We start from the raw sequence: 121,896 nt of genomic DNA on the forward strand, positions 1-121,896 counted from the left end.
CTTTCTTGCTTTGTGTGAACTTCAAATCGACCTTCAGTTTGTTTGGTGAAGAGGATGACATCACCTTGTCTTGACAAACCCCTATCAAACATTACTATCCACAAATAATATTTTCCCCCAATTGTTATGATTTGATCATGCTGTAGAGCTAAGGAATATATGATGTTATTAGCATTAATACTATTATTCATTTAACAGTTAAATCATTCATAGTATCTTTATTACCTATATTTTATATTGTATTTATTTTTATTTGCCAATTATTTTGCCGCTTTCCATGTTGTCTGTTGTCTGTAGCTTGTGAGGTGTGGAAACACTTTGTTGCTTTTATGAATTTTGTCTTGCTGCTTTTTGTTCTATGTTACTCTGTCTGTATGCTATGTCTTGCTTGTCCTATGTTGCTCTGCGTGTGCTCACTGTTCAATGATTGTCTATATTGTAATTGTTGCCCAGGGACTGCGGTTGAAAATTAGCCGGCTGGCTAAAACTGACACTTTTACTGAAACGTTAATTAATGTGCACTGTCCCTGTAAAAAATTAAATAAACTCAAATTCCATAAACTCAAGACTAATGACAAATCCATCCTTTCATTGGATTGGCTTGAGACATTACATTTGTAAAGACATTATGTAACATTACAAAATCAAATGTATATTTTAAGATGACAAAACAAGGAAGCAATTGTTTTGCGATGGTAGCCGTTTGGTTGATTTGAGTAATGTAAATCCACCATTTGCATTGCGACTACAGCACGTGAGCAGAGAGACAGAACGTGAGCAGAGAGACAGAACAGCTTAGGGACAGGTAGGCAGAGGGACAGAACAGCTTAGGGACAGGTGAGCAGAGGGACAGAACATCTTAGGGACAGTTAGGCAGAGGGACAGAACAGCTTAGGGACAGGTGTACAGAGGGACAGAACAGCTTAGGGACAGAACAGCTTAGGGACAGGTGAGCAGAGGGACAGAACAGCTTAGGGACAGGTGAGCAGAGGGACAGAATAGCTTAGGGACAGGTGAGCAGAGGGACAGAACAGCTTAGGGACAGGTGAGCAGAGGGACAGAACAGCTTAGGGACAGGTGAGCAGAGGGACAGAACAGCTTAGGGACAGGTGAGCAGAGGGACAGAACAGCTTAGGGACAGGTGAGCAGAGGGACAGAACAGCTTAGGGACAGGTGGCAGAGGGATAGAACAGCTTAGGGACAGGTGAGCAGAGGGACAGAACAGCTTAGGGACAGAACAGCTTAGGGACAGGTGAGCAGAGGGACAGAACAGCTTAGGGACAGGTGAGCAGAGGGATAGAACAGCTTAGGGACAGGTGAGCAGAGGGACAGAACAGCTTAGGGACAGGTGAGCAGAGGGACAGAACAGCTTAGGGACAGGTGAGCAGAGGGACAGAACAGCTTAGGGACAGGTGAGCAGAGGGACAGAACAGCTTAGGGACAGGTGAGCAGAGGGACAGAACAGCTTAGGGACAGGTGGCAGAGGGATAGAACAGCTTAGGGACAGGTGAGCAGAGGGACAGAACAGCTTAGAGACAGGTGAGCAGAGGGACAGAACAGCTGAGGGACAGGTGGCAGAGGGACAGAACAGCTTAGGGACAGGTGAGCAGAGGGACAGAACAGCTTAGGGACAGGTGAGCAGAGGGACAGAACAGCTTAGGGACAGGTGAGCAGAGGGACAGAACAGCTTAGGGACAGGTGAGCAGAGGGACAGAACAGCTTAGGGATAGGTGGGCAGAGGGACAGAACAGCTGAGGGACAGGTGGCAGAGGGACAGAACAGCTTAGGGACAGGTGAGCAGAGGGACAGAACAGCTTAGGGACAGGTGGGCAGAGGGACAGAACAGCTTAGGGACAGGTGAGCAGAGGGACAGAACAGCTTTGGGACAGGTGAGCAGAGGGACAGAACAGGTGAGCAGAGGGACAGAACAGCTTAGGGACAGGTGAGCAGAGGGACAGAACAGCTTTGGGACAGGTGAGCAGAGGGACAGAACAGGTGAGCAGAGGGACAGAACAGCTTCGGGACAGGTGAAGAGAGGGACAGAACAGCTTAGGGACAGGTGAGCCGAGCCAGGGGTGTTTTCAACACTAAACTCTCTTGTGTTTCACATCGAGATGCCTAGTAAAAACTGACATGACATGCATTAATGTAGGTCACACACACACATACGTGTGTTTATTTTCTTTATCGCACACACACACACATACACACACACACACACACACACACTGTATCTTGAAACCTCACTCAGCCCATCCTGTGCAGTGAATCCTGAAGATGACATCTTTTCAGGATGACGAAGGTTTCTGTCCACTGACCTGAATAATCTCCCCGGCAACACACTTCTGATCACATGACTCAATATTTACACAGGTAGATAATTATGGGCGTTACATTTATTATGACCATAGTCACACACACAGCTAGGTGCAATGACTCACCTGTTAGCACACACATACACAAAACTGTTGTCCTGACATGGCTTCCACATGATTTATGTGTGACACCCTGAAACTCATAACATGTGTGTGGCAAACTATTTTCTTTATCAGAAAACAAAATGGTGGAGCACAGAAGAGAGCGACGCCGTGCCATTTCCCTCAGGGCTGGACCTAGTGAGGTGGACAACGTCACCCTGTCTGATGTGAATCTCAGGTAGAGGCTACGTCACCCCTGTCCTGACCTCTTGATCAGTTTACACAGACGATATGAGATAAGAAATTGTTACATTTCACTCAAACTCTTGTCAAATCCAATTTTATTGGTCACATACACATTTAGCTGATGTTATCTCTTATGTCATATAGACATTCAAAGGAGGTATTCAAACCCTCGTTTCTTCCTCCATTGAAGTAGTCACTAATCTGACATTATGGGTGAAAGCAAAATGGTTGGAAGTGAACACTTTGTTGCTACCCAATCACTGATTACCTCAAGGAATAAGGAACGCATTTCTAATGTTTCGTGAACATCATTTCTGTGGTCCGTCCTTTAGGATCCATGCCAGGGCTGCCCGGGCTACAGGTCGTCAGCTGGCAGAGATGGGTGACAGACTGGACCGTGAATGGGCAGAGAGACACCCTAATCAGTGGCCTGTGCCACAAACTCTCCATGTGACAAGTCCTGCCCATGCCCTGACTAGAAGCATCTACAGGTGAGAGGGCTCAAAGACCAGGATGTATTGTGCCAAACAACTAGTAAATCAGTCTTTATTTTGCACATAAGAAATATTTAACACGCAATTAATGAAGATAATATGGTTAACAAAGATCTCATGTAACTCATTATCAGGGGGATACAAGGACAGCTTTGGGGAGTGAAGAGTTTGCCCGGCGTGGCCAAAGCCTGGTTGGCCTCCGCTGTCCACAGGCAGGCTACACAGAGAGCAGAGGCTTGGGTAGCCTGGGTAAGAGCCACTAGCACACTTCCTATACCTACAGTATATACTTTTCCTCATGTGCATTGGGGATAGGGGCTATGGGTAGATTTGGGATTGGGGATAAGTCTCTTACTACTACTCGTGTGTTGTTCCTTGCCCCTACACAGGTTTCCAGTATTGAACCTCCTAACTACCCTGGTTGGGCCAAAGCGACGCTTGCCACTGTGGCACTGGTAGCCACGGCAACCATTTGCACTGCATTGTGGAAGGAGTAGAAAGGCTAACCGTTGCACTGAGGGGGCCTTGAGCTGGACTTCTAGCTACAATGTTCTGTGTTGGACAATTTCCTAATTGAGTGAGATTTTTAAACAATTTTTACTATAGACTTTAATTTAAGAAAAAATAAATGCAGTGTGTGTTATTGATTGATTGTGCTGGATCACGGTTTTTATAGTCTTATCAACTTATGCATGTTTTAAAGACTGTTGCTGGTCTGCAGTATTTTCTATGATGATTGGGCCTGTTACTGGTTAGACATTTAATTGCCACAACTATCTTATCACACCATTAAATGGAAGCTGTAAAAATATTTTTTAATGACTTGAGGAAAAAATGAAACTTGAGAAAACCAAACTGACTTGACTCTCATAAATACCAGGTATTTATTTATTGGTGCAAGGTCACTTGAATGAGTTCATATGGACAAAGTCATTTCTGTCACATTGAAGGAAGTATACTGTAGGTAATGTATGTGTGTCTGTCTTTAGTACTGATTTACTCATTTTGGGTGTCATGACGTGGCCCTCTTCAGATATAGCAAGCACCAACTCTCTCTCACCACCTCTCTCTTCCCCCTACACCCAGACTCTGTAATCTCAGATCGTATATTCCTGGAGGAGACTCTCTCCCTCATGCAGTATAGAGAGAGAAAGGTTCACAGTAGAACTTCTTCTACCTCACAGAACTTGAGAACTAAACAATATCCATGTTTTGGAGAATGTGTAACTGGTCGGTGGAGAATCCAGCTATGACCGGTCCATTGTGTTAGTTTGTGATCTCATTGAGAGACAATACAGCCACATTACCATAACTCTGTTTATACAAGAGTATCCGTTATGATTTGCATCTAATTATTGTGTAAAGATGAAACTATGTGAAATTATGTCATGTGATTTTAAAATGTTTAATGAAAGAGAATCCAATTCCCTTTAAAGTTAAGTTATTGGCCCGCCCCATGAGCACAGACGCGAATCTTGCGTCATGGGACAGCCTTTTCTGCTGTTCAGAATAAAAAACCCACCTAGAGAAGCCCACTTCAGACCAAGCGTACCTCGATTACCTTAGAGGGCTACGGTTTGAGACGGACGATTCCAACAGAGATCATGACGACACATGACCGTAAATATATATATTGATTGCAATTAAGTGAGCGTTCGTGTGCAAAGGATTAGCATTTCAATTATAATTATCAACTGTGTAGGGTCTGTATTTCCCGGCCTTCTCAGCCACACCCACTTCCTCATTTGTCTACCAAGCAGTCATACCGGGTTAGCCCACTAGGGCACATCCCCTATCATTTCCTTATAACCGTATCTACTGTTTTATGCATTTCTGTGATTTAGTTCGTAAATAAATGATTAAGAAAATTGATGTATGGATGATTTATAGTAAAGGCTGGGTTTGTGCAGATAACCAACTATTTACGACGTTCGGAATGAGACTAACGTGAGGTAAAGAATGATTAATTAAAAAACGAATTGATCAGATATTAAAATATCTGAAAAGTTATTAGGAAAATTGTAACTTTAATCTGTAGATTTTCCTTGGTGCCCCGACTTCCTAATTAATTACATTTACATGATTAGTTTAATCACATAATAATTACAGAGAATTGATTTGATAAAATTAGTCTTCACTTTAATGATGCCAAAGACACGACATGGGTGATTGTCAATGGATGTATACTGTACAGTATGTAGACTGTACTGTATTGATACGAGTCTCTCCACAAATCCATGAGTCCGGTCTTACTCCTCAGACCATAATCCTCTCAGTCATCGTGGGTGGTGACGTCCACATGTGTGTAGCTCTTGTAGGCCTTCATGTTGCACTTCTGCAGCGTGGCCCCCAGCTGCTTCCCGGGGCCCACCTCGTAGGTGTGGGGGAAGCTCTGACCCTGGGTCCTCTCAAACACCTCGTGGAGGGTCTGCTCCCACTTCACTGGTGACACCAGCTGCTTGGCCAGCTGCCTGCGCACGTGGCCCTCATGCATGTAGCGCTTGGCGTCCACGTTGGAGTACACGTTGATCTCGGGCCGACGTACCTAAGTTGGGATGGGTAGAGAGACGGGTTTGGGTAAAGGATTTTTCCACTCCATTACATTTATTTTGGCATTTATGGAGGGAAACTGTAAATGTTTTTAAACAGACTTATACAATTGACAATCTGTCTGTGGCCCATGTTAGGAATCAAATCTTGTAAACTCCACCATACTTCAACCAACAACTGGAGATATTCTATACTTGACGTATGCTGTGTATTGTAACGTCCTGGCTGCACAGTACATTGACCAACTGGAAATTGAAAATATATTATTGACTGATTGATGAAGTTCCGTACCTCCACCTGTCTGAGGACATCTCTCAGGGGCTCGGTGGCAGACTCCATCAACGCCGTGTGGAAAGCCCCACTCACCGGGAGCGGCCGCGCACGCAGGAAGTGAAGTTTCCTCGAGTTCTGTTGTAGGAAGTCCAGTGCCTGAGGGAGGACAGGAGGAAGTGTCTGACTCATTCCCAATGTCAATTCCACCCCTAGCCCCTTCCCCTAACCCATTTAGGTATATCTGAGAAGTAGGCCTATTGCCTGCTTGACTCTGATCTCAAATACATGTGAGGTACGTAAATCCAGGATGTTGTGACCCAACTTCAAAAAATAATGACTCCCCATCCATCCACTACCTCTTTGTGGCCAGCGATGACTCTCCCGTCGGGGAAAAGGTAGTTGGCCACGCTGCAGACGGGCTCCTTGATGCCCAGGCTAAGGCAGTGCTCCCTGGCTTGCAAACAGGCATATTTGTACTTAGCCTGGGGCCGTCCCATTACCGACAGCATGCCACTAGGGATCAGCTCTGACGCGGTCTGCATGGCCTCTGCCCGCACCTTCACCGCATACAGGGCTGTAGGATGAAAGAGAATACTATGGAGACTTAGAATTGTTTACCGTCCGTTCATAATTAAGTATAGCACAGCATTGGATAGACTATTGAGGCTCACCTTCTGTGAAATCCATGGCACCAGAAAACACCAGGGCTGCAAACTCTCCCACACTAAATCCTGCAGCAGCCACACAATTCTCAATGGCCTTGAGATGGATGAGGTCGCATATGATGGATGACAAGATGTGCGATGAGTTTTGTTTGTGGAGAAATAAAATAATATCATTAGTATAAAACATCAGGGTGTCTTAGGCTGTATAGTTAAACATATTTAATGTATACTTTGCCATTAAGTGCACACTATTTAAATAAGATGCAACTCACACAGCATCGGCGCATAAGCGGCTACAGACATGGCAACTACTATGTGGCTTACCGCTGGGTTTTCGTGGTTCAGCCTCTCCACAGCTGCCAGTGATGTAACAAACACGGCGGGCTGACAGTGGACTGTCTTCATCAATTCCTCCTCTGGTCCATCTAGGCACATAGACAGCAAGTCGTAGCCCAGTATCTTCTGCGCGACGGCAAACATGTCCTTGACGTTTCTGTATTTCAGAAGCCCGCGACCCATACCCACGAACTGACTCCCCTGCCCGGGGAAGAGCAGCACAGAACTCTCGCTCGGTTTCCTTTTGGGTCTCCGTTGCTCTTCCTCCGTGGGCTCATTCTCAATGAGTTGGTCTTTGGTCTCGGGTGATGTTTGTGTCCCGTTCTGTGAGCCATGCTGATGGGGGTTGTTTGACACTTTCCTGCACAAGAAGGGAAATGACCTAAGCTCCGTTATTGAAGATGTCCTCATATTGAGGAGAGTAGCGCCTCTCATGTTGACTGATACACCTTTTCGCAGGACGACAACCTTAGTGTGCATAATATTGCCACATACAATCCCTAAATTTGGTGTCCACTGAAGCGGTTCGTAAGTTTTTATAAGTTTACGGTACTCATATTATACACCCCCTAAGACTATCAATCGACGCAGGGCGCAGCCATATTGTTTCGGAGAGAAAAGTCGCTTCCAAATGACGTAGAACGACGGTCAGTGTTTGGGCGCGTTGGAGATTCACAAGATATCACATAAATACATCACAACACGCCAAAAATACTCACATTGCTATTTCAATCTTTAGTTAGAAATATTGCACGTGATTGTTTGAATATTTTTTCATTGCTTGGTAGGCCTACTTCCCTACACAAACATGTTCAACTTCTGTTCAAGTTCAACTTCGAAAAAACATCAACCTCGATATACTGTATAATACTATGTGTGACATATGGACATTATTAAGACATGTATTTGGATATATTTATTTGAAATACTAGTACATATTACATATGCATTTGAAATATATGTCAATATATTAGGCATATGTGAGCCACAGATTTAAGACGTTACTTCAAATAGATTGCATTTCAAGAATAAAAGAGAACATATTTGCCTGTCCCGATTCTTCCTGACATGACACTTTTCCTTTCCTGACAAAAAAATGGCATACATGGGTTTGTTAGACTGCCTTGTATCAAATAGAGAAGAGAGCAATCACGTTGTTCACACACTACATACTAGTACGCACACTTCTTTTGTACAGAAATTCAAACCTGTCGTTTATTCTCTGTATTGTATCATTTACAATGACTGTTGTCCCCTAGCAAGATGGAAATATGAACAGTCAGTTGGTTAATGAGGTGTTTCTCAGTTCTTGAAGTAGTGTATAGGCTACTGGGTCCACCTGCCAAGAATCATAGTCCTCATCATGGGACATGTTCGTACAGAACGGAAGATTTTTTGTGAAGGAAGAAACAAACATTTGCATTCTTATTGCACAGGTAGTATCTCCTCGATCAAAGCACTTTCTAAAGGAAGACAAATTCCCTTAAATTTATTTTTTACAGATCCTACTCATCTCCTAGTCAGCACTACCATTGGTAAAGGTCAGGTTCCTCCCCGACTACATTCCAGATCTTCAAAGCCTGGATTGGTATTTAACACATCAGCTAAACACCTCAATTGATGTAGAAATCTGATGCCCGACTGCACAGTCGACAAAGTGGCACGCAACCATTGATTGATGCAATGCAACACCTGTACATCTAGTCGGGCAGGAACTCAGCCAGACTGTTGACATGTAAAACAACTGGGAATGTTCGACATTGCAGCCAACAGTGCAGACGACTGCCGAATGACTGATCTGCAAAGATCCTTGCGTCATAAATAAACTACAATATTATTTGTAGATCAGTCAGTCAGTCACAATTTACCCATGACACATCACGATCCCCCAGGCTCTGACAGGGTGAAAGCCTCCACCTGTTCCTGTAGTCCTTTCTCTTCTGTAGCCGATTGGCTCTCAAGTATTTGCTGAATTTCTTGATTGGCTCTTGGTTGGAGTTTAGCGATAAACTCACTGCTGGCTAACGCCCCCTCCTGTTTCGAGCAGGTGATTTTCACTGGCAACGATGATAACTTGTCTGTAGCAAAAGATATGGCATACCATATTTAGTATATTTTATTGACGGTCCATCAACTCTGATTTCTTATTGTAGTATTTTTTTGATTTATTACAACAGAGAGAGAGAGAGAGAGAGACATGGCAGAGCATTACCCCCAGGTGCGATGGGTTTCATTAGGCGGTTGAGCTGAACATTCCAGTGTCGGACATGGTTGCTGGCTTTACGAAGCTTCTCCTGAACTTCCTACAGACCCAGAGAGAAGGAAACAAGGACATGAGAACACAGTCAAAGCTGATGTCAGTTGCACTTTGTTTTACCATCTATCATTTACTAGCTGTTATTGACTTATAGGTGCCCTATGCAACAATTCCACCTGCAAATAATTATATAAAGCTTTTTCACTGTGGAAATTATGTCTGCCTAAAGTCCACAGGAGCAAGATTCCCACCTAAAAAGATCCTGAACAATAGCCTTATCCTGCTCTCCCCTCACCTCCTGCCACCTCTTCTCCTCTACCTCTCATCTCCTCTCCTCTCCCTCACCTCCAGGTGTTGGTGACTCCTCTCTCGGGTCTCTCGGAGGCTCTGGAGCTCCTGGGAGGCATAGTGGAGGGCAGAGGGGGCCGGCCGCTCTTCCTTCGCTCTGTTTGGGGCCTCCTCCCTGGGGCTGAAGTGGCGGGATGCCTCCTGCTGCTCCTGGAGGAGCAGACACTGCCTGCTCTTCTTCTCCTCTGCCTGCAGTACCCTGGGAAAGGAGAGGAAGGAGGACAACGGTAGAGAGACAGTAGAAAGGGAGACAAGGATAGATAGGAGAGGATGAGGGATATAAGGACACAGAAGACAATTCTACTACAATAGACAGGGACGTTTGGTGATCTGATCTGTGTCTTTAGTCTTGCAGCCATGTGTGTGTGTGTCCGTGTGTGTGTGTCTAAAATGGCGTGTGTGTGCCTGACTCTCTCCTCCATGTGGGCCTGTATCTCCGTGTTGAGATAAGTTTGTGTAGGCGTGTTACCCTTCTAGCTCCAGCCTGACTCTCTCCTCCTCCATGTGGGCCTGTATCTCTGTGTTGAGAGCAGCCTCCAGTTTCTGCTGGGTCAGCTCCAGCTCCTGGATCCTCTTCCTCTGCTGCTCGGCCTCCTTTTCCTTCTCTGCCATCTCAGCCTGCATGCTCTCCCGCAACTGGGGAACACACGCAGGCAGGCAATCAGGCACGTACGTATACATGTACACCGGCTGCATTCTCTCTCACACACTAATCATTTATCTGGGGAACCTACACAGGTGCACTAATTAACCTCATTCTTCAGTACATTATCTTACCTTCTCTGCCTCGTCTAGCTGTCTCTCCAACTCTCTCTGGACCTCCTTCTGTTGCTCCCTCTCTTTCTCCTCCTCCTCCCTGCGCCGTGCCTCCACCTCTCGCTGGTGCTGTGGGACAGAAATACATGTTAGGTACTGTATGCATTACCTCCGCTTTCCTATCTCTCCTCTTTAATGTCTCACTCTCTCTCCCTCCTGCTCACCTGAATAATACTCTCTATCGCCTGTCCTTGCCGTTCCTTTTCCTTCTCCAGGTCTTGAATGGTATGCTCTTCTGATTGGTTGCCGCGGCTGCTGCTGGCGCTCAGGCTGCGCTCCCGTTGACTCTGCTCACGCTGGACCTGCCTCTTCAGCTTTAGTTCCTGGTGGAGGGAGGACTTGCGCTCACCCTGGAGACGGACGGCAGTCTGCAAGGCTGGGGAGAGAGAGGACAGACACACACAGGAGAAATTTTAAAAAGTGATGTTCCTTCCCTAATGCTTTTCAACCGAGGGGTCTCCCAAATGTTTAAACCATTAGGTTAACAGGATATCCTCTAGGTCCGAGGACGACAATTAGGCTTGTGTCTCAGGCAGGGCGTTACACTTGTTCACATCCCCTCACCTTGGGTCCATTCCACCCTCTGTCTCTGGTCAGCAGCACTCATCTCATAGGTCTTGCTGGTGGTCTTCACACAAAAGAGACAACGCTTCCCATCCCTGTCTGGAATAGCCTAAGACAAAGAGAGGATATCTGGTGGTTGACTACCAGGGTGACATTGACTTATCAAGACCCCAAGTTCCGCTCAGCTAATCCCGACCATAAATGATCAGTATTTGCATCAGGCTCGCAATAGGTAACCCTCATTGACTCTTGTTGTAATCTAAATCCTAGTTCAAAATATAGGCCCGATGGTACATTTCTAGACAAGCTTGTATCTATACCAATTCAAGCTAACCCTATGGTATTTTCAAATCAGGGGTTACCAACTGAGCATATGTGCTGATATTAGAGTCTGATATGAAATCCTGCAGCTGTGGTGTTGGACTGATTCATGTAAATGCCAGAAGTTTGATCTTGAACTCTGACCTCTCAAACCAATGTGGACATTCTGGTAATATCTGAAACCGCAAAAATGGAAGAGGGAAAGAGTAAAGAACTTGGTCAGCCCTGCATTAAAGACCAAAAGTGGTTAAAGAAAATTATGATACATTTTTTAAAAGTATACCAGTTTCATTTAAGGACCCCAAAAAAAATTGACAGCTGTGCCATATACAGTGGGGCAAAAAAGTATTTAGTCAGCCACCAATTGTGCAAGTTCTCCCACTTGAAAAGATGAGAGAGGCCTGTAATTTTCATCATAGGTACACAAAATGAGAAATAAAATCCAGAAAATCACATTGTAGGATTTTTTAAATGAATTTATTAGCAAATTATGGTTTGGATCCTCTTAATTAATATAATAATTTTAGCAAAAAAATGTCTTTAATTTACAATCTGTAGAAACTATGAGAATAGAAAGGTTCAGAACTTTTGTGAAACATAGCACAGTTGACAAATATATGGCTAATAAAAATCAAAACTGGATGGTGTTCAGAGATAGATGGGAGGGGTTGAGGGACACTTGGCTAAATAAGACTGTGCCGGATACTGATGCATCTCTAGCTGGTTATAATGTTTTGAATCTGACAGAGGTGGAGATGTCGCCATATTTACAAAGGACAACTTAAAATGTTTCTGTATCTCGCACTACCGCTGTCCCTAAGCAATGTGAATGTCTAGTCCTACATGTGGCCCTTGGTGATAATGCCCAATTTATGCTAGTTAGAATTTATGGTCCTAATCAGAATAGAAAGAGGAGTGGGAGGCCCCGGTGCACAACTGAGCAAGGAGACAAGTACAGTAGTGTGTCTAGTTTGAAAAACAGATGCCTCACAAGTCTGCAACTGGCAGCTTCAATAAACGGTACCCGCAAAACACCAGTCTCAACGTCAACAGTGAAGAGGAGACTCCGGGATGCTGGCCTTGTAACCAACTTCAGTGCCTAGAACGCTGAACTACAGTCAGGTCAAGACCCTGGTAAGGATGACGAGCACACAGATGAGCATCCCAGAGACCGTTTCTGATAGTTTGTGCAGAAATTCTTCAGTTGTGCAATCTCACAGTTTCATCAAGTGTCTGGGTGGCTGGTCTCAGACGATCCCGCAGGTCAAGGTCCCCGGATGTGGAGGTCCTGGGCTGGCGTGGTTACATGTGGTCTGCGGTTGTGAGGCCGGTTGGACGTATTGCCAAATTCTCTAAAACGTTGGAGGCAGATTATGGTAGAGAAATAAACATTACATTATCTGGCAACAGCTCTAGTGGACATTCCTGCAGTCAGCATGCCAATTGCATGCTCCCTTAACTTGAGACATCTGTGGCATTGTGCGGTGTGACAAAACTGCACATTTTAGGAGGGGCCTTTTATTGTCCTCAGCACAAGGTACACCTGTGTAATAATCATACTGTTTAATCAGCTTCTTGATATGCCACACCGGTCAGGTGGATATTTTGTTCAGTATGGTATACCTTTTTTCAAGGATGAGCCATAACAAGAGAATCATCCAGCCCTTTGGGTATCTAACTACACCCCCATATGCCATGTCTTGAAATATGCAGACAGATTAACAGACATAGCGCTGTTTCAGCAGCTACACTTGTCTAGATGATGTGCTATATTGTTTACACCATAAGAATCATTGTGCTGCCTTTTTTATTGACCCGTCAAAAGTATTTGATACTGCTGACCATTTCTTACTTGTACAAAGGTTGTGTGAAATATGTTAGATCAGGCATCTTGCAGTTGGTTCAATAACCATCTAAATGGTGAGGACAACTTGTACTGATGTTATCAAATCTAGCTTCCTCAATATTATGAAAGGTTTGCCGCAGGGGTCGATTTTTGGCCCTGTTCTCTTCACTATTTCTATACATAATATTGGTCTATCTGTTAAAACCTGTAACATTCATCTCTATGCGGATGATAGTTATTTACTCCTGTTCCCCATCTTAACAGCAGGCCATTCATAACCGTCAGCATGGTTTTGACTCCATTCAAAAATTGCTTACTGATCTTAAACTAGTGCTAAATGCTAATAAAAAAAACGTGGTTATGTTGGTCTCCAAGTCTCGTAATATTAACTTTGAGGACCTACATATTTGCACATTGACTACAGGAAAAGGAGGACCGAGCACACCCCCATTCTCATCGACAGGGCTGTAGTGGAGCAGGTTGAGAGCTTCAAGTTCCTTGGTGTCCACATCAACAACAAACTAGAATGGTCCAAACACACCAAGACAGTCGTGAAGAGGGCACGACAAAGCCTATTCCCCATCAGGAAACTAAAAAGATTTGGCATGGGTCCTGAGATCCTCAAAAAGGTTCTATAGCTGCAACATCGAGATTGGTTGCATCACTGCCTGGTACGGTAATTGCTCGGCCTCTGACCGCAAGGCACTACAGAGGGTAGTGCGTACGACCCAGTACATCAATGGGGCTAAGCTGCCTGCCATCCAGGACATCTACACCAGGTGGTGTCAGTGGAAGGCCCTAAAAATTGTCAAAGACCCCAGCCACCCCAGTCATAGACTGTTCTCTCTATTACCACGTGGCAAGCGGTACCAGAGTGCCAAGTCTAGGACAAAAAGGCTTCAACAGTTTTTATCGAAGCCATAAGACTCCTGAATAGGTAATTGCATTGTGAGCCTCCCCCCAACCCGTTTTTACACTGCTGCTACTCTCTGTTTATCATATATGCAGTCACTTTAACCATAACTACATGTACATACTACCTCAAACTACCTCAAGCCTGACTAACCGGTGTCTGTATGTAGCCTGTCTTTTTACTGTTGTTTTATTTCTTTACATACCCATTGTTCACCTAATACCTTTTTTGCACTATTGGCTAGAGCCTGTAAGCAAGCATTTCACTGTAAGGTCTACACCTGTTGAATTCGGCGCACGTGACAAATAAACTTTGATTTGATTGAAGGGAGCCCAAATTGAACAAGACCTCCGTTATAAGTACGCTCTATGGATTGATAAGCGGTCTTTAAAAAAAAACACACATTGGCAAACTGACACGAAAGTTGAGAATTAAGATAGGATTGATTTTTATATAAAAGAAACCAGCCTCACTTTGGAAAGTAGAAGGAAGATTGTTCAAGCAACGCTTCTCCCAGTACCTGATTATGGTGACGTAATCTACATGCATGTGGCAGCCTCTGCTTTAAAAACTTTAGATTCAAACTAGCATTCAGCACTTCTTTTTATCACTGGGGACAATGTTCCGTACACATCACTGCAGTTTGTATAGATCTGTTGGCTGGGAGTCTCTAACTACCAGAAGGGTCCACCACTGGCTACTTTTTGTACATAAAGCGGTTCTTCAGAGACGCCCCCAACTACATCAGCTCACATATTAACTGAAGATCCTGCCATTTTCAGACCCGCTCTATGGACCGACTGCTTCTGGAGGTCCACCTCATGGAATGGCCTTCAGGTCACCTTGAAATTACACTCACTGCTCTCCACTGGACAGCTTAGATGGAGTTTAAGGGAGGTGATGTGAGAGTTGTGTTTGTTTTGATTAATCCGGTTTTATTTCTTGTATGTTAATGTTCACAGGGATTCCTTTCAAATTAGACCCTGGTCTCAATGGTGACCCACCCTGTAGAAATAAAAGTTTAATTAAAAAAAATACAAAACATGACCAGAAGTATGTGGACATCTGCTCGTCGAACATCTCATTCCAAAATCATGGGCATTAACATGGAGTTGGTCCCCCATTTGCTGCTATAACAGCCTCCACTCTTTTGGGAAGGCTTTCCACTAGATGTTGGAACATTGCTGCAGGGACTTGCTTCCATTCAGCCACAAGAGCATTTGTCAGGTGGGCACTGATGTTGGGCGATTAGGTCTGGCTCGGAGTCTGCATCCCAATTAATCAAAAAGGGGTTCGATGGGGTTGGAATCAGGGCTCTGTATAGGCCAGTTAAGTTCTTCCACATTGATTTTGACAAACCATTTCTGTATGGACCTGGCTTTGTGCACGGCGGCATTGTCATGCTGAAACATGAAAAGGGCCTTCCCCAAACTCTTGCCACAAATTTTGAAGCACGGAATCGTCTAGAATGTCATTGTATACTGTAGCGTTAAGATTTCCCTTCACTGGAACTAAAGGGCCTTGGCCAAACCGTGAAAAATAGCCCCAGACCATTATTCCTCATCCACCAAACTTTACAGTTGCCACTATGCATTTGGGTAGGTAGCGCTCTCCTAGCATCTGCCAAACCCATATGTCTGTCGGACTGCCAGATGGTGAAGTATAATTAATCACTCCAGAGAACACGTTTCCACTGCTCCATAGTCCAATTGCGGCGAGCTTTACACCACTCCAGCAGACGCTTGACATTGAGCATGGTGATCTTAGGCTTGTGTTTGGCTGCTCAGCCAAGGAAACCCATTTCATGAAGCTACCAGACAAACAGTTATTGTGCTGACGTTGCTTCCAGAGGCAGTTTAGAACTCGGTAGTGAGTGTTGCAACTGAGGACAGAGGATTTTTTGCAGCTGGCGGTCCCGTTCTGTGAACTTTTTCGAGCACTTCCGTAAGGCCATTCCACTGCCAATATGTTTGTCTATGGAAATTGCATGGCTGTGTGCTCGATTTACTTTTATGTCCACATACTTTTGTATATATAGTGTACTTCTCAGTTTCGAGTACACAGTAGCGATTCACTCAGCCATTAACAAACAAATTGAATTACCCTAGCCAATATTTTTTCTACCGGTTTTGTGGATTGAAAGATAAACCAGAATAACAAGATTACCTCCACAACACAATACTGGTCCAATGGAATCTCTCCCTTCTTGTCTTTCAGGTCCTCGCTGGCGTAGTAGGCCATGAAGGATGGCCTGAGTACAAACCAACGCTCCATCCAGTTCCTGCGCACATGTCCCTTTTTCCACATGTAACCCTGCGAGAGAGAGAGAGACAGACAGAGAGAGAGGGAGGGAGAGAGAGGGATCGATCATTGTCCCTGTAATGTGAATTTCATTCAGCGCAAACACATCTACACACACATAAAAACAGCCCACACACACAGCCCCACCAACTCACCCTCTTGAGGACGTTGTGGTACATCTCCAAGAAGACCTGGTCCAGAGCCAAACTGAAGGCACCCGCATTGCTGACCCTCAGCAGCCTCCCGGCACCCATGTGATCCAGGAACACCCACACCGACATGCCCTCCTCCTGGACAGAGCCATTTTGGGATAGCAGGTCCTCCAGGGGCTTGCCGTCCCACTCCTGATTCATCGCAGTGGAAATTTTCTTCATTAGGTACTCCACCTGCGTGTGTGTGCGTACAAGTCAGAAAATATCTTTATCCTTCTATGGGTGAATTTGCTGAGACCCATACTCAGAAAGTGATCTAGTAAAGGGATAATGCTGTGGTCAGCAAGTTGCAACACATCTTCATAAAGCCTGCAGATGTTATCAACAGGAAACCAAACCTCCCTCATATTGGTTTATTCTACTCTGACCTCCTGCTTAGGGGGAGGAGAACAGGAAGTAAGGACCTAGAGTAGAGATATTTTAGCAATGCACCAGAGGATGGTGCATCAGCCTCCACTGAGCAAGGGGCTAATCGATAAACATACCGTTTGTATACTGCAAGCGTCAAAGCACACAGTGTAGTCAAAATGACCACTGGACTGCATAACTATGACTATTCTCTTACTGTTTATATACAGTACTGTATGTGTGTCTATTAACCCTCTATTCTCCCTCCCTCTTCAGCTCTCCTCCTTTCTCCCTCTTTTTCAGATTAACTATTTCCTCCCTACCTGTACATCTCTTTTCTCTCTGAAAGATACTGTTTGGCTTTATATTTAAATGTGCCAATGGAGGTCAGTCTCTCCCTGCCCCCACCCCCCTCACCTCCTGTGGAATCATGATGAGTGGGTAGTGGTCCTCCGACAGCAGGTTGAAGAGACAGAAAAGTTTGAAGCAGTCTCTCAGGGAGCACAGCAGCCCCCCCTGGCCACTGGTAGGTCTGTAGTTTTTCTTCATGGTCATCATCCAGCACAGGTCGTCAAACGTCTCCTTGTCATATGCACCCTCTTTGACCTGGGTGCAGCACACCAGGGTTTAATTTGTTCATTAGTACTGGTAAAGAGTTTAAATGTTAAACGGATAGTTCACCCAAATTACATATTGGTTTCAATACCCTGTAAGCAGTCTATGGATAAGGTAAGACAGCAATGCATGCTTCGGTTTTGCTCACAGGTTAAGGAAACCAATATGTAATTTTGGGTGAACTAAGATCAAGATCAAGTGCAATTCATCTCCTGAATGGACTGGAATTCACTCATCTCAATGTGAAAATACTCAATTGAGTATGATGGGATGGTTACCTTGGCCAGTATGTATTTGTTGAGGTAGTTTACCTTGGCCAGTATGTATTTGTTGAGGTAGTTTACCTTGGCCAGTATGTATTTGTTGAGGTAGTTTACCTTGGCCAGTATGTATTTGTTGAGGTAGTTTACCTTGGCCAGTATGTATTTGTTGAGGTAGTTTACCTTGGCCAGTATGTATTTGTTGAGGTAGTTTACCTTGGCCAGTATGTATTTGTTGAGGTAGTTTACCTTGGCCAGTATGTATTTGTTGAGGTAGTTTACCTTGGCCAGTATGTATTTGTTGAGGTAGTTTACCTTGGCCAGTATGTATTTGTTGAGGTAGTTTACCTTGGCCAGTATGTATTTGTTGAGGTAGTTTACCTTGGCCAGTATGTATTTGTTGAGGTAGTTTACCTTGGCCAGTATGTATTTGTTGAGGTAGGGCATGTAGCCATGTTTTGACACCGGTCCATCGTCATCGTCTTGGAAGTGCTCCTCCAGTGCTACGGGGTCGTGAGGGATGTTCAACACCGTGTACAGGTTGTGGGAGAGAACCTGCGACATGCACGCGCACACACACACACAGAAATGAAGAAAATGCCTGTGTCAAAGGGAGATTCTCAATTGGTTCGCTCAACTCCTCTGTCCTCAGTTGTCCTCTCCTCTCCTCCTTTTGAAAAAGCGAGAACACTCCTCTGTTTTAAACTAATTGACACAACTAAGTGATCCTCGACCACTCTACAACTTAGTGGTTTCCGGGTCACCAAGGATAGAGGGCGGAGGATTTGAGGAGAGGATGGTCTTTTGGCCAACTGAGAATCTCCCAAAATGACCCTTTAAATGTATAATGTTCCTGTCAATATTACATCTGCGATTCCTATATTTGTATACACTATGTAAGTGGTTACTGAATGAGTTCACAACTTCTAATCATCTCAAATCATATGAAAAAACAAAGCGGTCAATAAGAAAAACCAAAACAAGCAGTGTAAACAACATTGCAGGCCTCTGACTGACTGACTGACTGACTGACTGACTGACTGACACACACACACACACACACACACACACACAGCCCCCTCGGTGTGAGCGTGTCTGAACACCTGCCTGCTATTTCCTGGGATTCTCACCAAAGAGAGAACACAACTTGTTTGAACTCGAAAGGCCAGAGACTGAGTGAAGGGGAAGATGACTGAACACACAGCACCGTCTGTTTCTGTTGTACAGTAAACTCTGATATGTTGTCATGTGTACAAGTTGACTGCAGTAAAGGGAGAGGGCAAGTCCTGGACTTTGAAAAGAGGGCATAGGTGACTATTGGCTGACTTTAATGCTCCCATTTCTGTGTGTAGGCTGCCGCTGTTGTGATTACTCACTGAAAGAGCGTTTCATGGATACACACTCATGAGGGTGTATCCATGTGTTAAAGTCACCAATGTATCCAAATTGTTGTGAGTGAGAATGTTTTCATCTGCATGTTTCTCATACTGAGCAGTATTCCTGCCTGATCCATGCAAATTATTATTTTTACTGGTGGACTGTTAACTTTATAAATAGTATACATCCCTAGATTCAAGCTGAATAATGTATTATAGGCTAATATAATAACTTGTAAGAGGCTAACAATGTACTTTTTAGGCTATCTTGATCAGATTTTCAAACCTCAAAATGTTTGTTTATAAGGTTATCTAAACAAACGTTTATGTGTATATTATTATGTGAACTGTAGGCTATGATTAACATGCTGGCGCCAGAGGCACAGAAGCAATTCAACACCCATTTCCTGATTATAAAGCTCAGCACTTGGAAATATTACACTTCAAATCTAACCTTCAGCTGGGACTTCGATACTTTGCCGCATTTCTCCATGTCCAGCGATGTGAACGCGTACCAGATGGACTTGAGCAGTTCGGATTGTAGTTCCATTGTGGAGACAGACATATTTGCGTCTACATTCCGAAGCGAGCGGAGTTGTGCACAGCACAGTGATATCAGTATTGAAAACTGAAGTGGAAGCACTTAACGAGAAGGCGAACAGGACACGTTAAGAAAAGGGGTGGAGAAGAGAGGAACAATTATGTAACCAAAGTAAAATACTACCTACCTTATAAACCTATAATTATGTTTTAGGTCACTCAAAGTTAAAACTTCGAAATACTTTGGAAAACTCTGGCATGCTTGTAAATTATCGACCTCTCTCTTTCAAGTGGGTGGAGGTAATTTAACCCCAGCTCTTGGTTGATGTCATTGATAAACAAACGCAATATGCGTCTTTTTCCCAACGCAGTTAAGACAAAACCACGCCCCGTTATTCAGAGAGGCGTTCTACTACGCTCCCACTGGCAAGCTAGTGTTGTTTGAAGTTATATTATCATCAGTAGTCTATTATCAGGTAAAATCATATGCTTACAATTCATCATTTCTCAAATATGTATTAGCTAATCATTTAGTCGAACAAGCCATGCTACAGCCATTGAAACTGTCTTTGAGCGTTAAGGGATGTTAAATGACTAGTTTGGTCCATCCCCCAAGTTATTATATTTTTCGATCTTGAAATACAAGGGTAAATCAGTGACTGAAATGTCGCGCTTTGTGATATTCACTTCCGGACTTCGACAGCGCTCAAGGCTTTGTAGAACACCTGTTATTCAGAATAACTGGGTGTGGTTTTGGCATAACTGCGTTGGGAAAAGGAAAGACGCAGTCGGCGTTATCACCCACCCGGCTTACATCCCCCAGCAGCCACTCTGGGTTTGAGTCACACTCTCACACGTCCACAAACTCACAAGTTGTTTCCTTAAAAGTAAGCGGGTGACTGTAGACCGGAAATTATGAGCGGGCCCGCTCTACCTTACACCTTGCCAGTCCAAATAATAAATATTGATAGTTAATTTGACCGCGACGCACGCGGACAGAAAGACGCATCGATCTCAGGTAAAGCATCCGCGCGAGCGAAAAGGCGCCCCGCTGTCTCAGTATGTGTAGACCATGTATCTGATGCTGTCTGGACCAAAAGAGAATGACATGTCATACTAATTATGTCCAGCCTTCGTCAGATACATGGGCTACACATAGAGGGGCACTGTTTCACTCACTCGAATGCTTTCTCCGCAAACATAGCAGAGAGGGCTCACTCTCGCCAAAATCTGTCCAGAGTAAGACAATGCGTTTTTATGGGCATAATATGCAGACATAAAATAATCGGCTGCCTTCCCCCCTTTGGGACAAAGACTACCATTGTTAGGGCGGAGACAGGAGCGTCTCGTCATTATATACAGATCTCTTGCGAAATGGAAAGGAAGATTAGCGGGTGCACAGTCACTGTTAGGATGCTGGATTCCCCTAAAGTAAATTGAGCTTCCGCCAAAATTCCTGTCTAAATAAAACAATTCGAAATATTTCACCAGGGAAGATGATGATCATTAGCTTCTTCTTTTTTTTCTTAAAAATAAAATAAAAATAGCTGTGGACAGGGGAGCAGCCAGAGGGGTGTCCGGGGTGACACTGGACACCCCTGACATCTGATTGCCCAACCCGGGCGTCACCCCAAAATTTCATTCGCTACTGGCAGTTTGATGCTGATTGACATCTCATTTCACTTCTTGTTGAAAGAAGCATTTATTTTGATGTTCAGCGGCTCCATGAGCTCTTTTCGTGATTGGCGAAAGCATCATATTTGAAGTAAATTTTAAGGTTTAGCATCGGGTTAAGGTTTCCTGAACAACTTTTACAAAAGTTGAGTCGCTGTGTAAATTAACATTAACATTAGACCTTTGGCTCCATTAACAGACAGTTAATCAGATAAGAGAGATCGGTTCCCAATTTAGCCTAACATTATGTTTACATCTGTGCTAGTAATTCACACATATACAGTGCAGTGTCGTAAATTACAGTATACGAATGTTTAGCTAATGTGGGATAACTAGTAGGCTACAGATGTCTGTGTTCAGCAAGTTAACATTCAGCAATTTCAAATCCACTAACTCAGTTAGATTTTCGTACTTGAACTCAAAACAAACAATTGTTATTATCAATCTGTTAACGTTACTCAAATAGGAGAGAAAGAAGTGGTCGGGACAGACCGTCTACTCTCCTTGACTTTGTTGTGTTTCTAGAACCTTGTAAAGAGGTCTTCCATGAGCTATTTCGACTTTGTAAGATTTCTGTTGTTACTCCAGTCAGCAGTGCTTCTTGCGAGAGAAGATTCTCAGCTTTAAAACGGATTAAAACCCACCTTAGGACAACAATGGTTGATGACAGGTTAAGTCACCTCGGAATTCTCTGTGTTGAGTCAAGGAGGGCACGCTCCCTCAACATGGATGAGTTTGCAGAATTATGCTGTTTTAAATCTACCTAGGATCATTTGGCATTTAAGTGGTCCCTCTGGTCATGATTAAAACCTGCACTGTGTACTAGCTAGTACACTGACATTCTAAAATGATCAATCCAAAGGGTATCACGTCACACAGATTTAATTTGGTCTTGATTAGGCCAATTCCAAAACTTTTCTTTGCTATTAGTTAACATAATATAAACTCAGCAACAAAAGAAACGCATAGAAATTGAATAATGTGTCCCTGAACGAAGGGGGGGGGGGTCAAAATCAAAAGTCACAGTCAGTATCTGGTGTGGCCACCAGCTGCATTAAGTACTGCAGTGCATCTCCTCCTCATGGACTGCACCAGATTGGCCAGTTCTTGCTGTGAGATGTTACCCCACTCTTCCTCCAAGGCACCTGCAAGTTCCCGAACATTTCTGGGGGAAATGGCCCTAGCCCTCACCCTCTGACCCAACAGGTCCCAGACGTGCTTGTTGGGATTGAGATCTGGGCTCTTTTCTGGCCATGGCAGAAAACTGACATTCCTGTCTTGCAGGAAATCACGCACAGAACAAGCAGTATGGCTGGTGGTATTGTCATGCTGGAGGGTCATGTCAGGATGAGCCTGCAGGAAGGGTACCACATGAGGGAGGAGGATATATTCCCTGTAACGCACAGCATTGAGATTGCCTGCAATGACAACAAGCTTAGTCCGAAGATGCTGTGACACACCGTCCCAGACCATGACGGGCCCTCCACCTCCAAATCGATCCCTCTCCAGAGTACAGGCCTCGGTGTAACGCTCATTCCTTTGACGATAAACGCGAATCTGACTCGTCAGTGAAGATAACTTTTTGCCAGTCCAGTTTGGTCCAGCGACGGTGGGTTTGTGCCCATATGCGACGTTGTTGCCGGTGATGTCTGGTGAGGACCTGCCTTACAATAGGCCTACAAGCCCTCAGTCCAGCTTCTCTCAGCCTATTGTGAACAGTCTGACCACTGTTGGAGGGATTGTGCGTTCCTGGTGTAACTTGGGCAGTTGTTGTTGCCATCCTATACCTGTCCTGCAGCTGTGATGTTCTGATGTACCGTTCCTGTGCAGGTGTTGTTACACGTGGTCTGCCACTGCGAGGACGATCAGCTGTCTGTCCTGTCTCCCTGTAGCGCTGTCTTAGGTGTCTCACAGTGCAGACATTGCAATTTATTGCCCTGGCCACATCTACAGTCCTCATGGCTCCTTGCAGCATGCCTAAGGCACGTTCACGCAGATGAGCAGGGACCCTGTGCATCTTCATTTTGGTGTTTTTCAGAGTCAGTAGAAAGGCCTCTATAGTGCCCTAAGTTTTCATAACTGTGATCTTAATTGCCTACTGTCATGTCTTTGGCTATGCCGGATTAAGTGATATGACATGCTATTCTATAAAATCTTTTCTCCGTAATTAATATTACCTGATTGAGCTAATCATGTAAATGTAATTAACTAGAGTCGGGGGACCACAAAATAATATTTCTAGAGCTGTTATCTTCCGAATAAACTCTTATTAAAGACCTAGTAATATTTTACATCAATAGCAGTCAATATTAATCGTCACCTTAATTCAGTCTCATCTGAAAGTTGTAAATTCTTGGTCATCTTCACGAACCCTGGCTAAAGTGTTGAGTCAGCAATACAAAATTGGGTTTAATTATTCATTTACTAAATACCTAACTAATGACACAGAATTACATATACACAGAATGAATTATACCTTGATTACAAATGATGTCATAAAGGAAAACGTCCCTTTAGGAAAGCGGGCGGAACAGATATGACAGCTGGTTACACAAAAGAAAAGGGGCTGGGTTTGAGTGAAAGAGAGGGAAGACTGAGGAACAAAAGGGAGAAGCTGTGCTATTGTAAATACAGTATTTTATGCATTCTAAATTACCTCCCATTTGGAAAAGGAAAATGCAATAAATATTTACTCTGAGGTGCGCTTCGGTAGGTTGGTGGTAGATGGAAGGCCGTGTTGCCAAACTGAGTCCTTTGTCCTTTGAAGAATGTCTCTGGTGGTCAATTGGATACGTTGTAGTAACGTCGTTGTGTGGTAGATAGAATACTCTGTCTGTTCTTTCCTAGCCCGCGTTTGCAGCTGCTGTTGCTAACTCAACGGCTAGGAGGTATCACTTCTGTAGTGAATAAGAGTTCAAAGTTCATACCATTCGCAACCAAAGCTCACGCTGAGATTGGCTTAGTTCTGTAGTTGACATGTTAGTCCTTTTAACGCAGAGGCTGCAGACCTCACGTACTTGGAACAGGAGGTTATATTTTCATCAAGGCTTTATATTGGAAGGGAGAGGAGGGCGTGTATGAAAAGTTTTATAACCCATGTCCCTTCACAGGGCCACTGATTGAGCAGAGCCCTAACCTTATGAAATCCCAAATCTCTCATTTGGAAGCTAAAATTACATATAATCTCTTCACCAATAATTTTATATTCAAACATTTAAATTGAACAAAAATTCCATGTGAATCCGATAACTACAATGTGCAGACTTTCCACTGTAGAGTTTATGTAATCTTATCATTGATGAGAATGTTTCAAATAACAACCGAACTGACATCATATTCATTAAGCACCACCGCATATGTTCAATTGGTCGGATTACCAGAATATAGTTAATTTCCCCCCCACCTCCTGATGTTCCCAGAACAGTGTTATCCACTGTGTAGTGATTCATTTAGTCTTTCCCGCTCCTTTATCAGTCCACACCCCCTTTTCTTTGTATACCAAGCAGTCATATCGGTTTAGCCCACTGTGGGATCTTCCCTATCATTGTTAGTAACCAATGTACTGTTTGTTTGTTATGCATTTCTGTGATTATTTAGTTAGTAAATAAATTATTAAGACAATTGGTGTATGGATGATTCATAGTTTAGGCTGGTTTGGTCAAATAACCAACAATTTACGACGTTTGGAAAGAATAATTCATTAATAGAAGACTAATTTAGTTATATTTGGAAAATTATAACTGTAATCTGAAGATTCTGTGATTCCCCAACTTCCTAGTTAATTACATTTACATGATTAGTTTAATCACGTAATAATAAGAATTGATTTGATAGAATAAGTATTCACATTTAATGATAGCCAGAGACCCGACACAAGTAGGTCTAGTACATGTACCGTTAATCCCGTGTCATTTACATTCATTTCTGTTAATGCATGTATTAACTAAAGTCATTTACCTTTCTCATTATGTTTGCAGTGTTGAGTTCACAACCTCCTACACTATTGAGAAACAAGTTTTGGTTAATTTCATACCAATTACAAGTTGTCAAATCTTTGTTAATTAATTGCCTTTTGTTTTGAGTGCTCCGTGAACAATGTCCTGATACAGTCGAGGGAGCGTGTGCCTGAGCACGCACAGAAGTCGACGTACCTGGCTGCTCCATGCAAAAGTAGGAAAGTGTCTATTTTGCAATGTCAGATTTCGTGATTGTTATAACTCACCACGTCCCCCACTAATAATCTGAGTTTCGCAGTCATTTTTTCTTGACCTCACACAGTAAGTCAACCAAGTCTGTTTCTTTAACATCCATTTCGAATGACAGTTCCTCAGTATTTGAAATAGCTTTCCAACACTCCCGGCCTCGATAATCACCTAGCCTCGGTGTGAAATATCATGATCTGATCATTCCATATATCCCGATAAAACGCTCTACAAAAACTGCTGTTCCGGCTGGAAAATTGTTCCACGAAAATGCCCATATAAAAAATGACCATAACTGGCATGCAGATCGGTAGAAATGGTAGGGTAAATTGTAGCTTCCCCAAACTTAAAACTAAAGAGCTGCCTATGGTCTTTACTATAACACCCATAACAAAATGATGTGTGTACACATAGGAGGAACCATGAAAAAAACGTGCCCGCTTATGGAAATCAACGGCCATTCAATTGATTTGTCTGTAGAGGAGTTTTTCCTCAATAGTCGGAAGACGTTTACGCCTATAAGGAATGTCTCTCCTTATCAACATTCCTTCATCTGACTGCAATGATTTCGAAAGAACTAAACAGGTGTAAGCAAACCCTGGACCCCGGTCATGGCTAGGAGGGATCCTGCTTTTGACAAATTAACGTCAGATTTACTTTTTATGCAGCAGTTTAGGTGAATTCACGTATTAAGTTAATAATGTTTCATGTAAAAAATATATATATATATTCACTAGGTGTATTCATTCAATTTGTCCAATAAAAAAATGCTTGTTTTCTTTTCTGTTGCAAAACGTTTTGATAAAGTGTGCACTAATGAATATGACCCAGGTGAAAGCAATGCTCGATGCCCACTAAGAATTAGCTTTCACCTGGTAACTACATTTTCCACTAGAGGGTGATATAAAGCTAATTGCCAAAATAAAGGAAACACCCAGATAAAGTGTTTTTAAGTAGGGCGTTGGGCCACCACATGCTGCCAGGACACCTTCAATGTGCCTTGGCCTAGATTCTACAAGTGTATGGAACTATTGGAAGAATGTGACACCATTCTTCTACGAGATATTCTATAATTTGGTGTTTTGTTGATGGTGGTGGAAAACACTGTTTCAGGTGGTGCTCCAGAATCTCCCATAAATGTTCAATTGGGTTGACATCTGGTAACTGACACACACTCACACACTCACAGAATTTTGGAACTGAGTTATATACAGTGCCTTTGGAAAGTATTCAGACCCCTTGAATTTTTCCACATTTTGTTATGTTACAGCCTTATTCTAACATCGATTAAGTAAATAAAAATTGTCAGCAATCTGCACTCAATACCCAATAATGACAAAGTGAAAACAGGTTTTTAGAAATGTTAGCAAATTTATTCAAATGTAAAAACAGAAATACCATATTTACATAAGTATTAAGACCCTTTGCTATGAGACTCAAAATTGAGTTAAGGTGCATCCTGTTTCCATTGATCATCCTTGAGATGTTTCTACAACTTGATTGGAGTCCACCTGTGGTAAATTAAATTAATTGGACAAGACTTGGAAAGGCACACACCTGACTATATAAGGTCCTGAACCCAGCAAATCTGAGCAATCGGGGGAGAAGGGCCTTGGTCAGGGAGGTGACCAAGAACCCGATGGTCACTCTGACAGAGCTCTAGAGTTCCTCTGTGGAGATGGGAGAACCTTCCAGAAGGGCAACCATCTCTGAAGCACTCCACTAATCAGGCCTTTATGGTCGAGTGCCCAGACGAATGCCACTCCTCAGTAAAAGGCACATGACAGCCTACTTGGAGTTTGCCAAAAGGCACTTAAAGACTCTCAGACCATGAAAACAAGATTCTGTGTTCTGATGAAATCAAGATTCAACTCTTTGGCCTGAATGCGAAGTGTCATGTCTGGAGGAAACCTGGCACTATCCCTACAGTGGTGGCAGCATCATGCTGTGGTGTTTTTCAGAGGCAGGGACTGGAAGACCAGTCAATTGAGGCAAATATGAATGGAGCAAAGTACAGAGATCCTTGATGAAAAAATTCTCCAGAGTGCTCAGTATCTCAGACTGGGGCGAAGGTTCACCTTCCAACAGGACAACGACCCTAAGCACACAGCCAAGACAATGCAAGAGTGGCTTTGGGACAAGTCTTTGAATGTTCTTGAGTGAGCCAGCCAGAGCCTGGACTTGAACCCCCAGAGCTCCCCATCCAACCTGACAGAGCTTGAGAGGATCTGCAGAGAAGAATGGGAGAAATTCCCCAAATACAGGTGTGCCAAGCTTATAGCGTCATATCCAAGAAGACTCAAGGCTGTAATTGCTGCCAAAGGTGCTTCAACAAAGTACTGAGTAAAGGGTCTGAATACTTATGGAAATGTGATATCGAAATTTTTATTTTTAATAAATTATCAAAAAATTATAAACCTGTTTTAGCATATTTCTAACTAAATATGGAAAAAGTCAAAGGGTCTGAATACTTTCCAAAGGCTCTGCATAGTATAAAGAGGTATAGAGTACAAAGGCAAGAGTAAAAGTATGCCAGCCTTACTGGTGAACTCCCGCTAGTGCAATCCTCCTCTAGTTACTGTCTTAAAGATCAACTAAACACTCAACCTCCATGGACGTACTGCGCCAGTCGGTGCCGACGGGGAATAATACACTTATACACACACATCTTTGTCAATGTGTGATGTGCATATCTCAATATGTTCATTAATAATTCAACTGCATTCTTTGTCCATCTTCCTATAAGTGGGTGTAAAAACAAACAAGGATGTGGTCGAGCAACATATCTAAGTATGGGCTTTGCGGGTGGTGGGTGTGTTTTGTGCTGATCAGCAGCATATAAGAAAGGGACGATTGAGCACTAATAAACACACCCTCTCACTGTAGACAGCCACCTGTTCATACCTGTCTGCCTCTATAGGGGGGCCAAATGGAGCGTTGGAGGTTGAGCTTACAGGGTAAGTGTGGTATTATATATTTTAAATACTCTTATTGTTTTAGACTGGACTTTAGAATGCAGCTTGAATTATTTTGCCATTTTATATTAATTTAGTAATGTACTGTATATGCATATTTGTAAATACACTTCATGGAATGCACCTTGAAATGTTGTTTCATTGTTAATGTTTTTTGGCTGATTTTCAAGGGGAAGTTCAGGATTTTATATATACTACAAAGTAGTCTATGGGCCAAGAGAAACTATAATCCTTTGTTCGGTACAAGTAGCCAACTTTAGCCACCGCTAGCTAAAAATCAGTGGGAGTGATAGGGATAAAAGTGCAATAAAAAAAATGTAATTGACAAATTAACTGAAATAAACTCATTATTTGGTTCAAGTTTACTTGGAGTGATTTAGCCATGTAGCCCTTTCCTGAAGTCAATGACCAAAAGCACCCTCTTTGGCCTCATGGGTGGAATGTTATTAATATTTTTCATAATTTTATAAAGATTATTTCAAAATACCCAACGAAAAACTGGTGTTTCTAACAGTTTTGCTATATTTCAGTCTTCTGTGATGTATATGAAGTGTAATATTGAGATGCAAACTCAAAATTGAATACATTTCACCTCTATATCTGACATGGTACAGGTGTCTCCTTTTTAAGCCCATAACCATGTGTGAGGTGTATACTATTGTTTCAAAGTAAATTTGTTAGACTACCAATAATCACTTTTTGTGACCCTGATTTAGCCCACTGCAGTAAAAGGTTAAAAGAAATGAATCCGGTTTCTCCTTTCACTACCATTGATTGTTAGCTAGCGATAGCTAAAGTTAGCAAAAGTTTGTATAGCCTATTTTTGTTTTGAGTTGAGTTACTTCCATTACAGATAAACCATGAAACTCCATTGTTGGTTTGTGAAAAAAATAAGGTGCATTGACACATGTTTGCTTATTCAACCATCTAACAAGAAGCTTGTAATGCAGCTATGGTGCAGCTATGCAAATCCCGATTTTTGCATTTAATGTCATCAATAGGACAAGATAACCAAATTGAGCTTTAATAGTTGTGTTATCTTTCCCTGTGAGTTACATTTACTGCACTTTCCAATGTGTTATAAGGAAATGAATGTCCAGTTATAAGCTGTACAGTTACATATGCCATGCCTGTTTTATAGTTTATCTGTCTTTATGACCTAGGAAATATGGAGTTATATCAGAATGTTTAGCAATTCACATGACTGACTCATTGTTTCTACCAAATTCCCCTGGTTTCTTGTTCATGATGCTAAACGGACTTGGCCTACTTCCTCACTCACAGCCAGCATGTTTCAGTTCATGCTGTTCACTACTCTTCTGCTGGGTAAGTTAAGTCTAAGAATCTTGCTGCATCGCAGGAAATACAGAGATTCACTGAAAACCCGCACTAACACACGGTTATATTAACAGTATTGCACTTTTCATGTAGCTTACTTTTGGCCAGCTAAAAGCATATAACCACCATTCAAGCAACATTATGGGACTAAATGTTCAAATCCTGTTGCTGCAGGATTATCTTTGCTGTGACAATATGGGTGAAATTAAGTTCCTTCATCTGTATAGTGATTTGTGAATGTTTGGTGGTCTTATGGTTTGAATTGCTCTGTGGATGCTCTTCCCACAGATTTATCCGCAGTGTCCAACACAGCTGTTCTAGTACGGGATGGATCCTCTGTGACTCTGCTCTGCAAAAACTCTAGCATGAGTAATGCTTGCTGGAGCAGAACATGTAATGGGTTTTGGTGCGTTGAACCAATAGTGGAGGTATCCGGACCTGACATTTTTGGCCCGACACACCCCGACAAATACAGCCTCAGAGGAGACCTGAGCATTGGAGAGCTAGACCTCACCCTTTCAAATGTGAAGCCAGCAGACGATGGGACATACTGCTGCATGACCAGTGCATCACCAAACTCAATGACCTACCATCTGAAAATAGTTAATGGCAAGTGGTTTTAAGTCAATGTCCTTAAATCCTGGCCCAGGGAAAGTACTCCCTTTCTAAGTATGTGTTTGCCTTTATTGTTGCTTGTGTCACTGATCGTTGTAACAAACAGTATATTTACTATCAACTCACTGTGATACTAGACTTTTGTCCAACAGCAGCAAATGTCAGATTTTGGAATGTCGAATCATCACTAGAATTGACTTGCCTGGTCAAAATAATGACAATAGCTCATCACAATAATGACTTCAATGAAGCAATAACACAGATTTGGTTAAGTTTAGGCAAGGACACAACTTGGTCAGTGTCGGGGCTATTGTTAATTAAGGGAGAAGTTACACGACCATTAGACCTGATCACGTGCTAACACCTGCTCAGCAGCCCTCTGGTGGACGAACTGTCATACTGCCTCCCGACGTATAACCACCTTGGTCAGACGTCCAATAGCGCAGTCTGAGGCATGCGATCTGGCTGACTTGCCTGAACTGTTTTATTTTGTCTTTTTCACACAGGTTGTGTGAGGGAGCTCCTGAAATATGTTTTTTTCATTTATAATGACATTAAGCACTTTGCAAGCCCAAATGCAAACCAATGTCAACAGAACTGCACCCAACTTGATGCCTGTCAGTATTTCACATATATTCACAGGTAGACATGTTCAATTGAAATATACAACATTCCAATGGTACAGCTGTTAGTGTAGTTTTTATAACGGTTACTGGTACCCACAGATATCCTATCAAATTACAATATATTTACAAATGTATTGTTTTATACAATATTTTACCATATTTGATCTGTTTCTATAGTTAAAGCTTTTCTTTACCAATATGGATGATTCTGTTATAATCTCATTGTGCATTCTAATAATTCTGTATGTCATTTTATGCTGCTACCAGTAACACTGATCATAGTAGTTCGTAAACATTGAAAAGGAATCTCCAGCTGCACATAGCTTCAGAACCTCTACAGCGAATTTACCACGTGACTGAGTTAGCAATTACACAGACTTTCATATGCAACAGATATCAACATAATCAAAAGATAATGTCTAACTAAATGTTGATCTTCTCACAACAGTCGACAGGAGTGCTATCTGAAGGGCTCAGCTGGTGGCAGGGCAATGAATGTGATACACTTAGAAGACAGAGTTTCAGGCTACACCCTTAAAGACTGCAAGGAAAAAGGTAAGCACCTCCACCCGTTTTTATCTGAAGATCGTTATAAAGACACATTCCGCAGCTTTTCCTTCTCTTTTGGACCACTATCATGGGTACTATTCACTAGAATCAGAAAAGGAAGCAAACGGGCCAAACCAGAGCTGTCTGAATTTGTCCAATACGCTATGCAAGTGATGCATTGTTTCTGAGGAAGTAGCCTTGTCGTTCAGGGCCATTCACCAACACAAATATAATAATATATACAGTACCCCTCAAACATTTGGACACACCTACTCATTCAGGGGGTTTTCTTTATTTGCACTATTTTCTACATTGTATAATAATAGTGAAGACATTGTCACGAACCGGCTCAAAGCCCGTAACAAAAGGGAGACAACGTGGAGATAAGGAGTAACAAAATATATATTTATTAACTAAAGCAACTAAGGAAAATATACAATGGTGTGTGTAATCAGTAATCAGTAGTGTAAGTGAGTGTTTTGCATGCATGAATGTGATAATGCAGGGTGTTGAAAGATGTTGTCACAAACAACCCAAAAACCACCAAGAAACACAACAAAATCCATAAAGGTGTCTGCATGGAGAGAGTCTCCTCCATGAATGGGGAAGTGGTGTATTTATCCTGGGAGATACCGGGCCCAGGTGTTTCCCATGTAGCTGACGACCCTCCCAACTCCGCCCACCAGCATCCTAATAAGGAAATAACAGAGAGAGAATACGGCAGACAGAGTGGGAGGGTCGTCACAACATGAAAACTATAAAATAACACATATGGACTCATGTAGTAACCAAAAAAGTGTTTGGTTAAACAAATCTAAATATATTTTATATGTTAGATTCTTCAAAGTAGCCACCCTTTGCCTTGATGACAGCTTTGCACAATCTTGGCATTCTCTCAACTAGCTTGACCTGGAATGGTTTTCAAACAGTCTTGAAGGAGTTCCCACATAGGCTGAGCACATGTTGGCTGCTTTTCCTTCACTCTGCAGTCCAACTAATCCAAAACCATCTCAATTGAGTTGAGGTCGGGTGATTGTGGAGGCCAGGTCATCTGATGCATCACTCTCCTTCTTGGTCAAATAACCCTTACACAGCCTGGAGGTGTGTTGGGTCATTGTCCTGTTGAAAAACAAATCGTTGTCCCACTAAGTGCAAACCAGATGGGATGGCGTATTGCTGCGTAATGCTGTTATAGCCATGCTGGTTAAATGTGCATTGAATTCTAAATAAATCACAGACAGTGTCACCAGTAAAGCACCCTCACACCTTCACACCACCTCCTCCATGCTTCACGTTGGGAACCACACATGCAGAGATCATCCGTTCACCTATTCTGCGTCTCACAAAGATATGGCGGTTGGAACCAAAAACCTCACATTTGGACTCATCAGACCAAAGGACAGATTTCTACCAGTCTTGTATTTCTTGGCCCAAGCAAGTCTCTTCTTCTTACTGGTGTCCTTTACAAGTGGTTTCTTTGCAGCAATTCAACCATGAAGGCCTGATTCACGCAGTCTCCTCTGAACAGTTGATGCTGAAATGTGTCTGTTGCTTGAACTCTGTGAAGCATTTATTTGGGCTGAAATCTGAGGTGCAGTTATTCTAATGAATGTATCCTCTGCAACAGAGGTAACTCTTGATCTTCCTTTCCTGTGGCGGTCCTCATGAGAGCCAGTTTCATCATAGCACTTGATGTTTTTTTAAACATTTGATTTGATTTAAACTTTATTTAACTAGGCAAGTCAGTTAAGAACAAATTCTTATTTACAATGACGGCCTACAAGAAGGCAAAAGGCCTCCTGCGGGGACGGGGGCTGGGATTAAAAATATATATTTAAAAAATATATAAATATAGGACAAAACACACATCACAACCAGAGAGACAACACTACATAAATAGAGACCTAAGACAACAACATAGCAAAGCAGCAACACATGCAACACAGCATGGTAGCAACACAACATGGTAGCAGCACAAAACATGGTACAAACATTATTGGGCACAGACAACAGCACAAACGGCAAGAAGATAGAGACAACTTTTGCGACTGCACTTGAAGAAACTTTAAAAGTTCTTGACATTTTCCGGATTAACTGATCTTCATGTCTTAAAGTAATGATGGGCTGTCGTTTCTCTTTGCTTGTTTGAGCTGTTCTTGCCATAAAATGGACTTGGTCTTTTACCAAATAGGGCTATCTTCTGGAAGGGCTACCAAATAGGGCTATCTTCTGGCTCAAACGCATTAAGAAGGTTAAGATATTCCACAAATGTACTTTTAATAAGGCACACCTGTTAATTAGAATGCATTCCAGGTGACTACCTCATGAAACTAGTTGAGAGAATGCCAAGCGTGTGCAAATCTGTCATCAAGGCAAAGGATGGCTACTTTGAAGAATCTCAAATATAAAATATATTTTGATTTGTTTAACACTTTTGTGGTTATTACATGATTCCATATGTGTTATTTCATAGTTTTGATGTCTTCAGTATAATTCTACAATTTAAAAAAATATAAAGAAATGAGTAGGCGTGTCCAACCTTTTGACTGGTACGTATATATCTTAAATTACTGCATTTTTACAAATGTTATGATATAATCGGCAATCCCATTGAAAAGATTAGGGGACATGATACGAAATGAGAGGCAGTTAAAGAGGCAGTTAAGAGGCAGTTACTTTCAAAGGTTATAAGAAACGTTTGTTTTCGTTTTCTGTTGCAAAACCTTTTGCAAAACCTTTTGCAACAGATGATGAATAAGAGCCTGATGAGTGCACTAATGTGCACTAATGAATAAGTGCACTAATGAATAAGAGCCTGATGTCAAGATGTTTCTCTTCACAGGAAAGAAAAGTGTAAGCATGGTGAAGATGTTTCTGAAAGTACCTCCAGGAGTTGACCTTAATGACCCTCTGGTGAAAGAGCAAATTCTCACAAAGGTGGGAGGAGAGGTTTCCGGGAGTAACTTTGGATCTTTGCTATAGATTTGCTATGTCTCTTTTACAGCGTTGTACTGTAGCCTAATCAATGAAGTGAAAGAATACTTCTCAGACATGTGACAACACTTATACAAATGAGTAAATGGCCATCAGATCATTTCCTGTGGATCACATCTTTATACAGCATTTGTCATCCATGTTGTTTTTAGATACAGGCAGAGATCGCCCAGACAGATGGAGGTGCATCTGTGCGATGGAAGGAGCAGTCGGATGGAAAAGTCTTCCAGAAGAAAGAGAAAGAGGAGAGAAAGAAAGAACGTAAGTCAAAAGACACAAGACATGACCACTTGAATGTTCCAAGTCTGTTAGTCCATTTGGTTGTTATTCTGGGTTAATACCTCAATATAATGCATCATAATAAAAATAGCAATACATGTTACAATACCTCTTTGTGTGTGTGTGTGTGCATAATTATCTCTTCAGGACAGTGTGTAAAGAAGTCACAGGAATGCTGAGTGAGACTCCTACAGGGGACAAAGTGGACTTCATTTATTTGAAAGAGAAATTAAATTGTTGACGAAGACTTTCTTCTAATTGCTCTGCTTAATCTGAAATGTCACGTCATGTTCAAAGAGTTGTAGTCGGCACAACAGGGTATGTTGATTTGTTAATCATAATCTGTTCATCAAAGTTGAAGTCTTCATTCTTTTCATGCTTTATTTAACCATGATCAGTCACATTGAGATCTCTTTTTCAAGTGAGCCCCGGGATTAATGTAGCAATGTGTAACAAAGCTAAATATCCCGATTCAATCAAAGCTACAAACCAGGCTTCTAGGGTAGGAGAACAACAACCTATTTATTCTATGATGAGAAACAATGATTGATTTAATATGCAATAAGTACAACTTTTTATTTCACTATAAACACAGAGCTTTGAATGTGTGAATTCAAGTATGTTTACAGGGCAAAACAAGGGTGTCTGAACTTTATTGAGTATGGGCTAAGTGTGTGCTAAACAAATGTTCTAAAGATAATTCTATTTGAAAACGCATACAATATCAACATTCCAGACTAAGTTATGTCAAACTATTTAAACTGTTCACATTAGATATGCATAAATGTCGCAGTGCAACAAATAAAACTTCCACATGGTATTTTCTCTTCACCGAAAACATGGTGACTCTGACCATGTTGACCTTATAGACCATAACTGGTCAAGTGTTTTTATTTTAGTAAGTTAAAGATAAGTTTCAGTATAGTTTTGTTTGTCAAACCTTGCCTTGTTAATTGTTTTATTTCAGTTTACGAAATAGTTTTTTCATTATTCATTTTCGTGTTAGTTTGCTGTAATAATCTTCTTCCACACAGCTTTGATCATCATGCGGCTCGCTCGGGCCGAGTATGTGGCAGGTCCTTTCCAGGTCTCCCAGTGGAGGCCCAGCCGATGTGTTCGCCGGCGGGGTGCCAGTCTCCGTTCAGGCTGGCAGAGCCACAGCGACTGTACCACCACCCTCCTCCTCCCTCCGAGAAGCTGCACGTGTTCTCGGCGATGTCTCCAAAGATGCAGGGCGAGCAGCCGTCGTTGTCCTTGTCGGTTGTGCTGAAGCCAAAGCCATTCTGGTCAATGCCGGCGTATTTCCCACGGATGGCATCACCTACGGAGAGACAGGGAGGCAGGAAGAGAGAGTACTTCAGTTCTACTTCACTCTTGATTATATTGACTTCCAAAGGATACACCATTTATAAATATCAACCCAGAATACATATCATATGACATATGTGATGTGTAATGGTCCCATTGCTGCCACCAAATGTGAAATAACTATAACACTGAAGTAAATAATATGACCCCTGCCACCTTGTGCTGTTGAAATTCACCGTTACCTGCGTTGCCCCTGTAGGCTCCAACGTTCAGCTTTCTCCGTGCCCAGAAGGAAGTCACTGTACTCAGCGAAGGCAGTGCCCCCTTCAAAGTCCCACAGATCAACCCGCATGGTCGATCTCAGCCCCCAACCCGCCTTGGTTATTGCAAACACCTTACTCAGACCCAGCCAGTGGTCCTCTAGGAAACAACAGCAAAGAGAAGTGAATTGATAAGTGAAAAATGTACTTAACATAAATCCACTGCAGCATGCGGAACCCTCTATGATAGGTTGACTTAGAAGTAAACACGAGCATTATAAACAAATGCATTTCAGTGTTTTCAATATCAGTTGCTGGTGGAATGTGAGGTGCTCAGAGGGACCATTCCTTACTCTGTAGATTTCCAAAGCCTTATTCGTACTTGGCCCACTTCCTGTTGAAAAGAGCCTCTGAAAGACTGTCCAGCCTCCGTCCGCAAGCATTTCACAAAACACCTGTACACAATATCAATGTACTTTTAAATCAACAATGTTTTTGACAAGTTGTTTTGTTGTGAACAAAACGGTCCAAGAATGGAACCCTGTGGAACTCCATTAACTCGTGCAAGCCTGGCAACACCTTCAACATTCTATAGCTAAGCTTTACCCCCCCTTTGTGGTTGTGTAACCAAATGACAATAGTAGATATTAGTGATGCACCAATATGATATTTTTGGCTGATACCGATATTTTCCTTGCCAAAAGAAATGATACCGATAACCAATATTAAACATTTTAGCGGCCTTTTAAGCATTCCAGTACAGTTAAATAGTTAACACACACACACACATGGATGCAGCGGTCTAAGGCACTGCATCTCAGTGCAAGAGGCATCACTACAGTCATTGGTTCGAATCCAGGCTGTATCACATCCGGACGTGATTGGTAGACCCATATGGCAGCGCACAATTGGCCCAGCATCGTACGGATTTGGCCGGAGTAGGCCGTCATTGTAAATAAAAATTGGTTCCTAACTGACTTGCCAAGTTAAATAAAGGTTACACACACACAGACACACACACACCACACTGACCAAAAAGTGATTTTGTTGGCATTAACGTATGTCCCCATTACCAGTAAAACATAATCAAACCTATTTTTCTTACTTCCTTGCTGTGCTCTTTCATGGTTAATATGTTCAGTTGTTTCATTCTCAACCAGGATTTCATCATACTTGTCAAGCAGTGAAGTTTCAGCTCTGTCTGTCCATGGCCTCTCTTCCTCGGTGCGCACTGTCATTGTGTCCGTTTCCGTCTTGTCCTGTTGTGTATATAACATTTCACATAAACCCTGTTTCTGGTCTGGATTGAAGTAGCGGTCCTTGTACCTAGCATTGAGCATGGTGGTGACACAGTAAAGAGGCTCAGAGAGAATGCCACCAAATCGCTTGTTCACAGCCTTGAGTACTTTTGTAAGTTTTAACCCCACGGTCTGTGTCGGCAGTTTAGTTGAGCAGGCGTTTCAATACAGAGGGTATCACGTCTGCTGCAGACGCAGTTGATTAGCTTATTTATCGAGTCAGTTGTTCGAATGGCGCTAGGAGTGTGTTCATGTTTCAAACATGTTCTCAAATGCCATTGAAATGGCAGCAGCGGTATGAGAACCAACACATTCTTGAGCATGCAATACGGTTTTCCTCAGTACGAAATCCTCATCGACCCACTGTGCTGTCAGACTCAGAATGCTCATGGGGCTGACATGGCTGGTCCAAATGTCAGTTGTGACGCCCGTAGCAAGTAGCTCACAGATGCACATTTCAACAAAATTGTGTAACTCCGGTAGGGCAACATCTGAAAAATAGTGTGTACCGGGGCTCGACCAGTCGTTGAAAGCCAACATCATCCACGACAGAGGACGGTTGATTGTCAAGGGCAATGAAACCATTATCTTAGCGAGTTGTCTCGCTGAAATGTTCTTACTCTTTCAAATGACTGCTCGACTTGAACTTGTTTAGTTAGAAGAGTGTGCTTAGTATTTTCCTGCTTTTGTTCTGTGTAGCGCTGTATTTCCGCGGCGTCATTACGTCATCTACCTACATTATATAGGTATGCACGTCATCTACCTACATTATATAGGTATGCACGTCATCTACCTACATTATATAGGTATGCACGTCATTTACCTACGTTATATAGGTATGCACGTCATCTACCTACATTATATAGGTATGCACGTCATCTACCTACATTATATAGGTATGCACGTCATCTACCTACATTATATAGGTATGCACGTCATCTACCTACATTATATAGGTATGCACGTCATCTACCTACATTATATAGGTTTGCACGTCATCTACCTACGTTATATAGGTATGCACGTCATCTACCTACATTATATAGGTATGCACGTCATCTACCTACATTATATAGGTATGCACGTCATCTACCTACATTATATAGGTATGCACGTCATCTACCTACGTTATATAGGTATGCACGTCATCTACCTACATTATATAGGTATGCACGTCATTTACCTACATTATATAGGTATGCACGTCATCTACCTACATTATATAGGTATGCACGTCATCTACCTACATTATATAGGTATGCACGTCATCTACCTACATTATATAGGTATGCACGTCATCTACCTACATTATATAGGTATGCACGTCATCTACCTACATTATATAGGTATGCACGTCAGCTTTGACATCGGTTTTGCACGTCAGCGTTAAACAAGACATTGGGCCGATGCCGATGTTGCCATTTTTAGCTAATATCGTCCGATTCCGATATGCTCACCGATATATTGTGCATCCCTAGTAGAAAAAGTACCTGGCCTAAATATTTAGATCTTTCCATACCTTAAAGGGGGATGTGACTCCTGCAGGCTGAATGACATACACTCCATTGGTGTTTTGATCTGTGTGCAATCTGTCCCTGAAGCAAGCAAACACACATGCACATACACAATAACATATTGAAAAAGACAGGGGTCAGGTTAAGAATGGTTGTCTCTTGTGTTTTTCATGTAAGTAAAACAAATGTGTTACATTTACCTTGAACAACTAAAGATTTTTTCTGGCACTGTACAAACCAGCAGATAAGTAATGGTTACTCCCAGGTTTAAAGGAAATAACATGTTTCTCTGTTTATCAGTGTTGACTGATTTACCTGTGTCTGGTCAGTGAGGCAGATGAGACAGATCACTAGTCCACAAAAAAATGATCCGTTTCCACATTTTGTCAAATTTTCTGAGAGAGAGACAGAGAGAGAGAGAGGGGAGAGTGATGAGAGGGGGGGGAGTGACGAGAGGGACAGAGAGACAGAGAGAGAGTGGGGAGAGTGATGAGAGGGGGGGGAGTGACGAGAGGGACAGAGAGACAGAGAGAGAGTGGGGAGAGTGATGAGAGGGGGGGGGGGTGTGACGAGAGGGTCAGAGAGACAGAGAGAGAGTGGGGAGAGTGATGAGAGGGGGGGAGTGACGAGAGGGACAGAGAGACAGAGAGAGAGTGGGGAGAGTGATGAGAGGGGGGGAGTGACGAGAGGGACAGAGAGACAGAGAGAGAGTGGGGAGAGTGATGAGAGGGGGGGAGTGACGAGAGGGACAGAGAGACAGAGAGAGAGTGGGGAGAGTGATGAGAGGGGGGGGGAGTGACGAGAGAGACAGAGAGAGAGTGGGGAGAGTGATGAGAGGGGGGGGAGTGACGAGAGGGACAGAGAGACAGAGAGAGAGTGGGGAGAGTGATGAGAGGGGGGGGGGAGTGACGAGAGGGACAGAGAGACAGAGAGAGAGTGGGGAGAGTGATGAGAGGGGGGGGGAGTGACGAGAGGGACAGAGAGACAGAGAGAGAGTGGGGAGAGTGATGAGAGGGGGGGGGGGAGTGACGAGAGGGACAGAGAGACAGAGAGAGAGTGGGGAGAGTGATGAGGGGGGGGGGGAGTGACGAGAGGGACAGAGAGACAGAGAGAGAGTGGGGAGAGTGATGAGAGGGGGGGGAGTGACGAGAGGGACAGAGAGACAGAGAGAGAGTGGGGAGAGTGATGAGAGGGGGGGGAGTGACGAGAGGGACAGAGAGACAGAGAGAGAGTGGGGAGAGTGATGAGAGGGGGGGGAGTGACGAGAGGGACAGAGAGACAGAGAGTGATGAGAGGGACAGAGAGACAGAGAGAGAGTGGGGAGAGTGATGAGAGGGGGGGAGTGACGAGAGGGACAGAGAGACAGAGAGAGAGTGGGGAGAGTGATGAGAGGGGGGGGAGTGACGAGAGGGACAGAGAGACAGAGAGAGAGAGAGGAAGCGATGAGAATGTCATTTTATTTTCTGCTTTTTCCTTTTAATGGATATCATTGACATCACACTCATTTTTTTTATTGTAATCCCACCAAAATTATCATCTTTTTGAAATGGCTAAAAAGACAGACATTAATATCAAACTTCTTAGCAAACTAGTGTCAAATATCACAACATTATCACAGAGAACCTGAAATGTCACCCTTTCCACTCTACTCACAACATAGTGGTCACCATACATGTACCCTTGAAATTCAGTTTGACCCAATTAGGCAGAAATTAAACAGTTAAATACTAGTTAGACATTTCACACAGGATACATATTATGCAATTATTATAATCACAAATTAGAAATATGCCTGCATGTGACTAATAAATGTAGATGAACCTACCTTCTCCTGTATTTATTTAGGTTGAGGGTTTGGAGCCGTAGGTTATTCCCCATTTCGTCCCTGTCCCACCCCTGTGGATCCCCTGGAAAGATCCTTGTGAATGTATTTCTTTACCGCAACCATTTGTCACGGTCAGAATACATGACAATAAAAGTAATTAGTAACATAATCCATTGGATTACGCAAAATGAGTAACGTACTTTTGGTCATCTGATTACTTTTGGACACTCCTCAGTTTATGCTGTAGACCAATCAGTTCCCTCTAACACTGCTCTGTGGATGCTCTTCCCTCAGATTTATCCTCAGTGTCTGACACCGATGTTCTAGAATGGGATGGCTCCTCTGTGACTGCTCTGCAAAAACTTTGACATGAGTAATGCTTGCTGGAGCAGAAATATGTAATTGGTTGCGATGCATTGAACCCATAGTGGAGGTATCAGGACCCCAAAAAATGTTTTGTCTTGACACACCCTGCCAAACACAGCCTCAGAGGTGACCAGATGGGTAACCCTACGAAGCAGGTTTGAGGTGTTAGCGAGGTAACTCTGCAACTCTGAAAAACTGGTCTTACAAAAGTGGCTCACCTTTTAGCCAGGTCAATTTCTATTGCAACAAATCCTTCAGAACTAGCCTGCTCTGGGGCAGGCTAACTCACGACTAACTCAATAAATAAATATGTATTTATGTTTTGCATTATAACTAAGGTGTTTGGGGCAGTTTTTCTCAAGCAAAAAATTGTGCAATGTGTTGTCTTATGGAAACAGAGTCGTAGATGCTGGGCAGTTCTGTCTCACTGTCTATGCTATTGAGTAGAAAGCAATCACCACAACTGTTCACCCCATGTTAGTGGGCAAATGGACATTTTTAAATTGGAACCCAACGTTAATTTTCCTGTTATGACGCACTGATGTTTCAAACTCCGACTTGACCAAAATTAGAAGTCAATTTTGACACTAGAATAACTGTTTCTGACTCATATTGATGCCACATAGGCCGCTTTTAAAGGGATTTGTGTATTTTTAAAGGGAGTCACTCTTTAAGGTTAGAGCTATGTTTAAGGGAGAAGTTACGACAGTTAGACCTGATCAGGTGAATCTGTGCATGCGTTTAGCCAGCTAACGTCGCCATGATATCGCCTTCATGTGTAATCAGGGATTTATATTCGCTGTGAAGGTAACAGCTGCTTATGCTTTACTTCAGTATCCTTTCCCATGCTGTTTTGAATGGGCTTCAAGATGATATCATCTAATTCATTAAAAACGCTGTCATTTAAAAGATATTGTAGTGAACAGCAGGGCAGGGATGTGAACAGGGATTGACACTAAGGGTTGCCCTATTGTCTGTGGGAAGTGTACTGAGCAGTCGTACTAGTTGAGCCTACTCTGAGGTTGCCCCATTGGGCAGGTGATGTCTTTTTTTAAATAACCAAACTGCAAATAATTCCAGCCTAAAACTGATCTTTCTCGTTCCTCCCCATTTTTTAGTCGAGCAAGTTAAACCTGTTCTGCAATTTTTTTTTACTGACAACTAAAATAGAAAGAATTCCACAACTGATCTTTCTGGTTCATCCTCTATGTGTAGGTGAAAGACTTGCAGTACTGTATATAACATTTCTGCATGTAAATAGCTCATTTATATTTTCGGTCAAGTGATCATAATCTTTGGGCAACCAAAAAAGATTCCTGACTTGTCTTTCAAACCTTCACATAAATCCCTGCAAACACCTTACGCATCACGCCAACAGGGTTAACTCACATGGTGGGAATTGTAACGTGGCTCATATAGTGAGGATTGCTACAATATACACTGATTATCAAAACATTAGGAACACATGCTTTTTCCTTGACATAGACCAACCACGTGAATTCAGTTGAAAGGTATGATGCCTGATTGATGTCACCGACTAAATCAACTTCAATCAGTGTAGATGAAGGGGAGGAGACAGGTTAAATCATGATTTTTAAACCTGGAGACATGGAATGTGTATGTGTGCCATTCAGAGGGTGAATGTCCAAGACAAAATATTTAAGGGCCTTTGAACGTGGTATGGTAGTACGTGTGAGGCGCATCGGTTTCAGTGTGTCAGGATCTGCAACACTGCTGGGTTTTTCACACTCAACAGTTTCCCGTGTGTATCAACAATGGTCCACCACCCAAAGGACATCCAGCCAACTTGACACAACTGTGAGAAGCATTGGAGTCAACATGGGCCAGAATCCCTGTGGAACGCTTTCGACACTTTGTAGGGTCCATGCCCGGACGAATGGAGGCATGTTCTGAGGGCAAAAGGGGGTGCAACTCAATATTAGGAAGGTGTTCTCAATATTTTGTACACTCAGTGTATATATATGTTTTTTTAAATCACTTTGGCACATTTATCAAATGTAAGTGGTATATTTATGTAACAGTATAACTTTAACCCGTCCCCTCGCCCATACCCGGGTGCGAACCAGGGACTCTCTGCACACATAAACAACAGTCACCCACGAAGCATCGTTACCCATCGCTCCACAAAAGCCGCGGCCCTTGCAGAGCAAGGGGAACTACTACTTCAAGGTCTCAGAGCAAGTGACGTCACCTATTGAAACGCTATTTACCGCGCACCGCTAACTAAGCTAGCCGTTTCACATCCGTTACATTTACAAGACCCGAATTTCACTTTTAATGCCCCGTGTTTTATGTTCAGAATCTTTGAGCACTATTTGTTGTTGAACACTTCCACCAGAGTCATTAATGCAAAATAAAATTGTGAAATACCATAGTTTAGTCACAAGCTGCAGAACTCCTTATTGTTCCTAGAATTTCTAAGCAAACAGCTGGAGTCAGGGCTTTCTCCAAGAGCTCCTTTTATGGAATGGTCTGCCAATCTATGTGAGAGATGCAGACTCTGTCTCAAACTTTAAGGCTTTACTGAAGACTTAAAGGTCACTGAAGACTTACTGAATACTCATCTCTTCAGTAAGTCCTATTATTGAGCATAGTCTGGCCGAGAGGTGCAAAGGTGAATGTCAATAAGGCACTGGAGTGATGAACCACCCTCGCTGTCTCTGCCTGGCTGGTTCCCCACTCTCCACTGGGATTCTCTGCCTCTGATCCTGTTACGGGGGATAATTCACTGGCTCCTCTGCTCATATGGTGGGGAAGATATTTTGTGAGCTATACCTGGCCATGTCTCAGGGTAGTAAGTTAGAGGTCTGTTGATATCCCTTGTTGGGTCGGTGCTCTCGGTAAATGGGTGGGATTATATCCTGCCTAACTGGCCCTGTCCAGGGGTAACATTGTCTCACCCTGTCTCAGTCTCCAGTATCTATGCTACCCTATGTGGCGGTGGGCTCGGGTCAGTCTGTCCTATCTGCTGTACTGTGTGATCTTAGGCATACTCCCTCTAAGTCTCCTCTCTCTCTCTCTTTGTGTCCCCCCTCCCCCATCCTGGAGAACCTGAGCCCCAGGACCATGCCTCAGGACTACCTCGCCTGATGACTCCTGTCTGTCCCTGTCCCCAGTCCTCCTAGTAGTGCTGCCAATCTAGTTCTAGTGTTTCTACCTGCGGCTATGGAACCCCGACCTGTTTTACCAGAGGTGTTACCTTGTCCCGGACCTGCTGTTTCAACCCTATCTCTCACTCTCTCTCTTGGACCTGCTGTTTGGACCTCTGAATGCTTGTCTATAAAAAGCCAACTGCGTCGTGCCTAAGAACAGCCCTTAGCTGTGGAATATTGACCATCATGAACTGGGTGGTTCAAGCCCTGAATTCTGATTGGCTGACAGCCGTGGTAAATCAAATCAAATCAAATTTATTTATATAGCCCTTCGTACATCAGCTGATATCTCAAAGTGCTGTACAGAAACCCAGCCTAAAACCCCAAACAGCAAGCAATGCAGGTGTGGCTAGGAAAAACTCCCTAGAAAGGCCAATACCTAGGAAGAAACCTAGAGAGGAACCAGGCTATGTGGGGTGGCCAGTCCTCTTCTGGCTGTGCCGGGTAGAGATTATAACAGAACATGGCCAAGATGTTCAAATGTTCATAAATGACCAGCATGGTCGAATAATAATAAGGCAGAACAGTTGAAACTGGAGCAGCAGCACAGTCAGGTGGAAGTTGAAACTGGAGCAGCAGCATGGCCAGGTGGACTGGGGACAGCAAGGAGTCATCATGTCAGGTAGTCCTGGGGCATGGTCCTAGGGCTCAGGTCAGTTGAAACTGGAACAGCAGCATGGCCAGGTGGACTGGGGACAGCAAGGAGTCATCATGTCAGGTAGTCCTGGGGCATGGTCCTAGGGCTCAGGTCCTCCGAGAGAGAGAAAGAAAGAGAGAAGGAGAGAATTAGAGAACGCACACTTAGATTCACACAGGACACCGAATAGGACAGGAGAAGTACTCCAGATATAACAAACTGACCCCAGCCCCCCGACACATAAACTACTGCAGCATAAATACTGGAGGCTGAGACAGGAGGGGTCAGGAGACACTGTGGCCCCATCCGAGGACACCCCCGGACAGGGCCAAACAGGAAGGATATAACCCCACCCACTTTGCCAAAGCACAGCCCCCACACCACTAGAGGGATATCTTCAACCACCAACTTACCATCCTGAGACAAGGCTGAGTATAGCCCACAAAGATCTCCGCCACGGCACAACCCAAGGGGGGGGGGGGGCGCCAACCCAGACAGGATGACCACAACAGTGAATCAACCCACTCAGGTGACGCACCCCCTCCAGGGACGGCATGAGAGAGCCCCAGCAAGCCAGTGACTCAGCCCCTGTAATAGGGTTAGAGGCAGAGAATCCCAGTGGAAAGAGGGGAACCGGCCAGGCAGAGACAGCAAGGGCGGTTCGTTGCTCCAGAGCCTTTCCGTTCACCTTCCCACTCCTGGGCCAGACTACACTCAATCATATGACCCACTGAAGAGATGAGTCTTCAGTAAAGACTTAAAGGTTGAGACCGAGTTTGCGTCTCTGACATGGGTAGGCAGACCGTTCCATAAAAATAGAGCTCTATAGGAGAAAGCCCTGCCTCCAGCTGTTTGCTTAGAAATTCTAGGGACAATTAGGAGGCCTGCGTCTTGTGACCGTAGCGTACGTGTAGGTATGTACGGCAGGACCAAATCAGAGAGATAGGTAGGAGCAAGCCCATGTAATGCTTTGTAGGTTAGCAGTAAAACCTTGAAATCAGCCCTTGCTTTGACAGGAAGCCAGTGTAGAGAGGCTAGCACTGGAGTAATATGATCAAATTTTTTGGTTCTAGTCAGGATTCTAGCAGCCGTATTTAGCACTAACTGAAGTTTATTTAGTGCTTTATCCGGGTAGCCGGAAAATAGAGCATTGCAGTAGTCTAACCTAGAAGTGACAAAAGCATGGATTAATTTTTCTGCATCATTTTTGGACAGAAAGTTTCTGATTTTTGCAATGTTACGTAGATGGAAAAAAGCTGTCCTCGAAATGGTCTTGATATGTTCTACAAAAGAGAGATCAGGGTCCAGAGTAACGCCGAGGTCCTTCACAGTTTTATTTGAGACGACTGTACAACCATTAAGATTAATTGTCAGATTCAACAGAAGATCTCTTTGTTTCTTGGGACCTAGAACAAGCATCTCTGTTTTGTCCGAGTTTAATAGTAGAAAGTTTGCAGCCATCCACTTCCTTATGTCTGAAACACATGCTTCTAGCGAGGGGGCAATTTTGGGGCTTCACCATGTTTCATTGAAATGTACAGCTGTTTGTCATCCGCATAGCAGTGAAAGTTTACATTATGTTTTCGAATAACATCCCCAAGAGGTAAAATATATAGTGAAAACAATAGTGGTCCTAAAACGGAACCTTGAGGAACACCGAAATTTACAGTTGATTTGTCAGAGGACAAACCATTCACAGAGACAAACTGATATCTTTCCGACAGATAAGATCTAAACCAGGCCAGAACATGTCCGTGTAGACCAATTTGGGTTTCCAATCTCTCCAAAAGAATGTGGTGATCGATGGTATCAAAAGCAGCACTAAGGTCTAGGAGCACGAGGACAGATGCAGAGCCTCGGTCCGATGCCATTAAAATGTCATTTACCACCTTCACAAGTGCCGTCTCAGTGCTATGATGGGGTCTAAAACCAGACTGAAGCATTTCGTATACATTGTTTGTCTTCAGGAAGGCAGTGAGTTGCTGCGCAACAGCCTTCTCTAAAATTTTTGAGAGGAATGGAAGATTCGATATAGGCCGATAGTTTTTTATATTTTCTGGGTCAAGGTTTGGCTTTTTCAAGAGAGGCTTTATTACTGCCACTTTTAGTGAGTTTGGTACACATCCAGTGGATAGAGAGCCGTTTATTATGTTCAACATAGGAGGGCCAAGCACAGGAAGCAGCTCTTTCAGTAGTTTAGTTGGAATAGGGTCCAGTATGCAGCTTGAAGGTTTAGAGGCCATGATTATTTTCATCATTGTGTCAAGAGATATAGTACTAAAACACTTGAGCGTCTCTCTTGATCCTAGGTCCTGGCAGAGTTGTGCAGACTCAGGACAACTGAGGTTTGAAGGAATACGCAGGTTTAAAGAGGAGTCCGTAATTTGCTTTCTAATAATCATAATCTTTTCCTCAAAGAAGTTCATGAATTTATCACTGCTAAAGTGAAAGTCATCCTCTCTTGGGGAATGCTGCTTTTTAGTTAGCTTTGCGACAGTATTAAAAAGGAATTTCGGATTGTTCTTATTTTCCTCAATTAAGTTAGAAAAATAGGATGATCGAGCAGCAGTAAGGGCTCTACGGTACTGCACGGTACCGTCCTTCCAAGCTAGTCGGAAGACTTCCAGTTTGGTGTGGCGCCATTTCCGTTCCAATTTTCTGGAAGCTTGCTTCAGAGCTTGGGTATTTTCTGTGTACCAGGGAGCTAGTTTCTTATGAGACATTTTTTTAGTTTTTAGGGGTGCAACTGCATCTAGGGTATTGCGCAAGGTTAGATTGAGATCCTCAGTTAGGTGGTTAACTGATTTTTGTCCTCTGGCGTCCTTGGGTAGGCAGAGGGAGTCTGGAAGGGCATCAAGGAATCTTTGTGTTGTCTGTGAATTTATAGCACGACTTTTGATGTTCCTTGGTTGGGATCTAAGCAGATTATTTGTTGCAATTGCAAACGTAATAAAATGGTGGTCCGATAGTCCAGGATTATGAGGAAAAACATTAAGATCCACCACATTTATTCCATGGGACAAAACTAGGTCCAGCGTATGACTGTGACAGTGAGTGGGTCCAGAGACATGTTGGACAAAACCCACTGAGTCGATGATGGCTCCGAAAGCCTTTTGGAGTGGGTCTGTGGACTTTTCCATGTGAATATTAAAGTCACCAAAGATTAGAATATTATCTGCTATGACTACAAGGTCCGATAGGAATTCAGGGAACTCAGTGAGAAACGCTGTATATGGCCCAGGAGGCCTGTAAACAGTAGCTATAAAAAGTGATTGAGTAGGCTGCATAGATTTCATGACTAGAAGCTCAAAAGACGAAAATGTCTTTTTTTTTTTGTAAATTGCAATTTGCTATCGTAAATGTTAGCAACACCTCCGCCTTTGCGGGATGCACGGGGGATATGGTCACTAGTGTAGCCAGGAGGTGAGGCCTCATTTAAAACAGTAAATTCATCAGGCTTAAGCCATGTTTCAGTCAGGCCAATCACATCAAGATTATGATCAGTGATTAGTTCATTGACTATAATTGCCTTTGAAGTAAGGGATCTAACATTAAGTAGCCCTATTTTGAGATGTGAGGTATCATGATCTCTTTCAGTAATGACAGGAATGGAGGTGGTCTTTATCCTAGTGAGATTGCTAAGGCGAACACCGCCATGTTTAGTTTTGCCCAACCTAGGTCGAGGCACAGACACGGTCTCAATGGTGATAGCTGAGCTGACTACACTGACTGTGCTAATGGCAGACTCCACTATGCTGGCAGGCTGGCTAACAGCCTGCTGCCTGGCCTGCACCCTATTTCATTGTGGAGCTAGAGGAGTTAGAGCCCTGTCTATGTTGGTAGATAAGATGAGAGCACCCCTCCAGCTAGGATGGAGTCCGTCACTCCTCAGCAGGTCAGGCTTGGTCCTGTTTGTGGGTGAGTCCCAGAAAGAGGGCCAATTATCTACAAATTCTAACTTTTGGGAGGGGCAGAAAACAGTTTTCAACCAGCGATTGAGTTGTGAGACTCATCACTCCCCCTAACTGGGAGGGGGCCAGAGACAATTACTCGATGCCGACACATCTTTCTAGCTGATATGCACGCAGAAGCTATGTTGCGCTTAGTGATTTCTGACTGTTTCATCCTAACATCGTTGGTGCCGACGTGGATAACAATATCTCTATACTCTCTACACTCGCCAGTTTTAGCTTTAGCCAGCACCATCTTCAGATTAGCCTTAACGTCGGTAGCCCTGCCCCCGGGTAAACAGTGTATGATCGCTGGATGATTCGCTTTAAGTCTAATACTGCGGGTAATGGAGTCGCCAATGACTAGAGTTTTCAATTTGTCAGAGCTAATGGTGGGAAGCTTCGGCGTCTCAGACCCCGTAACGGGAGGAGTAGAGACCAGAGAAGAATCGGCCTCTGACTCCGACCCGCTGCTTAATGGGGAAAAAAGGTTGAAAGTGTCTGTCGGCTGAATGAGCGACACCGGTTGAGCGTTCCTACAGCATTTCCTTCCAGAAACCGTGAGAAAGTTGTCCGGCTGCGGGGACTGTGCCAGGGGATTTACACTACTATCTGTACTTACTGGTGCCACAGACGCTGTTTCATCCTTTCCTACACTGAAATTACCCTTGCCTAACGATTGCGTCTGAAGCTGGGCTTGCAGCACAGCTATCCTCGCCGTAAGGCGAGTACAGCGGCTGCAATTAGAAGGCATCATGTTAATGTTACTACTTCGGCTGTTGGAGGTCCTGACGAATCGTGTCCCGATAAAGCGTCCGGAGTGAAAAAGTTGAGGAAAAAATAAATAAATATATGAACGGTAATTAAAAAGTGAAAACCGTAAAGTTGTCAGGTAGCAAAACAGGTTAGCAACAAAACGCACAGCAACTCGAAAACAAGCCTGCAAGTTGTGACCGGAAAAATACCTATGTGAGAATGATCGTATACCAATCAGATCGTATACCAAGTGTATGACAAAACATTTATTTTTACAGCTATAATTACGTTAGTAACCATTTTTTAATAGCAATAAGGGACCTCGGGGGTTTGTGGTATATGGCCAATATACTACGGCTAGGGGCTTTATCCAGGCACTTCGCCTTGCGTTGTGCCTAAGAACAGCCCTTAGCTGTGGTATATTGGCCATATACCACAAACCCCCGATGTGCCTTATTGCTATTAAAAACTAGTTACCAATGTAATTAGACCGGGCCTTATTGCTTAATTATACCAAACCGCCTCGGACTGTCACGTCTACGCCTGCTCCTGCCCTCTGGTGGGCAACATTGCCGGAATACTAACCACAGGTCCTGGGAATCATCATTACGCACACCTGGCACTCATCATTATGATTCACACCTGGACCTCATTATAGGTCCCTTCCCTTTGTTCATTCCTCAAGTTAGTATTATTCCTGTTTTCATGCATCTTGCCGCTGTTACACTGTCTTGTTTCATGTTTGTTGTTTATTCAGTGTTTTACCTGTACCTCGACTCACAGCGTCATCATTACAGAATACCAACTCAAACCATGGAAGCAGCAGGAAATTCAAATCTCTCTGACAGTCAATGAACAGGGCTCTCTTTTACATCAACACCATGACCAGCTGGCATAACTGGGATCGGCTATGGAGGAGGTTCTTCAGTGTGCAACATTTCAAACACACCCAGGAGGCGTTAGCTTCATCCAGCGGAGGATACTCTACAACCAGTCGACCCAGTGAGCCAGTACATCAGCCCATTCATCAACCCGCTCAAGTCAGCGATCCCTCCCGGATAAATATAATGGTACACCATCCAAATGCCGTGGCTTCCTACTTCAGTGCTCCCTCTACTTTTTGCATCAGAGGGGAGCATGTGAAATGAGCTGGCACTTCGCACGCTATTTAGAAGAGGTTTGTGTGAAGAGGTCCAGACGGAACTGGCCTGTCGAGACGACAATCTCACCTTGGACTCACTCATTGCGATGGCCATCCGTCTGGTTAACCTACTTCAGGCACGACTGCCCTCTCATCATTTATCTCCCTCCCTCAATGAATACTCGGGATCAGAGCCAGAACCCATGTAGGAAGGGTTCACTCGTCTCCCCGCTGAGGAGTGCCACAGACAGATACAGCTGGGGCGCTGTCTGTACTGTGGACAAGGAGGGCATGAGCTCCAGAGTTGTCCGTCATATCCAAATTCAGGATCCACAAGAACAGAGGGATGGTCACGTGAGACTCCAGCACCTAGGGCAGGAGTGAATATTCCATCTTCATCAGGCCCTTTTTGGTGTCCATCACACTAGCTGACTGTCCCTCATGTACTGTGTCAACAGCGTTAGTGGATTCCGGTGCCACTGGGAACTTTATTGACCAGACCCTTGCCTCCTCTCTTAACATAGGGTGCAGGCCAGGCCAGGCAGCAGGCTGTTAGCCAGCCTGCCAGCATAGCGGAGTCTGCCACTAGCATAGTCAGTGTAGTCAGCTCAGCTATCACCATTGAGACCGTGTCTGTGCCTCGACCTGGGTTGGGCAAAACTAAACATGGCGGTGTTCGCCTTAGCAATCTCACTAGGTTAAAGACCACCTCCATTCCTGTCAGTATTGAAAGAGATCATGATACCTCACATCTCAAAATAGGGCTACTTAATGTTAGATCCCTTACTTCAAAGGCAATTATAGTCAATGAACTAATCACTGATCATAATCTTGATGTGATTGAGTGTAGTCTGGCCCAGGAGTGGGAAGGTGAACGGAAAGGCTCTGGAGAAACGAACCGCCCTTGCTGTCTCTGCCTGGCCGGTTCCCCTCTTTCCACTGGGATTCTCTGCCTCTAGCCCTATTACAGGGGCTGAGTCACTGGCTTACTGGGGCCCTCTCATGCCGTCCCTGGAAGGGGTGCGTCACCTGAGTGGGTTGATTCACTGATGTGGTCATCCTGTCTGGGTTGGCGCCCCCCCTTGGGTTGTGCCATGGCGGAGATCTTTGTGGGCTATACTCGGCCCTGTCTCAGGATGGTAAGTTGGTGGTTGAAGATATCCCTCTAGTGGTGTGGGGGCTGTGCTTTGGCAAAGTGGGTGGGGTTATATCCTTCCTGTTTGGCCCTGTCCGGGGGTGTCCTCGGATGGGGCCACAGTGTCTCCTGACCCCTCCTGTCTCAGCCTCCAGTATTTATGCTGCAGTAGTTTATGTGTCAGGGGGCTAGGGTCAGTTTGTTATATCTGGAGTACTTCTCCTGTCCTATTCGGTGTCCTATGTGAATCTAAGTGTGCGTTCTCTAATTCTCTCCTTCTCTCTCGGAGGAGGACCTGAGCCCTAGGACCATGCCCCAGGATTACCTGACATGATGACTCCTTGCTGTCCCCAGTCCACCTGGCCATGCTGCTGCTCCAGTTTCAACTGTTCTGCCTGCTTATTATTCGAACATGCTGATAATTTATGAACATTTGAACATCTTCGCCATGTTCTGTTTTAATCTCCACCCGGCACAGCCAGAAGAGGACTGGCCACCCCACATATGCTCTCTCTAATTCTCTCTTTTTTTCTCTCTCTCTCGGAGGACCTGAGCCCTAGAACCATGCCCCAGGACTACCTGACATGATGACTCCTTGCTGTCCCCAGTCCATCTGACCGTGCTGCTGCTCCAGTTTCAACTGTTCTGCCTTATTATTATACGACCATGCTGGTCATTTATGAACATTTGAACATCTTGGCCATGTTCTGTTATAATCTCCACCCGGCACAGCCAGAAGAGGACTGGCCACCCCACATAGCCTGGTTCCTCTCTAGGTTTCTTCCTAGGTTTTGGCCTTTCTAGGGAGTTTTTCCTAGCCACCGTGCTTCTACACCTGCATTGCTTGCTGTTTGGGGTTTTAGGCTGGGTTTCTGTACAGCACTTTGAGATATCAGCTGATGTACGAAGGGCTATATAAATACATTTGATTTGATTTGATTTAACATCAACTCATACCCGCTCTCCTCTCCTTTCCCGATTCAAGTCCTGGATAGTCGGCCTCTTGGGTCCAGAACCGTCACCCACATCACTCAACCACTCACCCTCACCATTTAGTCCGTGTAGTCCACTCATCAGGAAAACATCCCCCTTCATCACCAGTGCACCAGTTCACAAGATAATTCTCGGTCTCCCTTGGCTTCAACACCATAACCCTATCATTTCATGGTCGAGGATGAGAATCAGACTGGGCTCTTTTCTTCACCTTGTTCGACTTCATGCTGACCTATCGCCCAGGTTCCAAGAACATCAAGGCCGATGCCCTGTCCTGTATCTACCATTCGGGAGAGGGTCCTGTCCAGAGTGCACCTATAATCGCATCCTCCCAAGTTGTAGGTCCAGTGGCCTAGGATGCAGAGAGGGAGCCCACAGCCCTGAACTGTCCTCCTGAGCTCATCTACGTTCCCACAGGGATAAGGGATTGGCTGCTGACCTAGGAATACACAGCTGTCGTTGCTGGACATCCAGGTATTTCTCACACTATCCACTCCATCGCTGAGAACTAACTTATGTCAACTCCTGTTCCATATGTGCCCAAACCAAGTCCCCCCGGAATGTACCAGCAGGGAAGCTCCTCCCGCTTCCCGTGCCTCAGCGACCCTTGTCTCATCTATTCATTGACTTTGTAACCAATCTCCCCTCTGACGGTTTCCGCACCATTCTGGTGGTAGTGGATAGACTTTCTAAGTCATGTCGTTTAATCCCTCTTCCTGGTCTCCCCACTGCTCTCCAGGTCGCAGAGGCACTCTTCCGGCATTATGGCTTTCCGGAGGACATCGTCTCCGACCGTGGTCCCCAATACACATCACGAGTATGGAGGGCCTTAGCCTCACTTCCCGGGTACCGGTCTCAGTCCAACGGGCAGGTGGAGAGGATGAACCAGGAGCTGGGGAGGTTTTTGAGGAGTCACTGTCAAGACCGGCAGGGTGAGTGGGCACGATTTCTTCCATGGGCAGAGTTTGCCCAGAGCTCGCTGCATCACTCCTCCACTGGGTTGACCCCCCCCTTCCAGTGTGTTCTAGGTTTTCTGCCAGCCCTAGCCTCGTGGACCCCTGGCCAGACCAAAGCTCCTGCAGTTGATGAGTGGTTCCGGCACGCAGAAGTGTGGAGAGACACTCACGTGAGACTCCAGCGCGCCTTCCATCGTCAAAAAGAACAGGCAGACTGCCACCGCAGTGAGACCCCTGGGGATCGCATCTGGTTCTCTACCAGGAACCCCCCACTCCACCTGCCCTAGAAGGAATAGCCCGACAAAACGGCCTCAGTTTAAGGTTCTCCGGAGGGTCAACGAGGTGACATAGGTTACAATTGCCCCGTCACTACCGTATCAAACCCTCGTTTCATGTCTCCCTTCTCAGGCCGGTGGTTCCTGGTCCCCTAGCTGATGCTGCCCCCCCCCCCCTCCCGGACATCGAGGGCAGTCAGATCTCTGCTGGGCTCCAGTATGTGGTGGACTGGGAGGGGTATGGCCCTAAGGAGCGGTGTTGGGTTCCGGTGGAGGACATTCTGGATCCCAACATCATCTGTGATTTCCACCTTCGCCACCCATGTTTTATTAAACGTTTCACCTGCACCTGCTTCTCGACTCACAGCATCATCCTTACACAGACCTTAGTGCCTAAAATATATACAAATTCATTGTTTGATACAATATTTTACCATATTTGATTAGTTTCTTAAGCATGTTGCAAGGATCCCATTGTCTATTCTAGGGATTCTATATGTTATTTCTTTAGGTACATTTGAATCTTCTCACAAAGTCAGCAGGAGTGCTATCTAAAGGGCTCAACTAATGGCGGGGCAGAAAATTTGTTAAAGTTTCAGAGCAAGTTCTGGCCCAGGTGAGAGGAGAGTTTTCAGGAGTGTCCCAATCCTCAAAAATAGGTGTACTGTCATCGTTTCCTTTCCTTCATGAGGGTACAGTTGAGTCGGAAGTTTACATACGCCTTAGCCAACTATATTTAAACTGTTTTTCACAATTCCTGACATTTAATCCCAGTAAAAATTCCCTGTCTTAGGTCAGTTAGGATCACCACTTTATTTTAAGAATGTGAAATGTCAGAATAATAGTAGAATGATTTGTTTTAGCTTGTATTTCTTTCATTACATTCCCAGTGGGTCAGAAGTTTGCATGCACTCAATTAGTATTTGGTAGCATTGCCTTGAAATTGTTTTGTGAAGTGCACCAGTCCCTCCTGCAGCAAAGCACCCCCACAACATGATGCTATCACCCCCGTGCTTCACGGTTGGGATGGCGTTCTTCGGCTTGCAAGCCTCCCCCTTTTTCCTCCAAACATGACAATGGTCATTATGGCCAAACAGTTCTATTTTTGTTTCATCAGACCAGAGGACATTTCTCCAAAAAGTATGATGTCTTTGTCCCCATGTGCAGTTGCAAAACGTAGTCTGGCTTTTTTATGGTGGTTTTGGAGCAGTGGCTTCTTCCTTGCTGAGCAGCTTTTCAGGTTCTGTCGATTATAGGACTCATTTTACTGTGGCAATAGATACTTTTGTATCGGTTTCCTCCAGCATCTTCACAAGGTCCTTTGCTGTTGTTCTGGGATTGATTTGCACTTTTCGCACCAAAGTACGTTCATCTCTAGGGGACAGAAGGCGTCTCCTTCTTGAGCGGTATGACGGCTTCATGGTCCCATGGTGTTTATACTTGCTTACTACTAGTGTTTGTACAGATGAACGTGGTACCTTCAGGCGTTTTGGAAATTGCTCCCAAGGATGAACCAGACTTGTGGATCTCTACAATTGTTTTGAGGTCTTGGCTGACATCCCATGATGTCAAGCAAAGAGGCACTGCGTTTGAAGGTAGGCCTTGAGATACATCCACAGGTACACCTCCAATTGACTCAAATGATGTCAATTAGCCTACCGGAAGCTTCTAAATCCATGACAAAATTTTCTGGAATTTTCCAAGCTGTTTAAAGGCACAGTCAACTTAATGTATGTAAACTTCTGACCCATGGGAATTGTGATTAAGTGAAGTAATCTGTAGTCTGTAAACAATTGTTGGAAAAATTACTTGTCATGCACGAAGTAGATGTCCTAGCCAACTTGCCAAAATTATAGTTTGTTAACAAGACATTTGTGGAGTGGTTGAAAAACTAGTTTTAATGACTCAAACATAAGTGTATGTAAACTTCCAACTTCAACTGTTCATGGAAGGTAACATTAGTCTGATGGCAACATATCCAGCCATTTTACCTTTAGTAGCAATAGTGATGTAACAGAGGTTAAAAAGGAGGATCTTCACAACCATAAGGAACAGCTAATGCAGACATTAAAGACACAAATCAACCTTATAAAGCCATAATTAAAATCCAATACCTGTGTAATCAGCAGGAATGTTAGTTTCAGGGAGTAATTTTGGATCTTTGCTATAGATTTGCTATGGCTCTTTTACAGCGTTGTACTGTAGCCTAATCAATGAAGTGAAATAATACCTCTCAGACATGTGACAACACTTATACAAATGAGTAAATGGCCATCAGATAATTTCCTGTGGATCACATCTTTATACAGCATTTGTCATCCATGTTGTTTTTAGATACAGGCAGAGATCACCAAGAGAGGAGGTGCATCTGTGCGATGGAAGGAGCAGCCGGATGGCAAAGTCTTCCAGAAGAGAGAGAAAGAGGAGAGAAAGAAGGTAAGTCAAAAGAGGCAAGACGTGACCACTTGAGAATATTCAAAGTCTGTCAGTCCATTTAGTCCTCATTCTGGGTTATCCTGGGTTAATACCTCAATATAATACGTCCATATATATATATAGTATGTGTGGCACAGGAGGCTGCTGAGGGGAGAACAGCTCATAATAATGGCTAGAACACAGCAAGTTGAGTGGCTCAATTGGTAGAGCGTTGGTGCTTTCAACGCCAGGGTTGTGGGTTCGATTCCCACGGGGAACCAGTAAGGAGAAGTAGTAAGTAAGAACATGTATGCAGTCACTTAACTTTTTTGCTTTCTGGGGAGGTTCCCATTGCTTGGAAGGCAGCCAGGGTTTGTCCTGAGATCAAGCCGATCCTAACTGTTCTAGGCTTATTTCTATTTTTCCCTGTTAATCAAAAGTGTTGGAAAAACTTGTTAATAATCAACTGACTGGCTCTCTTGATGTCTATAGTATTCTCTCTGGTATGCAATCTGGTTTCCCGCTCAGGTTATGGATGTGTCACTGCAACCTTAAAGGTCCTCAATGATGTCACCATAAAAAAAATGTAGCAATGTTTAACAAAGTTAAAGGTCCATCTTAAAGGTCCATCATCAATCAAAGCTAGAAACCAGGTTTCTAGGGTAGGAGAACAACAAACCTATTTACTGTATGATGAGAAAACATGAATGATTTAATATGCAATTAGTACAACTTCTATTTCTCTATAAACACAGAGCTTTGAATGTGTGAATACAAGCCAAATGAATGGCCTCTGAACACTATTGAATATGTTTGTGCTAAACAAATGTTCAAAAATGTATTTTATTTAAAAATGCATGCAATATCAACATTCTACAATATGAATTGTCAAACTGTGATGAAACTTCAGAAGTTAAATGTAGAATTGTTGCAGTGTAACAAATAACTTAAAGGTATTTTCTCTTCACTGAAAACATAACTCATTGTAGACTTTAGAGGGTAAAAGAAGTGTAAAAAATGTATATTTTCTATTTCTGTCACTTACATGTTGGCTCTGAATTATGCACCATGATATAATACAACAAAGCAAATGGGATAAACAAATAGTGTGTTGATTGCACAACAGATCCAAATAAACAGACCATTCAAGCTAAGCAATATGACACGATATGCAGGCATCACTCCATGGAACACATAGCTGTGTGTGTTCCAGTTATTTCAATGGTTTCCTCTACTCATGCCCACTAATGTGGCTCAGACCGGTGGTCATAAAGCAAAGGAGACATAGGCCTAGGAAACCATTTCAGATGTATTGAGACGTGGCCTCACACAGACTTGATCATCATGCGGCTCGCTTGGGCCGAGTATGGAGCAGGTCCTTTCCAGGTCGCCCAGTGGAGGCCGGAGGCCCAGCCGATGTGTTCGCCGGCGGGGTGCCAGTCTCCGTTCAGGCTGGCAGAGCCACAGCGACTGTACCACCACCCTCCTCCTCCCTCCGAGAAGCTGCACGTGTTCTCGGCGATGTCTCCAAAGATGCAGGGTGAGCAGCCGTCATTGTCCTTGTCGGTTGTGCTGAAGCCAAAGCCGTTCTGGTCAATGCCGGCGTATTTCCCACGGATGGCATCACCTATAGAGAGACAGGGAGGGAGGAAGAGAGAATACTGCAGTTCTACTTCACTCTTGATTATACTGACTTCCAAAGGATACACCATTTATAAATATCAACCCAGAATACATATCATATGACATATATGTGATGTGTAATGGTCCCATGCTGCCACCAAATGTGAAATAACTATAACACTGAAGTAAAAAATATGACCACCGTTACCTGCATTGCCCCTGTAGGCTCCAACGTTCAGCTTATAGGCCTCCTTCTCCGTGCCCAGACGGAAGTCCCTGTACTCAGCGAAGGCAGTGCCCCCTTCAAAGTCCCACAGGTCGACCCGCATGGTCGAGCTCCGCTCCCTGCCCTTTGTTAGAGCAAACACCTTACTCAGACCCAGCCAGTGGTCCTCTAGGAAACAACAGGGTAGAGAACTGAATTCAGAAGAGAAAAACGGACAGTATAGGGAAACCTCTATAAGTTGCCTTAGAGGTAAACATTATTATAGACAAAAATTAATTTAAATTTGGCCAGCATTGGCTCAGCAAAGTACACAGTTTACAGTATTAGTTGCTGGTGAAATGTGAGGTGCTCAGAGGGACCCTTCATTACTCCGTAGATGCCCAAAGCCTTGTTTGTACACTGCCCACTTCCTGTTGAAAAGAACCTCTGCCCCGGTGCGCCTTTGAAAGACTGTCCAGCCTCCGTCTGCCAGCATCTCACAATACACCTGTATACAACATCAATGTACTTTTGAATCAGTAAATAGTTTTTTTGTGAACAAAAACTGTCCAAGAATGGAACTCTGTAGAACTTCAGTAACTCTGGCAAGCCTGGCGACACCAACATTCCATAGCTAAGCTTTACTGCCCCTGTGTGGCTGTGTAACCAAATGACAACAGTAGATCTAGTACCTGGCATAAATATTAAGATGTTTCCATACCTTAAAGGGGGATCTGACTCCCGCAGGCTGAATGACATACACTCCACTGGTGGCTCGAGGGGAGAGAGTTTTGATCTGTGTGCAATCTGTCCCTGAAACAAGCAAACACACATGTACATACAGTACATGAACTCTTGTCTTTCCAATGTAAGTGATTTAAAAAAAGAGGGATACTTACCTTGAACAACTAAAGTTGTTTTCTGGCCCTGTACAAAACCAGCAGATAAGTAATGGTTACTCCCAGGTTTAAAGGAATAACATGTTTCTCTGTTTATCAGTGCTGACTGACTGTATATTTACCTGAGTCTGGTCAGTGAGGCTGATGAGACAGACAACCAGTCCACAAAAAAATATCCTATTCCACATTTTGTCAAATCTTCTGAGAGACAGAGGGAGAGATGAAAATGTCATTTTAGTTACTTTTTCTTCTGCTGTTTCCTTATTATCCCTGTTTGACCCAACATTGTAAAAATGCAATGTTTCCTAAATTGCGTCCTTTACAGGTCCTAAACAGAAAAGTAATGTCAAACATCGATAATATCCTTAGACCCAGATCTATCTCTTAGTAGTATTCGGTGTGTATTAGTATGATTATTGTGCCATCAGTAACCTGTCCACATCTGAAACCACACTGGTCCCCTACACAAGCTCACATTTGTTGTAGGCCATTCTTGCAAGTAAATTACTTTTTCTGTCTCCTCTAAAATGTAGTGATTATATAGAAATCCAAAAACTGAGAAACAGACATTCTGAGCCAGAGCTACTGTACTTTTGTTACAAAACTCAAACATTCGGAGAGAACTTGAAACATCACCATACCCACTCCATTAATAACAAAACAGTAAACACCATACATGCATGTACCCAAATAAGGGAAAAATTATAGATGATTTTTTGTTATGCTGCCGTCATTAGACATTTCACACAGGATAAATATTATAATCGCAAATTTGAAATTGCCATCGGGTGATTCACATATGTAGAGAGAACCTACCTCCGCCCGTGTATTCCTTTATGGTGTATTGTCTACGACCAGTCAGTTTAGAGAGGATTTTTTATTTATAAGCCTATTTATTGACTCAAGCACCGCCTACTGTACACACTCCGACTCCACGTTTCCAGTTTAGTGTTGTCAGATGCCTCTAAGTATCACAGACAGGGCTCACAGACAGGGAGTTTTCACTTAGGGACCAATGGAAGGATCTAAAATGTGCAAACTCCTCCCAACCGGGGCACCGGGCCATGCAAAATAAACTTGCCCATAGTGTTGTTGCGGAAAACCACTCCCCCACACCGTGCTTGTGCTAATGTTATTGTGGGCGATCCCTGTTACTCAGAGCCCTCACTCCAAAGCAAACACTCTTGACATTCCAATACTGGACTTTACAGGAAATTACGAACAGCCAGGAATACACACAGCACAGTCCAATGAACAAGAAATCAAAATAAAAGTATGGACACTCTTGTTACCAACTCCATATGTGTTTATCTCTCAAATGCCTTTAGATATATCCTATTCAAAAACAATTGCAGTGTTTCAAAAGGAATTGTTTCCTAACTACTAGCGCCACCCTCTGGTCCAGGTAAGAGCAACCATTGAATAGGAGAACTACAGGATTAAAATGAATAAAACCAGGAAACACCTGTAGTACTCTACTTGATTTATGTAACAAGGCTATGGCCTTAGCTCTAGGTTCACTCTACCACAGTACATGTGTTAGACTGTCTCTTGAGGGTTGGTTGTAGCAATCAGGACAGTCAAATCAAGCACTCTTATGATAACACTAAGTGAGGATAATAAAATGTGGCACATTGGCTGTGTACTGAGTACTGTTCTGTATGTACTATCAATATGAAACAAATGTACAGCAATATCTACATTCTGAAAAGACGTGAAAAATCTCATCGCAATCAAATCCAGAAGAATTTAAAGATACAGCTGGATATAAAGTAGTGATAGGTTTATTAATGTTTGCTGTTTTGACAGAGTAACATGGTACAGCAAGTTATCAATAAGCAATTCCAAACCTGCTGTACATAAAACTTTGCACACATATTTTTTAAATGCACATCGAAGTTCAGAACAAACTCCTTTTAAAGCATTTTTTCCCCACTTTCAACACATCACATAATAGACATGAACATAACATTGTGTGAAACCTTGCCTCTTGTATTAAGATGTATTATTAAGATATACATTTTATTTATGGATTCAAGATATTGTGTGTAGATGGTCTTCATCTTAGAACAGTGGTTAAAAACTATTTGTGGGTGTTAGTAAGATGATCAATGATTATGTTTCTGAATGTATGAGTATTTTATTATATCTCTTCAATCATGCATACACTACATGCTGTGTGTGAAATCATCTAAATACATGCAAAACTCAAGTGTGTGTGTGTGTGTGCATAGACACACAGCCAGGGTGCTCCTGGTCTCTCCAACACAGACAGGTCACTGACTGATTACCTGAGTCTTCATTCACCATCAGTTTATTCTACTGATTGACATCCAGGAGCACTCTGAACTACCTCCCTTGACATTAACCCAACTGACTCAGAACAAAGAGCAGGGTTCTATCTTTGAAAAGCAGAATGGACCTAGAACAGTGCCCTGAGGAACACCATCTACATCTTTCTCCACTGTCAGTTGAGTTTTGGGGTCAGGGAGGCACTATGACGATCAGGTGACACAGATCTCTCGTGCCCACACAGGAGGCTTGCTGTCATATGGGACACAATTTTGGTTTCCATCTGTCCTCCCCTCGTCCTTCCTTCCCTCTTTGTCTTTCTCCATCCCTTTCTGGTACCTCTCTCCAAATGTTTTAGGCCCACCAGGTAGTTCTGACTCAGGATAGGCACAGTAGGGGTTCTCTAGAACTTTTAGAACTCTGCGGACCTGACAGATTGAACAAGAGTTGATTTAACATAATGAGCAATGATATACAGGGTTGGGTACTAATGGATTACATGTAACAGGGATGACGTAATTAGACCACAAAAATGAAGTAACTAATCAACCCAGATTACATTTAAAAAATAATAATAATCGGATTACAGTTAGTCTTAACAGCTGATTACATTTTGGATTACTTCAACTAATATGAAGATGTGACCTGCATGTGTTTGACTCAAGCACACTGAAGTAGCAGGTTTTTACATTTTAAGCAGACGCTCTTATCCAGAGTGATTTACAGGAGCATAATAGGGTGAAGTGTCTTGCTCAAGGGCACATCAGATTTTTCACCCAGTTGGCTTGTGGATTATAACCAGCGACCTTTCGATTACTAGCACAACATTCTTAACTGCTAGGCTACCTGCCATTAAACAACCCGGAAGTCACCTTTCAGTGGGAATGGAAGCTTTTCCTAGCCGTTTTAATATATTTTAAATCTCAAACGGCCAAGTTCTCTCCTTTTTTTAAACTAAAATCATCAGACCCCCACTTACTGAAAACTGAATCATCCAAAATTTCATCAGGATCTCTGGGTCAAAAGGATTTTTTTGGTTAGTCAACATAGCTCCATTCTGTTCATTTCCCAAGTACTGGAATGACACATGACAAATCAGCTGCTTACTCAGCTAAACTTCTAGTTTCAGTAGAAATGAGTACACTAAAATCAACCACATTCAAAGTATTTGCACAATTGATCATCCAACTCATGAAATAATCTGATTACTCCTGGATCTGTTACATCTGTCTATTGACGTCTTTATCATAGTAGACTGTTATGGGTCAGACATTTATAGCTGGGTCAGACATTCAGATGAACATTTCCTCTTTTACTGGCCATGATCTGCTTGGTGGCTGGGTGGAGTAGGCCCATTGCACAACCAAAGAATGAGTGTTTCCTTGGAACCTGACAGTGCAGCTGACCTGTTAGCAGTGATGCCATTTCATCAAGAAGAGGCATAAGGCAGCTGAGCCAGCACTTGCCTAAAGATATCTGCAGCATAAACTGACGAGGCAGATGCTGGCTAACCAAAGAATATTTTCCAAAAGTAATCAGATTATTTTCATCCATATTGGGTGACCGTTTAGAATTTACAGCACTTTTTGTACATAGTCCATTTTTGGGGGCCAAAAGTATTGGAACAAATTCACTTAAATGTGTAGTATAAGTTTAGTATTTGGTCCCATATTCCTAGCAAGGAATATTCCTAGCAATGTCACTGTCCCAATACTTTTGGAGCTCACTGTATACTGTAATATAACAACAAACAGAAAGTGCAACAACAACAATATTCACAATGTGTAGATAGCTGCAGTGTATTTAGTAGATGCAACATGTCAGTTCTATACCTCTGAGAAGTCTCCATTTTCAGCAGCCTGTATTGCATTCTGGGCAATGTAGTTGCGGAGCACCACGCGTGGGTTGGTGCTGTCCATCACACGGATCCTCTCTTCCTCTATGGTACACACCTCCCTCGCTCCATCACACTCCTTCACCAACCGCTTCCTGGGTCATCATACACACACAATCATAAACCATGATTACAACGTGAAACAGAGGAAGTTGGTGAGGGGAGGACAACTCATAATAATTAATAGAATGGGAGCGAATGGAATGGTATAAAACACATAGAAACCAGGTGTTTGATGGGTTTGAGACCATTCCATTTATGCTGTTCCAGCCATTACTATGAGCCTGTCCTCCCAATTTAAAGTGCCACCAGCCACCACTGGCGTCAAACAATACCAAGAAAGTATGGATCAATTCATATATGCTTTGCTATGCAGGAAGCATGCTATTTCTTTCATCAATAACCAAGTAAGTGGTTTTGATTGTGTAGGATCCTCGATCTGGCATCTCCTAACTAACCAACCTGTACTGACTGATCCAGCGTAGCCAATCCTCTCTCTGCTTTGCCCTCAGCTCGTCCTGATTGGTGCTCAGCAGCTCCTTCAGTCTGCCCATCTTCTCCAGCTGATGGGCCACCTCTGGTCGGTCTGCCACCAGGCCAAACATGGCTGGGTTGGTCTGGGCCATAGAGAGGACCATAGCCAGCTCACTGTGTGCATAGGGAGTCAAGAGAGGTAAACACTGAGACTAAGAGGCTAGATTGAAAACAGCTAGGAGAATGGGCAACATAGTGCTAGTTAGCTAATTACTTGGTGATAACTATATGAATACATACACTGAGGTGCTATATCTGACATACTTACATTAGCATGTTTAGCTAATATTGCTAGCTACTTACTTACTTAACCACAGATAATAAAAATGTATAGCAACATTAAACAAGTCATTCTGCACTAAAACAGCTTTAACTTACAGATTGTCCTTGTATGATTTTTCTCCAAATCGCTGATTGCACATCAAGGGAACACAACAAAGGATGATATTAGGAACCACAACATCTTGCAAACATGTGATTAGGAACATTTCTGAGAACATTTGTTAGGTTAACCTACTGTATAGCCCAGTCATTTGGGGTTTGTGTGTGAATGAAAATGAGGGGATCACAGTGGATTGGTTGGTGGCAGAATTGTTGAGGTCAATTCCTTCCAAGTTAACCTCAATGCATGTTGTAGAGCATTACATGTATACATCTTGCAAATCCAATCCTGTGAACTGTGAATTAAAACAGAGTTTCTGATCACTAAAGATCATATTTAGGTTTCATGTGATGGAGGACTAGCCTCCAGGTGGGCCACACCACTGTACCCCCCCTCACCGGGGCTCCATGGTGGGCTTGTTGGCCACCTTAAGCTCCTCCAGGGAGACACACTGCTCCAAGAGGAGGTCCACCACCGGGCCCCCTGTGGCCCCCTTCCCCTCCCCCACCACAGGGCAGGACACGCCACTCAGCAAGCGGAAGGTGTTGGTGAAGTCTGCTCCTGTGAGAGTGAAAGAGAGAGGGGGGACTTTAAATGTTTGGTTGCTGGTTCAAATAACTTGTTGTGCAGAGTTAGTCCTCTCTGTTTCATACAGGTACATTATGCCTGTTTTCTGCAGTTTGTCCCATCCCTCTCCCCATACCTGTGTTGTGCATGAGCTGCAGCAGCTCAGAGACAAGCTCCTGGTCCTCTGGTTCCTTCCGCCTCAGTAGGCCCAGCTTCCTCCTCATGTTGGCCAGGTAGAGGGTCTCATAGAGGGGCATGAACTCATCAAGGATGGCCCCTGCCTGGGATGCATGGAGCTCAGAGCCCAGGGCCTCAGCCAGACGAGCCAGGTTCCAACGGCACACGGACGGCTGGGCTTGGTATGAGTAGCGCCCCCTCCGGTCCGAGGCATTGCACACAAACTCTGGGTCGAATCTGGAAGATGGGAAGAGATATGGAGTGTTTACAAATAAGCCCTTATGATTAATCGATTATGCACCGTATATAACTGCACAAATTGCATTTTGTTAGCAAAAATATATAACAAATTTTAACTCTGTTCTTTCTACCTAATAATACTGTATATTCAGATTTCCTATAAGTTATTTTGTGAGTTATGTACAGCAAGTGTGATACAAGTATCCATTTCCTGAATTAATATGTTTTGATGTCAATAGGATCTTGAAGTTCCTGTTGAAAGGGGAAGTGAGGCAGATGTACCTGTCTATGAAGCCAAAGGGGCCGTAATCCACAGTAAGTCCCAATATGCTCATGTTGTCTGTGTTGAGGACACCATGACAGAAGCCAACACATTGCCACTGGGCCACCAGACGAGCCGTCCGCACTGTCACCTGGGAACACAAGGGGGCGCCACAGAGCAGTTCTACAAATTAATGTAATTTTGTCAGTGTGTACTTAAGGTGAAATGTATTCAACCTGTATAGTTTAATTTTAGAATATTAGCAATGTCCATCTGGTACCGTTGTTCATATTGATAATAAGTAACAATCTCATATTTATCATAAGAGTAGAAATACAAAGGGTAGTACAGTTGTCGTATAGTGCTACAGGCACTTCACGTTGAAACTGAAGTTTCAGTGTAGGCTATACCTCTTTGAAAAATGCTGTGTTCCTCTCTTTGCGGTTGCCGTGGCATCGTTGGATGTCAGGGTAAAAGGTGTCGATGACGTAGTCCACTAGCTGAGCCCGAATATCGTGGCGCCCTGGACTGGGACCCTGTCGGCCTGAAAACTCATCCCGAGACTGAAAGATCTCAAAGGACCCGAACCTGCACAAGCAAGTCAGCATTCAGTACCAAAAGCAGAGTTCATGGCTAGTCAGCTAGTCAGTCAGCTAGTCAGTCAGTCAGCTAGTCAGCCAGCCAGCTAGTCAGCCAGCCAGCTGGTCACCTACATCCCGATGCTGTTAAATGAATGATTTTCCTTGTTTTCTTTCACCTATGACCCTGGTACCCCACATACAGTAAGAAAGCTATCACAGTAATATAATATGGCCAAATCATCATATTCAATGGATTACTCTCTCTACCACTGAGAACTTGACAAGGGAGAGAAATATTGTATAAATCCATCCATTCACCTTCCTACTGTGGTCATCTTGAAGGAAAGGAGACAAGGAATGGAGGCCATTTATACATATATTGTAAGTGAGAGGAAGAGGAGAACCACCAATAACCGTTCACCTGATGAAGGAGGGGGCGATGCGCAGGACCACTGAACACCTCTCCGGGCGGCGCCGGCCATTGTTGAGGGGGTCTCTGTTGACATAGAGGTCCGATGTAACCAGAGACGCGGCACGGGTGGTGGGGATGCCCAGAGCGGCCATGGCCTCGCTGCACAGGAACTCCCGGATGCTGGAACGAAGGACCTTCCGTCCGTCTGACTCTCTGGTGGGAAGAGAGAAGAGAAGAGGAGAGAGGAGGAGAGAAGAGGAGAGGAGTACAACCATTACATGGATTAGGAATAATAATAAGGATACGATTATAAAATGGTCCTCTTGCCAGGTAATAGTACTACCAACTGTACTGACCAACTTTTGTTTTAAATTAGTTATTTTTACAGTTTAGTGAGGCCTATTTTTACAGAGTAGTTCAGCCTACATGTAACGATGTAAAGGAATTGTGATTCTACGCGACTACATGTACATGTACATGATAGCTGTGAAACGAAGGTCAAGTGTGACCAAAAGGTGTGTTGGTCCCAGAATCAATTATGAGTGATAGCTATCTGAAATTCACAAGAGTTTTATTCTTTGAGCACAAGTTTTGTGTGCATTCAAATTGGTACAAATCAAATAGAAGTAGACCTACTCAAGCAGTAGTACCAATCACTAGGTGGGCCTGACACAATTCAGATGCCTGTGCATTGTTTAGCAATGCAGAAGGTGTTGAAGAAGTTGATCTCTTAAGCAGCTCTGTAGCTGTTGTGTAATTGTATCACATGGCTCTAATCTAGACATGGAAGACTTGGCTGGGATGCCAGATCCATTGAGTCAGCAAATGCCTATTGTGTGCCTGTGCATGGACGAACATTCTGGAACATACCCCTACATTCCAAAGGGCGTGTTTACAGACTTCCAAAAGTATGTCCTAGTTAGCCTACTGCTAAATACGAGCATATATGTACACAGGTCTAGTGAATTACTAACAAAGAGTGCAAAGGGAAGAGTACATACAACGAACATTAACCTAAAATTAAGCATAGAGCCTAGGCTGTAAATCATACTACTGTTAAAGTTTGTGAAGTAGGCCTATCGTAGGCTAATTGTCAGTTGTGATAGGTTTATACAAAAACGCGGACCTTCTTTGAAAACCTATTAGGCCTAGGCAGCTAGACTATTCAAAACGTAGGTCAAAAATAAAAGCTGTTACCTGGAGTAAGGTGTGACACCTGCACCCTTCACCTGTATTTCCCATCGCCCACATGGGTTGTCACGCTGCATGGAACCGAGTTGGTCCGCAGGTGCTTCCACCTCGCCAAGGTAACACACCGCCCCATCACCCAGCTGTCCAGCAAATAGTCCAAACTGATGACCGCAGTAACAATGCGCAGCCGGCTCCGAGCCCGGTAAAACTTTAGAACCGCTCAAATATTCTGGACCAAGCAAGTCGTGAAATATTTCCTTATCATCTAGCCCAAGCAGAGCGAGTGCTGGTCCGGATACTGCCACGAAAGTGGGGTTGACAAGAGGTTGTGGCTGGACGCGGGAGAAGCATGCTCCGCTCACCGTTCGTGACCCTGGTTCTTCGGAGGAGTCAAGTGGAAGTTTTTTCAGCGCGACATTGTTGAAAGGTAGACGCTCGAGAGATGAGGATGTAGAGCCCTCCGAGTCCATGCCGACAGTGACCACTATAGTGGTCAACAGAGGTCGAGTCGGCCAGTTAGTCGTGCCCCGCACAAAACAAGTGCTCTATAATCCACTCACAGATTTAGCCTATGGCAACTCTCACACTGACTGGATCATGGTGCAAAACAGTAGAGTTTATTAGTGCACTATTCAAAACCAGCCTACATAGAAAGTCATTAAAGTTTCAATTTTACTCACTTGAATGTTGTCATTATGGTCATGTGACATCCCTCTAGTCTATTTTGCCTTGGTTGAACCAGATTGGGAATGTTAATTGCCCGATGGAGTGGGCTACAATGCTCAGAGAAAGTATTATTTTACAGTGGGCTTTCAAAGTGTGTGTGTAAGTAAGGTTTGCCTTCCTATATGTGTGTGTGTGTGTGTGTGTGTGTGTGTGTGTGTGTGTGTGTGTGTGGTTAATTGCCAATAAAATAGACCAGGGCACATTATTGCTTCCTTGTGCAGGAGATCTTATCACCCCTGTCTTGGTTTGAAATGAGATGTCATACAGGTACCCATAATTCAACACTGTGACTGTGTCTGGCCAGAGAGGCCCAGGCAGAATCGACCATTCCCGATGCAGAAGATTTAATACTTGGGTTCAGTTCCAGTGCTGGTCCTGGTCATAAAATAAACCCAGCTAGCATCCAAGGCTTTTAAAATGCAGATGGAAGCGCTGTGCCTGCCAATCTGAGAAACTGGTGATACATTTGGCAGTTTATATCTTAAAAGAGGAAGCACTGGGGAAGGACTCCCTGGATTCGTTTTTGGGCAAAATAGTGGAATATGAGAGACTAGTCAAGGACCATATCACCTCCACCCTACCTGACACCCTAGACCCATTCCAATTTGCTTACCGCCCCAATAGGTTCACAGACGACGCAACCACACTGCCCTAACCCATCTGGACAAGAGGAATACCTATGTGAGAATGCTGTTCATCGACGACAGCTCAGCATTTAACACCATAGTACCTTCCAAACTCATCAAGCTCGAGACCCTGGGTCTCGACCCCGCCCTGTGCAACTGGGTACTGGACTTCCTGATGGGCCGCCCCCAGGTGGTGAGGGTAGGTAATAGAGGTCGACCGATTAGGATTTTTCGACGCCGATACCGATTTATTGGAGGACCAAAAAAGCCGATACCGATTAATCAGCCAATTTTTAAAATTTTATTTTATTTTATTTGTAATAATGACAATTACAACAATACTGAATGAACACTTATTTTAACTTAATATAATACATCAATAAAAATCCATTTAGCCTCAAATAAATAATGAAACATGTTCAATTTGGTTCAAATAATGCAAAAACAAAGTGTTGGAGAAGTAAAAGTGCAATATGTGCCATGTAAAAAAGCTAACGTTTGAGTTCCTTGCTCAGAACAAGAGAACATATGAAAGCTGGTGGTTTCTTTTAACATGAGACTTCAATATTCCAAGGTAAGAGGTTTTAGGTTGTAGTTAATATAGTATTTATAGGACTATTTCCCTCTATACCATTTGTATTTCATATACCTTTGACTATTGGATGTTCTAATAGGCACTTTAGTATTGCCAGTGTAACAGTATAGCTTCCGTCCCTCTCCTCGCCCCTACCTGGGCTCGAAACCAGGAACACATCGACAACAGCCACATTCGAAGCAGCGTTACCCATCGCTCCACAAAAGCCGCGGCCCTAGCAGAGCAGTGGGAATAACTACTCCAAGTCTCAGAGCGAGTGATGTTTAAAATGCTATTAGCGCGCACCCCGCTAACTAGCTCGCCATTTCACATCGGTTAAACCAGCCATTAGGCTGATAGGCTTGAAGTCATAAACAGAGCTGTGCTTGCAAAGAGCTGCTGGCAAAAGTGCTGTTTGAATTAATGCTTACAAGCCTGCTGCTGCCTACCATCGCTCAGTCAGACTGCTCTATCAAATATCAAATCATAGACTTAATTATAACATAATAACACACAGAAATACAAGCCTTTGGTCATTAATATAGTCGAATCCGGAAACTATAATTTCGAAAACAAAACATTTATTATTTCAGTGAAATACGGAACCGTTCGGTATTTTATCTAACAGGTGGCATCTTAAGTCTAAATATTCTTGTTACATTGTACAACCTTCAATGTTATGTCATAATTACGTAAAATTCTGGCAAATTAGTTCGCAATGAGCCAGGCTGCCCAAACTGTTGCATATACCCTGACTGCGTGCAATGAACGCAAGAGAAGTGACACAATTTCACCTGGTTAATATTGCTTGCTAACCTGGATTTCTTTAAATATGCAGGTTTAAAAATATATACTTCTGTGTATTGATTTTAAGAAAGGCATTGGTGTTTATGGTTAGGTACAGTCGTGCAACGATTGTGCTTTTTTCGCAAATGCGCTTTTGTTAAATCATCCCCCAGCGTTGCATCGATTATATGCAACACAGGACACGCTAGATAAACTAGTCATATCATCAACCATGTGTAGTTAACTAGTGATTATGATTGATTAATAGTTTTTTATAAGATAAGTTTAATGCTAGCTAGCAACTTACCTTGGCTTCTACTGCATTCACGTAACAGGCAGGCTCCTCGTGGAGTGCAATGAGAGGCAGGTGGTTAGAGCGTTGGACTAGTTAACCGTAAGGTTGCGAGATTGAATCCCAGAGCTGACAAGGTAAAAATCTGTCGTTCTGACCTTGAACAAGGCAGTTAACCCACAGTTCCTAGGCCGTCATTGAAAGTAAGACTTGCCTAGTTAAATAAAGGTGTAAAAAAAAAAAAAGGGCAAAATCGGCATCCAAAAATACCGATTTCCGATTGTTATATCTTGTAATCGGCCCTAATTAATCGGCCATTCCGATTAATCGGTCGACCTCTAGTAGGTAACAACATCTCCACCCCGCTGATCCTCAACACTGGGACCCCACAAGGGTGCGTTCTGAGCCCTCTCCTGTACTCCCTGTTCACCCACGACTGCGTGGCCATGCATGCCTCCAACTCAATCATTAAGTTTGCAGACGACACTACAGTGTTAGGCTTGATTACCAACAACGACAAGACGGCCTACAGGAAGGAAGTGAGGGCCCTCTGATTGTGGTGTCAGGAAAATAACCTCACACCCAATGTCAACAAAACAAAGGAGATGATCGTGGACTTCAGGAAACCGCAGAGTGAGTACCCCCCCTATCCACATTGACAGGACAGTAGTGGAGAAGGTAGTAAGTTTTAAGTTCCTCTGCGTACACATCACGGACAAACTGAATTGGTCCACCCACAGAGACAGTGTGGTGAAGGCGCAGCAGCGCCTCTTCAATCTCAGGAGGCTGAAGAAATTCGGCTTGTCACCAAAAGCACTCACAAACTTTTACAGATGCACAATCGAGAGCATCCTGTCGGGCTGTATCACTACCTAGTACGGCAACTGCTCCGCCCACAACCGTCAGGCTCTCCAGAGGGTAGTGAGGTCTGCACAACACATCGCCGGGGACAAACTACCTGCCCTCCAGGACACCTACACCATCCGATGTCACAGGAAGGCCATAAAGATCATCAAGGACAACAACCACCCGAGCCACTGCCTGTTCACCCCGCTATCATCCAGAAGGCGAGGTTAGTACAGGTGTACCAAAGCAGGGACCGAGAGACTGAAAAACAGCTTCTATCTCAAGCCCATCAGACTGTTAAACATCCACCACTAACATTGAGTGGCTGCTGCCAACATACTGACTCATCTCCAGCCACTTTAATAATGGAAAAATGTATGTAAAAAATGTATCACTAGTCACTTTAAACAATGCCACTTAATATAATGTTTACATACCCTACATTACTCATCTCATATGTATATACTGTACTCGATACCACCTACTGCATCTTGCCTATGTCGTTCTGTACCATCACTCATTCATATATCTTTATGTACATATTATTCATCCCATTACACTTATGTGTGTAAGGTAGTTGTTGTGAAATTGTTAGGTTAGATTACTCGTTGGTTATTACTGCATTGTCGGAACTAGAAGCACAAGCATTTCGCCACACTCACATTAACATCTGCTAACCATGTGTATGTGACAAATAACATTTGATTTGATTTTGACTATGGAATTTTAATCATAAAGGCTTCGTTGGAAATGTTTTACAGTATAGGCATTTGAGACAATTGGCCACTATCATGCATATTCCCATAGCTTAAATGTATACAACGGTAAGTCATATATATATATACCGTCACAAAATACATAAAGGTTATACACTACAGATGGTTTATAAAGAGTTGCAGAAACATCAACACACACTATTGTTTTCAAAGATTCCCTCAGAAGATAGTTTTGTCTTTGGAGTGTAGTTCATTACGGTAAGGAACTCACCCTCGTCCTTTCCTTTGAGTATTTTTGTGAAATGTACTTTCCAGTGAATATATTTTTATATACACAAGTTGTGTTTATCAGATTATAGCCACGTCAACATGAGTAGTACAGGGGTGTCAGGTGTTTGTGCCTCGCATGTCAAGGACAACCAACAGACTGAAGTACACCCATTCTCTGTCACAAGGTATGACACAAGTCTTTTGTTCATCAGTCACGAGGTAATGTCTGTGTGTCAGGTTCACCGTCACTGATAAGCATTAGAATAGATGTTACACATAAACTGGGTGGTTTGAGCCTTGAATGCTGATTGGCTGACACGGGTGTCATAAAACATGTATTTTTACTGCTCTAATTACATTGGTAACCAGTTTGTAATAGCAATAAGGCACCTCGGGGGTTTGTGGTATATGGCCAATAATACACGGCTACGGTCTGTGTCCAGGTACTCCGCGTAGCGTCATGCATAAGAACAGCCCGTTGCCGTGGTATATTGTCCATATACCACACCCCCTCGACCTTACTGCTTAATTATAATACGTGGAACACAACACACACACACACAACACAATTACAAGAGGAAGAGAACCAAATGCACAGTGAGTATTGGAGTGTAGAGGATAAATGGTTATCGTGAGATCACATTAGTGAATGTATTGATCCATTGGGCTGTACACAAGACATAAATTAGGAGGCGGGTGTTGAAACAGCCTATAATGGGAATAGATGTCTATTAAAAATGATTAGGGGAACAAGACATTTTGAAGACAGTTCCCCTGCCTACACAATCCCTATTTAATTCCTGGCTATATAGTTACTTTTTGTATGATAGACTTCCATAGGTCTGAGTTACTTGACCATGAAGTGATCCTTACGTTGATTTATTTCAATGCCATTGATTATAATTATCAATCATATTCAATATAAAATCAATGTCAATTGCCACTCTTATTACAGTTTGATGAACAACAATGCACCTTGTAAGGAATTGCGATAGTTGTACAAAAGGAATGACCGAGGTAATGATGATTTTTTTTCAGGCTGTCCAGTACTGCTTCATGCTTATGTGACAGCCCAACCAATGCACTATATCCGTGTCATGCCAATGCTTTGGGACCATTACAGAATTGGTGTGTAGTTGAATTGGTGTATGCGCTAAATATAACAAAGTATTATTGTCACAGGAACTTGCAAACCGAGATCAGAAAAGGATGATACATTCCCATCAAAATACACCAAATGGCGGTATAGACATGTATCTGGTCTTTTCAAAAGCTTAACCTGACTTTATCATCACAAAATGAACATGTATCACAAAATATAACTGCACAAACACTTAAAAAAGCAATACAAATGTATACATGGAGACCTAGGGTGTGTCTAGTCTAGACCTAGGGTGTGTCTAGTCTAGACCTAGGGTGTGTCTAGTCTAGACCTAGTGTGTGTCTGCTGTAGCATTTTGGACATTAGACATATTCCATAATGGTCAACTGACTGTCAAATATTGATATACAAGACAAATATCACAAAATGAAAAATGGTATAGTCAATACACTCTTAGAAAAAAAGGTGCTAGAACCTAAAAGGTTTCTTTGTCTGTCCCCATAGGAGAACACCTAGAAGAACCCGTTCTGGTTCCATGTAGAACCCTGTTCCACAGAGGGTTCTACATTGAACCCACAAGGGTTCTATCTGGAACCAAAAAGGATTTTCCTATGGGGACACCCGAAGAACCCTTTTGGAACCCTTTTTTCTAAGAGTGTATGGTCTGATCACAACAATCATACTGTTCAAATATAACAGTAAATATTACATTCCTCTGTGCCGGATTATTTACAACTAAATGAGTTATTATGACTGCCAAAATAGCACATAATAAAATAACACTTTGTTTCACTGCAAATCTTGTTAAACAGTCATTTCACACATGTATATGTACAGTGATCACATTTGTACATGAACAGCAGGCAGTATATTTACAGTCAGTCAATGGTCGGTCTTATACAGTAAATACCTCAGGATTGTTGGTCGGAGAAAGAGATGGTGAGTTGATATGAAAAGGAGCAGGTATGTCACAGCCTACCTCGTTCTTGGATTAAAGTAGTGACAGAGTAAAAATAAATGTCCTCCATTTTCCTCTTCTACACAAAATCCCAAATGTGAAGTTTGAGGCCTTGTACAGGCCAAATGGTATAACTCTGCGATTGGTTGATCCCTAGTCAAGGTCCAGTATTGCCCACTCTCTTTATTAGTGTGCGACTGGTCGGTGTAGTCTTGGTTGCAGGCGATTAGCTAGTAGACAGGCCAGGGCGATGCCACCTATCTGGATGAAGGCTAGCCCCAGCACGGTAGCAGCAATGTGGAAGACGTTATCATTGACGAAACTGAACACCTTCCGGAAACATCCGTGGGGATGGATCCCAGCAGCCGCCACCCCTTCACTGCCCACGGCTGGCAAGGGTCGGTTTCTGCAGCCCATGCGTTGCATACAGCAGCTGTCGGGTAGCGACACAGAGGAGCCGTTGCCCATGGGCGAGAAGGCTGCGTCCTGATTGGCCCAGTCGGAGGTCAGCCAATCACGCCAGCCCTCGGCCCCACAGCACTCTAGTGCCCTCTGCAGGCTATCCAGAGCGTTGGAGCGGCCCTCATCTTCGCCATAGCCCGCCACTGCCTGCTGCAGTCCGCTACGGAACCCTCCGGCGATGTCCTCGCGGTAAAACAGGCCCGAGAGGCCGGCGGCTAGCCCTGCCATCAGTGCCGCCAACTGGATGAAGCCGTATGCCCGCAGCACGAAGGGTAGGTTGGCGGCCACTCCCAGACAGCCCAGGAAGCCCCAGGCTGTGATGGTGGCCCCTGTGGCCAGAAGGATGAGCGGGGCATTGGGGTAGCGATTGGCCGACAGCAGCATGTAGTCGGCCAGTGATACCTGGGCCCACACGCCCAGGGTGAAGATGGCCAGACCGGCCGCCCAGAAGAGGCAGCTGAAGGCCAGCAGGGCCAGGCGCAGCAGGGGCATGACGCCCACTGGCCGGCAGCAGGGCAGGGGTCCACCCATGTGAGGAGCAGGGGGCGCCATGGAGGCCTCGGAGCACAGGGACAATGAGAGGCGCTGTTGCTGCAGCTGTTCCTGGTGCTCCTGGTGTTGCTGCTCCTGGAAGGGCGAGAGCATGTACCCGGGGAGTGCCGAGTGCCGCCGAAGCCCAGTAGAAGGGTTGAGGAGGCTCAGCCCTCTGGGAGAGGAGAGCCTCTGCGCCGCTAGCTGCTCACGTTCCCAGTTCACCGCTCGCCTGGGGCTCAGCCGAGCGGGCAAGGAGTCGTAGGGCAGTGCACAGCTCATGATGCCGGTTCAGGCTTTATCTACGTCCCTTTCTTGCTCACTCTCTCTTTCTCTCTCTTTTTCTTTCTCTCCTCCCGTTCTCCCTTGTTTCTCCCTATGAGGCAACCCCTCCCCCGGTTCTTTACGACTGGCTGTTAACCCACCTTCCCCACACACCCCCCTCCGTAGCCCCACTTCACAGTAAATCTCGTTGACGGAGGCGACGTGTCGTGGTGTTATCTGCATCCGCAGCCCCCCTCTTTCTGTCTCATTTATCTGTTTATTTCGGGCATTGCTTCCACCTGCGTGGTCACCAGAGTTCCATGTCACTATGGTGAGTGCCGCATCCTCTCGCTCTATGGTCAGGGGCAGAGGTGTTTATGATGGCTTGGACTCAGAAACCACCCAGGCACCCCCTCTCTCGGTGTGGAGGAGTCACTTATCAGGATTTTAGTACCCACTCTGGTCGATTTGTAGCATCAACAAGCCGGAAAGAAAGTCCCCTATTCTGGTATGTTCTGTATTTTGCGAATATCATCCCAATAAGGACACATGCACTCACATGTATTATAATCTGCTGAGATAAGGCAAGTGGTCGACAAGCATTTTATGAACCAATATCAGTCCAGGACCTGTATGCACTACTGTACTTTATGGCACTTGGAATGGGATTGGATGGCAGTATAAACTAATGCAACAGGAAATGTACTAGATGTGTGTTCTGAATCTGATAAACTGTATTAGATAACGAAACACATCTGGTTACACATCCTTACATAGGCTATATAATTGTTTTGTTGACTATCAATCCCATAATATCCTGCAAAGTCCATGCAAATAGAGGTCCCGTGTGGCTCAGTTGGTAGAGAATGGTGCTTGCAACACCAGGGTTGTGTGTTTTGAATCCAAGTATAAAAAATGTAAAAAGTTGAAGATGTGTGCTCTGGATAAGAGTGTCTGCTAAATGACTCAAATGTAAAAATGTTCCAGCAGAAATTCAGCAACGAATGATATGGCGTCGAAGGAGATGCATGTCTCCTAGCCTTCCCATAGACATTAGTGATCATTACCAAAGTTAGCTTTTGAATGTAAATTGAGCCAATTGGTGTAATTCTTCCCAAAAAACTTGTCATGCAGTGGAGGCTGCTTAAGGGAGGACGGCTCATAATAATGGCTGGAACGGTATCATGTTTTTGATACCATTCCATTAACTCCATTTCAGCTATCCGTTATGAGCCGTTCTCCCCTCAGCAGCCTCCACTGTCATTATGAGACCAAAATAAACTTGACAACGTATTTGGTTAGCTAGCATGCTATAGCTTCAGTTAGTTTGTCATACTAGCTTCTATTTTTGGTAACATCTGAGTAATTTACAAAGAGATTACAACAACAGTCCTTTTTGGATCCCCTCTACCCTTGCAATACTCTTCAGACATTTTGTGAACAATGTTTTATTTGGATTTAGACCGGAGTTGATTTTAATAGTCAATGGGAAACCAAACACAGCTAAAGAGGATTTAGACCGGAGTTGATTTTAATAGTCAATGGGAAACCAAACACAGCTAAAGAGGATTTAGACCGGAGTTGATTTTAATAGTCAATGGGAAACCAAACACAGCTAAAGAGGATTTAGACCGGAGTTGATTTTAATAGTCAATGGGAAACCAAACACAGCTAAAGAGGATTTAGACCGGAGTTGATTTTAATAGTCAATGGGAAACCAAACACAGCTAAAGAGGATTTAGACCGGAGTTGATTTTAATAGTCAATGGGAAACCAAACACAGCTAAAGAGGATTTAGACCGGAGTTGATTTTAATAGTCAATGGGAAACCAAACACAGCTAAAGAGGATTTAGACCGGAGTTGATTTTAATAGTCAATGGGAAACCAAACACAGCTAAAGAGTTTGTTGGGGGTAATGGGCTTATTGGCCTGACCGCCATTAACAACATGGAACCATTAACCAAGGTGAAGGTCCCCACAACTATATCATGGTATGTCCTCCATCTTGAGCTTCCTGGACACATTCATATACTTTCCCCTCTGATAGTTTTCTGCAAATGGCACTGACACCAAAGTTTTATACACATTTTCCAGAAATAGCATTGGTTTACTGTGTTTAGTCGTGGAAGAGGTGAAACAGGCTACGGTATCTGCACCAAATAGATTCTGAATGCTGAATATAGTCTCCCAATTCATGGACCGACGATATCTCCTTCTCTCAGGTGCTGTTAAATGGTAACCCGTTGTCCCCGGACTGGACTGAGTGCATCCCTCTCAAACATTGGTCATTCCCATCCTCCATCTGTGACACACACATACACACACCAATCAGGGTTCATTAAAGCCCCTTCCGCTAATTAAACACATTTGCGCAATGAAGGCGTCGTTTGAAAAGGACAACCATCCATCAGGGGGCAGGGGAGAGGGGCATACCTTGGAGGGCCATTTAACTAGTGTGTTCCACCAGTGAGGTGGGGGCGAGGAAGGCTCTGTGCAAACCAAGCCTGGAATATTGTCCATATGTGTGGTAACATCGATGCCATCAGATTCCTCCTATTCCATCGTCTTGACACCTCACACCATTGTGCCAGTTAGTGTTTCTCACGTTTAACTTGTGTCTGAATAGACACCCCAGGCTTATGATAAATATGGTTGAAAAAAGGGCCAAAAAAATAGGACAAAGGCCACAGAAAACCACAGTAGAGGGCAGCATTTGCAAAGGAATCAAAATTCTAGCAGAAGTATTCACCTCTTGTTAACCTAGGGAAAAGAGTTTAGATGATAAAGTTTGATTCCTGGCTATTTTTAGCAGTGCTGAGTATCATTTCTATAATAGTCACCACAATGTGACTGAAATTGGTTGACGATTTAATCATCCATTCATTCCATTGAGTCATCTCCACCCCTTCTCTCCACATCTGGCCCAGTCCAGGGTATTTCAGGCAGTGAAACTGTTCAACTGCTAGACTGGTAATTGTGAGAGTAAAACTGAGATTTACATAGACATGGCTGGGTGGTTCTGCTTGTCCCAGAATAGAGCAGCACTGTCACCAGATGTTCACTCTGTCCTCAGGGGTTTGCTAAGTACGGGTGTGATCACATTGGTGAGTGTCCAAGATATTGAGGAAATGTTCAATAGCATTCTTAATTTGAGCCAATTTGCTACAGCAGGAAAATAATCCAACAGTAACAGGAAATGTGAATTATAATGTGGATTATAATTCATGTACATTTTTGTTGGTAGTGATGTGTTTATCATCAGGGAAAATCCAGTCTGAAATTTCAAGGTGGAAATTACAAACTTCAGAAGCCATGTTAAACCTCAAATACACTAAATGTTTTACATTTCCTGCATTGCAGGACAGTTCTACTGCAATAGGGTGATCAAATTAAGGTCCTACATTTGTAGATTACAGCCTTTATAAACCAAGAAAGATGAATCAGGAGTACCATCTACTACATGTGGCTAGACCTCTCCTGTTAATCTGTTAACATTGTACTATCTAAACCTCTCCTGTTAATCTGTTAACATTGTAGTATGTAGACCTCTCCTGTTAATCTGTTAACATTGTATTATCTAGACCTCTCCTGTTAATCTGTTAACATTGTAGTATCTAGACCTCTCCTGTTAATCTGTTAACATTGTAGTATGTAGACCTCTCCTGTTAATCTGTTAACATTGTAGTATGTAGACCTCTCCTGTTAATCTGTTAACATTGTAGTATCTAGACCTCTCCTGTTAATCTGTTAACATTGTATTATCTAGACCTCTCCTGTTAATCTGTTAACATTGTAGTATCTAGACCTCTCCTGTTAACCTGTTAACATTGTAGTATCTAGACCTCTCCTGTTAATCTGTTAACATTGTATTATCTAGACCTCTCCTGTTAATCTGTTAACATTGTATTATCTAGACCTCTCCTGTTAATCTGTTAACATTGTAGTATCTAGACCTCTCCTGTTAATCTGTTAACATTGTAGTATCTAGACCTCTCCTGTTAATCTGTTAACATTGTAGTATCTAGACCTCTCCTGTTAATCTGTTAACATTGTAGTATCTAGACCTCTCCTGTTAATCTGTTAACATTGTAGTATCTAGACCTCTCCTGTTAATCTGTTAATATTGTAGTATCTAGACCTCTCCTGTTAATCTGTTAAAATTGTAGTATCTAGACCTCTCCTGTTAATCTGTTAACATTGTAGTATCTAGACCTCTCCTGTTAATCTGTTAACATGGTAGTATCTAGACCTCTCCTGTTAATCTGTTAACATTGTAGTATCTAGACCTCTTCTGTTAAATGTGCAACAAGGGGAAAAAGACCTCTGGACCATCTTTACTCCGCATACAGAGACGCATGCAAAACCCTCCCTCGCCCTCCATTTGGCAAATCTGACCATAATTATATCCTCCTGATTCCTGCTTACAAACTAAAATTAAAGCAGGAAGCATCAGTGACTTGATCAATAAAAAAGTGGTCAGATGAAGCAGATTCTAAACAACATGTCGGTTTGCTGGGACAGACTGGTATATGTTCAGGGAATCCTCCGATGGCATTGAGGAGTACACCACATCAGTCATTGGCTTCATCAATAAGTGCATTTATGACGTCGTCCCCACAGTGACCGTACGTACATACGCCTACCAGAAGCCATGGATTGCAGGCAGCACCCGCACTGAGCTAAAGGCTAGAGCTTCCGCTTTCAAGGAGCAGGACTCTAACCCGGAATCTTATAAGAAATCCTGCTATCCCATCCGACAAACCATCAAACAGGCAAATCGTCAATACAGGACTAAGATCGAATTGTACTACTCTGGCTCTGACGCTAGACGGATGTGGCAGGACTTACAAACCATTACAGACTACAAACGGAAGCACAGCCGAGAGCTGCACAGTGACACGAGCCTACCAGATGAGCTAAATAACTTCTATGCTCGCTTCGAGGCAAATAACATTGAAACATGCATGAGAGCACCAACTGTCATGGAAGGCTGTGTGATCATGCTCTCTGCAGCCGATGTGAGTAAGACCTTTAAACAGGTCAACATTTTTAAGGCCGCAGGGCCAGACGGATTACCAGGACGTGTACTGCGAGCATGCGCTGACCAACTGGCAAGTCTCTTCACTGACACTTTCAACCTCTCCCTGTCTGAGTCTGTAATACCAACATGTTTCAAGCAGACCACCATAGTGCCTGTGCCCAAGAACACTAAGGTAACCTGCCTACCAACCCGTAGCACTCACGTCTGTAGCCATGAAGTGCTTTGAAAGGCTGGTCATGGCTCACATCTACAACATCATCCCAGCAACCCTAAACCCACTCCAATTTGCATACCGCCCCAACAGATCTACAGATGATACAATCGCTATTGCTCTCCACACTGCCCTTTCCCACCTGGACAAAAGGAACACCTATGTGAGAATTCTATTCATTGACTACAGCTCAGCTTTCAACACCATAGTGCCCTCAAAGCTCATCAATAAGCTAAGGACCATGGGACTAAACAGCACCCTAGTCATAGACTGTTCTCCCTGCTACAGCATGGCAAGCAGTACCGGAGCGCCAAGTCTAGGTCCAAGAGGCTTCTTAACAGCTTCTACCCCCAAGCCATAAGACTCCTGAACATCTAGTCAAATGGCTACCCAGACAATTTGCATTCCCCCCCTCTCCCCCTCTTCACACCACCGCTACTCTGTTGTCATCTATGCATAGTCACTTTAATAACTCTACCTACATGGACATACTACCTCAACGAACCGGTGCCACCGCACATTGACTCTGTATCGGTTCCCCCAAGGTTCCCCCAATAGTCTCTCTATTGTTATTTTATTGCTGCTCTTTAATTACTTGTTACTTTTATCTCTTATTCTCATACGTATTATTTAAAGCTGTATTGTTGGTTAGGGCTCTCGTAAGTAAGCATTTCTCTGTAAGGTCTACATCTGTTGTATTCGGCGCATGTGACTAGTAACATTTGATTTGATTTGCTGGTTGAAGATGATGTGGTTTCAAGTGAGAACATAAATAACTAAGCAATGACATTTAGGTCTGATATTTTTCAAGGAAACTGTGAATCAGGCTTTATTAATGTATGTCTATACCATTCAACAACATTTAAGACTGCAGTCTAATTATTAAAAGAGACAGAAATATGTGTTCCAAAGGGAAATCTTTATTTTCATCTATTCATCAAAGCATCAAAGCAAACATTCCTACAGTATCTAATAGTAACAAAACAGAACTCATCAAATCTAACACCGATTCAATCTCAGTCTACAGAGAGGACTGACACATGAACTCAAGCAAAGCCCCCTGTTAGTCTACATGTCAGTGATCAATAAGACAGAGAACATCTGATCTCAGAACAGAGTCAAAGCAGAGGAACCAGCAGCCTCTCTCCACAGGGTTGTGTCACTGAGGGGTTCTACCCAGAACAGTCAGCCCTCCTCAAGGTCTTGGTGACTGGATTCTGGGAATTCTGCTGGGCTTCACAGGTCACCTCTCCTGCCTTGGTCCACTCGTGGCCAGTGAGAGTCAGGGTGCTGCTCCAGCTGTACAGGCCATCCTTCTCCAGGACCCTAGAACTGGCCTCCTGCTTCTGGCTGGTCCCGTCCACTTTCCATCTTATGGTCCAGTCTGAGGGGAAGCCCTTGTTGGCCAGACACGTCAGTGTGGCTGTTGTTGTACTGGACAGCTCCTCACTAGAGGGGGGCAGGACGGTGAGGGTGGGGGCACTGTTACCTGGAACAAACAGAATACATCAACTAAGTAATTACAACAAGTACAGCAACACTAAGAGATTATCTCCATTAAGGTCCACAACCAAATAAAGTGAATTGGAAATGCCCTCTAAATATGAATGTAGAAGTTGGATTATTTAAAAGATGTGGAGAAAACACTAAAGTAATAGGATACAAAGCAGATTTATGAACCAAACAAGTCTAAAGTGGTTAAATAACTAGAGTTACTAGTCATATGGTGTCAGTTATACATGTTATACAGATATGGTTTAGGAATGGATCTGATCAGAACAACCTACTCATATTCTTTGTCTTTGTCTTCACACTAACAGTGAAGTCTACCATGAATACAATGCAACAATGATGAATACTATATAGAATACTATTCGTTTTTATACCACAATTAGGTGTAATATTATGCAATTTTACAAATCAGACATTCAAATAAACCTACAGTTTATCATTTTGAGTCAATAAATATTTATTTGAAAGAAGGATCATTCAAAATCTACATTTAACCAAAAATATTTGAGTTAAAGATAATAAAAATATAAGTAAAGAATCGCACACAAACAGTAAAACACAATGCAACAACTATATTCCATATTATTAAATAGTTGTCATACTAGAACTCTCCTCTGCAATCCATCAAACCACACATTTAACTAAACACCTACATTTGAACATGTTAATTAAATAACATTTAATTTCAATGAAGGCTTAGTCAAAAGTAATAAAAAATACATATATTTTTTAGGAAGGAAAATATGAAAAATCGCAATATTTTCATATAGACAAAGTTTCACAAAGGAAAATACACCCCAAAAAGAATCAGAAAGAAATATCAAAGAGCGTGTTACTTACTTCCAACATCTAGTCTTGTGCCGCTACCAAAAGTGCACCACAGTGATACAATCCCTAGTACTGCTGGTACAAAAACCTCCTGCATGTTTGGCTCTCTTCATTTCTTTAGACTGTGGTTCAAATAATTAACTCTACTATAGTATGAATACATTTCAGAAATGAATTATTCTACTCAATGAGAAATAAAGTGTTTTTCATGTTGATTTCCTTAACATGGACCAAACCTGACTTTTTCTTGTACATCTCCTACTACTGTAGGTGCAGCATGTTTATTCGTACAACTAATCTAAAATGTAGGCTAATCACTTCATAGTTTAAAGGCAGGTTAGATTTGATTAGATGTAATAAGATTCATATTCAAATCATCTAAAAAAGTTAATTTGAAAATTCCTCCATATCAAGGCAAAATGTATAGATATATTGAAACACAACATCAAAAGGTGAATAAATAGTTAATTTTGTTCTTTACTTACTTCCAACATCAAGTCTGGTGCCGCTACCAAAAGTCCACCACAGTGATATAATCACTATTACTGCTGGTACAAAAACCTCTCTGTGTTGTGATGCTGCAGCTGTTACAGTGAAGATCACTCATACAGAATCATAATCAACACTAATACACTTTAACATCTTCCAGGTAGAACAAACACTTCATATTAGCTGTTTCTAGATTATACAAATATGAATTGTATCTTAAATCCAGATATGAGTCATTTTTCCTTCCTCTGTGTATCAGGTGTTCTTCTAGTCTGGAGGTACAGTCCAGCATCAGATCAGTGTTGCTGGTATTCCTCCATATTGTCCATATGAAAGACAACAGCAGCAGCAGTAGTGATAGTGATCCATGTTGTATATTCCTTTATTAAACATGTTGATCTCAGATTTAACAGTGGTGGTAAAGTCACAGAGGACAGACAACACTACCAGAGGAATCCTACCAGCTTTAGTTTAGAGAAGTGTTCACTAACTGATTAGAGGAACTTACATGAGAGACCGAGCATGAGTGAACAGACAGTTCATTATATCTGATCATCATCAGAATAATAATATAATGGTGGTGTGACATAAAAGTTACCATACATTAGTTATCAGATAAAACAGTTGCTGTTTGATGTTATTAAAGGGTAGACATGTAGTTAGCGGTTAGAGTGTTGGGCCAGTAACTGAAAGGTCACTAGTTCAAATATCTGCGTCGACAAGGTGAAAAATATGCTGATGTGACCTTGAGCAAGGCACTTAACCCTAATTGCTCCAGGGCAACGACCCTGCCCTTGACCCCACTCTCCGAGGTTGTCTCAGGGGGAGTTGGGATATGCAAAAAAAAAAAATCTAATTCACACTTGGGCATAAAACTGTGTGAAATAAGACAAATTTAATTACCCACCTAATTATTATAAAATAAATCTCAAAATGTATTCTCATGGGAACCTACTTGAAACCTGAAATAGATTTGAAACATGAATTTGCATAATTAATTTGCTCCACTGCTCTAAGAGCATTTATATCCCTGTGAGTTTAACACTTCATGACTGAGAGCTGTTCTTCATGACAACAGAACCCACAACAACCATGACTTTTATCACCATCTTCATCTGGACACTTGTCTTCTACATACAAGGTTACAATTTTCAGAATGTATTGTTGAAAATGAATTAAATCTATAGTGTTTACGTGTACAGTATATCAATGTTAATATTTCTATTCAGAACTATTCATTACTATAAATGTTTTACAATATTTTTCAGAATCCAGAGGACAGTACATTGTGACACAGACTCCGGGAGTGAAAGCTGTTGTCCCAGAACAGACAGTCTCTCTGAACTGTAAAACCAGCAGTAATGTTTACAACAATAACTTCCTAGCCTGGTACCAACAGAAACCTGGAGGAGCTCCTAAACTCCTTATTTACTATGCTACAACACTTCAGTCTGGGACTCCATCTAGATTCAGTGGCAGTGGATCTGGGAGTGACTTCACTCTGACCATCAGCGAAGTCAAGGTTGAAGATGCAGGAGATTACTACTGTCAGAGTTACCACAGTGGTAATGTGTTCACACAGTGATACAGAGCCGTACAAAAACCTCCCTCAGTCAGACTGTACAGTGACTGTACTGATACAGCTGGGACCTACTGCAGGTGCTGAGGGGAGGAGATGATCCAGTACAATGACACGTGACATGTGTAGTAGAGCTGAACAACAATAGAGTCAAACTAGAGCTATGTCTAGAAGACCTTACATCATAATTGATCACTAAATTCTTCTCCTGAACATTAACTACATGTTGACTCTGTTGAGTAACTCAAGGAAAACCATCAACCAATCTGAATATCGATGATGTACAATAATCCAAACCCCTGAAGTTGAACTGTGTTTTGAATAGCTAGAATTTAATCAACATGATTCAAAGACATACAATATAGCCCTAAACATTACCCATACATCCTCCCTCACACCACTGTGGTAGTTCCAGAGAGCAGCAGGTGAAGCAGGAGACTGGAGATGTCAGAGCTCTGGAGATCTCCCTTTTAGATCTGAGTCAGTCAGCAGCATCACAGTCCACACACAGACTGCAGTGACTGAGCCTGACCACTGGAGGGAGGCAGAAAGCAGCTACTATCTGGTCAAATGACACATTAATAACAATATGCTCCATTTGTAGATAGTCTATAATCAATATATCAGTCCTTATTCAGCACTTATATCAGAGACCATGTCGGTCATTACATAGCTACCAGGTTTCTACATCATATCAGTTTGACTGTCCAGGAAGACTATTTACATATTTAATTGTTTTATTTAACCTTTATTTAACTAGGCAAGTCAGTTATTAAGAACAAATTCTGATTTACAATGATTGTATACCCCAGCAAATACGCTGACGACTCTGGGTCAATTGTGAGCCCCCATATATAGGACACTTTGCATTAGCAGCACATGCTGCAGTGCTCTGGGAGTGTTTATAGCCTTGTGAGTTTAACACTTCATGACTGAGAGCTGTCCTTCAGGACAACAGAACCTACAACAACCATGACTTTTATCACAGTCTTCATATGTATATTTTCCCTGTGTCTCCAAGGTAATATATTTGAGAGAAAATGACGCAAACCATTGAAATATTAGGCTATATAACCTTATTACAGTTTAAGATAATAATCTATATGGACAAATTAATGAACAATTTAATGCTAATTCGACATGCCATCTCAAATCAAATCAAATGTATTTATATAGCCCTTCGTACATCAGCTGATATCTCAAAGTGCTGTACAGAAACCCAGCCTAAAACCCCAAACAGCAAGCAATGCAGGTGTAGAAGCACGGTGGCTAGGAAAAACTCCCTAGAAAGGCCAAAACCTAGGAAGAAACCTAGAGAGGAACCAGGCTATATGGGGTGGCCAGTCCTCTTCTGGCTGTGCTGAGTGGAGATTATAACAGAACATGGCCAAGATGTTCAAATGTACATAAATGACCAGCATGGTCCAATAATAATAAGGCAGAACAGTTGAAACTGGAGCAGCAGCACGGCCAGGTGGACTGGGGACAGCAAGGAGTCATCATGTCAGGTAGTCCTGAGGCATGGTCCTAGGGCTCAGGTCCTCCGAGAGAGAGAAAGAAAGAGAGAAAGAGAGAATTAGAGAGAGCACACTTAAATTCACACAGGACACCGAATAGGACAGGAGAAGTACTCCAGATATAACAAACTGACCCTAGCCCCCGACACATAAACTACTACAGCATAAATACTGGAGGCTGAGACAGGAGGGGTCAGGAGACACTGTGGCCCCATCCGAGGACACCCCCGGACAGGGCCAAACAGGAAGGATATAACCCCACACAATTTGCCAAAGCACAGCCCACACACTACTAGAGGGATATCTTCAACCACCAACTTACCATCCTGAGACAAGGCTGAGTATATCCCACAAAGATCTCCGCCACGGTACAACCCAAGGGGGGGGGGGGGGGCAACCCAGACAGGATGATCACATCAGTGACTCAACCCACTCAGGTAACACACCCCTCCCAGGGACGGTATGAGAGAGCCCCAGTAAGCCAGTGACTCAGCCCCTGTAATAGGGTTAGAGGCAGAGAATCCCAGTGGAAAGAGGGGAACCGGCCAGGCAGAGACAGTAAGGGCGGTTCGTTGCTCCAGAGCCTTTCCGTTCACCTTCCCACTCCTGGGCCAGACTACACTCAATCATATGACCCACTGAAGAGATGAGTCTTCAGTAAAGACTTAAAGGTTGAGACCGAGTTTGCGTCTCTGACATGGGTAGGCAGACCGTTCCATAAAAATGGAGCTCTATAGGAGAAAGCCCTGCCTCCAGCTGTTTGCTTAGAAATTCTAGGGGCAATTAGGTATGTACGGCAGGACCAAATCAGAGAGATAGGTAGGAGCAAGCCCATGTAATGCTTTGTAGGTTAGCAGTAAAACCTTGAAATCAGCCCTTGCTTTGACAGGAAGCCAGTGTAACCACATTTTTTGGTTCTAGTCAGGATTCTAGCAGCCGTATTTAGCACTAACTGAAGTTTATTTAGTGCTTTATCCGGGTAGCCGGAAAGTAGAGCATTGCAGTAGTCTAACCTAGAAGTGACAAAAGCATGGATTAATTTTTCTGCATAATTTTTGGACAGAAAGTTTCTGATATTTGCAATGTTACGTAAATGGAAAAAGGCTGTCCTTGAAATGGTCTTGATATTTTTTCAAAAGAGAGATCAGGGTCCGGAGTAACGCAGAGGTCCTTCACAGTTTTATTTGAGACGACTGTACAACCATTAAGATTAATTGTCAGATTCAACAGAAGATCTCTTTGTTTCTTGGGACCTAGAACAAGCATCTCTGTTTTGTCCGAGTTTAAAAGTAGAAAGTTTGCAGCCATCCACTTCCTTATGTCTGAAACACATGCTTCTAGCGAGGGCAATTTTGGGGCTTCACCATGTTTCATTGAAATGTACAGCTGTGTGTCATCCGCATAGCAGTGAAAGTTAACATTATGTTTTCGAATGACATCCCCAAGAGGTAAAATATATAGTGAAAACAATAGTGGTCCTAAAACGGAACCTTGAGGAACACCGAAATTTGACAACCCATTCACAGAGACAAACTGATATCTTTCCGACAGATAAGATCTAAACCAGGCCAGAACTTGTCCGTGTAGACCAATTTGGGTTTCCAATCTCTCCAAAAGAATGTGGTGATCGATGGTATCAAAAGCAGCACTAAGGTCTAGGAGCACGAGGACAGATGCAGAGCCTCGGTCTGATGCCATTAAAAGGTCATTTACCACCTTCACAAGTGCAGTCTCAGTGATATGATGGGGTCTAAAACCAGACTGAAGCATTTCGTATACATTGTTTGTCTTCAGGAAGGCAGTGAGTTGCTGCGCAACAGCCTTTTCTAAAATTTTTGAGAGGAATGGAAGATTCGAGATAGGCCGATAGTTTTTTATATTTTCTGGGTCAAGGTTTGGCTTTTTCAAGAGAGGCTTTATTACTGCCACTTTTAGTGAGTTTGGTACACATCCGGTGGATAGAGAGCCGTTTATTATGTTCAACATAGGAGGGCCAAGCACAGGAAGCAGCTCTTTCAGTAGTTTAGTTGGAATAGGGTCCAGTATGCAGCTTGAAGGTTTAGAGGCCATGATTATTTTCATCATTGTGTCAAGAGATATAGTACTAAAACACTTGAACGTCTCTCTTGATCCTAGGTCCTGGCAGAGTTGTGCAGACTCAGGACAACTGAGCTTTGAAGGAATACGCAGATTTAAAGAGGAGTCCGTAATTTGCTTTCTAATAATCATGATCTTTTCCTCAAAGAAGTTCATGAATTTATCACTGCTAAAGTGAAAGCCATCCTCTCTTGGGCAATGCTGCTTTTTAGTTAGCTTTGCGACAGTATCAAAAAGGAATTTCGGATTGTTCTTATTTTCCTCAATTAAGTTAGAAAAATAGGATGATCGAGCAGCAGTAAGGGCTCTTCGGTACTGCACGGTAATGTCTTTCCAAGCTAGTCGGAAGACTTCCAGTTTGGTGTGGCTCCATTTCCGTTCCAATTTTCTGGAAGCTTGCTTCCGAGCTCGGGTATTTTCTGTGTACCAGGGAGCTAGTTTCTTATGAGAAATGTTTTTAGTTTTTAGGGGTGCAACTGCATCTAGGGTATTGCGCAAGGTTAAATTGAGTTCCTCAGTTAGGTGGTTAACTGATTTTTGTCCTCTGGCGTCCTTGGGTAGACAGAGGGAATCTGGAAGGACATCAAGGAATCTTTGTGTTGTCTGTGAATTTATAGCACGACTTTTGATGTTCCTTGGTTGGGGTCTGAGCAGATTATTTGTTGCAATTGCAAACGTAATAAAATGGTGGTCCGATAGTCCAGGATTATGAGGAAAAACATTAAGATCCACAACATTTATTCCATGGGACAAAACTAGGTCCAGAGTATGACTGTGACAGTGAGTGGGTCCAGAGACATGTTGGACAAAACCCACTGAGTCGATGATGGCTCCGAAAGCCTTTTGGAGTTGGTCTGTGGACTTTTCCATGTGAATATTAAAGTCACCAAAGATTAGAATATTGTCTGCTATGACTACAATGTCCGATAGGAATTCAGGGAACTCCATGAGGAACGCTGTATATGGCCCAGGAGGCCTGTAAACAGTAGCTATAAAAAGTGATTGAGTAGGCTGCATAGATTTCATGACTAGAAGCTCAAATTTAAATTTGCTATCGTAAATGTTAGCAACACCTCCGCCTTTGCGGGATGCACGGGGGATATGGTCACTAGTGTAGCCAGGAGGTGAGGCCTCATTTAACACAGTAAATTCATCAGGCTTAATCCATGTTTCAGTCAGGCCAATCACATCAAGATTATGATCAGTGATTAGTTCATTGACTATAATTGCCTTTGAAGTAAGGGATCTAACATTAAGTAGCCCTATTTTGAGATGTGAGGTATCATGATCTTTTTCAATAATGACAGGAATGGAGGAGGTCCTAGTGAGATTGCTAAGGCGAATACTGCCATGTTTAGTTTTGCCCAACCTAGGTCGAGGCACAGACACGGTCTCAATGGTGATAGCTGAGCTGACTCCACTATGCTGGCAGGCTGGCTAACAGCCTGCTGCCTGTCCTGCACCCTATTTCATTGTGGAGCTAGAGGAGTTAGAGCCCTGTCTATGTTGGTAGATAAGATGAGAGCACCCCTCCAGCTAGGATGGAGTCCGTCACTCCTCAGCAGGTCAGGCTTGGTCCTGTTTGTGGATGAGTCCCAGAAAGAGGGCCAATTATCTACAAATTCTATCTTTTGGGAGGGGCAGAAAACAGTTTTCAACCAGCGATTGAGTTGTGAGACTGCTGTAGAGCTCATCACTCCCCCTAACTGGGAGGGGGCCAGAGACAATTACTCGATGCCAACACATCTTTCTAGGTGATTTACACGCAGAAGCTATGTTGCGCTTGGTGATCTCTGACTGTTTCATCCTAACATCGTTGGTGCCGACGTGGATAACAATATCTCTATACTCTCTACACTCGCCAGTTTTAGCTTTAGCCAGCGGTAATTAAAAAGTAAAAACCGTAAAGTTTTCAGGTAGCAAAATAGGTTGGCAACAAAACGCACAGCAAGTTGTGACCTGGCCTCTGGACTCTGTATCTCAATGCTAGAGGCGTCACTACAGATGCTGGTTTGATCCCGGGCTGAATCACAAACGGCGGCGATCGGGAGTCCCATAGGGCGGCGCACATTTGGCCCAGCGTCATACGGGGTAGGCCGTCATGGTAAAAAATGATTTGTTCTTAACTGACTTGCCTACGTAGTAAATTTAAAAAATAAATATTTATACGTTTTTAAATTAAATGAGTCAGAAGCATTTAAGTCTTTGAATGCCAAGTTAACAAACAGATCACTGACCATTTCGAATCCCACCGTACCTTCTCCTCTGTGCAATCCGATTTCCGATTTGGTCACAGGTGCACCTCAGCAGGTGCACCGCCATCGATAAAAGACAGTACTGTTCAGCCGTCTTCATTGACCTGGCCAAGGCTTTCGACTCTGTCAATTACCGTATTCTTATCGGCAGACTCAACAGCCTTGGTTTCTCAAAAGACTGTCTCTCCTGGTTCACCAACTACTTCTCAGATAGAGTTTGTTCAGGGTGTCAAATCGGAGGGCCTGTTGTCCGGACCTCTGGCAGTCTCTATGGGGGTAGCACAGGGTTCAATTCCCGTTCCGACTCTTTTCTCTGTATATATCAATGATGTCGCTCTTGCTGCGGGTGATTCCTTGATCCACCTCTACGCAGACGACACCATTCTGTATACATCTGGCCCTTATTTGGACACTGTGTGAACAAACCTCCAAACAAGCTTCAATGCCATACCACACTCCTTCCGTGGACTCCAACTGCTCTTAAACGCTAGTAAAACTAAATGCATGCTCTGCCCGCACCCGCCCGCACCCGCCCGCCTGACTAGCATCAGAACTCTGGACGGTTCTGACTTAGAATATGTGGACAACTACAAATACCTACAACTACAAATACAATCTCTGGATTGCAAACTCTCCTTCCAGACTCATATTAAACCAAAATAAATCCAAAATTAAATCCAGAATCGGCTTCCTATTTCGCAACAAAGCCTCCTTCACTCACTGATAAGGGAATTTATATGTTAAAGTAATGACTAAAGAATTCCACCCTGAAACGTATAAGACTATATTCCAATAATACATGTGTGGGACAAGATACTACCCATCCCGCATGCGGGAGCGTAATCATAGCCTCAAAGCAATTAGCATAATGCAGCGGACATAAATCTTCCTAGAAAATGTTCCTATTCATGAAAATCACAAATGAAATATATTGAGACACAGCTTAGCCTTTTTCACACTGTCATCTCAGATTTTCTAAATATGCTTTACAGCCAACGCTAGACAAGCATTTGTGTAAGTTTATCATGGCATAATGCTATGCTAGGCTCTGCTACCAGCAGGCAACATTTTCACAAAAATAAGAAAAGCAATCCAATTAAATCATTTTCCTTTTGAAGAACTTCGGATGTTTTCACTCAGGAGACTCCCAGTTAGATAGCAAATTATCCTTTTTTCCAAAAATATTATTTTTGTAGACGAAATAGCTCTGTTTGTTCTTCATGTTTGGCTGAGAATATGGACCGGAAAATGCAGTCACTACAACGCCAAACTTTTTTCCAAATTAGCTCCATAATATCGACAGAAACATGGAAAACATTGTTTAGAATCAATCCTCGAGGTGTTTTTCACATATCTATTCGATAAAATATCCACCGGGACAATTGGTTTCTCATAAGAAGCGATTGGAAAAATGGCTACTTGTGTACTTTACGCAAGATTTTCTGCGGGAGCCATCATGTGACCACTTGCTCAATGTGGTCCCTTACGGCTATTCTTCAACATAAATGCGTAAAAAGACGTCACAATGCTGTAGACACTTTGGGGAATACGTAGAAAGCGTAAGCTCATTCGTAGCCCATTCACAGCCATATAAGGAGTCATTGGCATGCAGGGCTTTCAGAAAATAGGGCACTTCCTGGTTGAATTTTTATATGAGTTTCACCTGTAACATCAGTTCTGTTGCACTCACAGACAACATCTTTGCAGTTTTGGAAACGTCAGAGTGTTTTCTATCCAAAGCTGTCAATTATATGCATAGTCGAGCATCTTGTCGTGACAAAATATCCTGTTTAAAACGGGAACGTTTTTTATCCAAAACTGAAAATACTGCCCCCTAGTTATAAAAGGTTAAGAGGGAGAAATATGTGGAGAAAACAGAGACTACACATGATGATACCTCTGAAAAACCTGACAACAGGAGGGTCCTTTTAAGGCCTCTTTAATCTATGGTGGAGAGGAGAGAACGGCGAGAAACTGCCAAGGCTGGTAGAAAAGTGTTGTGTGTGTGTGTGTGTGTGCGTGCGTGCGTGCGTGCGTGCGTAGAGGGTGTCATAAAGACTGTTCAAATTTTGATTGACTTGAGATCTCTCCTGAATAAACTACAACGAACCTTTTGCAGAATCTGAGTCTTTGCCTAATTCTTATTAACCCTACCTTTACAACCTAGGGGGAATTGGTCAAAGCTATAGTGATTGTTATCATCATTGTGATTGAAAATTCTCGTGACACTCACGCTGCCAAACATACCCTCATAAAACTGACTATCCTACCGATCCTCGTCTTCAGCAATGTCATTTACAAAATAGCCTCCAACACTCTACACAGCAAACTGGATGCAGTCTATTACAGTGCCATCCGTTTTGTCACCAAAGCCCCATACACTTACCCACCATTGCGACCTGTACGCTCTCATTGGTTGGCCCTCGCGCTATACTCGTCACCAAACCCACTGGCTACAGGTTATCTACAAGTCTTTGCTAGGTAAAGCCCCACCTTATCTCAGCTCACTGGTCACCATAGCAGCACCCACTCGTAGCAAGCGCTCCAGCAGGTATATCTCACTGGTCACCCCCAAAGCCAATTCCTCCTTTGGTCGTCTTTCCTTCCAGTTCTCTGCTGCCAATGACTGGAACGAACTGCAAAAATCTCTGAAGCTGGAGACTCATATCTCCCTCACTAGCTTTAAGCACCAGCTGTCAGAGCAGCTCACAGATCACTGCACCTGTACATAGCCCATCTATAAAGAGCTTTTCTATCTACCCACCTCATCCCCATACAATATTTATTTATTTATCTTGGTCCTTTGCACCCCAGTATCTCTACTTGCACATTCATCTTCTGCACATCTACCATTCCAGTGTTTTAATTGCTATATTGTAATTACTTCACCACCATGGCCTATTTATTGCCTTAACTCCCTTATCTTACTTCATTTGCACTCACTGTATATAGACTTTTTGTTTTCTTTTGTTCTACTGTATTATTGACTATGTTTTGTTTATTCCATGTGTAACTCTGTGTTGTTGTATGTGTCTAATTGCTATCCTTTATCTTGGCCAGGTCGCAGTTGAAAATGAGAACATGTTCTCAGCTAGCCTACCTGGTTAAATAAAGGTGAAAAAAAATAAAAATAAACATACCCCTACCAGAAGCCATGGATTACAGGCAGCATCTGCACTGAGCTAAAGGCTTTCAAGGAGCAGGACTCTAACCCGGAAGCTTAAAAAAAATCCCACTATGCCATCCGACAAACCATCAAACAGGCAAAGCGTCAATACAGGACTAAGATCGAATCGTACTTCACTGGCTCTGACGCTAGTCAGATGTGGCAGGACTTGCAAAACCATTACAGACTACAAACGGAAGCACAGCCGAGAGCTGCACAGTGACACGAGCCTACCAGATGGATTACCAGACGGATTACCAGGACGTGTACTGCGAGCATGCGCTGACCAACTGGCAAGTCTCTTCACTGACACTTTCAGCCTCTCCCTGTCTGAGTCTGTAATACCAACATGTTTCAAGCAGACCACCATAGTGCCTGTGCCCAAGAACACTAAGGTAACCTGCCTACCAACCCGTAGCACTCACGTCTGTAGCCATGAAGTGCTTTGAAAGACTGGTCATGGCTCACATCTACACCATCATCCCAGCAACCCTAGACCCACTCCAATTTGCATACCGCCCCAACAGATCCACAGATGATACAATCGCTATTGCTCTCCACACTGCCCTTTCCCACCTGGACAAAAGGAACACTTATGTGAGAATTCTATTCATTGACTACAGCTCAGCTTTCAACACCATAGTGCCCTCAAAGCTCATCAATAAGCTTAGGACCATGGGACTAAACAGCACCCTAGTCATAGACTGTTCTCCCTGCTACAGCATGGCAAGCAGTACCGGAGCGCCAAGTCTAGGTCCAAGAGGCTTCTTAACAGCTTCTACCCCCAAGCCATAAGACTCCTGAACATCTAGTCAAATGGCTACCCAGACAATTTGCATTTCCCCCCCTCTCCACCTCTTCATACCACCGCTACTCTGTTGTCATCTATGCATAGTCACTTTACTAACTCTACCTACATGTACATACTATCACAACGAACCGGTGCCACCGCACATTGACTCTATATCGGTTCCCCCAAAGTTCCCCCAATAGTCTCTCTAATGTTATTTTATTGCTGCTCTTTAATTACTTGTTACTTTTATCTCTTATTCTCATACGTATTATTTAAAGCTGTATTGTTGGTTAGGGCTCTCGTAAGTAAGCATTTCTCTGTAAGGTCTACATCTGTTGTATTCGGCGCATGTGACTAGTAACATTTGATTTGATTTGCTGGTTGAAGATGATGTGGTTTCAAGTGAGAACATAAATAACTAAGCAATGACATTTAGGTCTGATATTTTTCAAAGAAACTGTGAATCAGGCTTGATTAATGTATGTCTATACCATTCAACAACATTTAAGACTACAGTCTAATTATTAAAAGAGACAGAAATATGTGTTCCAAAGGGAAATCTTTATTTTCATCTATTCATCAAAGCATCAAAGCAAACATTCCTACAGTATCTAATAGTAACAAAACAGAACTCATCAAATCTAACACCGATTCAATCTCAGTCTACAGAGAGGATTGACACATGAACTCAAGCAAAGCCCCCTGTTAGTCTACATGTCAGTGATCAATAAGACAGAGAACATCTGATCTCAGAACAGAGTCAAAGCAGAGGGACCAGCAGCCTGACTCCACAGAGGTGTGTGACTAGGGGCTCCTACCCAGAACAGTCAGCCCTCCTCAAGGTCTTGGTGACTGGAGTCTGGGAATTCTGCTGGGCTTCACAGGTTACCCCTCCTGCCTTGTTCCACTCCTGGCCAGTGAGAGTCAGGGTGCTGCTCCAGTTGTACTGGCCATCCTTCTCCAGGACCCTAGAACTGGCCTCCTGCTTCTGGCTGGTCCCGTCCACTTTCCATCTTATGGTCCAGTCTGAGGGGAAGCCCTTGTTGGCCAGACACGTCAGTGTGGCTGTTGTTGTACTGGACAGCTCCTCACTAGAGGGGGGCAGGACGGTGAGGGTGGGGGCACTGTTACCTGGAACAAACAGAACACATCAACTAAGTAATTACAACAAGTACAGCAACACTAAGAGATTATCTCCATTAAGGTCCACAACCAAATAAAGTGAATTGGAAATGCCCTCTAAATATGAATGTAGAAGTTGGATTATTTAAAAGATGTGGAGAAAACACTAAAGTAATAGGATACAAAGCAGATTAATGAACCAAACAAGTATAAAGTGGTTAAATAACGAGAGTTACTAGTCATATGGTGTCAGTTATACATGTTATACAGATACTGTTTAGGAATGGATCTGATCAGAACAACCTACTCATATTCTTTGTCTTTGTCTTCACACTAACAGTGAAGTCTACCATGAATACAATGCAACAATGATGAATACTATATAGAATACTATTCGTTTTTATACCACAATTAGGTGTAATATTATGCAATTTTACAAATCAGACATTCAAATAAACCTTTATCATTTTGAGTCAATAAATATTTATTTGAAAGAAGGATCATTCAAAATCTACATTTAACCAAAAATATTTGAGTTAAAGATAATAAAATATAAGTAAAGAATCGCACACAAACAGTAAAACACAATGCAACAACTATATTCCATATTATTAAATAGTTATCATACTGGAACTCTCCTCTGCAATCCATCAAACCACACATTTAACTAAACACCTACATTTGAACATGTTAATTAAATAACATTTCATTTCAATGAAGGCTTAGTCAAAAGTAATAAAAAATACATATATTTTTTAGGAAGGAAAATATGAAAAATCGCAATATTTTCATATAGACAAAGTTTCACAAAGGAAAATACACCCCAAAAAGAATCAGAAAGAAATATCAAAGAGCGTGTTACTTACTTCCAACATCTAGTCTTGTGCCGCTACCAAAAGTGCACCACAGTGATACAATCCCTAGTACTGCTGGTACAAAAACCTCCTGCATGTTTGGCTCTCTTCATTTCTTTAGACTGTGGTTCAAATAATTTACTCTACTATAGTATGAATACATTTCAGAAATGAATTATTCTACTCAATGAGAAATAAAGTGTTTTTCATGTTGATTTCCTTAACATGGACCAAACCTGACTTTTTCTTGTACATCTCCTACTACTGTAGGTGCAGCATGTTTATTCATACAACTAATCTAAAATGTAGGCGAATCACTTTCATAGTTTAAAAGCAGGTTAGATTTGATTAGATGTAATAAGATTCATATTCAAATTGGCCATAGTATGTGTAGGCCTTGTGTATTTTGTTTAAATCATCTAAAAAAGTTCAGTTGAAAATTCCTCCATATCAAGGCAAAATGTATCGATATATTGAAACACAACATCAAAAGGTGAATAAATAGTTAATTTTGTTCTTTACTTACTTCCAACATCAAGTCTGGTGCCGCTACCAAAAGTCCACCACAGTGATACAATTACTATTACTGCTGGTACAAAAACCTCTCTGTGTTGTGATGCTGCAGCTGTTACAGTGAAGATCACTCATACAGAATCATAATCAACACTAATACACTTTAACATCTTCCAGGTAGAACAAACACTTCATATTAGCTGTTTCTAGATTATACAAATATGAATTGTATCTTAAATCCAGATAGTAGTATTTTTCCATCCTCTGTGTATCAGGTTCTCCTAGTCTGGAGGTACAGTCCAGCATCAGATCAGTGTTGCTAGTATTCCTCCATATTGTCCATATGAAAGACAACAGCAGCAGCAGTAGTGATAGTGATCCATGTTGTATATTCCTTTATTAAACATGTTGATCTCAGATTTAACAGTGGAGGTAAAGTCACAGAGGACAGACAACACTACCAGAGGAATCCTAGCTTTAGTTTTCACACATCTGCCAATCAATGGTGGCAAGGGGTATTGACTCTGACCAATCAGAAGCTTGTTGAGGCGTGAGGTCAGCATATAAACACCCAGACTTGAGGGTTGATGTGAGGAGAGAATTAACAGCGATGGCAAAGACTTGGATGCTACATTTTCGATTGACAGTGCATATATTTGAAACATCTGTAGGAGCTCAGCCATCCACAGACACACGTGCAACTGACTAGGAACACTTTCACACTGAAACGTTTTACATGACTTCACAATCACAACAATTAAGAACTACTTCACACTGGGAAGATCTTTACATTACATCCTGTTGCTAAGAGCAAAGCAAGAAACAGATCATGACCCAAGTTGAGTGACACAGAGCACCTGCTCCCTCTAATCAGAAGAAACACAAACATCACAAGTCCACTACAGGTTACCTTCACTGATTCAACTGCACCCAACTCCTTTCTGACCCAACCTGAAACCACAAATGGATCTGCCAAAAGGCAAGGGATTCCTATTGGTCCAGATTCTTCTTTATCATGTCTGACAACATTCTTCCTCAACAAACATCTTCCCACATCTTCTCCTTCTTCCTCGCTGTCCACAATCACATCTATCTGTTCACCAAGCTCCTGCCTCTCCATCAGCTACATTGCTTGCAGAGCACTGATGGTGTTTCTCCAAAACCCAACTTCTGTTCCTGACCTCTCCATGCTTCCTTCACCTTCCCACAACCTCCATTCATTGGAGAGATCTGTGTGAGCAGCAGCATTTTAAAGGTTGAGGCTGATTTTTCAGCCAATCAGGGTCTTAAGTGGTTAACAAGCCTCAGCTCGGCTCAATTAAAGGCCTGGGAACGTGCTGAAAGGATCTAGCCAGGTGTGGCAGGAGAGGCGTTTTGCCTTGACATAACCACAGGACGTTTTAGGGGGTCATAATAATGTTAGATAATCTCAAAAAATATTGTTGAATCTTTGCTTGAAATTCAATACCTGACTGAGGGACTTCAGGGAGGAAGACACAACAGATATGCCTCCATGTAATTCATGATAGATAATACTGTATGTCTGTTTGAGCCCAGCAGCATGTTTCATTCACAGATCCAGCATCATTTCTCAATCACAGATGTAACAGCCAGTAACCTGCTCATTAAAATAGTTAATATAATGCTAGATGATCACATCACATGTTTGGTTGTGAGGTTCATATGGGGATTTGATTTAGGGGGCTGATGCTGATGTAACACCACCTTCTTTTTATTTACGTCTCTACATCTTGTTTTGCATATTGGACTGGTATTGTGGGTATTTCAGAACTTCAAATAACTTTTGAAGGTGCACTACATTGATGATGATGATGATGATGATGGTGATGATGGGGAACATGTGATTAGAATGATGCTTTCTAAACATATTCAAAGTTGACTTCACTAACCAGTGTTCCATGTCACATTCTCTCTTGTATGACAGAACCTCAGGTTGTTATTATGGGTCATAATCATGTTATATGATTTCAGTAAATATAGTTCAATATTAACTTGAAATGCACTACCCAATACAGGGGCCTAACAGAGACTGGGATACTTATTCTGAAATTATGTGAGACATTATTACTTCACATAGATGGAGTCTATTCAATTTATTGTTTGAAATGTTAATAAAAGGTTTGTTAGCCACAGCAAAAGGGAAGACATATTTATGTAGTCTGGACCTATGGGTGTTGTCAGTTCAGGAATGATTTAACATGAAGGTGGATGTTGACATTATAGTCAGCATCACTGATATATTTATCTCAGTGTAATTTAGTTCAGTCAGTGTTCCATGTCACTGTCTCTTCCTCCTCAGCACCTGCAGTCACACTCAACTAGTGCAGTTACTGTGAGATCTGAGAGAGGTTTTTGTACGGCTCTATATCACTGTGTGAACACCCAGACACTGTTGGAGTAGTGTGCACTCTGACAGTAGTAATCTCCTGCATCTTCAGCCTGGACTCCACTGATGGTCAGAGTGAAGTCACTCCCAGATCCACTGCCACTGAATCTAGATGGAGTCCCAGACTGAAGTGTTGTAGCATAGTAAATAAGGAGTTTAGGAACTCCTCCAGGTTTCTGTTGGTACCAGGCTAGGTAGTTATTAGAATACACATTACTGCTGGTTTTACAGTTCAGAGAGACTGTCTGTCCTGGGACAACAGCTTTCACTACCGGAGTCTGTGTCACAACGTACTGTCCTCTGGATTCTGAAAAATAAAAAATAAACATTTATATAAATGAAATATTACATATTGTAATGAATAGTTCTGAATAGAAATATTAACATTGATATACTCTACATGTATACACTATAGATTAAATTAATCTCAAACAATGAATTCTGAAAACTGTTACCTTGAAAGCAGAAAGCAAGTGTCCAGATGAAGATGGTGATAAAAGTCATGGTTGTTGTGGGTTCTGTTGTCATGAAGAACAGCTCTCAGTCATGAAGTGTTCAACTCACAGGGATATAAATGCTCTTAGAGCAGTGGAGCAGATGCATTATGCAAATTAATGTTTCAAATCTTTATCAGTTTCCAAGTAGTATCCAGTTATTGGAGTATTTTATCCTTCATGTCACAGCTTTTCTAACATCAAACAGCAACTGTTTACTCAGATAACTAATGTATGGTAACTTTTATGTCACACCACCATTATATTATTATTCTGATGATGATCAGATATAGTCAAATGTTATTGGTGACATACACATGGTTAGCAGATGTTAATGTGAGTGTAGCGAAATGCTTGTGCTTCTAGTTCCGACAGTGCAGTAATATGGGGCGGCAGGGTAGCCTAGTGGTTAGAGCGTTGGACTAGTAACCGGAAGGTTGCGAGTTCAAACCCCCGAGCTGTCGTTCTGCCCCTGAACAGGCAGTTAACCCACTGTTCCCAGGCCGTCATTGAATATAAGAATGTGTTCTTAACTGACTTGCCTGGTTAAATCAAGGTAAAATTAAATTTAAAAAATTAAAATATCTAACAATATCACAACAACTACCTTAAACACACACAAATGTAAAGGGATGAAGAAGAATATGCACATATAAATATATGGATGAGCAATGGCCGTGCGGTGCAGGCAAGATACATGTTCCCAGGCCTGACACCACACTCCGAGGCCCCTCACTTCCTCCCTGTAGGCTGTCTCGTCGTTGTTGGTAATCAAGCCTACCACTGTAGTGTCGTCTCCAAACTTGATGATTGAGTTGCAGGTGTACATGGCCAAGCAGTCATGGGTGAACAGGGAGTACAGAAGAGGGCTGAGAACACACCCCTGTGGGGCCCCAGTGTTGAGGATCAGCGGAGTGGAGATATTGTTTCCTACCTTCACCACCTCGTGGGCGGCCCGTCAGAAAGTCCAGGACCCAGTTGCACAGGGTGGGGTCGAGACCCAGGCTCTCAAGCTTAATGATGAGTTTGGAGGGTACTATGGTGTTGAATGCTGAGCTGTGGTCAATGAACAGCATTCTTACATAGGTATTTCTCTTGTCCTGATGGTGTGATGGCATCGTCTGTGGACCTATTGGGGTGGTAGGCAAATTGGAGTGGGTCTAGGGTGTCAGGTAGGGTGGAGGTGATATGATCCTTGACTAGTCTCTCAAAGCTCTATATGATGTCAGAAGTGAGTGCTATGGGGTGATAGTCATTTAGTTCAGTTACCTTAGCTTTCTTAGAAACAGGAATAATGGTGGCCATCTTCAAGCATGTGGGGACAACAGACTGGGATAGGGATTGATTGAATATGTCTGTAAACACACTAGACAGTTGGTCTGCGCATGCTCTGAGGACGCACCTAGGGATGCAGTCTGGGCCGTCAGCTTTGCGAGGGTTAACACGTGTAAATGTTTTACTCACATTGGCTACAGAGAAGGAGAGCCCACAGGTTTTGGTAGCGGGACGTGTCAGTTGCACTGTATTGTCCTCAAAGCGAGCAAAGAGATTGTTTAATTTGTCTGGGAGCAAGGTGTCGATGTTCGCAACAGGGTTTTCTTTTTGTAATCTGTGATTGTGATTGTCTGTAGACCCTGCAACATCAGATATAATGAACTGTCTGTTCACTCATGCTTGGTCTCTCATGTAAGTTCCTCTAATCAGTTAGTGAACACTTCTCTAAACTAAAGCTAGGATTGTCGAGGTCAGGGGACACAGGTCACATAAAGAGATGCGCATGCAATTATTGTATTGAACATTTTCACGCTGGGAGAGATTTTACATCATGATGTACAATCAGAAAACAATCAGAACGGTTGGACTCTTTCACCCTGGGAAGATTTTTACATGACACAGGGCACCATTGAAAGGGGTGAATTCTGGGCTAGTGATAAGTGTGGAGGTGGAGCAATTGAAGTTTAAATACCTGGTGTTTGTGATGCCTGCCGTTTGGTGGGACGTTGATCCGGTGGGGGGAGTGGTGAAAGAGGAGTCATTGTCAGTCCTTTTGAGTTTTGAGTCTATATTAGTTATCCTGTTAGAGCTTTTGTGCAGAATCCACTGTACTGTTTCAGGTGCAACGTTCATGGTCATGTTGCAGCAGTGTGTAGGAGGGAGATTCCAAGATGTATGCAGGAGGGCATGGGACAGAGGATTGTGTAGTTTTGCTGGATAAAGTTGTGTCAACAGTAGGGGTGCTGATGTTGTTGGAGATCGTAAGTGTCAGTTGCGAGAGAGGCAAGTTGACGTGACCAGAGTCAGAGTAGTGCAGAGGGTGTCGTATGTTGAGGCAATGAAGGAAGTGGAAGAGGATAGGTGAAGGGTGAGGGATCCCAGTGAGTAGTAGATTTGTGCCAGCACAGGGGGGATAGGGCAGCGAGTGAGTTATGCTTCAGTAAGGTTGTCTTAGCGTTCATAGCATTCGTTATCAACTGTACCATAGAAATGGAACGTACATTTTTAGAAAATAGCTGTTGTGGTGGCAGCTGCAGAGAAGTATTTGGGTATATGAGATTTCACCTAAGAAGAGTTGCAGGGTGTGTTGAGTGGTGGTGTCCCGTCCTCCCAGGTCGTTGGCATGGTGCAGGAGTAGAGGTCAAAGTAGTGGAAATGGGGTAGTGGGTTTTAATGGGTAGGTGGTAGCTGAAGAGAAGTACCTGGAGTATGAGGTTTTACACTAGAACAGTTAATGGGGTGATTTTTATTTGTATGAAATAGTGGTATGTAGGGTTAGTTGATGGGGCAAGTTTGTCCTTTTAGGAACAGGAATAATAAAGATAATTTCATGTAGATTATGTAGGCCGTGACTGGCCTTACAATTTAGTACAGTAGGGGCGGTGTATACACCTTTAAATTAGATGTGATCCTCCAACCCAATCCCAAAGAAGAAGAGCTCTTCAACTACAGTTTCCCTGTTTGCATAGAGAGGACACTTTGCATAGACAGCACATGCTTCAGTGCTCTGAGAGTGTTTATAGCCCTGTGAGTTTAACACTTCATGACTGAGAGCTGTCCTTCAGGACAACAGAACCTACAACAACCATGACTTTTATCACCATCTTCATCTGGACACTTGTTTTCTGCTTTCAAGGTTACAGTTAATATTTATATTCAGAACTATTCATTATTATACGTAATATTTAATTCATATAAATGTTTTTACTATATTTTTCAGAATCCATGGACAGTATGTTGTGACACAGACTCCGGCAGTGAAAGCTGTTGTCCCAGAACAGACAGTCTCTCTGAACTGTAAAACCAGCAGTAATGTTTACAACAATAACTATCTAGCCTGGTACCAACATAAACCTGGAGGAGCTCCTAAACTCCTTATTTACTATGCTACAACACTTCAGTCTGGGACTCCATCTAGATTCAGTGGCAGTGGATGAGGGGAAGACAGTGACATGGAACACTGATCAGTAGAGGAGGTCAACTTTGAGTATGTTTACAAAGCATCATTCAGATCACAATTTCCCCATCAACCTCATCACACTTGTGAATGTTTATTGTCATGGTCGTGAAGTTCACTTATAAAAGTTATATGAAGTTTTAAAACACACATTACCTGTTCATAATCAGAGTCAGATCCACAGATGTCAAAAAATGAACAATGGTGATGTTACATCAGCATCAGCCAAAAATCGAATCCCCATATGACCCTCACAACCAAACATGTGATGTGATCATCGAGTAATATATGAACTATCTTGATGAGCAGGTCTGTTACATCTGTGAATGAGACAGGATGCTGGGCTCAAACATGAAACAGGTTTGAATAATATACATTTGATCTGTCATAATATCTGTAACTGTAACTAACCTGAATCCACCATAGAGGTTAAAACCAGTCACTCATATCTGTCCCAGTCTAACTACTAGACTGGTAGCTGTGGGAGTGAAACTGAGATTTACATGGGCTGGGTGGTTCTGCTTGTCCCAGAATAGAGCAGCACTGTTACCAGATGTTCACACTGTCCCCAGAGGGTTGGAGATAGAGAAGACTATGACTATCGTGAAGCTGTGATACTGGTTATATCATGTGGATCTTGTAAAACAAATGTAGCTTAATGTAGGGTGATCACATTGTTTAGAGTCCAAGATATTGATCAAATGTTCAATGACATTAGTTTACCGTCTTTATGAGTCTATAAATCAAGCAGGTAAAAAACAGTCCAAGAAAAATGAATAAGGAGTACCATCTACTGCGTGTGTCTAGACCTCTCATGTTAATCTGTTAACATTGTAGTATCTAGACCTCTCCTGTTAATCTGTTAACATTGTAGTATCTAGACCTCTCCTGTTAATCTGTTAACATTGTAGTATCTAGACCTCTCCTGTTAATCTGTTAACATTGTAGTATCAAGACATCTCCTGTTAATCTGTTAACATTGTAGTATCTAGACCTCTCCTGTTAATCTGTTAACATTGTAGTATCTAGACCTCTCCTGTTAATCTGTTAACATTGTGGTATCTAGACATCTCCTGTTAATCTGTTAACATTGTAGTATCTAGACCTCTCCTGTTAACCTGTTAACATTGTAGTATCAAGACCTCTCCTGTTAATATGGTAGTATCTAGACCTCTCCTGAATTTTCAGAATGTATTGTTGAAAATGAATTAAATCTATAGTGTTTACGTGTACAGTATATCAATGTTAATATTTCTATTCAGAACTATTCATTACTATAAATGTTTTACAATATTTTTCAGAATCCAGAGGACAGTACATTGTGACACAGACTCCGGGAGTGAAAGCTGTTGTCCCAGAACAGACAGTCTCTCTGAACTGTAAAACCAGCAGTAATGTTTACAACAATGACTTTTTAGCCTGGTACCAACAGAAACCTGGAGGAGCTCCTCAACTCCTTATTTACCGTGCTACAACACTTCAGTCTGGGACTCCATCTAGATTCAGTGGCAGTGGATGAGGGGAAGACAGTGACATGGAACACTGATCAGTAGAGGAGGTCAACTTTGAGTATGTTTACAAAGCATCATTCAGATCACAATTTCCCCATCAACCTCATCACACTTGTGAATGTTTATTGTCATGGTCGTGAAGTTCACTTATAAAAGTTATATGAAGTTTTAAAACACACATTACCTGTTCATAATCAGAGTCAGATCCACAGATGTCAAAAAATGAACAATGGTGATGTTACATCAGCATCAGCCCCATAAATCGAATCCCCATATGACCCTCACAACCAAACATGTGATGTGATCATCGAGTAATATATGAACTATCTTGATGAGCAGGTCTGTTACATCTGTGAATGAGACAGGATGCTGGGCTCAAACATGAAACAGGTTTGAATAATATACATTTGATCTGTCATAATATCTGTAACTGTAACTAACCTGAATCCACCATAGAGGTTAAAACCAGTCACTCATATCTGTCCCAGTCTAACTACTAGACTGGTAGCTGTGGGAGTGAAACTGAGATTTACATGGGCTGGGTGGTTCTGCTTGTCCCAGAATAGAGCAGCACTGTTACCAGATGTTCACACTGTCCCCAGAGGGTTGGAGATAGAGAAGACTATGACTATTGTGAAGCTGTGATACTGGTTATATCATGTGGATCTTGTAAAACAAATGTAGCTTAATGTAGGGTGATCACATTGTTTAGAGTCCAAGATATTGATCAAATGTTCAATGACATTAGTTTACCGTCTTTATGAGTCTATAAATCAAGCAGGTAAAAAACAGTCCAAGAAAAATGAATAAGGAGTACCATCTACTGCGTGTGTCTAGACCTCTCATGTTAATCTGTTAACATTGTAGTATCTAGACCTCTCCTGTTAACCTGTTAACATTGTAGTATCTAGACCTCTCCTGTTAATCTGTTAACATTGTAGTATCAAGACCCCTCCTGTTAATCTGTTAACATTGTAGTATCTAGACATCTCCTGTTAATCTGTTAACATTGTAGTATCTAGACCTCTCCTGTTAATCTGTTAACATTGTAGTATCTAGACCTCTCCTGTTAATCTGTTAACATTGTAGTATCTAGACCTCTCCTGTTAATCTGTTAACATTGTAGTATCTAGACCTCTCCTGTTAATCTGTTAACATTGTAGTATCTAGACCTCTCCTGTTAATCTGTTAACATTGTAGTATCTAGACCTCTCCTGTTAAATGTGCAAAAAAGACCTCTGGACCATCTTTACTCCGCATACAGAGACGCATGCAAAACCCTCCCTCGCCCTCCATTTGGCAAATCTGACCATAATTATATCCTCCTGATTCCTGCTTACAAACTAAAATTAAAGCAGGAAGCACCAGTGACTTGATCAATAAAAAAGTGGTCAGATGAAGCAGATTCTAAACAACATGTCGGTTTGCTGGGACAGACTGGTATATGTTCCGGGATTCCTCCGATGGCATTGAGGAGTACACCACATCAGTCATTGGCTTCATCAATAAGTGCATTTATGACGTCCCCACAGTGACCGTATGTACATACCCCAACCAGAAGCCATGGATTGCAGGCAGCACCCGCACTGAGCTAATGGCTAGAGCTTCCGCTTTCAAGGAGCAGGACTCTAACCCGGAATCTTATAAGAAATCCTGCTATCCCATCCGACAAACCATCAAACAGGCAAAGCGTCAATACAGGACTAAGATCGAATTGTACTACTCTGGCTCTGACGCTAGACGGATGTGGCAGGACTTGCAAACCATTACAGACTACAAACGGAAGCACAGCCGAGAGCTGCACAGTGACACGAGCCTACCAGATGAGCTAAATAACTTCTATGATCGCTTCGAGGCAAATAACATTGAAACATGCATGAGAGCACCAACTGTCATGGAAGGCTGTGTGATCATGCTCTTTGCAGCCGATGTGAGTAAGACCTTTAAACAGGTCAACATTTTTAAGGCCGCAGGGCCAGACGGATTACCAGGACGTGTACTGCGAGCATGCGCTGACCAACTGGCAAGTCTCTTCACTGACACTTTCAACCTCTCTGTTACGGTTTTCTTCGGGTGAAAGAGAGTCGGGCCAAAATGCAGCATGGTTAATAATATACATCTTTAATAAAGATGAACACAAACAATACAAAACAACAAACGGAACGTGAAAACCTATACAGCCTATCTGGTGAATACAAAACACTGAGACAGGAACAATCACCCACGAAACACTCAAAGAATATGGCTGCCTAAATATGGTTCCCAATCAGAGACAACGAGAATCACCTGCTTCTGATTGAGAACCGCCTCAGGCAACCATAGACTTTGCTAGAACACCCCACTAAGCCACAATCCCAAAACCTACGAAAAACCCCCATACATAAACACAACACAAAATAAAACCCATGTCACACCCTGGCCTGACCAAATAAATATAGAAAACACAAAATACTAAGACCAGGGCGTGACACTCTCCCTGTCTGAGTCTGTAATACCAACATGTTTCAAGCAGACCATCATAGTGACTGTGCCCAAGAACACTAAGGTAACCTGCCTAAATGACTACCAACTCGCAGCACTCACGTCTGTAGCCATGAATTGCTTTGAAAGGCTGGTCACGGCTCACATCTACACCATCATCCCAGCAACCCTAGACCCACTTCAATTTGCATACTGTCCCAACAGATGATGCAATCTCTATTGCACTCCACACTGCCCTTTCCCACCTGGACAAAAGGAACACTTATGTGAGAATGCTATTCATTGACTACAGCTCATCTTTCAACACCATAGTGCCCTCAAAGCTCATCAATAAGCTAAGGACCATGGGAATAAACACGTCCCTTTGCAACTGGATCCTAGACAACCTGACGGGCTGCCCCCAGGTGGTAAGGGTAGGTAACAACACATCTGCAACACTGATTCTCAACACGGGGACCCCTCAGGGGTGCGTGCTCAGTCACCTCCTCTACTCCCTGTTCACCCATGACTGCATGTCCAAGCATGACGCCAACACCATAAATTAAGTTTGCCGACAACACAACATTGGTAGGCCTGATCACCGACAATGACGAGACAGCCAATAGGCAGAAGGTCTGTATCGGTTCCCCCCTGTATATAGTCTAACTATTGTTATTTTACTGCTGCTCTTTAATTACTTGTTACTTTTATCCATACTTTTAAAGCTGTGTTGTTGGTTAGGGCTCTCGTAAGTAAGCATTTCTCTGTAAGGTCTGTTGTATTCGGGCGCAATGTGACTAGTAACATTTGATTTGATTTGCTGGTTGAAGATGATGTGGTTTCAAGTGAGAACATAAATAACTAAGCAATGACATTCAGGCCTGATATTTTTCAAAGAAACTGTGAATCAGGCTTTATTAATGTATGTCTATACCATTCAACAACATTTAAGACTACAGTCTAACTATTAAAAGAGACAGAAATATGTGTTCCAAAGGGAAATCTTTATTTTCATCTATTCATCAAAGCATCAAAGCAAACATTCCTACAGTATCTAATAGTAACAAAACAGAACTCATCAAATCTAACACCGATTCAATCTCAGTCTACAGAGAGGACTGACACATGAACTCAAGCAAAGCCCCCTGTTAGTCTACATGTCAGTGATCAATAAGACAGAGAACATCTGATCTCAGAACAGAGTCAAAGCAGAGGGACCAGCAGCCTCTCTCCACAAGGGTGTGTGACTGACGGGTCCTACCCAGAACAGTCAGCCTTCCTCAAGGTCTTGGTGACTGGAGTCTGGGATTTCTGCTGGGCTTCACAGGTCACCTCTCCTGCCTTGGTCCACTCCTGGGCAGTGAGAGTCAGGGTGCTGCTCCAGCTGTATAGACCGTTCTTCTCCAGTACCCCGGGACTGGTCTTCTGGTTCTTGCTGGCCCCATCCACTTTCCAGCTCAAGGTCCAGTCTGAGGGGAAGCCCTTGTTGGCCAGACACATCAGTGTGGCTGTTGTTGTACTGGACAGCTCCTCACTAGAGGGGGGTAGGACGGTCAGGGTGGGGGCACTGTTACCTGGAACAAACAGAACACATCAACTAAGTAACTACATCAAGTACAGCTATAGTAAGAGATTATCTTCAGCAAAGTACACATCAAAATATAGTGAATTGGAAATGCCCTCTAAATATAAATGTAAAAGTTATATTGTTTAAAAGATGTGGAGAAAAACCTAAGGTAATATGATACAAAGCAGATTTATGAACCAAACAAGTATAAAGTGGTTAAATAACTAGAGTTACTAGTCATATGGTGTCAATTATACATGTTATACAGATATTGTTTAGGAATGGATCTGATCAGAACAGCCGACTCATATTCATAGTATTTACATCACATATCAAACATGTTGGATTATGAAGTCAGTTACAACCATAACTGAGATCCTTTGTCTTCACACTAACAGTGAAGTCTACCATGAACACAATGCAACAATGATGAATACTATATACAATACTACAGTGCCTTGCGAAAGTATTCGGCCCCCTTGAACTTTGCGACCTTTTGCCACATTTCAGGCCTCAAACATAAAGATATAAAACTGTATTTTTTTGTGAAGAATCAACAACAAGTGGGACACAATCATGAAGTGGAACGACATTTATTGGATATTTCAAACTTTTTTAACAAATCAAAAATGGAAAAATTGGGCGTGCAAAATTATTCAGCCCCTTTACTTTCAGTGCAGCAAACTCTCTCCAGAAGTTCAGTGAGGATCTCTGAATGATCCAATGTTGACCTAAATGACTAATGATGATAAATACAATCCACCTGTGTGTAATCAAGTCTCCGTATAAATGCACCTGCACTGTGATAGTCTCAGAGGTCCGTTAAAAGCGCAGAGAGCATCATGAAGAACAAGGAACACACCAGGCAGGTCCGAGATACTGTTGTGAAGAAGTTTAATGTCGGATTTGGATACAAAAAGATTTCCCAAGCTTTAAACATCCCAAGGAGCACTGTGCAAGCGATAATATTGAAATGGAAGAAGTATCAGACCACTGCAAATCTACCAAGACCTGGCCATCCCTCTAAACCTTCAGCTCATACAAGGAGAAGACTGATCAGAGATGCAGCCAAGAGGCCCATGATCACTCTGGATGAACTGCAGAGATCTACAGCTGAGGTGGGAGACTCTGTCCATAGGACAACAATCAGTCGTATATTGCACAAATCTGGCCTTTATGGAAGAGTGGCAAGAAGAAAGCCATTTCTTAAAGATATCCATGAAAAGTGTTGTTTAAAGTTTGCCACAAGCCACCTGGGAGACACACCAAACATGTGGAAGAAGGTGCTCTGGTCAGATGAAACCAAAATGGAACTTTTTGGCAACAATGCAAAACGTTATGTTTGGCGTAAAAGCAACACAGCTATCACCCTGAACACACCATCCCCACTGTCAAACATGGTGGTGGCAGCATCATGGTTTGGGCCTGCTTTTCTTCAGCAGGGACAGGGAAGATGGTTAAAATTGATGGGAAGATGGATGGAGCCAAATCCAGGACCATTCTGGAAGAAAACCTGATGGAGTCTGCAAAAGACCTGAGACTGGGATGGAGATTTGTCTTCCAACAAGACAATGATCCAAAACATAAAGCAAAATCTACAATGGAATGGTTCAAAAATAAACATATCCAGGTGTTAGAATGGCCAAGTCAAAGTCCAGACCTGAATCCAATCGAGAATCTGTGGAAAGAACTGAAAACTGCTGTTCACAAATGCTCTCCATCCAACCTCACTGAGCTCGAGCTGTTTTGCAAGGAGGAATGGGAAAAAATGTCAGTCTCTCGATGTGCAAAACTGATAGAGACATACCCCAAGCGACTTACAGCTGTAATCGCAGCAAAAGGTGGATGCTACAAAGTATTAAGGGAGTTTTTCCTAGCCACCGTGCTTCTACACCTGCATTGCTTGCTGTTTGGGGTTTTAGGCTGGGTTTCTGTACAGCACTTTGAGATATCAGCTGATGTACGAAGGGCTATATAAATAAATTTGATTTGATTAACTTAAGGGGGCTGAATAATTTTGCACGCCCAATTTTTCAGTTTTTGATTTGTTAAAAAAGTTTGAAATATCCAATAAATGTCATTCCACTTCATGATTGTGTCCCACTTGTTGTTGATTCTTCACAAAAAAATACAGTTTTATATCTTTATGTTTGAAGCCTGAAATGTTGCAAAACGTCGCAAAGTTCAAGGGGGGCGAATACTTTCGCAAGGCACTGTATTAGTTATTATACCAGAATTAGGAGTTATAGTCTGCAATCATACAAACCAGACGTAAATACACTTACAATTTATCATTTTGATTCAATAAAATGTTATTTGAAAGAAGGCTCAGTGAAAAGTATTGACTCACGACAACAAAAGTGAATAAAATGATACATTTAGTTGTTTACTTACTTCCAACATCTAGTCTGGTGCCGCTACCAAAAGTGTACCACTGTGATACAATCCCTATTTGTAACGTCTGCTTCCAACTCACACTCTCAAACACATAGATCCCCTGAACGCAGCTCACTTTCCAACTCACACTCTCAAACACCTAGATCCCCTCTAGCTCACTGTCCAGATCCCAATCACCTGAATTCTGTTCACACACCTGTATGTCATTTACACACACTATTTAGTTCAGTTCTTTTCACCCCATCATTGTGAGGTATTGCTTGTTTTGTGACACACTTCTATTCGGAGCTCTGTTTTTCCCGTATTCAGTCCTGTGTATGATAGTTTTTGGCCTGCCTCACTAACGATGCCTTTTGCCTATTCCCTGCCTGTACTTCAGCCTAACGTATTTCCTGTTATCAACTTCTTGCCTGCTCTCCCGGACTACATTACTAGCCTTGTCCCTGCCTGTACTGTTGCCTTTTTGGACCCCTGTGTATGACCTTCTGCCTGTCCCTGGACACAGCTACCTGCCTCATCCTGTTGTCCTTTACAAACAAACACCTGCTGCGCCCTGCATTGAAACCAGCTCTCTGTCTCCCATCCTGTTCATTACACTATTACTGCTGGTACAAAAACCTCTCTGTGTTGTGATGCTGCAGCTGTTACAGTGAAGATCACTCATACAGAATCATAATCAACACTAATACACTTTAACATCTTCCAGGTAGAACAAACACTTCATATTAGCTGTTTCTAGATTATACAAATATGAATTGTATCTTAAATCCAGATAGTAGTATTTTTCCTTCCTCTGTGTATCAGGTGTTCTTCTAGTCTGGAGGTACAGTCCAGCATTAGATCAGTGTTGCTGGTATTCCTCCATATTGTCCATATGAAAGACAACAGCAGCAGCAGTAGTGATAGTGATCCATGTTGTATATTCCTTTATTAAACATGTTGATCTCAGATTTAACAGTGGAGGTAAAGTCACAGAGGACAGACAACACTACCAGAGGAATCCTACCAGCTTTAGTTTAGAGAAGTGTTCACTAACTGATTAGAGGAACTTACATGAGAGACCAAGCATGAGTGAACAGACAGTTCATTATATCTGATCATCATCAGAATAATAATATAATGGTGGTGTGACATAAAAGTTGCCATACATTAGTTATCAGATAAAACAGTTGCTGTTTGATGTTGTTAAAGGGGCAGCAGGTAGATAGCGGTTAAAGTGTTGGGCCAGTAACTGAGAGGTCACGATTTCAAATATCTGGGTCGACAAGGTGAAAAATGTGTTGATGTACCTTTGAACAAGGCACTGGCAAACCCTGGTCTCGAACCTACTCTCCAAGGATGACTCAAGGGGAGTTGGAATATGCAAAAAAACACATTTCCAATTCACAAATGGGCATAAAACAAATTTAAGCACCCACCTAATTATTATAAAAGAAAGCTCAACCAAGCCAAAAGATATACTGATGGGATACTACTTGGAACCTGAAATAGATTTGAAACATTAATTTGCATAATGCATCTGCTCCACTGCTCTAAGAGTGTTTATATCCCTGTGAGTTTAACACTTCATGACTGAGAGCTGTTCTTCATGAGACAACAGAACCCACAACAACCATGACTTTTATCACCATCTTCATCTGGACGCTTGCCTTCTGCTTTGAAGGTTACAATTTTCAGAAAGTTTTGTTGAAAATGAATTAAATCTACATCTATATCAATGCTACTATTTCTATTCAGAATTATTCATTACTATATGTAATATTTCATTTATAGAAATGTTTTTATTCTCTCTTTCAGAATCCAGAGGACAGTACACTGTGATTCAGACTCCTACAGTGAAAGCTGTTCTGCCAAGACAGACAGTCACTCTTGACTGTAAAACCAGCAGTGATGTTCACGGTGGTTACTATCTAGCCTGGTACCACCAGAAACCTGGAGGAGCTCCTAAACTCCTTATTTACTCTGCTACAACACTTCAGTCTGGGACTCCACCTAGATTCAGTGGCAGTGGATCTGGGAGTGACTTCACTCTGACCATCAATGGAGTCCAGGCTGAAGATGCAGGAGATTACTACTGTCAGAGTTACCACAGCAGTGGTAATGTGTTCACACAGTGATACAGAGTCGTACAAAAACCTCCCTCAGTCAGCTGCACAGTGACAGTACTGCTACAGCTGGGACCTACTGCAGGAAGAGACAGTGACATGGAACACTGAGCAGGTCAACTTTGAAAATGGTTAGAACGCATGATACAAATCACACGTTCTCCAACGTCCTCATTATCGTCCTCATCATCATTAATATCATCATCATGGTTGTATCTTGTTATATTGGTAATTAACTGAAAGTGTGTATGAAAGTTATTAGATGTTTTGAAACTTATTACCAGTCCATATGCAGAGTAAGAACTACAGAAGTAAAAGAAGAGTGATGTTAAATCATCATCAGCCCCTCAAACCAAATCCCTACATGCACTTCACAACCAGGTATTGATGTGATCAACTAGCATGTATTAACCCTTTTCATGAGCTGTTAGATCTGTGAATGAGACATGATGCTGAGCTCAAACATGAGACACATTTACATAGAGACATACACCACACACTATCATCGTGAAGTATAATTATTTTTTATCTGTCATTAATTACTTGGTGCCTTATCTGTTATCTGTCCCTCCCTGAATCCGCCATAGAGGATAAAATCAGTCACCTCCCTCACATCAGTCCCAGTCCAGGGTATGTCAGAGAGTGAAACTGGTCAACTGGTAGACTGGGAGCTGTAGGAGTGAAACTGAGATTTACATAGACAGGGCTGGGTGGTTCTGCTTGTCCCAGAATAGACCAGCACTGTCACCAGATGTTCAGCCAGGGGGAAGAGACAGTGACATGGACCACTGACTGAACTAAACAGTGGCGGTCGGTGCCATTTAAGATGATGATTATGTTTTATTATGAGCATGGCCTTATTTCTGTTACAGCATATTGGATGACTGTCATTGATATTCCATTCACCCAGTTTAACATAGATTTGTTTAGGCTACTAAATATTACTTGCATTTTCCCTATACCCATGATGAGGTTCCCGTCATGCCAGGCCATAGGCATGGTGCAGGAGCAGATAGGGTCAAAGTAGTGGAAAATGGTAGTGGGTTTTAATATTTTTTCCCTATACCCATGATGAGGTTCCTACAACCTATGAATTCAACGTAGGTGCACACAGCTCGAGAGAACGATTTGAGGTGACAGTGACACATGGACAGACAGTGACACATTCAATACCGCCTTGCACACTCTTGCCTGCATCTTGCTGACCTAGCGTGTAATCATTAGTCCAACAGTTGCAAACTGTAAGGACTGACGCCGGACAGGAGAAGCAGGTACGGAGAGTCAGACATTTATTAGGTAACAAATCAAATCAAATGTATTTATAAAGCCCTTCTTACATCAGCTGATATCTCAAAGTGCTGTACAGAAACCCATTTTAACACTCCAAACAGCAAGCAATGCATGTGTAGAAGCATGGTGGCTAGGACAAACTCCCTAGAAAGGCCAGAACCTAGGAAGAAACCTAAAGAGTAACCAGGCTATGAGGGGTGGCCATAGCCGGGTGGAGATTATAACAGAACATGGCCAAGATGTTCAAATGTTCATAGATGACCACACCCACAGGGACTGATAGAACTGAACTACTAGTGTAATGCAGAAGGGAATCATAGTACTGCATTACTAGTATAATACAATAGGTGAGGTATCCTGAGAATAGAGGATGTGTGCCAGCACAGAGGGATAAGGAAACATGTAAGTTATGCTTTAGTAAGGTTGTCTTCTTAGCGTTCATAGCAATGGTTGTCAACTATACCGCAGAAATGGAACGTAAGTTACTATTATATTTGTTGTCCCTAATTTTGTGATATCCAATTGGTAGTTACAGTCTTGTCCGATCGCTGCAACTCCCCTATGGACTCGGGAGAGTCAAAGGTTGAGAGCCATGCGTCCTCCAAAACACAACCCTGCGAAGCCGCACCACTTCTTGACCCACTGTTCGCTTAACCCTGCCACACCAATGTGTCATCACGTTCTGTTCGGCTCTTCCCGAGCAGTGTCACACTCATCTGGTTTCTTCTCTCCAGACACAGCAGTGATGTAGCCACAGTCTGGGGCACCTATCCTCTCCCGTTGCTGGCTTGAATGTCCTGAACATTGTCTGAGCTGCCTTTGTGCAGGGCAGCTCATTAACCCCAATACTCCTCAGGTGTGGGGGTTGTGGTTCAGGTCCCTAACTAACACACTCATTCCCTCATTCACTCAACGAGAAGAGCACTCAAAAGGCGTTAACCAATTCAAAGGAAGTCAATCAAATAAGTAAATAAGAAAGAAAGCAAAACACAGCGCACGATAGGACTAAATAAATATTGAAGCACTTCTAAAAAAATACATTCTATATAAATACATTCTTAATAAATACATTCTATATAAATACATTCTATATAAATACATTCTATATAAATACATTCTAAAAAAATACATTCTATATAAATACATTCTTAATAAATACATTCTATATAAATACATTCTTAATAAATACATTCTAAAAAAATACATTCTATATAAATACATTCTTAATAAATACATTCTATATAAATACATTCTATATAAATACATTCTATATAAATACATTCTTAATAAATACATTCTATATAAATACATTCTATATAAATACATTCTATATAAATACATTCTATATAAATACATTCTATATAAATACATTCTTAAAAAATACATTCTATATAAATACATTCTTAATAAATACATTCTATATAAATACATTCTATATAAATACATTCTATATAAATACATTCTATATAAATACATTCTTAATAAATACATTCTATATAAATACATTCTTAATAAATACATTCTAAAAAAATACATTCTATATAAATACATTCTTAATAAATACATTCTATATAAATACATTCTATATAAATACATTCTATATAAATACATTCTTAATAAATACATTCTATATAAATACATTCTTAAAAAATACATTCTATATAAATACATTCTATATAAATACATTCTATATAAATACATTCTATATAAATACATTCTATATAAATACATTCTGTATAAATACATTCTATATAAATACATTCTATATAAATACATTCTTAATAAATACATTCTTAAAAAATACATTCTATATAAATACATTCTATATAAATACATTCTATATAAATACATTCTATATAAATACATTCTTAATAAATACATTCTATATAAATACATTCTAAATCAAGGAAATCCCGGCTGGCCAAACCCTCCCCTAACCCGGACGACAGTGGTCCAATTGTGCGCCGTCTCATGGGTCTCACAGTCACGGCCAGCTGTGACACAGCCTGGGATAAAACCCAGGTCTGAAGTGACACCTCAAGCACTGTGATGCAGTGCCGTAGATAGCTGCGATGCAGTGCCTCAGAAACCTGCGATGCAGTGTCTTAGACCGCTGTGCCACTCAGGATGCCCACTTCAGAAGAGTTACAGGGTGTGTTGAGGGGTAGTGTCCCGTCATGCCAGGCCATAGGCATGGTGCAGGAGCAGATAGGGTCAAAGTAGTGGAAAATGGTAGTGGGTTTTAATATGTAGGTGGTAGCTGAAGGGAAGTACCTGAGTGTACGAGATATTACTGCAGAAGAGTTCATGGGACAGTGTTTTTATGAAATAGTGGTATGTAGGTGTAGGGTTAGTTGGTGTGTACGTTTTTCCTTTTAGGAACAGGAATAATAAAGGTAATTTAATGAAGATGGCCTCACAATTTAGTACAGTAGGTGGCAGTTTATACACCCTTAAATTGAATGCAATCCTCCAACCCAATCCAGAAAGAAGAAGAAGAGCTCTTCAAATACAGCAGCACATGCTTCAAAATCAAATCAAATCAAATCAAATGTATTTATATAGCCCTTCGTACATCAGCTGATATTTCAAAGTGCTGTACAGAAACCCAGCCTAAAACCCCAAACAGCAATCAATGCAGGTGTAGAAGCACGGTGGCTAGGAAAAACTCCATAGAAAGGCCAAAACCTAGGAAGAAACCTAGAGAGGAACCAGGCTATGTGGGGGGGCCAGTCCTCTTCTGGCTGTGCCGGGTGGAGATTATAACAGAACATGGCCAAGATGTTCAAATGTTCATAAATGACCAGCATGGTCGTATAATAATAAGGCAGAACAGTTGAAACTGGAGCAGCAGCACGTTCAGGTGGACTGGGGACAGCAAGGAGTCATCATGTCAGGTAGTCCTGGGGCATGGTCCTAGGGCTCAGGTCCTAGTTGAAACTGGAGCAGCAGCACGGTCAGGTGGAATGGGGACAGCAAGGAGTCATCATGTCAGGTAGTCCTGGGGCATGGTCCTAGGGCTCAGGTCCTCAGAGAGAGAGAAAGAAAGAGAGAATTAGAGAGAGCATATGTGGGGTGGCCAGTCCTCTTCTGGCTGTGCCGGGTGGAGATTATAACAGAACATGGCCAAGATGTTCAAATGTTCATAAATGACCAGCATGGTCGAATAATAATAAGGCAGAACAGTTGAAACTGGAGCAGCAGCACGGCCAGGTGGACTGGGGACAGCAAGGAGTCATCATGTCAGGTAGTCCTGGGGCATGGTCCTAGGGCTCAGGTCCTAGTTGAAACTGGAGCAGCAGCACGGTCAGGTGGAATGGGGACAGCAAGGAGTCATCATGTCAGGTAGTCCTGGGGCATGGTCCTAGGGCTCAGGTCCTCCGAGAGAGAGAGAGAATTAGAGAACGCACACTTAGATTCACACAGGACACCGAATAGGACAGGAGAGGTACTCCAGATATAACAAACTGACCCTAGCCCCCCGACACATTAACTACTGCAGCATAAATACTGGAGGCTGAGACAGGAGGGGTCAGGAAACTGTGGAAACTGTTCTCCCAGGACATATGGTCTCCTTATTTATCGAGGAAGTACTCTTATTTCTGGGACTCCATCTAGATTCAGTGGCAGTGGATCTGGGAGTGACTTCACTCTGACCATCAGTGGAGTCCAGGCTGAAGATGCAGGAGATTACTACTGTCAGAGTTTACACTGGCCTGGTAGCACTCGGTGGTTCACACAGTGATACAGAGTCGTATTAAAACCTCCCTCAGTCAGACTGTACAGTGACTGTACTGATACAGCTGGGACCTACTGCAGGTGCTGAGGGGAGGAGATGATCCAGTACAATTACACAATGTGTAATAGAGATGAACAACAATAGAGTCAAACTAGAGCTATGTCTAGAAGACCTTAGATCATAACTGATCACTAAATGTTTCTCCTGACTATTAACTAGAGATGAACAACAATAGAGTCAAACTAGAGCTATGTCTAGAAGACCTTAGATCATAACTGATCACTAAATGTTTCTCCTGACTATTAACTACATGTTGACTTGAGTAACTCAAGGAAAACCATCAACCAATCTGGATAGAGATGATGTGCAATGATCCAAATCCCTAAAGATGACCTGTGCTTTAAATAGATAGAATTTAATCAATATGATTCGAAGACATACAATATAGCCCTAAACATTACCCATACATCCTCCCTCAAATCAAATCAAATCAATCAAATCAAATCAAATTTATTTATATAGCCCTTCGTACATCAGCTGATATCTCAAAGTGCTGTACAGAAACCCAGCCTAAAACCCCAAACAGCAAGCAATGCAGGTGTAGAAGCACGGTGGCTAGGAAAAACTCCCTAGAAAGGCCAATACCTAGGAAGAAACCTAGAGAGGAACCAGGCTATGTGGGGTGGCCAGTCCTCTTCTGGCTGTGCCGGGTGGAGATTATAACAGAACATGGCCAAGATGTTCAAATGTTCATAAATGACCAGCATGGTCGAATAATAATAAGGCAGAACAGTTGAAACTGGAGCAGCAGCACAGTCAGGTGGAAGTTGAAACTGGAGCAGCAGCATGGCCAGGTGGACTGGGGACAGCAAGGAGTCATCATGTCAGGTAGTCCTGGGGCATGGTCCTAGGGCTCAGGTCAGTTGAAACTGGAACAGCAGCATGGCCAGGTGGACTGGGGACAGCAAGGAGTCATCATGTCAGGTAGTCCTGGGGCATGGTCCTAGGGCTCAGGTCCTCCGAGAGAGAGAAAGAAAGAGAGAAGGAGAGAATTAGAGATCGCACACTTAGATTCACACAGGACACCAAATAGGACAGGAGAAGTACTCCAGATATAACAAACTGACCCCAGCCCCCCGACACATAAACTACTGCAGCATAAATACTGGAGGCTGAGACAGGAGGTGTCAGGAGACACTGTGGCCCCATCCGAGGACACCCCCGGACAGGGCCAAACAGGAAGGATATAACCCCACCCACTTTGCCAAAGCACAGCCCCCACACCACTAGAGGGATATCTTCAACCACCAACTTACCATCCTGAGACAAGGCTGAGTATAGCCCACAAAGATCTCCGCCACGGCACAACCCAAGGGGGGGGCGCCAACCCAGACAGGATGACCACAACAGTGAATCAACCCACTCAGGTGACGCACCCCCTCCAGGGACGGCATGAGAGAGCCCCAGCAAGCCAGTGACTCAGCCCCTGTAATAGGGTTAGAGGCAGAGAATCCCAGTGGAAAGAGGGGAACCGGCCAGGCAGAGACAGCAAGGGCGGTTCGTTGCTCCAGAGCCTTTCCGTTCACCTTCCCACTCCTGGGCCAGACTACACTCAATCATATGACCCACTGAAGAGATGAGTCTTCAGTAAAGACTTAAAGGTTGAGACCGAGTTTGCGTCTCTGACATGGGTAGGCAGACCGTTCCATAAAAATGGAGCTCTATAGGAGAAAGCCCTGCCTCCAGCTGTTTGCTTAGAAATTCTAGGGACAATTAGGAGGCCTGTGTCTTGTGACCGTAGCGTACGTGTAGGTATGTACGGCAGGACCAAATCAGAGAGATAGGTAGGAGCAAGCCCATGTAATGCTTTGTAGGTTAGCAGTAAAACCTTGAAATCAGCCCTTGCTTTGACAGGAAGCCAATGTAGAGAGGCTAGCACTGGAGTAATATGATCACATTTTTTGGTTCTAGTCAGGATTCTAGCAGCCGTATTTAGCACTAACTGAAGTTTATTTAGTGCTTTATCCGGGTAGCCGGAAAATAGAGCATTGCAGTAGTCTAACCTAGAAGTGACAAAAGCATGGATTAATTTTTCTGCATCATTTTTGGACAGAAAGTTTCAGATTTTTGCAA

The 121,896-nt window shown here is 42.8% G+C and overlaps 4 protein-coding genes, 2 long non-coding RNA genes, 1 pseudogene and 3 gene segments (V, D, J or C); 3 read left to right on the forward strand and 7 right to left on the reverse strand.

The window, feature by feature from the left end:
* Positions 1 to 4,031: 4,031 nt before the first annotated feature.
* mcat (malonyl CoA:ACP acyltransferase (mitochondrial)) lies at positions 4,032 to 7,642 on the reverse strand. The gene is made up of 5 exons (XM_020490807.2): positions 6,970 to 7,642; positions 6,652 to 6,739; positions 6,337 to 6,554; positions 5,999 to 6,136; positions 4,032 to 5,702 (listed from the first exon to the last, which is right to left on the reverse strand). The coding sequence occupies exons 1-5, from the start codon at positions 7,459 to 7,461 to the stop codon at positions 5,430 to 5,432; spliced, it is 1,209 nt and encodes a 402-aa protein (XP_020346396.2). The 5' UTR covers positions 7,462 to 7,642; the 3' UTR covers positions 4,032 to 5,429.
* A 240-nt stretch (positions 7,643 to 7,882) lies between these two features.
* LOC109896254 (differentially expressed in FDCP 6-like) lies at positions 7,883 to 20,047 on the reverse strand. Its single transcript, XM_031831486.1, has 13 exons — positions 19,887 to 20,047; positions 19,613 to 19,800; positions 18,197 to 18,337; positions 17,325 to 17,513; positions 16,503 to 16,733; positions 16,213 to 16,359; positions 10,967 to 11,075; positions 10,567 to 10,778; positions 10,364 to 10,471; positions 10,056 to 10,222; positions 9,584 to 9,785; positions 9,194 to 9,284; positions 7,883 to 9,059 (listed from the first exon to the last, which is right to left on the reverse strand). Exons 2-13 carry the CDS (start codon positions 19,721 to 19,723, stop codon positions 8,860 to 8,862), a joined length of 1,908 nt encoding a protein of 635 aa, XP_031687346.1. The 5' UTR covers positions 19,724 to 19,800; positions 19,887 to 20,047; the 3' UTR covers positions 7,883 to 8,859.
* An 8,407-nt stretch (positions 20,048 to 28,454) lies between these two features.
* Positions 28,455 to 35,823, forward strand: LOC116375248 (uncharacterized). Its single transcript, XR_004210955.1, has 7 exons — positions 28,455 to 28,531; positions 29,834 to 29,875; positions 30,176 to 31,144; positions 31,577 to 31,683; positions 34,520 to 34,614; positions 34,824 to 34,932; positions 35,098 to 35,823. It is a non-coding gene; the product is annotated as an uncharacterized LOC116375248 (long non-coding RNA).
* A 21,820-nt stretch (positions 35,824 to 57,643) lies between these two features.
* On the reverse strand, positions 57,644 to 60,655 carry LOC109896256 (angiopoietin-related protein 5). 2 transcript variants are annotated; one of them, XM_031831487.1, is made up of 7 exons: positions 60,496 to 60,655; positions 59,802 to 59,880; positions 59,680 to 59,707; positions 59,502 to 59,593; positions 59,171 to 59,288; positions 58,784 to 58,969; positions 57,644 to 58,579 (listed from the first exon to the last, which is right to left on the reverse strand). In XM_031831487.1, the coding sequence occupies exons 2-7, from the start codon at positions 59,865 to 59,867 to the stop codon at positions 58,278 to 58,280; spliced, it is 792 nt and encodes a 263-aa protein (XP_031687347.1). In that variant the 5' UTR covers positions 59,868 to 59,880; positions 60,496 to 60,655; the 3' UTR covers positions 57,644 to 58,277. The 2 variants fall into 2 exon arrangements, with proteins under 2 accessions (XP_031687347.1, XP_031687348.1); XM_031831488.1 differs by having other exon boundaries at positions 59,802 to 59,877; positions 60,496 to 60,649.
* Positions 60,656 to 61,445: 790 nt separating this feature from the next.
* LOC109896361 (protein adenylyltransferase SelO-1, mitochondrial-like) lies at positions 61,446 to 68,889 on the reverse strand (annotated as a pseudogene). The gene is made up of 10 exons (XR_004210956.1): positions 68,218 to 68,889; positions 67,030 to 67,233; positions 66,438 to 66,615; positions 66,048 to 66,178; positions 65,485 to 65,762; positions 65,209 to 65,342; positions 64,778 to 64,809; positions 64,328 to 64,513; positions 63,804 to 63,960; positions 61,446 to 62,399 (listed from the first exon to the last, which is right to left on the reverse strand). The product of XR_004210956.1 is annotated as a protein adenylyltransferase SelO-1, mitochondrial-like (transcript).
* Positions 68,890 to 82,515: 13,626 nt separating this feature from the next.
* Positions 82,516 to 84,085, reverse strand: LOC109896258 (Ig kappa-b4 chain C region-like). The segment is given in 2 exon segments: positions 82,516 to 83,106; positions 83,970 to 84,085. Coding segments are annotated over 2 exon segments (402 nt in total).
* Positions 84,086 to 85,494: 1,409 nt separating this feature from the next.
* LOC109896558 (uncharacterized) lies at positions 85,495 to 86,244 on the forward strand. Its single transcript, XR_004210957.1, has 2 exons — positions 85,495 to 85,587; positions 85,715 to 86,244. It is a non-coding gene; the product is annotated as an uncharacterized LOC109896558 (long non-coding RNA).
* A 10,149-nt stretch (positions 86,245 to 96,393) lies between these two features.
* LOC109896560 (Ig kappa chain V-III region MOPC 321-like) lies at positions 96,394 to 101,399 on the reverse strand. The segment is given in 4 exon segments: positions 96,394 to 96,984; positions 98,356 to 98,393; positions 100,744 to 101,056; positions 101,205 to 101,399. Coding segments are annotated over 4 exon segments (741 nt in total).
* Positions 101,400 to 104,304: 2,905 nt separating this feature from the next.
* Positions 104,305 to 115,346, forward strand: LOC109896557 (uncharacterized). The gene is made up of 5 exons (XM_031832722.1): positions 104,305 to 104,373; positions 105,996 to 106,205; positions 109,931 to 110,209; positions 114,203 to 114,292; positions 114,427 to 115,346. The coding sequence occupies exons 1-5, from the start codon at positions 104,325 to 104,327 to the stop codon at positions 114,744 to 114,746; spliced, it is 948 nt and encodes a 315-aa protein (XP_031688582.1). The 5' UTR covers positions 104,305 to 104,324; the 3' UTR covers positions 114,747 to 115,346.
* Positions 109,649 to 112,784, reverse strand: LOC116375249 (Ig kappa-b4 chain C region-like). The segment is given in 2 exon segments: positions 109,649 to 110,239; positions 112,627 to 112,784. A coding segment is annotated over 1 exon segment (243 nt).
* Positions 115,347 to 121,896: the final 6,550 nt, after the last annotated feature.

The sequence above is a fragment of the Oncorhynchus kisutch genome, linkage group LG9, assembly GCF_002021735.2.
Source record: "Oncorhynchus kisutch isolate 150728-3 linkage group LG9, Okis_V2, whole genome shotgun sequence".
Classification (NCBI taxonomy): Eukaryota; Metazoa; Chordata; class Actinopteri; order Salmoniformes; family Salmonidae; genus Oncorhynchus; species Oncorhynchus kisutch.

Excerpts from the sequence above, each read along its gene's own strand:
- mcat (XM_020490807.2), bottom strand. The coding sequence starts at position 7,461 with ATGCACACTAAGGTTGTCGTCCTGCGAAAAGGTGTATCAGTCAACATG. Across the intron at positions 6,555-6,651 it reads TGCCATGGATTTCACAGAAG|CCCTGTATGCGGTGAAGGTG; the intron begins GTGAGCCTCAAT and ends TTCATCCTACAG. Across the intron at positions 6,137-6,336 it reads TCATCGCTGGCCACAAAGAG|GCACTGGACTTCCTACAACA; the intron begins GTAGTGGATGGA and ends GTCCTCCCTCAG.
- LOC109896254 (XM_031831486.1), bottom strand. The coding sequence starts at position 19,723 with ATGTCTGTCTCCACAATGGAACTACAATCCGAACTGCTCAAGTCCATC. Across the intron at positions 10,779-10,966 it reads GAGGGTGGAATGGACCCAAG|CCTTGCAGACTGCCGTCCGT; the intron begins GTGAGGGGATGT and ends CTCTCTCCCCAG. Across the intron at positions 9,060-9,193 it reads GAAACCCATCGCACCTGGGG|ACAAGTTATCATCGTTGCCA; the intron begins GTAATGCTCTGC and ends CTTTTGCTACAG.
- LOC109896256 (XM_031831487.1), bottom strand. The coding sequence starts at position 59,867 with ATGTGGAATAGGATATTTTTTTGTGGACTGGTTGTCTGTCTCATCAGC. Across the intron at positions 59,289-59,501 it reads GAGTCAGATCCCCCTTTAAG|GTGTATTGTGAGATGCTGGC; the intron begins GTATGGAAACAT and ends TGTTGTATACAG. Across the intron at positions 58,580-58,783 it reads AGCCTACAGGGGCAATGCAG|GTGATGCCATCCGTGGGAAA; the intron begins GTAACGGTGGTC and ends GTCTCTCTATAG.
- LOC109896557 (XM_031832722.1), top strand. The coding sequence starts at position 104,325 with ATGACTTTTATCACCATCTTCATCTGGACACTTGTTTTCTGCTTTCAA. Across the intron at positions 104,374-105,995 it reads ACTTGTTTTCTGCTTTCAAG|AATCCAGAGGACAGTACATT; the intron begins GTTACAGTTAAT and ends AATATTTTTCAG. Across the intron at positions 110,210-114,202 it reads CAGCTCCTCACTAGAGGGGG|TGAGAGCTGTTCTTCATGAG; the intron begins GTAGGACGGTCA and ends ACACTTCATGAC.